We start from the raw sequence: 134,727 nt of genomic DNA on the forward strand, positions 1-134,727 counted from the left end.
GGCTGTTTCCAGTACTGGAAGGGTCTAGAGCCCTCTAAGGTACTCGAATTCGACTCCAGCCTTGTGACACAATCCACCCTTCGGCGTACCTGTACCGAAAAAATCGCTGAATTTTTTCGGATGTCATTTCATGATTTCTAAAATCATGAAATAGCTCAGTTCGGGGGAATTTCAAAGGTTCCCCCCGAACCCCCCTCCAAAACAAGTGGAATGGTTGATCAACTGGCTATTAGGATCTTCGGTGTTGATCAACCTAATACTTGACAAAAGAATGGAATGACCCCGGGAAGCCGGAAGTGTCGGGTTTTATCCGGCTGCCCACCGAGGGGTATGCCCAAGGTGGTAAGTTTTGGGTTGGGATGCGCCGAGATCAGGAACTCGAAGGTGCAGACAACACAAGATTTAGACAGGTTCAGGCCGCAATATGCGTAATGCCCTACGTCCTGTATGATGGTTTGTATTGCCTTGATGTTGATCTGGTGATCTTGGTTTTTAGGGGGGTCCCTGCCCGCCCTTATATATCCGGGGGGACAGGGTTACATGAATCCTAGCCAGATACTAGCTTAGGAATCGTACTCAAGTACTACTCGAGTTGTTTCCTTCTATATCGACTAGTCCTACTCCGCATGCGGGTAGAATACAACATAAACAAGGTACGGGACACGTCCTATCCCCTAACCCAATACGAACTCCTTGATGTACACAGCCCCGTGGCCCCGGGTCTGACAAGCCCCCGAGCTCTTCGTAGCTGAGTACTGCAGGCTCTTCGAGTACTTCTAAGGTAGTCTTCGACTTCTTTCGAAGCTCTGTGTTGAAATACTTCTTCGAGTACTCCTTTGGCTGCATCGAAGCTATGAGGTGCTCATGCCCCGAATTTCCCTTTTTTTTTACATGGGGTGCGATGAATAATCGCACTCCATATGGAGTAGCCCCTGAGCCTTAGGTTGAATCGAAGAATCAGGCTGAGGGTCAAATTAATCTTGAGTCTTCTTTTCTTCTTATCTTTCGAGTACTTTCGAAAAAATAAGTAGTCGATGCCACGTGTCTCACAGCCCCCGAGCCTTGAATCCAAATCTTTTGGAAAAAAGGATCCCAAAGGTCGTGGCAAAAATGTTCCCTTTTCAGAAAATATAGTCCAAGATGATGTAATTGGCAGAAATTGAGCTCGAAACTCAAAAAACCTCTTTTTTCGGGACGATTAACCCTAAAAAAATGGTGAATCAAGTAACGACCCAAAAAATCCACCAAAGAACTGCTCATAGTCCAATTATTCCCTTTGTGCGACGCTTCACCTTTCACACAGTAAACCACTGCCTGAGCGCTGGTTATTTAACCCCGCAGTCAGTTAGGGTTTTTTTCCTGTGCCTTCAGATCTTATGCCGCCGCTAGAGAAAAAACAAAACCCCAATTAGAGCTCATCCTGCCGCCGCTCGTCCACCGCCCTGCGTAGTCGAAAATCTTAGAGCCCGCCACCGTAGCCCCCGAGCGTTGTGCAAACAACTCGTGGCTTAGCAGATTTGCAATGGCGCCGAAGAAAACCGACCAGAAGGACTTGAAGGAAGCGCAAGCAGCAGCCAGCGAGTGGTCGATTACTAAGTGTTCTCGCTACAACCTCGCAAATTTGGTGTTGGGAGGTCTTCTTCAGGAGAGGGATCTCATCAATTGGCGCCTTCCTTTTCGTGACCCGTTCCCCATGGAAAGCGTCGACGAAATTGTTTCTTTTTGCTCTTTTTCTGAATGGGGATTGGCCCTCTCCACTTGTTCGTTCTTCCGTGGCCTTCTCTATTTCTACGGGATTGAGTTGCAACACCTCAACCCGAATTCGATTTGTCACATCTCCATTTTCATTCACTTCTGTGAGGCCTTCCTCAGAATTGAGCCCCATTGGGCTCTTTTTCCGCTATCTTTTCCGTGTGAAGCCCCAGCCCACCTCAAAAAATCCATCTGCGATAGGGGGCGCTGGCATCCAGCTTAGGCAACACGCTAGTGAAAAATACATATCTTACAAATTTCCTTCCAATGTCCCCGGGTGGAAACAGCAATGGTTCTACATTGCGAACCATGCCCCCAACTCCCTGTGCGGTCAGGCAGGCCCCCTGTTCAGCGCGGCGAATGGACATTGGAGCCCGGTGAAGCCGAGATGGACCAAGTACAAGAGCTGCTAGAGTTGATTTCCGCACACAAAGAGATGGGGGTAGCTGGGGCATCTGTAATGTTATCATTCTTCAAACGCCGAATTCAACCCATCCAACAGCGCCATATCTTTGGATTCGAATACATGGGTACTGAAGACCCATCCTGTATGTGCGCAGAAGAGCTTGGAGACGATGCTGCCCTGGTTCGCGTCAAGCGAATTCTGCTGGATGTGGATGCCATCCCTTATGTTCCAGCGGGATTTACAGCCCAGAATCGACCACCATCGGTGAGTGTTCGACTTCTCAACTTCTCCTTTGATACGAAGAGTTAAGACTGATTGACTATCTTAACATAGGATTCAACGGCGTTGTATCGGAGTTACCCGCCGCAACCCGATCTGCCTCGCCCTTATCACATGTTGCCCAGCGCTGCAGCCAAAGCACAGAAAGAAAGAATTGACGGCAACGAGTCGACCGCGGGCAGCCAGGCAACCGGGGAGAGGGTGCAAGCAAACGACTCCTCCGGATCATCCGTGGAATTATTTGACAAAGCACCTCAAATTCCCCAGCGGCGCCGGGAAATGCGGAAACGCAAAGCCAGCACCGCTGACCTCGCCGGGTAAGTCTCGTCAAACTATAAAGGTATGGAGTTGCTTTGCTGAATACTGATAACAACTCTGTTTTGCAGTCCTTCATCTTCTCTGCCCAGCCCCCAACGCCAGAGGGTAGCCAAAGTGCCCCCCACCGGGAATGACGCACCAGAAGCTAGACCCACAGAAACTGACAAGGTGGACCCGTCACCGTGTCATGCAGATGATGTAACGATCGCCGTGGCGGGCCCTGTATCGGGGGAGCCCGCGCCCTCAACTGAAACATCTCCACTGCCAGCAGAGGGTGCCGCAGTCATCGCCACGCCAGCGCTGCCAGCCCCCTCGACTTGTACATCTGCACCTCCGGCCACGAGTACTATGGTGAAGAGACCCTTGAAGCTGGTGTGGAGGAAACCAACAATGATCCGATCCCGAGTGTAAGTGACGCTCTGGACCCTGCCTTTAGCTATGCGTGGAAATTACACTAAAGGTGTTGTGCTGCTATCTTAAACAGATCAACAGCCGAGGTGACGCCAGAACTCGAGTTGGCTCCACCAGCCCCCGAGCCTTCGTCAGAGCAAGCCAACGCGCCGGAGCCAGCAGAAAGGGCAGATGTGGCCCTGCCTGACTCACCGCGGCCTGAGCTCCAGCACGCGGAACTCGACGCCACTGGTGAAGAGCAAGTCGAGGCCGCCGTTACCGTACCCGCCGAAGTTGCAGGTAAATGACCCAACTACCTTCCGCCGTAATCATTGCTATGTTAAACACCTGTCCTTTGCAGAGACCACACAGCCGTCGGTCTTGGAGGGTGCGGGTGCTTCTAACGAAGCAACTGTGGTGCCAACTCCTGAAGGAGAAAATGACGACACACTCCAAATGATGCACCTTCCAAGGGACGACCTGAGCCGCATGCGTCAGATGATCAACACTGCAATCGACAAGTTTGCCCTGGTAAATCTTGTCTAAATTGCTAGTAACTGTACGCTCAATTCATCTATTTTTGACGTCCGGGAACATGCAGGATATGAGCCAAAAAGTTGATGAGCGGGCCGTGAAGCTGGAGGAGTTCACCAAGCGTATCGACGAGCTGACGCAGGAGCGGGCCGGCTTCGAGCAGACCATCACCGAGCTCCAAAGCCGACTCAAGGAGCAGCGGAAAGCCCATCAAGGTACGTTGGATTCGACTCTTGAAATCATACCCACAGTCGATAACTCCATGGTCTAAAACCTGCTTATCATCGCAGAACTTAAAGAACTCTTAAATTATAAAGAGGGATTGCTTACTGATTTGAAGAACATGCTGTATCGCCGCGCAGATGAAGTCGAGAATTTGTGGAAAGTGATGGCCGACACGGAGAGGCAGTTCGTCGACTGTCTCTAGCAGATCAAGACTTTGGGCGAGGAGAAAGAGCAGCGCCAGAAGGAACTCGATGATTTGAAAACAGCGGCCACGGAACTCGTAGAGATGGTGGACCCTCGGGAGGACGGCGCTGAAGACGAGCCACCACTACTGGATCGACTTCGCGGGGCGCCGCAAAAGATCCTCAACTTTGTCACCGAGGCGGCCACATCATACGTGGGTCATGCTTTGGGCCTTGTGAAGTCCTTCTGGCCAAAGGCTCAGCTAGAAGTACTCGCGGAGGGTGCAGCTGCTGACTGTACTGACGAAAACTTCCGCGAGTATTTGCTAGAGGTCCAGCCAGTAGCTGAAAAAATTGTAGGAAACATGGTCTAGGATTGAACCGTTAGTGTTTATGACTTTTGTAATATAAGAAACCACCTTTGTTGTCTTGTAGCCTTATGTGAAGTCTAAGAGCCCCGTCTGTTCTGTAGCAGGGACATGCTACCTCCGAGTGCAGTGACTCAGAGAGTAGTCAATATAGCTCGTGAGCTCACCAGGTAGGCTAGATAAGATCCGACTGAGGGGACCCAACATGCCCGGAACGCGTGGTTTGTGGCGCGACGACTAGGATGCCTCATGGCAAACAGTCGAGAACTACCCTGGGTGGGACGACTTCAGGAGTAGTCGATATGGCCCATCATGTGGGCATGCCAGACAAGTTAGATAGGACCCGAGCCAGACGGGCTTAACTAGTTTGACAAAAGCACGATTATCATCGCGACGACCCATATGCCTGGAGCAAGTAGTCGATTTGTATAAAACTTGAGCGTGGCCAAAGCCTCCGCATTGTATTCAAGAATTTACATTTCGAGTCATGTGGCGCAAAGCCGCCATATTGACCCAGAAAGGAAAAAATTTGCCTTTGGCGCGCACAGGAATTGAAAGTGAGTCTGCTTAGGGGTAGAACCATCGCAGGTGCTGGATATTCCATGAATTGGGTACATCCTGACCATCGGGGTGTTGTAGTCGATAAGATCTTGGTCTTGTAACCCTCTTGACGATGAACGGTCCTTCCCATCTTGAGTTAAGCTTGTGCAAACCCGACTCATCCTGAACGCGACGAAGGACGAGGTCGCCTATGCTAAACGACCGTTCCTTAATGTTGCGGTCATGATATCGCCAGATTCCCTGTAGGTAACGGGCTGACTGAACGAGAGCAGAGCAGCAAGCCTCTTCGACAGAGTCCAGCTCCAGCTGTCGTGCTTCGTCCACCTCGCCTTCTTTATACATCTCGACCCTTGGGGATTTCCACATGATGTCTGCTGCGAGAATTGCCTCGGAGCCGTAGACAAGAATGAACGGGGCCTGCCCTGTGGCTTTGGAAGGTTGAGTCCTGAGCCCCCAGATGACATGTGGCAACTCGTGAATCCACTTCCTGCCCTTCTTGCTATTGGCGTCGTAAAGTCTCTTCTTGAGGCCGTCGATAATCAAGCCGTTTGCCCGCTCGACTTGCCCGTTTGCCCTTAGGTGTGCCACCGAAACATATTTGACCTCGATGGAAGAATTTTCACAGAATTCCCAGAATTGGTTGGCCGTGAAATTTGAACCCAAATCGGTGATAATAGTGTTGGGGAAGCCGAACCGATGCAAGATATCGGAGATGAAATCGACCACCCTGTCTGGAGTAAGCTTGGCGATCGGTTTGAACTCGATCCACTTGGTGAACTTGTCGATAGCCACCAAAACGTGAGTAAAACCTCCTGGCGCCGTTGCGAAGGGCCCAATCATGTCGAGGCTCCAGCAAGCGAACGGCCAGGAAGGCGGTATAGTAATGAGGGTGTGGGCCGGGACATGAGTTTGCTTGCCAAAGAACTGGCAGTTCTGACATCTTCGCACCAGATCTTCGGCATCGGACACGGCGGTGGGCCACCAGAAGCCAGCTCGAAACGCTTTGCCTACTAGCGTGTGTGACGCTGCATGGTTACCACATACTCCCTCGTGTATCTCTCGCAAAATATCCTGGCCTTCTTCCGTTGTGACGCACTTCATGAGCACACCAGATCGTGCACCGCGCCGATAAAGTTTGTCTTCGACTAGGGCGAACCCCTTGCTCCGTCGCATGATGCGGGCAGCCGCAGCGCTCTTGGGGTCCACCCCTGCCGGTAATACGAGATCTCGGATGAAGTCGATAAAGGGTCCTCTCCAGTCCTCGCCAACCAGCATAACCTCCTGTTCTGGCCATACAGAGCCAGTACTGGTAGAGACCTGTGGCGAAGGGCTGATGGATGGTTGCTTCAACTCTTGTACGAATACCCCTGCTGGGACTTGTGCTCGGGTTGACCCCAGCTTAGATAAGGCATCCGCAGCAACGTTGTGCTCCCGTAGCACATGAAGGATTTCTAGGCCAGAGAATTTGTTTTCTAGCTTGCGTACCTCTTGTACATAGGCTTCCATGGTCTCCTTGTTGCAGTCCCACTCCTTGTTGACTTGCTGAACGACCAAAAGTAAATCGCCGTATACAAGTAGTCGCTTGATCCCTAGTGATATCGCCAAACGAAGCCCGTGAAGCAAGGCTTCATACTCGGCCTCATTGTTGGATACCTCCCAGAGGATTTGGAGGACGTACTTGAGTTGTTTGCCTCTTGGGGAAATGAATAAAACTCCAGCACCACCGCCATCGAGCTTGAGTGAACCATCGAAGTACATGGTCCAATGCTCTGGCTTGTCAACTGGATTTGGAACTTGATTTTCCCTCCACTCTGCCATGAAGTCGACTAGAGCTTGGGACTTGATTGCGGTACGTGGCTTGAAGTCGATCGACAAAGCCCCCAGTTCTACTGCCCACTTTGAAATACGGCCCGTGGCGTCCTGGTTGTGTAGGATGTCGGCCAGCGGGTAGTCTGTGACCACGGTGATCTGGTACTCTTCAAAGTAGTGACGTAATTTCCTTGAAGTAATCAATATGCCATAGAGAAGCTTTTGGACCGCCAGGTACCGCACCTTAGATTCCGAGAGTACCTCACTGACAAAGTATACGGGCCTCTGCACGCCAAAAGCATGGCCCTCCTCGGATCGTTCGACAACAATGGCACTGCTAATAACATGGGTAGTTGCCGCAATGTAAAGTAAAAGGGTCTCACCCGGCAGTGGAGCTGTGAGGATCGGGGACGACTGTAGGTGTTGCTTGAGATCCTGCAGAGCCCGCTCGGCTTCCTCTGTCCAGTGAAACTTGTCTTGACGCTTTAAGAGTCTGAAGAAAGGTAATCCTCTCTCCCCGAGCCGGGAGATGAATCTGTTGAGAGCTGCCATGCACCCTGTAAGCTTCTGCACATCTTTGATTGTGTCAGGTGTCTCCATGTCGGTGATGGCGGTAATCTTTTCAGGGTTAGCCTCAATGCCCCGGTTACTGACTATGAACCCGAGCAATTTGCCTGATGGAACACCGAAAACGCACTTGGTCGGATTGAGCTTCCATCGGTACTTCCTTAGGCTGGCGAAAGTTTCCTCCAAATCCGCGATCAGGCCCTCGAGACTTCTGGTCTTCACGACCACGTCGTCCGCGTAGGCCTCCACATTCCGGAGTAACTGATCAGCGAAACACATTTGAATTGCGCGCTGATAGGTGGCGCCTGCGTTCTTCAAACCGAAGGACATGGTTTTATATGCATAAGTTCCAAACGGGATGATGAACGCGGTCTTGATCTGGTCTTCCTCCTTGAGAGCAATCTGGTGGTACCCTGAGTAACAATCAAGGAAACATAACAGTACACAACCTGCGGTTGAATCGACTACCTGATCGATGCGAGGGAGCCCAAAGTGATCTTTTGGGCAATGCTTGTTGAGATCGGTATAATCGACACACATTCTCCATTCTTTATTCTTTTTCAATACAAGAACGGGGTTAGCTACCCACTCTGGGTGGATTACTTCTTTAATGAATCCAGCCGTGAGGAGTTTAGCTATTTCTCGTTTGATAGCCTCCCGTTTGTCAGGGGCAAAATGACGAAGTCGTTGCTTCTTTGGTACAGCTTGCGGATATACATTAAGACTATGCTCGATCAGCTCCTTGGGCACCCCTGGCATATCCGATGGTTTCCATACGAATATATCTCGGTTAGCCCGTAGGAAACTGACGAGCACGAGTTCCTATTTGTCACCCAAGCCTGCACCGATAGTGGCTGTCTTGGATGAATCGCCTTCTTGGAGCTGGATCGTCTTGAGAGCCACATCGCCTGTCGACTTGACGCCCGATTGGCTCGCCTTCTTCGTCGGAATTTCCAGCTCGGCTTGAGAAAGTTGCTGTGCGACCGCGAGTACTTCTTCGGAAGCATCTGGCACGTGGGAAGTCAACGCATACTGGATGGCCTCTTGGTTGCAATCATAGGACTTTTTCAAGTCAATGCATACGGGATCCAGCACCAGTGGAAACTTCCCAGGCTCAGAAAAGCTGGTCCATTGGTCATCACGGGAAAATGATATGGGGACCTCCGAACATCGGAGTGGTCGTGGTACCGCCGGTTCAACTGATAGAATTTCCCGTAGCAGCAACTTCTGTTCCCGCTTGGAAAAAAAATCTTCATCACCGCCAAAGATGACATTGACGGTCTTGGAGGCATCCTGGAACTTGGGCGTCTCAGATTTATCTTCCTGTTCCTCGTCTTCAGGCTCTTTGCCCGTCGACTTGTTCTTCTTGCCGTTTCCAGGAGAGCCAAAGGTGCGCTTGAGCTAAAAGCAGTCGATCGCTGCATGTTTGGAGTTGACGCACCACGGGCACTTCTTCTGCAGAAGTTTTTCAAACTGCTCCTGCGTGGTCGACTTCTTGCCCCGCGAAGGACGTTCCACAGCCTCGATGAGATCGTGTGGCTTGTGTTTTCAGGAAGAACCTGAAAAGTCCCGCTGGCCTTTGTCAGCCCGGTTGTCGTTATTGCGCTTCTGTTGAGGTCGGTGCGTCTTGGAAACCTCTCGCGCATCTTTTCTTCTTGTTCAGACCAGTCGTGCATCATGTCGCGTAGTCTTGCAACCGTCTTCGGCCTGTTACGCCCAAAATCACGATAAATACCTGGGTCTGTGAGGCCGCTGTAGAAGCAGTCGATGATGTCCTCCTTCGAGATGTTGGCAATGGTGGCCCGTACATCGAAGAAACGTCAGGTGTAGGATCGGAGGAGTTCGTTACGCTCTTGCTTGCACTGGGCGAGGTCGTGTCGGGTTCCTGCTCGGGATATCGCCCCCTGGAAGTTGTCGATGAAAACCTTCTTGAGGCCTTCCCAGGAGTCAATGGAGTCGTTGGGGAGGCTTTCCAGCCAAGTCAACGGTGCAGGCTCCAAAGCCATCGGAAAGTAGACGACTTTGGTAGTGTTGGAGCCGCCAGCCACCTCAATAGCAGTGGAGTAACAGCGGAGCCATTGTTGGGGGGCCTGCTTACCGTCATACTTGGTAATACCAATCGGCTTGAAACCTTCCGGGTACTTATAGTTGTTGAATCTCGCAGTGAATGCAGGAAAACGATCGCTGCAGTCAGCATCATCTCGCTCGGCTACCTCGCGTTCCCGTCACCTCGAGTCGAGGACTGACTGGGCATCGCGCCCCTCATTGATCTTCTGGCGAAGGTCTGGTTGTGGACGTGGAGGGTTGGGCGGCCTCGAGTTGTTTGCCGGAAGTGGCTGCCGCCTCCCGCCGGTGAACTGACTCCCGCCCACACCATCATTGCTGCGTTGGGGTCGCGGGCGATGACCTGTTGTTCGACTTGGGGCCTGGCTTCGGCTGTCTCTGACGTGCTCGTCCCTGACGAGTGATGCTGGAGCCTGCTGGTCTAGCTGGACCCATGCCCGTTGGGCGTAGAGGAGCGCTTGTCGAATGTTGGGGTCATTGCTTCGCTCGAGTAGTGCTGTTACCCGAGCAATGTTGGCCACAGGAGTCCTGAAGCCTCGTTCATCTGCCGCGGCGAATTCAGCGTCGAGTTCACGCTGTGCAGAACGTATGCGCTCGTTGGCCCGCCTTCTACGAACCGCACGAGCTCTGTTCCTTGCATGTCGCGCGTCACGCTCAGCGTCGTTCTCGTCCACAGCTTCAGCGGTGTCTTCGTCTTCTGATATCCCGTCAAGTGCGCCAATGGGGATGAGGGCATCATCATCCCCCTCCTCCGCCATCAGAACTTGGCGGGTTGCGAGTTCTTCAGAGGGGCTTTGACTAGTTCAGTCGAGCCCACGGTGATGGTAGCCAACGCTCTGCCCTCCTGAAAAGGCAAAGGCTCAAGGTGGGCTACCAAGCGGTCTTCATGTCCGAGCAGATCGGACAGATCCATCCCCTTCCAATGAACGATTCGTCCTTCGGAGGTGGTGGTGATCATCAACCCACAAGTGGCCAGGTGATCCTCAGCCCCCCGACATGCGGTGGCATCGGAGCTCCCAGCCTGGAGCAAAGAGTCCAAGTCCTTTTCCAACGCGGAAAAAGGAATAGTAGTGACAGACTCTGCCTCGGTTTCCCTGGCAGAATCAAAAAACGGCAACTCGTCGAGATTATCAACAAAGTCATCGAGCCTTGAGGCGAGTGCTTTTGGCTTGATGATGTTGTCGACGATGTGCCGATGGAAACCGCCTGCGCCGTTGGCGACGCAGACCCACGAGCCAAAAACAAAGGTTGTGCCCTCTGGGAGCACGGGACTGGGGAATTTGAAAAGAGCCATCGAGTTCTCCAGCGGATCTCTGATGCGCACCCCTACCTGGCGCGCCAGCTGTCGGGTTTTATTCGGCTGCCCACCGAGGGGTATGCCCAAGGTGGTAAGTTTTGGGTTGGGATGCACCGAGATCAGGAACTCGAAGGTGCAGACAACACAAGATTTAGACAGGTTCAGGCCGCAATATGCGTAATGCCCTACATCCTGTATGATGGTTTGTATTGCCTTGATGTTGATCTGGTGATCTTGGTTTTTAAGGGGGTCCCTGCCCGCCCTTATATATCCGGGGGGACAGGGTTACATGAATCCTAGCCTGATACTAGCTTAGGAATCGTACTCAAGTACTACTCGAGTTGTTTCCTTCTATATCGACTAGTCCTACTCTGCATGTGGGTAGAATACAACATAAACAAGGTACGGGACACATCCTATCCCCTAGCCCAATACGAACTCCTTGATGTACACAGCCCCGTGGCCCCGGGTCTGACAGGAAGGTTTTGACTACTCCGCTCAACTTCACTCCGCTCACATCGACGCGCTGTCGTGACAACCTCGACTACTGGACTCGTGCCACAGTCACGACTGCCTCGACAAATCGGCAGCACCAACAACAACTTTTACAACTCATCTCGACTAGAAACTAGTTGGGACCGAGCCGCAAACTACTCGGCGACTAGCTCTGCTCGGTCAACAACTAATCGGAATCAACTCCGACTAGTTGGCTCCATCGACAAATCGCTCACGGATCAAGATCGGGTTGAGACGGTTCAACCAAGGACCCTCTCCACATTGGAAGAGGATTTTGATCAACCTCCACCACTCGGAGAAGGAGAAGCCACCGCTCATCAGGGGGCTATGGTTTTGGACAACTACTCGGATCCATCTACTTGTGTGACCCAGGGTCTGGTAAGGGGATCAGATTAGTCAAGCAGGTTTGGGCATCGGAAGGGCATGAAACCCTCCAGGTCTCTCAAATCAAGTCCACCACGATTCATTGCCACACCCGGGGAACTCCCCTTTCAAGAAGGTAGACCACTCCTCCTTTTCGACGACGAAGACGAGGGCCGAGTGGTGCGGTTTGCCAACGCTTCAATCGAGAAGTACTCATGATTCACATCGACGAGGATTGTGAAGGCCTAGAGCGGGTCCAGCTAGACGACTACGACGGCTACCTCCTTGATCCACTCGACGACGATGTGGACGAAACAATGGATACTAAATCCTCATCCAACATCAAGGTGGAAGATGCAAATAAAATCAATAAGGAACACCATAGGCTCATCAATGCGAAGCGCACCCAACGCAGGCACCGCGCCATCAAGACAAACTAGCAGGGAAGCCGTAACCTCCACGACTTCTCCACGGGTAACCTTCGAGCTATCATCAACACTGGTCGGGACGCCTGCAATGTCATCATTGCCAGGCAACAGGAGCGCAAAGAAGTGGAAGCCCACAGCCCCACCCGCTACCAACACCATCTCGAGTACTTGGTGGCTACTCGGAAGCACTAAGCCAGAAGCCGGGGAACAATCCACCCGTAGAAAGAAGACTCCCAGTTCAAAGAGACGACTAGAGGAAGCCCTCTATGAGCAATGTCTGTACCACCCGAAGAGCAAGCATTCTACGTTTGAATGTCAAGCCCTTCGGAGGGCCCTTGGAGCTCTGCCAAGTCTAAGACGAAAGGCGACAGGACTACCCGACTAATGATTTACTCATAAATTAAGTACCCAGCTCAAGGAGGTTTTCTGAGCTCTTTTTGGTGTTTTGTTTGTTTAAACCATTATTTTGGGATCTTATCTCGAAACAAGAGGTTCCGTACACCTAAAAGCACCCCTTTTTACCACTTAGTGAGGGTCGCTATTTATGTTCGTTTACTCAGGTTAATCATGACTCCCTTGCTAAACTCAAGGAACCCTGTCATAGCTGAACCATGAGACTGCCAAGAGTGGTTGCCTCGTTTGGCAATGACTAGTGGAACCCGTTAATCAGCAAATACAGCACCTATGTGATTATCTATCAAAAACTTCCAATAATGCATGGATTACTAGTTCCTGACTAGTTTGCTGTGTTACTAAAGGGGTCTTGCTCCCAAAATTCTAGTAACACTCTATTTACTAGTTTCCGAATAGTATTACGCGTAGTTTACTGAAGGGGCCTTGCTCCCGCACAACTTTGCTAACGGTTTCGACGGAATTCAATTTTCCCTGACTAGCAAGAAGCAACCGTACCACCCGCATGGAAATCAACCGTGCAATCGACGACTCGATCGACGACTCGGAACCCCTCGAACCGAATCCCCCTCGGTCGGAGCTCCACTACTACAAGTCGGAGGAGGATTTGGATCGTCTACGACAAGTCAGAGGAGGATTTGGATCGTCTACGACAAGTCGGAGGAGGATTTGGATTGTCTATGATAAGTTGGAGGAGAATTTGGGTCGCCTACTACAAGTCGGAGGAGGATTTGGATCGTCTACTACAAGTCGGAGAAGGACTAGCCAACATCCATCGAAGGGCTCGTGTCCCCCCCCCACCGACTACTCGGACCTCATCAACAACGCCATAACTTTATCAAACGGCCATCGCGGCCTGATGGCGTCTCCATCTTGGTTGGGCGGGCCAGGGCATTGGAAGGGCACGACTTCTCCAAGTTACCTAGCTCAGCCCACCTTTTTGCGCCTCAATCTTGGTAGGGCGGGCCAGGACATTGGAAGGGCATGAGTCCTCTAAGTTACCTGCTCAGCCCACCTTTTTGCGCCACAATCTTGTTAGGGAGGGCCAGGGCATTGGAAGGGCACGAGTCCTCCAAGCTGCCTGGCTCAGCCCACCTTTTTACACCTCAATCTTGGTAGGGCGGGCTAGGGCATTGGAAGGGCACGAGTCCTCCAAGCTACCCAGCTCAGCCCACCTTTTTGCGCCTCAATCTTGGTAGGGCAGGCCAGGGCATTGGAAGGGCACTGAGTCCTCCAAGCTACCCGGCCCAGCCCACCTTTTTGCACCTCAATCTTGGTAGGGCGGGCCTGGTTATAGGAAGGGCACGAGTCCTCCATGCTACCCGGCTCAGCCCACCTTTCTGCGTTTTCAACCTGTTCGGGCAGGCCCGGGTATCGAAAGGGCACGGAGTCCTCCAAGCTATCTAGCTTAGCCCACCTTTTTGCGCCATCAACCTCAACAACCTGTCGGGCCCAGCACTGTTCCAAAAAGGTAGGATCCTCTACTTCTCGACGACTACTTCACCATCGCCAGGGCACTCGGCGACCCGCCTACGACTACTTCGACTAGTTGGAATTGATTTCGACTTGTCGGGATCATCAACAAACCGGTGCAGCTTCATCGACAAGTGACACGACTTCGTCGGCAATCACCAATGAATCAAGATCGCCAATCACCCACGAGAAGACTAAGACCCGATTCAAGGAGGTTTTACGGAGATCTTTAGGGAATTTATTTAACCATTGTCTTGAGTTGTATCTCGACACAAGGGGTTTTTATCGAAGAATTCGTTTAACCACTCGGTCAGGGGATCAAGGAGTTTACCCACAACAAGGTTTGTTTGTTCAGAATTATTTCAGAGCCGTACGACTTGTTTTGGCCCGCCCAAGGATTTCCTTCGGGCTAACCAAGACATCTGCTCATGGCAACATGCGATTTGTTTTGGCCCACCCAAGGATTTCCTTTGGGCTAGCCGAGTCATCCTTGCTCATGACTACTTTTGTACCAACGCAAGTACAGGATTGTGTTGTCCCTTCCTTTAGGCCAACCGAGACTTGTCTTGGCCCGCCCAAGGAACTCATCGCCTCACGTGAAAGATCTCATCATCAATCCCTTAGGGCCAACTGTGATGTTTTCACAAGTCAACATGTGCATTCTCATGGTCCGCCCAAGGATATGACTGAAGCTACCAGCAATATTTATTTCTCCCTCATTGACTTCTAGTCACCTTCAATACTTCCAGTACAACTCCGTTTACTGGTTCACGACTTGTATACGTGGAAGTTTACTGAAGGGGACTTGCTCCCATACTTTGTGTAACAGATTACGAGTTTTTCACTAGTATTCTTCGTTACTGAAGGGGCTTTGCTCCCTAACTTCCAGTACAACTCCGTTCTAGTGGCTCACGACCAGTATTACGTGCAAGTTTATTGTAGGGGCTTCGCTCCTATATTTCGAGTATAACTCCATTTACTAGTTCCCGACTAGTACTACACGAAGTTTACTGAAGGGGCCTCGCTCCTATAATTCCAATAACACTCTATTTACTAGTTTCCGACTAGTACTACGCATCGTGTACTAAAGGGGCATCGCTCCTATATTTCCAGTATAACTCTATTTTACTAGTTCTCGACTAGTACTACGCGTAGTTTACTGAAAGGGTCTCACTCTCATATTTCCAGTATAACTCCGTTTACTAGTTCCCGACTAGTACTACGCGTACTTTACTGAAGGGGCCTCGCTCCTATATTTCCAGTAACACTCCATTTACTAGTTCCCGACTAGTACTATGCGTAGTTTACTGAAGGGGGCTCACTCCCATATTTCCAGTAACACTCTGTTTACTAGTTCCCAACTAGTACTACGCGTAGTTTACTGAAGGGGCCTCACTCCCGTATTTCCAGTAACACCTCCATTTACTAGATTCCCGACTAGTACTATGCGTAGTATACTGAAGGGGCATTGCTCCCATATTTCCAGTAACACTCCGTTTACTAGTTCCCGACTAGTACTACGCGTAGTGTACTGAAGGGGCATCACTCCCATACTTCCAGTAATACTCCATTTTACTAGTCTCGACTAGTACTACGCGTAGTTTACTGAGGGGCCTCGCTTCCAGACTTCTAGTAAGACTCTGTTTTACTAGTTCTCGACTAGTACTACGCGTAGTTTACTGAAGCGACCTCGCTCCCAGACTTCCAGTAAGACTCCATTTTACTAGTTCTCGACTAGTACTATGCGTAGTTTACTGAAGGAGAATCGCTCCAATACTTGCAGTAACGCTCTGATTATTAGTTACCGACTAATATCTTATGTTGCTGAAGGGGCCTCGCTCTCATACTTCCAGTAACGTTCAAACAACTAAGTCTTTGGCTAGTACTCTATGTTACTGAAGGGGCCTCGCTCCCATATTTTCAGTATTTCTTCATGTACTAGTTTTTGACTAGCTATGCATGGAGTTTACTGCAAAGGCATAGCTCCCAACACGGTTTCATATCTATCAGTTACAACATACTTTTATGTTTACCTCGTAGGGGACCTGATTTGGACCGTGCTGTTGGGCGAGTCGGATTCAACTCTGATCAGTTGGCTTCATCAACAATCGCCAACGACTACTCTGATTTCATGAGAACGCTCGCCTACACTGACTACAACAACTACTCGTCGGATTCAACTCCAACATGTTGGGTTCATCAACAACCGTCGGCGACTACTGGCCTTCGTGAAGATCGCACGGCAACATGCTGGTAACTACTTCGAATACTCGTTTTGCCTACAAGTTAGTCGGAAACAACTATGATTGGGGACATGCTGGCGACTACATCGACTACTCGTCTCGCCTACAAAACTAGTCGGAATCGACTCCGACTAGTGGGCTTCATCGACAATTCAAGATGCAGAGATAATTGGCCACTACCTAGACTCGGGGGCTAGCGCCACCGACTACTAGGCATATTTTATGCGACCCATCTAGCTCCCTAGCTCGGGGGCTGGATACAACACGGGTCTCAGCAATGAAGATTGCATCCCACGATTCTTTGGATCCTTTATTCCAAATTCTCAGGATTTGGATTCAGGGCTCGGGGGCTGCAGGGACACGTGTCATCAGTGACTTATTTTTCAAATCTGCTGGAAGATAAGAATAGAAGACTCAAGATTGAATTGATCCTCAACCTGATCCTACGAGTCAACCTAAGGCTCAGGGGCTACTCCATATTTAGTGCAAGTTTAATCGCACCCCAAATAAAAGAAGACAACTACTCGGGGCACGAGCACCTCACAGCCTCGACGCAGCCAAGGAAGTACTCGGAGGATATCTTCAAGATGAAGTTCGGGAGAACTCGAAGACACCTTCAGAAGTACTCGGACGCCTGCAGTACTCTACTACGAAGAGCTCGGGGGCTTGTCAGATCCGGGTACACGGGACTGTACACGTGCATACTTTTCCTAGGATAAGGGTTGGGATATGGCCGACACCCTCCATCTGTTATAACTACTCGTAGCCTAGTAGAACTACTCCTACAGTAGTCAAACTAGTCGGATATAGTAGGGAACTACCAGAAAAGTACTCGGGTAGGACTCTAGGGCATGTATCCGAATAGGATTTCCATGTATCCCCAGACTATATAAGGGCGGACAGAACCCCCTCCAAAGGGGAATCACCCAGGAGATCACCCGATCACCATCAAAGGCAATACAAACCACACAGGACGTAGGGTATTACACTCTCGGTAGCCCAAACCTATCTAAACCTTGTGCTCCTTGCACCTTCGAGTTCCTGATCTCGGTGACACCCTACCTACAAACTCACCACCTCGGGGGTATCCCTCGGTGGGTGTGGCGGTAAAACACCGTCAAAAGCTAGACTCCAGCATTATCTGGTGCATCAAGCTTCCGGAGGTTGCTCTCCAACATTCTGATAACTCGGGTCCCTCAACCCAGAACCGCCCTGTGATACCTCGTCACCCTCTCGCCGACACCGGCGACATCTTTTCTTCAATCGATCGAGTCAGCCAAAACATCACCGAATGCATCAAGCTCGCGGAAACTACTCTCCAGCGCTCCGAATCTAAAGAGTTGGAAGTGTCCACGACAATCTTCGATCATGACCTTGATGACTTCATCGACGCACTCGACGAGCTACCACCTCCTGGACTGAATTCAATTCGGTCCGAGGCCACGTGCACTAAACCCCTCTCCGAATTGGAGGAGGACTTGGATTACCTACTACAACATAGGGAAGGAGAAGCCACCGTACAACGGGAGGCTCCCCTCTTCGATAACTCCTCAAGGCCCTTATTAAGCGGCTGCCAAGGCCCAATTGTCGCATCAACTCAGTCGGGCAGGCTCATGCGCCAAAAGGGCACGAAACCCCTCGAGCTATTTGACATTGGCTTTCCTCTCTACGACATCGACTCCGACGAGCTCCCTTTCCAGGAAGGCAGGCCCCTCAATCCCTCTGACAGAGAAGATGAGCAACCCGCCAAGAACTCAACGCTGGATCATGAGCTGTTCATGGCGTTCATCAAGGAAATCCAGGATGTGGAGGAGGAAGGATCGGAGTAGGTTCAATTGGACGACTACTACATCGACGATGAAGACTACATCTCCAACACACCTAGTTCAAACCCAGACGCAACAGGGGCATTCACCCATCATGAGCTTCTTGTACATGCTCTCGACACTGTGGGAACTGTGAAGATCGAAGATGAAGATGACGTCCAAAAAGAGCGGCATAAGCTCAGGAACGCCAAGCATGCCGCGTGCAGGCAGCGCGTACCAGAACAGAACCAACATTAGCCTGGCAACCTCTACGACAGCTCCACAAATAGCCGCTACACTATCATCAACGACGGCCGGGACATCCACAATGTCATCATTGCCAGGCAGCAGGAGTGCGACGAGGTGAAGGCCTACAACCCCACCAACTATTATACCCCTCTCGACTCCCTGGGTACAACTTGAAAACGCAAGCTAGAAGTCAGAGAACAACCAACCTGAAGAAAGAAAACCCTCAGCTTGAAGGAATGATTCGAGGAGGCTCTCCACAAACAATGCCCATGGCACCCGAAGAGCAAGCATTCCACTTTCGAATGTCAAACAAAGACTATGAAGAAAGGCGACGGGACTACCCGTATAATAATTTATTTATAAATTAAGTACCCGATTCAAAGGGATTTTCTAAAGGTCTTTTAGGTGTTTTGTTTGTTCAACCATTATTTTGGGACTATATCTTGAAATTAGGGGTTCTGTAAACCTAAAAGCACCCCTTTTTACCACTTAGTCAAGATCACCATTTATATTTATTATTCGGGTTAATCATGACTTCCTCGTCATACTACTCTCAGACGTGCCCAATGAATGTCCAGTCTAATTAGTGCAACCTTTTTCCAGCCAATCTATTATCACCTATTCCTCATGTCACGAGCCTTTTTTACCAACGCTCGGGTGCTAAGAATGGGCCAGCAGGGATGGGCTTGGGAAAGAAGAAAATGATTCAACTTCTTCAAGTCTAAGCTCAGGGAACCATATCACATCCGAGCCATGCAACTACCAAAAGTGGTCGCCTTGTTTGGCAATGACTAATGGAACCCGTTAATTAGCCAAATAAAGCATCTACGTGATTATTTTTCAGTAACGCTGTGATTACTATTTCCCGACTAGTACTCTATGTTACTCAAAGGACCTCGCTCCCATACTTCCAGTAACGCTGCGTTTCCGACTAATATTCTATGTTAATGAAAGGGCCTCGCTCTCATACTTCCAGTAACGCTGCATTTACTAATTTTGGACTAGTACTATATGTTACTAAAGGCCCTCGCTTTCATACTTCCAGTAATGCTACGTTTACTAGTTCCCGACTAGTACTCGATGTTACTGAAGGGGTCTCGCTCCCATACTTAAAGTAACGTTGCGTTTACTAGTTCCCAACTAGTATTCTATGTTACTGAAGGGGCCTCGCTCCCATACTTCCAGTAACACTGCGTTTACTAGTTTCTGACTAGTACTCTATGTTACTGAAAGGGCCTCGCTCCCATACTTCCAATAACACAGCGTTTACTAGTTTCCGTCTAGTATTCTATGTTACTAAAGGGGCCTCGCTCCCATACTTCCAGTAAAGCTATGTTTACTAGTTTCCAGTACTCTATATTACTGAAGGGGCCTCAGAAGCGTCCCCTCATCAGAGGTGACTAAATGTGATACAAATATCAGTCCCAGGAGACTGATAACACATCTATTACATCAGATGGTTCATTACCGTACAAACCGTCCAGGTAGCGGGCACTGAAGCGCCACTATCAAGAGGGACAACATAAGGACTACAAATCAAACCAAAATGCCAACGAAATCTAAGATAACATCAGAGTCTTGCGCCATGGTAAGCTTCCTGTGGAGACCCTGAACCTCAGGCAAGGTTGGGTGCAGGACGGCGACCTACTCGACGTCTTCAGGAATGAAGTTCGGATCCTCCTCTGTAAAAACTAGGCAAGAGTGAGTACATACGTACTCAACAAGTCCAACCACACCCGCGGAGGGGAATAATAAAGATCATGCACGGACATATCAAGGATGGGGCTAGGGCTCATTTGTGATAAAGCGAGGTTTTACACATGCAAGGGTTCATTTAATAAAAGAGTTTTCTCAAGATATTTCTATTGTAATCGAATAATAAGTGGGGTTGATCCTACACAAAGGATCCAAGTTTTAATGCTACCGGACTCCACATCCAGCGTAGCTCACGGCACAACTGCCGGGCACTTTCAAAACAACTCACGCCACAAAACCAATCAAACCAAAATGTCTATTGAAGTGACCATGCCGTAACTCGTCCAATACCGTGAACACGGCTATTCGAATAGATTTTACACTCTGCAGAGGTTGTACACTTTACCCACAAGTAGGGTACTGCACTACAAACACCTTAATGTCGCGGCGGATCCTAACAAAGTCATTACCCACCTCAACTAAATCCAACTAGCCAACACGGAAGCAACCATGGGGTTAATGACCTATCAACAAAGTCATAACCGGGACATAACTCACACAGATCGTATTCCTTCTCCATGATCTCCCGTTGCTCACCCGCTCTCCTTTTGGCTAGCAGAACAACTAGTGGGGTTTAAGCTAAGCCGTTGCCCACACAACGGTCGAGTGGTTGTACGATAAGTGGTTAGGCAAGATGACACCTCAGTTCATCCTTACATTGACAAGACGGACATCTCCCAACCATGCTCAACCACAAAGGTACAAGCACACCAGTGGCATTTCACACAGAAAACACCGTCCATCTCATCATATTATATCTTTCTTTTATTTTCCTGAAATCCCATTTTATCTTTTAAAACACTCACACCCTTATTTTTGATAAAGCGCTTTGTGGTCATGATTAGAATATAATAAAGGGAATAAAAGCTCTAGCAGTAGTTTACGTCCAACAGAGCCAATCCTATATAGACATTAACCTAGGTCATCAAGGAATAGTCATAGCAATCAAGGGGTGGCTATCCAACCATGTATTGCAATAAAACAATGCATTTTATAAAACAGCCCAATAGGTTGCGTTTATAAAACTGGGATAAATATGCATCAAAGGATGGGATTGGACTTGCCGTCCTCAAAGCCTTCCGGAAGCTCCTCCTCGAGGTACGGGTCTTCGGGCTCCGGCTCGCGGTCCTGCTCCTCCTCGGTCACACCGTCGGCTACAACACACAAACAATCACACAATAAAACAAAGTTCACCGACAAGCTAAAAAAAAGGGAAATAGAGGGCTTCGATTAAAAATAGAGGAGGCTATTATATTTGTTGGATGTGGATCTTGAGACTTGGAGAGAATATTTGATGCGTGGTGGAGTTTGGAATCGATTCAGAACATGATGTCGCATGAAATGGGCGCTGCGGACTGCATAAGGAGGAAAAGTGGAGAGGGTTATGCACAAGTCTGCCTTTCTTCTTCCTCGAGGCAGAATAGGAGGGGGAGGGAAATAGTAGGAGGGGGGGCCAGACCATGGGCGCCGGCCCCCGGCGCATGGCAACACCCGGGGAGGGGCAAAAAGTAGAGAGGAGGCCGAGGGGGTCTGATTCCGGCCCTCACCTCGTGCGGAGACGGTCTACGGAGGGCTCTCCACGGTGATGGATGGTGGGCGGCAATGGTGAGCAGCGGCGGTGAGCTGCAGCGTGAGGTAGAGGAGGAGAGGTGTTGGGGCGGTGTGGGCGGAGTGAGGGGCAGCTTGGGGTCTAATTTATAGGCCGAGAGGTAGAGGGGAGATGGCCGGCGTGGGGGGGGGGTCACGGGCAATACAGGAGCCTCGCCATTAATGGCGGCCGGGATGCTCGGGGACAAAGCGCGAGCGGCGAGGGTGAGGGGACGGGACGGGACAGGCCGGCGCTGCAGCGGGCTGCACGCCAGCTTGGCGTGCACGGGCAGCAGCGGGTCATGCGCTGGCCCGCGCGTGCGCACAAGGAGCGGGCTACAGCTCGAGCAGGCAGCAGGCAGCATAGGGGAGAAAAGAAAGAGGAAGCCAGCGCAAAAATAAAAAGAGTCCGGGAAAAAAAGAAATAAAAAATTTAGAAGAGAGAAATAAAATGGATTCAGACAAAATATGAGAAAAGAAAAGATAGGACACGCGCGCGGCGCTGACGGTCGCGGCCGGGCAGGCGCACGCGGCCGGCCGCGACACGATGGTGATGTAACGGGACGGCAGGGTTCGTGGAAAAGGAAAAGGGATGGGCGGCTCCACGGAAAAAGAGGAAGAGACTGCGCGATGTCGGAACGGCGGAAAATTGGGAGGTGGGCTTCAGGAGCTCAAGCGGCGGAAAAGGTTTAAAAGATTTTTTTAAGCGAGTGATTGGTAATGTAATTTAAATAAGATAAAAACACGGGCGTTACAAACCTACCCCACTTAAAATGAATCTCGTCCTCGAGATTCGGCTGGCTCCTAAATAGATGGGGAAACTCTTTCTTCAGGGCATCTTCACGTTCCCATGTAGCTTCTTCCACTCCATGTCTGCTCCACTGAACTCTGCAAATCCGTACTTCAGAGTTTCTTGTCCTTTTTGTGACCATGTCCAAAATCTTGACAGGTACTTCCTGGTACCGAAGATCTGTCTGTAAAGCTATTTCTTCTTCCGGCACACGCTCTCTCTCGGGTACCCTCAGACATCTTCTCAGTTGGGATATATGGAATACTGGGTGTATGTCAGCCATTTCTTCTGGTATCTCTAGACGGTATGCTACAGCTCCAATTTTCTTCAGTACTTGGTATGGTCCAATGTACCGAGGGGCTAGTTTCCCATGTACCTGAAATCTTCGAGTCCCTCGAATAGGTGAAACCTTGAGATAGACGAAGTCTCCTGGATTGAAGCTTACTTCTCGTCTCTTCTTGTCTGAGTAACTCTTCTGTCGAGATTGGGCAGCCTTCAGTTTTTCTCTAATTTCAGCCACTCTTTCTTCCGCTTCCTTTATGAGTGCGGGTCCAACTAGGGCACGCTCTCCAACTTCTGACCACATCAGGGGGGTTCTGCACTTTCTCCCATAGAGTGCTTCAAATGGTGACATGCCCAAGCTTGCTTGATAACCGTTGTTGTACGAAAACTCAGCATACGGTAAACTTTGTTCCCAATCCTTGCCATAAGTAAGGACACATGCTCTTAGCATATCTTCCATAATCTGGTTCACCCTTTCTGTTTGACCATCGGTCTGCGGGTGATAAGCCGAACTGAAATCCAACTTGGTGCCCATAGCCTTATGCAAACTTTTCCAAAACCTAGAGGTGAATTGGGTTCCTCTATCCGAAACAATTCTGCTAGGCACACCATGCAGCTTCACTATGTTGTCCACATAGAGCCGGGCTAGCTTTTCTCCACCATAGTTGGTCCGTACAGGTAGGAAGTGAGCGACTTTTGTGAGCCGGTCCACTATCACCCATATGGAATCATGCCCTTTTTGTGTCTTGGGTAAACCCACTACAAAATCCATTCCTATCTCATCCCATTTCCAAACCGGGATGGGTAAGGGTTGCAGCAATCCTGCTGCTTCTGATGTTCGGCTTTGATTCTTTGACAAGTATCACAATGGGCGACGAACCGTGCAATGTCCGCCTTCATTCCACTCCACCAATACTTTTGTCTTATATTCACATACATCTTGGTGGATCCTGGGTGGATGGAATATGCTGAGTTGTGGGCCTCATCCATGATAGTCTGTCGGAAGTCTCCTTCCTTGGGTACGCAAATTCTATCTTTGTACCATAAGGTTCCTTTGTCATCCACTCTAAAATCTGGTGCCTTGTTTTCTCCAGTATGCATGCGGATTTTCATCAAGTCCTTATCTGAACCTTGGGCCTTTCTGATCTTATCCTCCAAAGTGGGTTGAACACTCAACTTGTGACTGGAACCATGGGGGGCGATGTGCACATTTAATCGTGCTATTTCTTCTTGTAGGTGGGCATCCTTAGGTCCATAAGATTTCCGGCTTAAGGCATCTGCTACCACATTTGCTTTACCAGGATGGTAATGAATTACCATATTATAATCCTTAACTAGTTCTAACCACCTCCTTTGCCTTAAGTTCAAATCTGGCTGGGTGAAGATGTACTTCAAGCTCTTGGGCTTGTTTGGCGCCGCTTGTAGGGCAGCTTCTGCACAATTTTAAGCTGTGGGGTAGCCAAACGGTCCGCTTCCGGCCCAGCTTCAGCGAGCAGCGCTTGTGGACGGCCTTTCTATCCGCGCTTCCTCCCGCAGCCGGACCCGAGCAGCTTATCGCGCTTATCCTCCACCCGTCTCTTCCCCGATCCCCAATCCTCCCGTGCCACCCCCTGCGCCGCCCCACGCGCCGGCCGGCGCCGCCCCGCGCCGCCCCCGCGCCGGCCCCCGCGCGACGCCCCAGCGCCGGCCCCCGCGGCGCCGCCCAGCGCCACCTAGCGCCGCCCCCCGCCGGCCCCCGCGCCGGCCCGCGCGACGCCCCAGCGCCGGCCCCTGCGGCGCCGCCCAGCGCCGCCCCCCGCCGCGGTAAGAATTTCTCGCCCAAGCTGCTACTGTCCTCTGCTCTCTTGTCGCCGGCTGCTGTCTCCTCCGTCCTCTCTACACCCCAATTGCCTGTCCCATATCTAGTTTATCCAACTTGATGCTCTGCTTGACTGCTTGTATTTCCCGAGCTTTGACTTACATATGCAGCTACTCTGCCTCAGTGGTAGTGGTAGTGCGGTGCCATGGCTGAGATAGAAATGGAACAAACTGCTGCACCTATCTTGTCGGGGAAACAGTTTCCATTTCAGTCTGGAACAGTATCAATTCCTGGACTTTGCATACACAAATGCAGTGAAATGCGCTTTAGCTTCAGCTAAGAGGTTCTTTTGTATCGGATATATTATCAGATGTCTGCATTCTGTAAAAGCAGATTGACTAACAAGTTTGTTGTTTTACCATGCAAACATATTAGATGTTAAGTGCTAATATGTGTTCTTAGTTGTTTATGCATCAGAAATTTTTGTTGTTCATCCGTTTTCTTTGTTTGAACTGAGCAGAAATGATCGAGTGTTATATATAAAATTATTATGCTTGCACTACTGTAAACAATTGATGTCACATTATGTGGTAATCCATCTATAACGTAGCAATTAGCAATTGAATCCATGTCGATTTCTGTTTGTGCAATGGAAGAAAATAAAGGTAGCATTCAAAAGAAAAGATGCCTACCCGATACAATCTTCGTAAAGTAAATTTGTCATTTCCTGCTTGTGGTATTGAAAGCGAGTTCTGGAAGTCTCAAATGACAAGACAGCCATATCCTCTGTTAGCAACCATCTTAAGTGGAGCAGGTGCTGCTTCTGTTATTGTTTTCTTTTGTAAAAAAACCCTTGCTTATTTGATTGCGGTCTTTTTCATGTTCTTTGATTTCTAGTTCAAAAGTAAGATGCCTACTCAGATCAATCTTCCTGAAGTAAATTTATTGTTATGTGATATCATGTACTAAGGCTTAAATGACAATTGACAAGACAACCACTCTGCTGTCAGCAACCACATAGAATGGATTTAGCTTGCCATCCTAAGATGATTGTTCAGTTATAACTCCGTCTATGTCGATGATGTGTAGTATTTGTTCACCTGAGTCATTAGTTCTTAAGAAGCTCAGACTCTGAAGTATGTTACCTTGTTCAAATTATTTATGTTAAGGCCTGATTGGTTGATTAGCAGCTATAGGATGAGAAAGCCAAATTTGGGCCCATCAAATTTTTTTGAAGACACTGGAATGGCTTTTGGAAGATAAGGCAATCATATTATCACTCTGTGATGTAACATGTGGTGTCAGTGTAATTACATGATAGAAATCTAGCAAGGCAGTAGCCTTAATACTACATAGTAAACTACTTATGTGCGCAATTGAAGTTTCCTATCCTAAATGTGATGTATGATGTATAATATCACATGCTTTCCCTGTAGTTACAAGAACCATTAGATATTGGTGGTCCATTCATGCTATGCCATATATTTGTATGCAACCTGGATTTATCATTTATAATTCACAAGATACAATTGTATGTTATTTGCTCATTTTTCCTCGACCACCTTATAACATCCTTTTAACATCGTTCTGGTGTCTGCTGAAACAGTGTGCCTGTTAGTGCACCTGCCCCAACTGCAACAGCTGGTCCAGCTCCCACCGCTGCGGGAAGTACACTGTGTTCAATAAATACAAAAATAATTTTCCACATCCTCCCGACGGGAAGTACTATCTTGTTGACTCAGGTTATCCAAATAGAAAGGGCTATCTAGCACCTTATAAAGGTCAAAGGTACCACATCACAGAATTTCAAAATGCTGGCCAACCAATTGGGTTGAAGGAGTTGTTCAACCATGCTCACTCATCGCTTAGAAATATTATTGAGCGTTCATTTGGGGTGCTCAAAATGAAATGGCGCATTCTTTTAAAAATGCCGAGCTACTCAATGGAGAAGCAATCAAAGATTATAATTGCTTGCATGGCGTTGCACAACTTTATTAGAGATAGCAATTTGAGTGATAATGACTTTGATACACTTGCATCTGATGAGACATATGTTGATGGGGATGCGGGAACTAGTACTAGTAATGTTGATGATAAGCAAGATATGGGAGATGTACGAGATGCTATTGCGCAAGCATTGGCTGGAGGATATTGATAATGTAATTTGCGCAAAAAAATGATGTAATGACACTCTATTATCTAATTTATAATTATATTATCTAATTTATAATTAAGTTATCATTATCTTATTTAACAGTAATTTATGATTAATTGTTTGATATATTTATGTTCTTAATAATTCTATTGTTATTCTGTTATAAAAATAAATAAATATATATCTATACATAAGAAATACATGTATTCAGCAAACAGCAAGGGTATTTCAGTCATTCCTCACTTCATACAGGATTTCAGCCCATTCAACAAGCAGTCAGCCAAACAGTTAACTTCTGTGACCAGCTGCTTCTTTAACAAGCTGCTTCTCAAACCAGCTAGCCACCAGCTGGCTTCAGAATAAGTTTCAGCTGTGCCAAACAGGCCCCTTATGGTCTGTGTAGATCTCACACCTATTCCCAATCAGATAGTGTCTCCAAATCTTGAGGGCATGTACTACGGCTGCAAACTCCAAATCATGGGTTGGGTAATTCTGCTCATGAGGCTTGAGTTGCCGGGAAGCATATGCCACTACTTTCCCATCTTGCATAAGGACACATCCTAATCCTTGACGGGATGCATCACAATAAATGACAAAGTCCCGTTGAATATCCAACAAGGTTAATACCGGGGCAGTTGTTAGTCTCCTCTTTAACTCCTGGAAGCTTCTCTCACATGACTCGGTCCAGGTGAACTTCTTTTCTTTCTTGAGTAGCTCTGTCATGGGTCGGGCTATCTTGGAGAATCCTTCAATAAATCTCCGGTAATATCCGGCTAAACCGAGAAAACTCCTGATTTCACTAACATTGGTTGGTTGCTGCCAATTGGAGACTGCTTCGACTTTTTCGGGGTCCACTGCTACTCCTTCCGCGGTCAAGATATGACCAACAAATGCAACTTTCTCAAGCCAAAATTCACACTTGCTGAACTTGGCGTAGAGCTTGTGCGCTCTCAACTTTTCCAAAACCACTCGTAGGTGCTGCTCATGTTCTTCGACACTCTTAGAGTAAATAAGTATGTCGTCAATGAAAACTACGACAAACTTATCTAACTCTTCCATAAACACCTTATTCATGAGGTTCATGAAATAAGCAGGTGCATTGGTGAGTCCAAAGGACATCACCGTAAACTCATATTGCCCATAGCGGGTGACGAAGGCCGTCTTCGGAATATCACTTTCCTTAATCTTGAGCTGATGATATCCTGACCTTAAGTCTATCTTGGAGAAATACTTGGCTCCCTTCAGTTGATCAAAGAGGTCATCAATTCTGGGAAGGGGGTATTTGTTCTTGATGGTGACTTCATTTAGTGCACGGTAATCCATGCACATCCTCATGCTTCCGTCCTTCTTCTTGACAAACAAGACCGGAGCTCCCCATGGTGATGAGCTTGGTCTAATGAAACCACTTTGTTGTAACTCTTCCAGTTGTCTCTTTAGTTCTGCCAATTCAGAGGCGGCCATCCTATAAGGTCTCTTAGCTATAAGGGGGGTCCCAGGAACAAGGTCAATGACAAACTCTATATCCCTATCTGGCGGCATTCCCGGGAGTTCTTCAGGGAAAACATCTAGGTATTCATTTACTACTGGAACTTCTTCCAAGGATTTAGCTTCCATACTAAAAACCATTGGGTCCGATCCACTTCCCCGAGTATGGCAGGTTACTTGTACTCCTTCTGGGTTGGTTAGGTGTACCACCTTGTCAGCACAACTTATAAGTCCATTGTGCAGGCTTAGCCAATCTATTCCAAGGATCACATCTATACCTTTAGACTTAAGTACTACTAGGTCTGCTAGGAACTCTACCCCACTTAAAATGATCGTTACTCGAGAACAACCCAGTCGGCACTTAATGTCACCTCCAGGCGTTCGGGTTAATAGGGGTGTTTTTAGTAGTACTGTAGGTATATTGTACTTTTCCACAAAACTTGAGGATACGAATGAATGTGATGCTCCAGAATCGAATAATATTGTTGCCAAAACTGAGCTGACTAGAAACTCACCAAGCACTACGCCCTGAGCGTCCTGAGCCTCTTGCGCCTTGATGTGGTTGATGCGGGCTCGTCCGAAGGACTGCTGGGGCAGCCCCATCTGTTGGTTGTTGTTGCCGGTATTGTTACTGCGGAAGGGTACACGATTGGCTCCTGATAGAGCTGGCCTTGGTCCATTCACCGAGTTGGAGAGGGCTGATGCTGCCGGCTTGTTATTAGCATATGGGCAATTGGCAATGAAGTGCCCTGTCTCACGGCAGTTGAAGCATGCTTGGGCATTGTTGTTAGCAGTAACTTGGCTTGCATTGCTCTGTGGGACCTTCATGGTGTTCTAGCTCTTGATCTGTCTAAACTGGGTGTTGGGGGCCTGAGAGGCAGTAGCTTGTGACTGGGTCCTGTACTGCATAGGGGCTTGGGACCTAGGCACTGAAGGGCCAAAGTCCTCGGATCTGGAAACAGTCCTGCTGGCGAGCCTTGATTTCCAGGAACTTACGCTTATTGTCTCTCTTTTCCTCTACCATGGCTCTCTCGGTGATGATAGCCATGTTCATCAGTGTGTTGAAGTCTGGGTAGATGCATGGGGAAAGCAGCTTTTTAAGTTCTGCATTTAAACCCTTTCTGAACATATCCTGCTTCTTTTCATCCTTGTCTACTTCCTCCGGTGCATAGCGAGCTAGTTCTATGAACTGGTATGTGTACTCCTCAACGGACTTGTTGCCTTGTTGCAGCTCACGGAACTCATCTGCCTTGCGCTTCATGGTGGCTGCTGGGATGTGATAGCGACGGAACTCATTCACAAATTCCTTCCAAGTGATAGTGGAGGCATCCTGAGCAGCTGCACAGTAGTTCTCCCACCAAGCCAAAGCAGTTCCAGTGAGCTGGTGAGCAGCCAAACGGACCTTGTCACGGTCTCCATGCTCAAATGGTTCGAGTTTTCTCTTGATAACACACAGCCAGTTATCTGCATCTAAGGGGTTGTAGGATCCGGCAAAGGTGGGTGGCTTGGTCCTCAGAAAAGCTGTCAGTTTGTCATTTGTACTCTGCTCACGGGGCCTTGGGTTGGTGATGACATTGGTCAAAGCTTCCAGTAGGAGGTTTTGGTTGTTCAACACTTGCACCAGGTCAATGGCCGGTGGGGTGGGGCCTGACGTGCTCCTACTTGGCTTTCTCCTCCCTACTGGCTTACTTCCTGATCTTCCTGATCTTCATGGCCGGAGGCTTGTCCTTGCACACCCTGTTGCCTCTCCGCACTTGGGGTGGTATGTGCCTGACTTTGGAAGGTCCTGGTGTTACGCCTGGGGGCCATCTGTGGATTGGGTAAAACTTTTATGAGACTTAGATTTGGAATTAAGTGATGTTTTATTTTCGTATTTTCGAAACGGCAGACTCCACCTACTGCCGACAATCACACAGACTAACAAGCATCAAGCACAAATAGTTCTATTTATTAAGCTGGGGGTACAACACTTGGGAGGGTACAGCCAAAATACGCACTACACGGTCGGGTACAAAGGGCACAACAGATGGGAGGGGCACAACTCTAAGCTTGGGGCCGAGACGGCTTCATCCCTGGGGGCATCTCCAAGGCATGCTACTCACGGGGCAAGTCGTCTTCCGGGGCGGAGTGCACTTCCAGTGGAATGAGTAGCTCTTCCTCGTCGTCCTCTAGGATCCCATTTTCTCGGGGCTGTTCGACAGCTCCTTCTGCGGCTACAGCTGACCTTTCGGCACCTTCGGGTGGAGCTTGCGGGGTCCCAAAAAGTCCTCCCCATCCTATGATAGGTGTTCCAATTAGGACTTGGGTCTCCCTGATTGCCGGGACGGGCGTTCCACTACTGGTCCATTCTTGCATGCGCCGATCCTGGATCTGCCTGAGGTTTTCATGAGCGACGGCTTCGCTACTTATAGCGGCCGCGGTCCTTGCTTCGGCCTGAGCCACCCGGATTTGGTGCATCCTCACTGCAAGCTCAGCTTGCTCGGCCCGGTGGGTTTGCTCCCTTAGGAATCGGGCTTGCTCGTCGAAGAGCTTGTCCAAGGAGACGAGGTAGGCGACCACATGGTACAAAAGGTCTTCTTGATGGCGGCACCATTCCAAGTTCCTCATGCGGGCCTGCCAGACTTGCATCCTGATGGCCGGAGGAAAAAGCCTCATCGGTGTGGGAATGAGGTGTTCCTCGAAGATCCGGCATAGGTAGCGGAGAGCCTTTCTGATAGCCAAGGGATAGGCATCCCGATGTTGAAATCCTGTGGCAGTCACTCGCCACGGCTCGATGTCGGGGTAGCGGGAGCTTCTGGCGATGGAAAGAACCACCCTACAGCGAAGAGTGCTGAGGTGTTCGTACTCTCTGCTGTAGTACCTTGGGTGCTCAGTAACACCGAGGCGCTCCAGGGAGTTGATCAAAAGGCAGGGGAAACCAGGCTCTTCTTGGCAAACGCCCTGGGTCCAACCATTCTCGGCCATCTGAAAACAAAGGTAGAGTGAACAAGCCTTGCACACATGGTAGGGTACAAGAAGGATAGACGGTCTTTATTTTTCATTAGGGTCAGGTACATCTCCCAAGGATACATTATTACTAGGATGATAGCTCTAGCTTAGGTACTCTACTCTTCCCAAGGGGATTCTTCCCCGATCCGGTTAGGTCGCTTCTTTGGCGGAAGACATTGCTCCAATACCTCATCTTCGGTCTGAGTGCCCTTATCCCAATGGGTTTCCTCAGGTTCTCCTTCCAGTAATCCAGCTTCTCTTCTGCGCGCCTTGATACGTTCCCTTTCTTGAGTGTTGCTTCACCATATGTCTTGGAGAGAGGCTAGGGAACTCTCAGCTTGAGCCTCAGCTTCTATTGTCCTCCTCCATTGTATTTCCAACTCTTGTTCTGCCTTTTCTGCCCTGCAGATTTGGTGCTTCAGTTGTTTTGTCTGTTCGCTGTAAAGTCGGTCTAGGCCGGTGAGGTAAATGGACAGGTGGGAAACCATATCTTCTAGTTCTTCTTCTTCCCTTTCCAATCCTCTCATCCAGGCAATCCACGAGCGTCCTCTCCCTCCAGCAGGTGGGAAAAATCCCATAGGAGTTCGCTGAAGATGATGCCTATAGACCACACGTAGGCGTCGCAGGGCTTTTTGGGCAGCCTTTCGGTTGGTGTCTGGGAACCCAAAGCTAGTGGTGGAGATGAACCAGGGATCCACGTCGGGGTAAAGTGTGCTGTTTCCCACGAAGATCATCAGGTCACACCGAAGGGTGCCTCTGAAGTTGTACTCCCGGTAGGTGTACTCCGGTGGGTCCACAACTCCGACGCGTTCTAGGCTGAGTAGCAATAACTTCGGGAGGCCAGGCTCTGCGGGGCAGATTCCGTCACTCCATCCATTGCCAGCCATCTAGAACCAAACAAGCGCCAAAGGTAAGTGCCGTGTGGAAAGGTGAGTTAAGTGGGAAAAGATCTAGTGGGAAACGGCTTAGAAAATGTCCTCGGTCTTAAGGGTCGCGTCCTACGGCCAACCTACGGCTCTGATACCACCTGAAGCATCCCCTCATCAGAGGTGACTAAATGTGATACAAATATCAGTCCCAGAAGGCTGATAATACATTTATTACATCAGATGGTTCATTACCGTACAAACCGTCGAGGTAGCGGGCACTGAAGCGCCACTATCAAGAGGGACAACATAAGGACTACAAACCAAACCAAAGTGCCAAAGAAATCTAAGATAACATCAGAGTCTTGTGCCATAGTAAGCTTCCTGTGGAGACCCTGAACCTCAGGCAAGGTTGGGTGCAGGACGGCGACCTACTCGACGTCTTTAGGAACGAAGTTCGGATCCTCCTCTGTAAAAACTAGGCAAGAGTGAGTACATACGTACTCAACAAGTCCAACCACACCCGCGGAGGGGAATAACAAAGATCATGCACGGACATATCAAGGATGGGGCTAGGGCTCATTTATGATAAAGCGAGGTTTTACACATGCAAGGGTTCATTTAATAAAAGAGTTTTCTCAAGATATTTCTATAGTAATCGAATAATAAGTGGGGTTGATCCTACACAAAGGATCCAAGTTTTAATGCTACCGGACTCCACATCCAGCGTAGCTCACGGCACAACTGCCGGGCACTTTCAAAACAACTCACGCCACAAAACCAATCATCCCAAAATGTCTATTGAAGTGACCATACCGTAACTCGTCCAATACCGTGGACACGGCTATTCGAATAGATTTTACACTCTGCAGAGGTTGTACACTTTACCCACAAGTAGGGTACCGCACTACAAACACCTTAATGTCGCGGCGGATCCTAACAAAGCTATTACCCACCTCAGCTGAATCCAAATAGCCAACACGGAAGCAACCATGGGGTTAATGACCTATCAACAAAGTCATAACCGGGACATAACTCACACAGATCGTATTCCTTCTCCATGATCTCCCGTTGCTCACCCACTCTCCTTTTGGCTAGCAGAACAACTAGTGGGGTTTAAGCTAAGCCGTTGCCCACACAACGGTCGAGTGGTTGTACGATAAGTGGGTTAGGCAAGATGACACTTCAGTTCATCCTTACATTGACAAGATGGACATCTCCCAACCATGCTCAACCACAAAGGTACAAGCACACCAGTGGCATTTCACACAGAAAACACCGTCCATCTCATTAGGTTATATCTTTATTTTATTTTCCTGAAATCCCATTTTATCTTTTAAAACACTCACACCCTTATTTTTGGTAAAGCGCTTTGTGGTCATGATTAGAATATAATAAAGAGAATAAAAGGTAATAAGCATCTCTAGCAGTAGTTTACGTCCAACAGAGCCAATCCTATATAGACATTAACCTAGGTCATCAAGGAATAGTCATAGCAATTAAGGGGTGGCTATCCAACCATGTCTTGCAATAAAACAATGCATTTTATAAAACAGCCCAATAGGTTGCGTTTATAAAACTGGGATAAATATGCATCAAAGGATGGGATTGGACTTGCCGTCCTCAAAGCCTTCCGGAAGCTCCTCCTCGAGGTACGGGTCTTCGGGCTCCGGCTCGCGGTCCTGCTCCTCCTCGGTCACACCGTCGGCTACAACACACAAACAATCACACAATAAAACAAAGTTCGCCGACAAGCTAAAAAAAGGGAAATAGAGGGCTTCGATTCAAAATAGAGGAGGCTATTATATTTGTTGGATGTGGATCTTGGGACTTGGAGAGAATATTTGATGCGTGGTGGAGTTTGGAATCAATTCAGAACATAATATCGCATGAAATGGGCGCTGCGGACTGCATAAGGAGGAAAAGTGGAGGGAGTTATGCACAAGTCTGCCTTTCTTCTTCCTCGAGACAGAACAGGAGGGGGAGGGAAATAGTAGGAGGGGGGCGGCCAGGCCATGGGCGCCGGCCCCCTGGCGCATGGCAACACCCGGGGAGGGGGAAAAAGTAGAGAGGAGGCCGAGGGGGTCTGATTCCGGCCCTCACCTCGTGCGGAGACGGTCTACGGAGGGCTCTCCACGGTGATGGGTGGTGGGCGGCAATGGTGAGCAGCGGCGGTGAGCTGCAGCGTGAGGTAGAGGAGCAGAGGTGTTGGGGCGGTGTGGGCGGAGTGAGGGGCGGCTTGGGGTCTAATTTATAGGCCGAGAGGAAGAGGGGAGATGGCCGGCGTGGGGGGGCATCGCGGGCAGTACAGGAGCCTCGCCATTAATAGTGGCCGGGATGCTCGGGGACAAAGCGCGAGCGGCGAGGGTGAGGGGACGGGACGGGACAGGCCGGCGCAGCAGCGGGCCGCACGCCGGCTTGGCGTGCACGAGCAGTAGCGGGTCGTGCGCTGGCCCGCGCGTGCGCACAAGGAGCGGGCTACAGCTCGAGCAGGCAGCAGGCAGCACGGGGGAGAAAAGAAAGAGGAAGCCAGCGCAAAAATAAATAGAGTCCAGGAAAAAAAGAAATAAAAAATTTAGAAGAGAGAAATAAAATGGATTCAGACAAAATATGAGAAAAGAAAAGATAGAACACGCGCGCGGCGCTGACGGTCGCGGCCGGGCAGGCACACGCGGCCGACCGCGACACGATGGTGATGTAACGGGACGGCAGGGTTCGTGGAAAAGGAAAAGGGACGGGCGGCTCCGCGGAAAAAGAGGAAGAGACTGCGCGATGTCGGAACGGCGGAAAATTGGGAGGTGGGCTTCAGGAGCTCAAGCGGCGGAAAAGGTTTAAAAGATTTTTTTTAAGCGAGTGATTGGTAACGTAATTTAAATAAGATAAAAACGCGGGCGTTACAGCCTCGCTCCCATATTTCCAGTAACGCTGCGTTTACTAGTTCCTGACTAGTACTCTATATTACTGAAGGGGCCTCGCTCTCATTCTGTAACATTGTGTTTGTAACATTGTGTTTACTAGTTTTCGACTAGTACTCTATGTTACTGAAGGGGAATCGCTCCCATACTTCTAGTAGCGCTGCGTTTACTAGTTTCCGACTAGTACTCTATGTTAGTGAAGGGGCCTCACTCTCATACTTCCAGTAACGCTGCGTTTACTAGTTTCCGACTAGTACTCTGTGTTACTTAAGGGGCCTCGCTCCCATACTTCCAGTAATACTGGGTCTACTAGTTCCTAACTAGTACTCAATATTACTGAAGGGGCCTCGTTCCCATACTTCTGTTTACTAGTTATCAACTAGTACTACGGGCTGAAAGGCAAAGATTACTTGCGACCGACTCTGACTGCTTCGAGTACTAGCCTAACAGTTTATAGGAACCAACGGCATGAGTCACTGCGAGAAGTCGAAGAGACTCCCACACCTATGAAAGCAATCTAGAGTATCGCATGGTGCGAGTAAATCCTGATTCGCTTACTCTCCCTGTATGGGACTTTGCGCTGGACACCAAGTCATTGACTACCTCCAGAAGCATGGTCTTCTGGGCAGTTTTGTATTGGACGTCCCGCATTCTTTATCTAAATCCTACGATTTTTAGTATTACTCTACAAGTAAGCACACCAAACACATCAACGGGCAACAACAAATAAAACATATATATATGTTTACATTCATGGACAGGTTGTTCAGCGACTACATATCATGTTCACTCCTGCTCCAGGCTACCTAATAACTTTTGAGCCACTGGCTTTGCTTCCTCGACAAACTTTGAGAATTTCTCCTCACAGCAGTCGGCTGCCATGCCATCTGCCAGTGGACTCAGATTGGCCTTTGGCTAGTAGGACTTTATGAGCCCAAGGATGTGCGCTACATAAGTTCTAGTGGTCTTCGAGATGTATCCAAGAGATCTTCTGTGGGGCTTCACGGAGTCGCTCAAGCAGCGTCCTCTTGCTAACTATCACCTCTTCTGGAGGATCCACCATATCTACGACTACTTGCGCCGCACTTTTGAGCTCTTCAAATTCTTTATCTTTCAGCTCGGGGACTTGTAGATCCGGGACCACGGGACTGCGCACATGGCGTACATATTCTAGGATTAGGGATGGGATATGGTCTACACCCTACACCAATTGTATCTACTCGTACAGGAGTAGGACTAGTTGGAACAGAAGGAAACTACCCGAGTAGTACTCAGGGTAGGACTCATGAGCTTGTATTTGGCTAGAACTTCCATATAACCCTATCCTCCAGACTAAATAAGGGTAGGCAGGGACCCCCTCCAAACATGACAACACCTAAGTCAATACAAACCACCACACATGACGTAGGGTATTACGCTCCCGGCGGCCCGAACCTGTCTAAATCTTGTGTTCCTTGCACATTCGAGTTTCTGATCTCGGCGACACCCCACCTACAATCTACCACCTCGGGGGTATCCCTCGGTGGGCTTTGAGGTTAAACACTGACACATTGATATATTTCAAGTTATTTAGTTTGGAATCATGAAAATTATCACTAGTAAATTTCTGATTTAATTAATGGCATACATTTTATTCTACTTCGTAAATATACAAGTAAAAAAAACTAAAGGTCGGAAGCTTTGTGACTGCAACAGGTGAACATCTTGAGATTTTGGTGGTTCTCTCGGTACAAACAGGGCACATGCAGCACACTTCAAAGTCAACGCTTGGATGAAACAAACCGGTAGCTTGATTCGCGAGTTAATTAACCGCTAAGAATCTTCAGTTAGCTAGAACAGTAGTTGTACGCAAAGGTACTTTCTTGGTTAGGCAAGAGTGCCTAAAAGTTGTCTTCTTTTATGCCGAATGCACGTGTTATGATTGTTCTGTCCAAGTTGGAAATTAAAAATCTGCTCGTACACTATATCCCCGAATTTCCTAGAATTTGAACCGGCATTCTACAGTTTAACCACGTTTGTGTTGGAATCTACAAAAGTTATTATGCGATAATTATATCATTAGATTTATAATTAGAAGATAATTTTTATGATGTTATGATTTTCGGAGTGTCTTAATTGAAAAATTGAACTTACAAGAGTAAGTTTAGAAAATCTGGTTTGATCAAGAAAATTCAGAACTAATAAATCAACAACAAAATATGAAACTGGTACTAAAAAGTTTATAAAAATATAACCTATTTGTTGGTGTCTATTTAGATCTTATTTATTAAAAATAATAGGTATAATTGTAAATATAAAAATTCTAAAAATAGAAATAAATTAGATCAAAATAACCGACAAATAGAGTATCAATACATAGGTTTGATTTTCAGAAAATATGGGTACTAGTTTTATTTTTTTTCTAATTTAAAATGAATTACTTATTTCTTTTGTTAAACTTGTTTTTCTTTAATTTTTGCAAAACATAAAACCACCTTTGAAACCACCCAATAGACCAAATTTATCCGATTCAACAGTTGGATGGCTATTGTTATCCAATTTTATAGTTGAAGAATGAAAAATAGATTTTTATAATTGTTAAAGGGTCTAAACTAAACTTTTCCCTACGGTAATACTATTCTACACATTAGGTGTAGCGTTTATTCTACATCTAGCAGTCAAATTACTGAACAAACTGACTAAAAATTACTGAACCGAGTTGCCGTATTACTGAATCATGTTCAGTAAAGGTGTGTCAGTAATCGCATGCAGCGATTATTACTGAAAATTTCTTCAGTTTCTTCAGTAATTAATTAGGTGTAGCTACGCCTAGCATATGGACTTTTCCCTGTATATAAATATTTTTTATACAAACTTGATCGAACTTAAAATGGTTTGACTTGGAATAAAACTAGAATGGTACTTTTTTTAAGATGAAGGGAGTACGTGCCAATCCATTATTAGCGCCGGTCATATAGCTTATTAGTAGTACCTTGCAGCTGGAGCCTATTTAGCAAAGGTAAAATAGCCAAAACCATCCCCGAACATTTTACAATAGGTCAAATTTGTCCTTAAACTTTCAAAAAGGTCAATATGGTTCCTCAATTCTCGTTTTTGCCCAAACATGCCCCTATGCTGATGCGGCGCTGCAGGGTGCCATGAGATGAATGTGAAATGTTCATTTTGCCCTTGATACTAATAGCTTCTTGTGCTACTCATGTTTGCTTGTGCCTTTCTTACGTGTTTTTTGTTTCTTTTTATGTGTTTGCAGTGTAGTTTAAGGATCCAGTCGATGCAGTTGGCCCCATGTGCCTTCGGTTGGGCAAGCACCCGCCTGGTTCTTTACAGGTTTCTCTGAATGCGTTTGATCATGAAAAAACATAGAGCCCCACGCAACTTAGTCAGATTATTGCTTCCCATTGTTGGATGCATCCTTTAACGAAAACGATAGAAACAGAGCACATACAAAAGGCAATGTGTGAGTGTGATGTGAAATAGTACATAAACTATTTTGTTTGGAGACTAGCTAGATCAGGAAACACTTGTCCAGCATTATAATGTTTTGTCAACTGAAGGGGAAAAAACATGTAGAGAGAGAGAGGAGAGAGATTTAGTTGGTAGATAGAAGACCGGACATCATATTGCTAGAAATTTGTGTTTAATTTCCAAGGATCTTTGCTATAGTAAGTACTGACACTCTTATTTTCTTTTGTTAAGCTAAGGACCAGTACTCTTGATTCTTTATTTCAAGAGCTAAGCTCGTGAGATCACTTCAGATGGCACGATTTTCCTTAGTACTTTTTGATCAGTGACAAGGAACTTCCATTAGCAATTAGCTGGTACCAGGATATGGTGATCGATTTGCGATCTTATGGTTTGCATTTGCAAATTTCTCCATGTTTAGTTACCACGTCACAAATTTAGTCATCCGACTTCCAAAATATTCCATTGCACCTAGGTAACGACACAGATATCCTAGATAAACTTCATTGAACTGCAAAGCTTAGACGGTCACCGTGAGTGGCACCAGCACACATACGATTGGATCACACCTTGTCACTCAATTACTACATCTTGAAAATGTTCTAAGATCCTCCATGTGTATCCTTTTTTCTCTCGGTTAGGTGAGATTAGTTAGCGAGTCCTTCTCTACATAAAGAGGGTACGTATTGGTCTGTGAGTAAAGCAATTCAGAAAAGTATTGGAATAATATATCTTATGTCGATCGATTCATGGTTACTTGTTTCATGCCCTCTTGAAACCTAGCTTGTAACATGTATTAGAGACGTCATGTGTGCCCTCAACTGCGCTGGGTGCACCGCCTGTATTCACTTTGGAAGAGGGGTACGGTCGGACAGTTCAAATTTGCACTGGATCCTTACGATTATGATCCCAAAACCCCTTTTGGAAGTACATATTAATAGGATCTTACACATGTAAAAAATCGCAGCAATTACGTACTCGACCTAAAGTTTCAAGCATATGCATCCAACCTGAAATAGGTCTAGCTACTAACTTGAAGCCTAGAACCATGCACTTTGTTGGTGAAGTGCAGTAGCTAGGCCACTGGCTGGATAGGGACAGTGGATGTAATGTGATGTGAAGCAATGTAGTCGGACCATTTGGGGTGGCATGTGGGCACCTTTTGTGTGATTTGGATTAATTGGTATGGTGTTGGTTAAGCATGGTTTTCATATATCCCTCTCTTTTATTGCAGGATAATTGTCGAGGAATGCATGCGACCAGTTAGATGTATGGTTTACAAAAGCCAAAGTTGTGCAATGGTGAGGCAATGTAGATGTAAGCAATTGGGTGGGTAGGTCGTGTCAAGCCACTTATATTAGTATGGGAACCACAGAGGATTTAATTCTACAAGCAAGCATCAAGGATATTTGCGAGATGACATTTGATGGCATGAGACGAATAGTTGCTAAATTGTGGACTATTTGTCTCTCTAATTGCACATTATATTTCGTATATTAAGCATTAATATCGGTGGATTCGCTTGGCGATTCCATGACGATCAGTCGATGATAAAATTACTGCTTATGACAGCTTTTCTATTTTTCTGACCAGTACTGTGCATGAATAGTGTTACGTAATCGCTGTGAAGTTCTCACTGGTGAATGCGCCGCCATCCTATATTTAGGGGTAGGTGAACAAACCGGAGATGGCACTGTTTGATATTTTTTAGAAGTCTTTCTGGGGAGAGAACTTGGTAAGGTAAGGTAAGGCCCCTATCATCTTTTAGGATGGTCTGCCAGCATGGTCTTTTTTCTTCTTCTTTTTTTCCTCTCTCAATTTGCAAATATTATTATTGGTGACAGGACGTCATTTCTCATACTGCAACATGCAAAAAGATCGACCCATCACATATTCCTTGAACCGAGCTAATGCATTATATTCAGAGATACTAGGGTATGGGTATCAGATCGATGATCCATCACCATCTATCTCACTCCCGAACCCAACACAGTGTTTGTTTCCCGGCCGCCCGATTCTATCGCTGCTCTCATGCACGCATTGTCAGATAGATGAAAGGGATAGAGCTGATTAAATAAGTTATTTATCCTAATCATCCTGCAGAAAGCAGCAACCGGATTAGCATAGTAGGTACGTACGTACGGATCGAGCTAGATGATGCGAATCTGACGTGGTTGTACGTACTTGGGTTCTCAAAAACTGACAAAGAGTACGTACTTGGGTATATTCTTGAGATCGAACTATGCCATCATCTGCCTTCTGGTTTTGGAAGCTTGCTAAAACTTGTAGAAGATTATTAGTGTGCATATCAGTAGTGAAGCCTGAAATATCATTAGGTGGTGAAGCCTGTTTATCTGTTCTACACTTGATACAAAAAATCAACTTGATTTATCCTCCACCCAACCCCACCCCCCAAAAAAAAATCAAATTGGCCCAATTCATCTCTCTCCAATGTCTGGCTTCTTATCTTCTTTTTTTTGGTTTCTCCTCCTACAAGTTGCCTTTGTAGTTCAAACCTTGTGGTGTGTTAGATAAATAAATTAACTTCTCATAGTTATTTTCATACACCAAAGGTTAAAGTAATGTCAAACATACCCAACGGACATTGTTTTTTTTTTGCAATGGGGTTAAACAGATAAACCAAATAGTTTAGGGTACTAGAACGGTTTTTTCCCCATAGTATGTATGACAAGAAACACAGTATCAAAAAAAAACAAAATTATGAAGATCAGTCGAGAGTGTCCCATGAAGATCAGTCGAATAATTATGTAACCATTTTCCTTACTACAAACGCATCATCTCCTTTTCAGAACAAGCTGCAAATGTTTGGTAGGAAGCACACACATGATATACTGACAAACTGACAACGCCGGGAGCTAGTGAAAGTCCTTGCAAGAACGTGAACGCCGGGAGTACGTTAACTGAGACTGGCTGGTCGTCACTTACCATCGAATACGCCCTGTCGTTTCCAGGAACCCAAGCCGTGGGAGAATATGCCGGCAGGAGTGATCAGCAGGCACCAGTCGATCCCTTTCTTGATGATTAAACTAAACCATTTCTTTCAAAAGGACTAAACTAAACCAAATCTCCCAACCGGCGGATAATTAATTAACCCACTCGAGCATGCATCACTGGAGTTGCATGCCCATCGCTCCACTGGTCGAGCATTTCTTGCCCACTGCCCGGCATCTCCGGAGGACCATTTTTTTTTTCTTTTTTTGGGAAAAGCTTCCAGAGGACCAAATTCTTGGCGTACGTACATACTCTTGGGCATTTTAGTTCGACAGTTCAACTTGGGCCCGTTCCGGTCAACAGGCTTAGCTGGGCTTTAGGAGTTGGCATGAACTTGTAGAATTGAGAGCCCATTATGAGAAGAGGCATGCTGTTGTTTTCCGGACTTTTTTGTAAAAAGGGGATTAAAAAAATTTCGAAAAAGGGGTGCCAGTTGGAGAAATTTAGAGAAATAGGTGCCTCCCGCCCGCTGAAAGGGCGGCGGGAGGCTCAAAAAAATTTCCAGGGACCTCTTCGCGAATAAGAAAACTTTTTTTATTCGCGAAGAGGTCCCTGAAGCAGGCCTTCCGCCCGGCCACTGGGCGGGATGCCTCCCGCCTGTTCGTGAGAAGAAGACTTCTTTTAGGGATCCAAGCGCAAAATATCCAAACCCCCCTTGGTGCATCTGTTATTTCATGTGTGTGTGTTTTCTGGCTTCCAAAATTCGTAACAATTCACAGAAAAATTCAAAAATAGCAAAACTAGTTTTGTTAGAAACTAGATTTCAAACTCTATAACTTTTGTTAATGGAGTTTAGTTTGAAACAAAATACTTTTACCCCTATTTTAAATCTAAGATTAAGGAAAGTTTATGCTTAACTTTAGGATTTCATGCTTTGTTGTTTATGAAGTTTGGTATGACTATTCTATAAACTCTAGGTACCTTTGTGCAAAGTTTCAAACTCAAATTTGATGTAAATTTAACTTCTTTTGTCTTGAATTTTTCAAATTTGAAATGTTAACTAAACCTAATTATAACCCTTTTCTAATTAAAATCTATTGTTATTCTCTAATGTGATATTATTTAATATCTAATATATAGTCAAAGTTCTAAAACCTATAAAGTTCTAAAACCTATAATCTTATGCTCCTGGTCCATTTTTGTTATATTTTTTCTTAGATTATTTGTTTCAGAAACTATTTGAAATTCAGAATTTTTTCAAATATAAGATTCATTCGCCATACTCTTATGTATGCATATAAAATTTTAATTCAATTTTACAAAGAAGATTACGGTATTTAAAACTCGTACGAAGATAGTTAAACGATAACATTTGCAACGTAGAATCTAAATATTACGATAGTACAATACATGAAGCCATTTAAAATAAAATAATATGATAATGAACATTACAAATATTACAAATACATGAATCCAAATATTGTGTCTTCAGTCAATGCGGCAAATATTACAAATACGTATCCAGGTCTGATAGAATCTCAACGCAGCAAATATTACATATGAGCAAACAACATTTAAATAAAATTACAACTAAATGAATGTACCTGATAATAGACTTTGGTTCATATGACAAGTTCTGTACTATCGTCCCGTACATCTCATTTGCGATGTATTGCGACGTGAGGTTGCGATGACTCTTCTGCACCCCAGGCAAATGACAAGTATGCTGAGTGACAATGGAGCATTCCCAATAATCTTTCCATTTACCCTTGTAGGCATGCACCCGCCATGGACAGCCATCCTTCACACATACTACATCGCACTTACGAGATTTGCACTCGACTGTCTTAAACTCTCACATAAGAGAGAGAGACCAGCACTTAACAGCTTCCTTCACCTCTTCAATTGAGTGGTACCTTGCACCCTGAATAATTTCATTCTTCCTGCAATCCGAAGGCCAGCTACATCCGTCATCTACGACAAGATGACTGAAGTCGCTGCTTACCCAATCTTGAGGCACATCATCGTCATCATCAGACGAATCGGCATTCATTGCTTCATCCAATTCACGTTCTTCGTCTTGCAGCTGTTCAACAATAAAGGGTATGTTCTCCCCCTCATCAGCCACGCATTGAGGTGCTGCGGTGCCACCTGCCTCAATGTTTGCCTCCTCGACTTCTTCATCAATATTTTCATCCACCGGAGCAGCTTCAATGTTTATCAAAGGGTTTTGGTGCACACTGACAAGGAGTACCAGTGGCCACTGCCAATGACTTGCATTTTGCAGATAAGTTAACCAGTCCTCGTTGCTTGCAAGTGGCATAAGCTCCCAGATCAAAGCGTGAGTGGTACGATTTATGACGCATTGAACACTCACAGTGTGTGTCTCCTGATTAATCCTTAATCCCCTCATTAACCAGTTGCATAGGGATTCAAATGTCCTCTTGTGCGGTCTGGTAATTCCTCTGACCGCACAGTTGAATTCACTTAAATCTACCCCATTCGGCCCATAAATCACATTTTCTTCTCCGTAATATATACTGAAAATACCCTTCTCGGAAGACATATCTGTCAATCATTAATAAACTAGTTATACTACATATTAATACACAACGAACGACGATCCTAAATTTCAGCGACTCTCAGATTATATTTTACAGATTCTAAACTATTCAGATTATAAATTATACTAAAACAAATGAAAATACTAAAAACTATTCAAAACATAACTACTCTAAGAAATATTTCCTAAATTATAGTTATTTTCAAGTACTTATATGGCTAGAATGAGAATATACCTCAAAATCGACGTGTGGACAGGGCTTCGCCGCTTCCTCTTCTCTCTTCCTCTCCTCTCTTTCTCTTTTTTCTGATTTTTGCTGGATAAAATGGCATTTTTGGGGCAGGTTGGGGCTTATATAGCCGGTGGGGGGACCTCCCGCCCGACCAAAGGGCGGGATGCCCCTCAGCACAACATCCTGCCCTTTGGTTGGGCGGGATGCCCTCCCAGGGACCTCTTCGCGAAGAAATTATTTGCGAAGAGGCCCTCGGGGGACATTCCGCCCACTGGGTGGGCGGGATGTCCCCGGCCCCACGCGTCCCGCCCGTTCAGCGGGCGGGAGGCTCCCATTTCTCTAAATTTTCCCAACTGGCACCCCTTTTTCAAATTTTAGTTTTTTTTAATCCTTTTTTTAAAAAAAGTCTGTTTTCCGCGGTGAGGTTTGGGGTTTGGATGGGCCGTGGCTCAGAAGTATGGCCCGGTACCATTGTTTTTTTCTCATAAAAAAAGGACCACCTTTTACACTAACTGTTTGATTCCTTTTCTAACTTCGAGGCCGAGGTGATTTGCACCAAACAGTATATGCATTTGATCAATGTTAGAGGAAATTTAATTTATGTTATTTTACTACTGCAGTTACCACAAAGCCACTGACACAATTACGGGTCATTTCAGAAACAGTTATCATTTGAGAAACAAATTGATTTGTTTAGAATTCTGGTAATGCTCACGCTAAATTTCTATTCCCTTAAATCTAAATTACGGGTCATTTTGCCTTTACATAGCATATGTCCAGGTGAACAGCAAAAGGGTATGATAACGACCAACAGTTTAAGATGGAAGGAATAAATTACAATCACAACTTGATTTTGTGCATTGTTTAATCTCTCGCGCTCCTTTTACACCACAATATCCTATAAGAACTTGAGGGAAAATATTGCTTTCCTTCCCATACAGAAATTCCATAGAGATTTTATAGGACTATTTTCCGTACTGCAAAGTTCACGTGACTCACGAGCCCTGCAAAAATGTTATTTTGGTTGCAAAGGCACTTAGCTTGATGGTTATAAAAAGTATTCTGAATTTGATTTATAGTAGGAGCGAATATATATATATATTCTGAATTTAATCGTTCCCATCGACAGCGTGTGTCTATAGTGATATTTTTAATCTCGATGTTTGCCGGCTCAATCTTCAAATATGCTTATACAAGATTTATAGATAAAATCTAGGTTTGTACGTTCATAGAAGTGAGTATGCGTGCGTTGCGAGTACCTGACTTATAATAAAAAAATTATATTCCTTTTTATTTGGTCGTTGGTGACAAGATAGAAAAATAAAAGCCTGAAAACCCTGTACCCTGTGAACATATTTTAGTAGCGTTTTTTCCATTCCAACGGCAACAAGCTAGAGAGAGAGGGAGGAGTTTCCCTAGAGAGAGACAGAGGGCGATGTGATCATCAGCGGCGGGGGAAATAGCACGGGCAAGCCACGGCGAGGCGGCAATGAGCAGCGCCACCGCCGACAGCTACCCGGAGAGCGTCGGCTCCTGCCGCCCTCCGTCCCCACTGACTCCGACTCCCACTCCCCCGGCGCCGCCGGCCCATCGCGGCGCCTCCGTGAGGCGGCAGCTGGATTTCGCCGATGCCGATGCCGACGCCGGCGCCATCGCGGGTGGCGACCTGAATGTCGACGAATTCTTCCTCAGCGCCATGGACGACATTGAGCGGGGCTACAGCGAGGCCAAGCGACGGGCTCCGCCGTGCGTCTGCCGGCGAGGCGAGTGCGCGGTGTGGCAGGACGAGCAGAGCGGCCGGTGGATGTATGTCTGCTCGGCGCAGCCGGTGAGCCTCCCCACTCCATCCGAAAGTTCCTTTTTTCCCTTGATTTTTGCTCCATTGGGGGAAAGATGGTTCCTGAGACTGCTTTGGGTGGGGAATTTCAGTCCGTGGGGAGGGTACTGTTTAGATGGGGGAAATCTAGATTCTTGAAATTGGTGGTGAAATATGTTCGGAAATTGCGGCTTGTCTGGGCCTAATTTGGCAGTCATATGTCACTTTCGGCCAGTTGGGCGGAAATTGGTGGTGCAGGTTCCCCAGTTGCCAGCAAAGAGAGATCCGATTTTCAGTTTGCTGCGAATTTATCTTTATCCATCCATCGCTGGTCCGGTTTTCCTACGAATTTTCTTTGGAGAAAAATCAGATGGCCTTGATCAGCAAGTTTGTTAAGTGTAAGTTGTACACCTTGGATATAGTAGTTATTTTTATCTATGCAGATTATAGCAACCCTTTTTAAGACCAAAGCTATTACTAAGTTTAGCAAAGGTTCTGTGGGTTTCACCAGCTAGCTGTGTGTCACTTCAATATGGAGGAAGTTCTTATTATGTCTTCTATTATTACAAGTTTGCAGGAGGGTATGAACATCACATTGTTCATGCTTCTGGCTCAAAAACTAGATCTCGTTTTTTCACCAATTCATGTCTATTGTATAGTGGCCAAATTGGTGACACTGGATGCCGTAGTTATCCAGCCTAGTCTAATTTTAAACTACCATACACTTCTTAAACTCCTTAATGCCTCTCCTGTGCCAGTGCCCTTATGACTAATGTTATTCTCAGAATGTTGAGAATTTCTTACCTTCTCCTGTGGATGCACAATTTTTGTGTCCCTGTTGCTCAGCGCAGAGATTTTTAATGGGCATAGAAGTAACTTAGTTCTCTTTGTGTTCTATTTCCTCAACTTCTGCAACTTATTAACAATGATCACAAGATGACTATGTGGTACTACTAAATTTCTGTGATTGGTACCACATCTCAATCATTTGCCTCCAGAACAAAATCTTATTTTACTGACATGAGCAAATATCCCTGTATCTTGCAATACATTGTATTAGTATACAACAAATTAGGTAGTGTCCATGTCTCTTCCTGCAATCCTACATCAAACAAAAATGTCACTTTTGCACTCCTAACATGACAAATAAGAGGAGCTCTTCATGTGTATGTTTTGGAGATATTTCAGGCTTTTAGCATGTGTAAGAACCAATATAATGATGCCTGTGCAAGTTTTCTCTTTATTAGATAACTGTGGCCTCAGGTGCCACCCTGTTTTTTTTTTCCTTTTTATGCTTGACAAGTGAACAATAACTCATCATAATAATTTCGTGGACCACATTCGAGAAAAACATGTGGCACTGTTGTCGGAATCTTAGACCATTAACTATTTATGGTAATGTATCCATCACCCAACCATATGCGCTTTTAGGCACATAATGTAGAAGGTGATAGAGCAGTAATGTCATGTTGCAACCGTGATATATGGTTATTGTTTATGTGAATGTACAACCAAAATGATGTCAACTGTTTCTTTTTAGACTCGAGGACTTGTTTGTAAGTTCTCTTTTTATCCCCAACCTGCTGTTATGTTCATTACAAATCAATCTCTTGAAACCTTAGCTGCAATCTGCTTCTCTGATGTCTAAATATCAATATCATAATGCCAGTTTCTCAAAACTCATATTTATAGCTTCAAGTTTGATCACATAACCATTCCTCACATTTTCCATCATATGCCCTCACACATATCTTTCAGAAAACACAATCATAACCCCTAGTTCTCTAAGATGGCAAGATATAATAGCTTAATGTTGATGTTTCTAAACACGATCACCTTTTGTTTGCATTATTATTGTTTTCTGAAGCTGCAGGCTTATTCTTTATGCATGAAAATTTGTACAAGTTCATTCCATTGTTTAGAAATGTTCCAATTTGAATCCCACTGTATTTACTTTTGCTTTAATCTTCTAAGAATTGAGTTTTATTCTTCAGTTATGCGTTGTCTTTCAAGTAACGTGTAAAGTATTTTGACTCATAAATATTCATGTTCATTTATATAACTACACTACCTTTTATGTATATAGTTGACAAGGTGTTTACCTTGTTGAACATGACTTTTCAGAAATGTAAATATGTTGTTCTATGTGAAGAAGTTGGTCTTAGTCCTGAATCACAACCTGCTGTTAGGAGCAATCCTAAACCAAGCAATCCTTATGTGCTGACCACTCCAAGCAGTCATGTGCCTGAACCTGCAACACCAATTAATATTGTTAATCTCCGAGGTGCCGGTGCTACAACTCCAGCTAATGTCAACCCCCAGGCTCCACTTAATTCCACTTTCCAAGGTGCTGGCACTACAACTCCAGTTCATGTTAGTGCACAAGGTGCAGGCTCTGCAGCTGTGGTTAAAGTTAGCCCCCAAGGGGCTAGATCCAAAGATGCATGGCCAACCTGCAAGTGTACAGCAGGGAAATGTAAAGTATTGAGAGTGGACGGTGAAGACTACTATGTATGTCCTATACCCAAGGTAATGTTTCCTATGGTAAATACTAAATAGTGTTCTGTTTTCTTGTTTCTCTTCAAATGCTTTAGTGTGCCTTGATATTACTATTTAATAGTTAGTCGGTTATAGTTTTCCTTTATTATTAACTAGATATTTGAGCTCCTGAGATTGTATAATACTACCTCCACCCGAGAAAACATGACATTCAGAACATCTTGTGCTTCGTTTATTGGCCTGCACCCTCGAGTCAGGGTGTCATGTTTATCCAACCAGGGGAAGTGTCATACATTTTCTCTTTTTCTTTGGGCACTAGTCCCAAGAAAAGTAGTCAAATAAATCATGAGAAAAGGCTTCACATGGTTCCCTGTTTTGTGGCAATTCGAACTTTGAAGTAACATGTACTGCTGCCTACTAGCAATATATATTTCAGTGAAGTTGCTCCTGCCATCCTACAGTTGCGTAACATGCATACCAAGCCTGCTAGCAGCCAAGTGGAAGAGAGCCTGTGAAATCCCCCACCCACTCGGATTTCAGGCCTAGGACTTGCTTGGGTCATTGGGTGCCCATCCGATTCAGTGTTTGCAAGACATCCTATTCATTTCCTTTTTTTTAACAGAAAAAAAACATATGTTTTCCTTAGGAATGCTGGAATATTAGGCTTAATTTTCTATTTATCAACACTGAATACTAAGATTTGTGCATTTTTATATTATTCAACTAGATTCTACTGACAAAACTTAAGTGGGCCTGCGAGTTTAGGGCAGTTAGGGCATAGATGCTAGCAAATTAGCAATATAGCATCAAGAAAACAACTTACAAAATACAAATTTCCAACGTCTTTCTCCGAAATAAACCTTGGATGTATTGTCAGATAACTTTTATTGAAATCATCTGTTTGTGCCTTGTTCAATTGTTTAGGAAGTGTTGATTTGTTAAGATAACCATTCAAAATCACAGTTGTAGGTACTTTTAGCCTTTCTAGAAACTAGTTGTAACTTGATGTTAGGCTAACAATCCAAAATTTTAATCTACATGCAATTGATCAAGCTTCAGAAGCAAGATCAAGATCAAGATCATGTTGCAGTTGCATTATTTGATCTTGGCCACATGCAAAATTTAAAGACTTAGTGCCTTTTTTTTCTCTAAATAAGTACATCCAAATCCTTTTTTAATGGCATACCGAAGGCTAGCATGGATAGTAAATTTATTACTATCGTTGACCAGTAATAGAGCATGGATGGTCTATGACCGTAATTCTGTCTCCAATTCTTCGTGGAGCAATTTTATCGGTTTCACATGCAATTTCTTCACTTTTAAATCAACCAGATCTAAATGTTCTTATGAAAAATATAAACAAGCTATCTAATCTGTTAACCTGCCAATCCTCCTATGTTATTTGTTAACTTGTGACGAGATGATTGCCGTGATGGATAAGAATCACCTATGATTATTCTTTGCTCGTTATCAAAATCCATTGTTGGACGTCTACAATTACAATCTGTATGCATCATGTATGGTATTGCTGTTATGAATGAGTCTCTGTCACATTACTGTTTGTTCTGCAGGGACAAGGTGCATGCAATCACAAGGTTCCAGTCCATGCCCATGCTGTTGCTAATGACCTACTACAAACTGGAGATGACAACAGAAGAGGGGATAAGGATTTGAAGGACAAGCCTGCTGAGAAGGAAGCACATGGGAACAACCACCTAGTTCAATTGGGAGACAACAATGCAAATGGAACGGTCAATCCCACTCACGCTGATGACAATGAGTGGCTGTTTGATGTCATCAATGAAGAAATTGTACCCACAGCTGAGGCAACACCCCGCGCTGAAGTCCATCAGGGATCACCAAGCATGCTGCGCCAACCAATCGCCACGGAAACACCCACAAAATCACCTGCGCCACCTTACAGTACCCGCAGCCCCATGACTCCACGCTCAAATGACATCTGCTTCCGATGCCGTGAGAAGGGCCACTATATGAGGGACTGTCCTAAGCCATCTCCGACTCCGAGAACTGGTTGTTTCCATTGCGGCATGGACGGTCACTGGGTGAGAGATTGTCCCCAGCTGCGAGGGTCTTGAAGCAAGTGGTGAACGGATGATCTCACTCTGCCTCTGGGCTATGCTCCTCACAGAAATCAGGGCTCAGGACAAGTGGCAAGCTCCTGCTTTTAGTAGTCTTATTAATTGGCTCTTGCATGGTAGTGAAATGTGTGATATATATAGAGTGAGTTAGGCTGGACAAACGGCTAAAAGGCCCCCTAATAGTTTGGGCCCAGTAACTGCTCAGTTAATAACTTAATGTAGGTCTTAATAATTCGTATTTATTGTATATATATATGTGCTGTAACCCGTAAGTACGTATCTGAAGGGTACCTTTTAACAGTGGGATGAATTGAAGAAGCTGTATCTTTGAATCCTTGGCTGCTGTTCTTCACCTGAGTCCATGATCCATCTTAGAAAAGCTACCGTAGATGCTACCGTAAGCTGTGGGCTGTGAAAAAACTGCTGTGGGAAAAATAGAAGATCATTTGGTTAGAGCAGCTGTGAGCTGTCGAAAACTGTATGCTATGGGTGAAATACTTGTAATACCTCTGAAGATTTGTGGGACAGTATATATACCAAAATACTTGTGCAAACATAATGTTCACTATTTTTTACCCCAAAAGTCACTGAAAGCAGGAGGGAGATATTTTTGCATTTGTATTACGGTGCTGTTTTTGGGTAAAAGCATCTAGGGCGTGTAAGCCCTTTGGTTTTTGGTTTTGCAAAAGCAAAAGCAGGTGCAAAAGTTCAACTAAAAGCACCCTTAACTGGTGCTCACGTGTCAGAAGGGTAATTTTGCATAGTTTGTGTTGAATACGATGCCTTCCCATGTGTCGTAAATCTGTCATCCTGTCATTTATTCACATTGTTTATGGAAGACGAAGATGGCAATCATATGGACACCTTTCATGTGTTACCTGGACTCCTTGGTCGAGCTTGAATGTGATGTGACCGAATCTGATGGATCACTTCAGTTTTCGCCGATTTTTCTGAGAGGATTTTCGCAGAAATTGCGCAAACGCTGGTCAAAAACTCGCGACTGAATCTTGGCGGCTTGTGAAACGCTCCCGATCCTGGTTCAGCATTCGGAGTCTGACTCGGATGGGTTCTTTGGATTCCTCCAGTTTCCTCCAGGTTCAGTCCGTGTCCGTCCGTCAGTCGGTCAGTCAGAGCCCGGGCATGTGAACAGCCAAGACTCTTCCCACCCCTTGACCCGACCGACCGAGGAGCTGAGCCGCCGGCGAGAGACGCCGGCCGGCTGTCGTCGTCGTCGCGGTCAGTCCGGTGCGGCGGAATCGAGCTCACGTGCGCCCCGCAGATCTGCAGCCATGGAATCGTCAGAGCCGGTCAGAGCAGAGCAGGAGGTGGAGCCGGGAGGTCGATGGAGCCCGGCTGGAAACTTCTCCGCTTTGACTCCGGATTCGTTTCATCCGCGAGAGGATACGTGTCCATACGTTTGGACTCTGCGTGACGGCCACGTATATGTATACGTACGCGCTGCCATTCTGCTTCAACGACGACGAACCCTGTCGTGGATCCGGACAGGACGCTACTGGGTTGGGCCCTTTTCTCAACAAGCGCGCGTCGTGTCACGCAAAATGCCAAAATGGATGCTCATGCGCTCCAGTAGAAGAGAGGGCTGGACCTACCCACAGCGTTTTAAGCAACTCCAACCCACTTCTTAAGAACTATTTAGGAGGATTTCTTCCAGTAAAGTTGAAACCGGTGATAGAAAAAACGTGGCTTCACTCGAATTCTAGTTTATTTTTATCTTAATTTACAAAATAGTTTCACGCAATCACGCTTGTGCCATGCCTCCTGGGACGTCAATGAGAGATGGGGCCAAATGCTCTGCCACGCCATCGAGAGCTCCTGCCTCATCTTCCACGCCGTCGCACCTCCTCGCTTCCTTCAATTTGGCCATGGAGGAGGACGAGACCTTCGACCTCCCCGAGAAGCTCATCTCCCTCGTCTTCAGCTCCTTGGCTCCAGTGCCGCACTGCCTGCAAGTGCCGCTCCACATCTTCCATTGATGTCTCATCGTCGTGGCCTCCTTGTGGTTGACGCCAGGGTGCTGCTCCTCAGCGACTCCTCTGCTCCAACAACTTCACCAATGTCCTCTCCCTCGCTGGAAGCACAACAACGGGCCGGCCCATGGCACGGCATTTTGACCCGGCACGGCACGAGGTTAATCAACGTCTGGGCACGTGTGCCAGCCTGGCATGGCATGATTTTACCCTAATATGCTAAGATCCATTTAAATAACAACCCATTAACTCCACATCAGCCCACCCCATATCAAACTCTAGGTATAAAATCACTCAACCCCTCACCCCCTCCCTTCTATCCATGGCTTGCGGCCGCCGCCCGCAGGCCGCAGCTCCCTTCTCCTCCATGCTCGCGTCGCGCCAGTCGGCAGGTGGCGGGACGGTGGCGGCGAGCCGCGGCCGAGTGGGCGGGGGACCGCGGCGATGAGCCGTGCCCGGGCGAGCGCGGCACGGCAGCGAGACGCAGTCAAGCGAGCGAAAGACGGCGGCGCGAGACGCGGCCACGTGGGCGGAGGATGGCGGCGAGATGCGGCCGAGCGGGCGGAGGATGGCGGCAAGGCGCGGCCGCACAGGAAGGGGACGGCGGCGAGGCGTGACCGGCGCCCCCGGCGGTACCGGCCGCAGCATGACCGAGCTGTCGGGTCAAACGGGTCGGCCCGGCATGCTCAAAGCACCTTCATGCCGTGCCTAGGCCGGTAGCTCAGCCCGTGAGTGGGCACGCCACGGCCTGTTTAGTAATCATGCCTAAACGGGCCATGTCTAAATGGGCCGTGTCTTAGTGGGCACTGGCCGGGCCACCCGTTTGGCCATCTATATCCATCTTACATATGGCCCTGTCGAGGAACCGAGAGTTGGTGAGCACCAGAAGAATTCCAAATCTTTTCCGTTGCATGTCCGTGAAGAACCAGCTGAGGCGTCATCAGTGATGTTGTGTTTATTGTTTCTTCATGTTGCAATATGATATTTTTGAATGTTGCAATTTGTGATGTTTGGATGTCGCAGTTGAATGATTCTAGTGTTGCAGCAAGTGAGTTTTCATGTTGAGGTTACCTTTCTTTTTGCAGCTTGTGACTTTGGATTTTTTTTTCCCAATGTTGCATCAAATGAATTTTGATGTTGGGATTACTTTTTTGCTAAGTCGCAGCTAGTGAGTATGGATGTCGCAACAAGTGATTTTGCATGTTGAGATTATTTAGTTTTCATGTTACGATCTGTCAATTTGGATGTTGCAGTGCTATTTTTCTCTCTTTTTTATACAATAAGTAGGGGATGATGAGCATATGCTTAATCCGGTGGTGGAAACTTGATTCTCTAGAGGAGATCAGCCATGTTTCAGCCAATTTTTCTTCAGAGCGTGTTTTGGGAAGGAGGCGTTCGTCAATGGATGGTTCACCTCGACCTCGTTCGTCCAAACGTCAACTACGATGCAATTGGGAGGTAGAGAGGAATCGGTCTTGTTGTGTGCAGCATCGGCAAATATTGTGACGGGAATTTTCCCGATCCGCAAACATTGCAGCGGGTCTGCATGTCCAGCGGATCAGATGACGCGGTTCAGATCGAATGCAGTGTCCGATGCCAACATTCGGATCGGATGTCCGGACGCTAGCAACTCTAATAGAGATAATGGTCAATTTAAGCATCTTTTATGCTTCATTCATACTACGCGTACAGTTATAAAGAGGGGGTACCATCCGGTCACTAAGTACATAATCCTTCAATAGTTCCGGTTGGAAACTAGTTTTAGTCCCGATTTTCTAACTGTGACTAGCTATCCGGGACTAATGTGCCTGGTATTTTTTATCCCGACGGCTATGCATCCAAGACTAACATATTTTTTACGAATAAAAAAAATCGGCTCGCCGGCTCCGGTCACGCAGGCCAGCTTCTCCAATTCCAAAAATTTCTCAAAATTGCAATCATAGAATCAATTACAATCATAAATCAATCGTTCACAAAATCAATGGCATCATAAACGAACCATTCACAACTCAGTTCCGGCCACATATACATATTTGAAAAAAAGTAAAAAAAAACAACAATCTCGGCACGCCGCCGCCCGCTGGGGTCAGGCCGAGCGGGGTCTGGCCGCGCTGCCCGCCGGGGCCTGGCCAAGTTGCCCGCGCTGCCGCACGTGCGCTGACGCCCGCCGGGGCCAGGCCGCGCCGCCTGACGGGCCCTCGGCCAGGCCGCTCGTGCTGCCACACACGCCGGTGCTCGCCGGGGCTAGGCCGCGCCGCCCCTACCGGCACCCGCCGTGGCCACGCCGAGCTGCCTCCGCTGGGCCCTAGCTGCCACAAGCTCAAGCCGCCGCCGCTCGCCGAGATCCACGCCGGCGGCACCAGAAGAAAAGAGAGAAAGAGGACTAGGAGAGAAGGAAGAGGATAAGGAAGGAGAGGATGGGGACTATAGGTGAGAACCAGACGAGGGACATAGATATGTAGATAGAGATACGGTGGTTGGTTCCATCTGGGACTAATGCACTCCTTGTAGTTCCGGTTGGAGCCACCCACGGGACAAATTTTATCCCAGTGGATAGCTCCAACCAGGACTAAAAGGAGTGCATTGTATCCTGGATAGAGCTACCAACCGGGATAAAAGTGCTTTCTCCTATCTGTTGGATCCAGGACTAATGTACATATTAATCCCAGGTCCAAAACTAGCCGGGACAAATATGCTGGACGAATGAGCTATTCTATGTCAGTGGGTACCGGATAACGCATTAACGTCCGCATACTTTTCACACAAAACGGAGGTCATTTAAATTTAATTTCCACGAGCACGTGTGTAGACCAATGTCAAGTAACGACTAAATCAAACCTACAATAAGAGAGTAAGCGCTAGGAGCACAACATCAAGACATGCAGTGCTCGGTACGGTCAGCTCGTTGTGAATGCTGAATTTCAAAAAGGATCCTGAAGCAAAAAAAATTGGGATCTTATTATTAACTACTCTTACCGTTCCAAGCTATAGGTCATTAGATACATGGTTTAGATATAGTGTTTATCTAGGAGCAGAGTAAAAATTATATACCTATAGAATGAAAAACAACCTATAATTTGGAATGGAGAGAGCACCATATCACCAGTAAAGATACGTTGATATCTCATACAACAAAGTCAACGCTTAAAATAGCTAGCTTTTCTTGTTTCAACATTGAGTAAATTGCACTCCAGGTCCCCAAACTTGTCCCAAGGTTTCACCTAGGTCCCTAAACTCTCAAATCATCCATCTAGATCCGTAAATAATGTTAAGTGGTTCATCGGCCATCCAAAACCCGCCAGCGCAGCACCCTTTGCCGACGTGGCATGCCACGCGGGACCGGCCCTCTGGTGATTTTGCAAAAAGGTCCCTAACCTTTAGTTTTGGTCAAACACTGGTCCTCGGAGTCTCCTCAACTTCCTCGGCTGGGAGGGAGGAGAGGCGACTGGTGGCGCCGGGGCTCCATGGCAAGGTGGAGGGGATTCGATGGCGAGGGCGATGGGGTTCGGCGGCGAGGAGCACGCAAGGGGGACTGGAGCTCCGCGAAGCATCGGACATTGGAGGCGGCGAGGAGCTCCATGGCTCCGATTTTCACCGCGCTAAAGGGGAACCATCCCCTGACTACGGTGAGTTCCTTTGCCGTGGTAGAATCTAGGGTTTGGTAGGATTGCGGTAGGTTTGCTAAATCCAGTTCCGAATTTGATTGCATTTGTATTCTGCTTGAGTTCTTGTGATGTGATTAATGTACGCCATGGTTGTTGTAGGCCTTGAGTCAACAGAGTTCTCAATAAAGGTCCATCATTCTAGTTTTTTCTGTGGAGTTGGGGTTAACCGAACGTATGTAGATGCAATTGTTTATTAGTTTGATCGTTGTGATGGAGAAAGTTGGTCCTTTTGCTGGATTGAAGAATATATTGGGATGTTAGGATATGTGGTGATTGCATCCAACCTTAGAATCTATTGGTTACTGCCTGGAATATCTCTGGCTAATGGCTTGAGGATTGTAAGCTCAGATGAAGAAACAATAGTGATGAAGCAGATAACTCATAAGATTAAAAACTTTATCCTGTATTTTGATCACCACAATCAAGTTGCCAAGAAATTTAATGACATTGTGTTGGACCCAATTGTTGTGCTGCCCAAGGTGAGGAGTCCTAAAAAGGTTAATTATGTAGATAAGAAAGGGGGTGAGAAACTGCCAGAATTTTACAGCAACATCAAGTGCAGTAAGGATGACCAAGTTTCAGAAGATGAGCCTGAAAGTGATGAGGAAGACTCTGACTTTGTGGATAGTGAATATGATATAGAAGATGATGATATTGACATCTTTGTTGACAATGTGGTGGATGGGGAGTACATTGATTAGGGTGCAGGAAAGGGGAAGAAAAAAGTCAATGATGATGATTCAATAATGTATGATGCTGATAATGATTATGCTTCAATAGATGATGACTTGGAGTTACCAGAAACAGCCGAAAGGAAAGATTTCAAGTTCAAAATCTTTAAGGCAGAAGACATGGCCAATCCAGTTTTTATGGTGGGGATGTTATTTCCTTCTGTTGAGATGTTGAGAAAAGCTATCACAGAATACAGTTTGAAGGAAAGAGTAGAAATAAAGTTGCCAAGAAATGATAGGAGGAGGGTTACATGGAACATGTATGCATTCTTTGACAGCAGGGCCAAAGCTTTCATGGTGAAGATCTACTGTGGCACTCATAACTGTCAGAAAGAGTGGGTTCTCAAGAGATGCACTGCTACATGGCTGCAGAGAAGTATTTGGTGACCTTTAGAGCTGATGAGAAGATGAGCTTGACAAATTTTGCCAAGACTGTGCAGAAAGACTAAATTTGACTCCTACAAGGACCAAGCTTTGGAGAGCTAGGAGGTTGGCACTAAAGAAAATATATGGTGATGAGGTAGAACAGTACAATAAACTATGGGATTATGGTGCTGAGTTGAGGAGGAGCAATCCTGGAACCACTTTTCCCCTAAACCTGAGTGAAGGACATTTCAGCACATGTTACATGTCCTTAGATGCATGCAAGAGGGGGTTTCTAAGTGCTTGTAGGCCATTCATTTGCTTGGATGGATGCCACATAAAGACCAAGTTCGGTGGGCAGATCCTTACTGCTATTGGAATGGACCCAAATGATTGCTTATACCCAATAGAAATTATTGTGGTTGAGGTGGAATGTCTGGCAACCTAGAAATGGTTCTTGAAGCCACTAAAGGACGATCCAGGCATAGATAACATATACCCCTGGACATTCATGACAGACAAACAAAAGGTAAAAGATCCTATTGCAGTTCATACTGCACTAATGCTTAGTTATTGTGTACTCTTGTTATTCAGGTACACTAATGTGTATTCTAATACCTACTGCAGGGTCTAATTCCTGCTGTGCAGCAAGTATTTCCAGAGGCTGAGCATAGATTTTGTGTGAGGCACCTTTACCAAAACTTCCAGATGCACTTCAAAGGAGAGAATCTGAAGAACCAGCTTTGGGTCTATGCAAGAACTAGTTCGGTAAGAAAGTGGAACATGAATATGGAAGCCATGAAAAGTCTAGATGAAGATGCCTATGAATGATTAGAACAGATGCCACCTAATACTTGGGTGAGGGCTTTCTTCAGTGACTATCCAAAGTGTGACATTCTATTGAACAACAATTGTGAAGTGTTTAACAAGTACATCTTAGAAGTCAGAGAGTTGCCAATCCTTAGTATGCTGCAGAGGATTAAGGGACAGCTCATAACCAGGCACTACAATAAAGAGAAAGAGATGCTTGAGCAGTGGAAAGCCTCTGGCAATGTGTGTCCCAAAATAAGGAAGAAATTGCTAAAGAATGCAGAGTATGCCAATACTTGCTATGCAGTTCCAGCTGGTAAAGGAAGGGAACAAGATGACAAGGCATAGACTGGTGATGCATTGTTCACACTGCAAGGAATACACTATTGGTTGTTCACTGAAAAAGAGAGATCTTAAGCCAAAGCAAATGCTGAAGAGGAAGGCACCACCACCACAAGCAAACAATGCTGAAGAACATGTGTTGATTCAGGTATTATCAAGCTGCTACCAATTTCTTTTTGTCCTATTATTCAAACTTATCTATAGGAAAGCATCTTTTTTAATGCTATAGGAAAAGCACAAGCTGTTGTACAATGATGCCAGACCAATTTAAAAACAAGTGCCTAACCTAATGGCAGCTCAGATGAGTGAAATGGTATGCTAACTGTTCTAACCCATCTAACCTTCAAATTATCTAACATATAAATGTCCATTTGTGCAGCCAAAGCCAACAAGCAGAGTTGGTGATAAAGTAGAACCGCCGCCTGATTGTGCCTTCATCTAGTCCAACCTACCTGCAGCAAGACCACTGCCACCAACCACAGCAACCAAAAGAAGGTAGAGCTAAGATGACCAAGAAGTCAGAAAGAATCCTGCACCAGAAAAGAAGGATAAGAAGCAAGCACCAGCAAAGAAGAAGCCAGCAGCAGCAAGGAAAAAGAATCCAGCACCAGGAAAGAAGGACTAGGCAGTTGTTCCCTAGTGCTTTTTAATAGCCAGGATGCATGCTTTTGTCCAGACATCTATGAAGCTTTTGTATAGCACAGAGTTCTCTTCTGTGTAGTTGACAAAGATATAGTAGGATATGCCAGCACCTAGTATTTTGTTGTAGAAACACTGGCAGATATGGTAGGATATGCCAACAACTAGTATTTTGTTGTCCAAACAGTGACAGATTGTAGTCAAGATCTGAAAAGAATGACAGATTGCATGGTACAATGAATGGATGGTTAATCCGCCTCAATGTGTGCTCTCACTTCATGACATAATGAATGACATTGCAAATGTCTTCCATTACTTGGAAATAGAGTTCATACATTGCACTGCATACATAGGTAGACACACTACTAAATCTAAATCTAGGATACATTTCAAATAGCTACCATTACTAGGATACAAGGATGATGAACTTGTTTCTTTCACTTCATGAGGTTCACAAACAAGGCAGCACCATCACAAACAGCATACAAACCTAACAAAACACAGAAATCTTTAGCAAATTCACTATTTCTTTCCCAACTCCACTTCCTTCCATTGGCAAGCCAATCCGAGCCATAGCACTGGCACCAGCTTCAGCTTCTGCTTGCATCCTACCACCACGACCAGAGAGGATGTCCTTCTGCTCAAGCACCTTCACGTCTTCCCAGTACCAAAAAAGGATAGCCTGAGCCATCCATCTACATCGACAAAATCAATCAGCACAGCATCAACCACAAACCCGCATTACCAAGGAAGGATCACTCACCCTGTAGAACGGGCAGCAAAAGAAGATTTGCCCTTTGCTCCACTCCTTGTGCTACCTCCGCTGAACAACTCTGCTCCCTCTACATTCTGTGCACCAGATGAGCAGGAGCTGAGCACCACTCACCGGATTGGAGCCCGACGCTGCCGATTCGCTATACATGGCACCAGGGGAGGAGGCGGCGAAGGCGTGAGTGGGGAGCCGGCGTCGGGAGGAGGGAGAGGAATAGAGGGAACTCTATCTGATTGGGATGCCGGCCAAATAAACTAATTTGGCCCCGCAAGGGCTCATATGCTAAATGGCCGGTCCCGTGTGGCATGCCACATCGGCAAAGGGTGCTGCGCTGGCGGGTTTTGGATGGCCGATGAACCACTTAACATTGTTTAGTGATCCAGATGGACGGTTTGAGAGTTTAGGGATCTAGGTGAAACCTTGGGATAAGTTTGGGGACCTGGAGTGCAATTTACTCTTAAGTATAACTAACTGTAAGAAACACAGCTAGAAAAATAGGCATTCGTCATGCACGTTAGTACTGGTTAACTTTTGGTCTGATACTAGAGTTGCCATGGAGCCATTTTAGTACCGGGTCGAAATTTGAAAGTCCCTAAAGCCATTTTAGTACCGGACCAAGACACCACCCGGTACTAAATATCACCCTTTAGTATCGGGTGGTGTTTTAGTCCGGTACTAAAATGGCGCGGCCATTTAGTACCGGTCAATAACACCATCCGGTATTAAAGGTTGACATTTAGTATCGGGTGGTGTCTTGGTCCGGTACTAAAATGGCGCGGCCATTTAGTACCGGTCAATAACACCATCCGGTATTAAAGGTTGACATTTAGTATCGGGTGGTGTCTTGATCCGGTACTAGACGGTCCTCCACGGGTTACTTCAAAAGGAAAGTATCTCCCACCCAATCACATGTGATGTGAAGGTGGGATGGTAAGAAAGCTATGCGCAAGGCTGAAAGTCGTGGGTTTGAATTCTTACGGCCACGCACGCGCATTTAGGCGTGAAAATTCACTTGTACGGGGCCTCCAGGCTATTCCTCAATTTTTTTCTTTATTTTTTGGGCGTAAAGCCATTTAGTTACCGACTGGTACTAAATAGCCTCTTCAGTACCGGATGTTTTGGCCGGTACTAAATGGCGTGACATTTAGCACTGAACTAATCGGTACCGGGCAGCCATCCGGTACTAAAAGAGGGTTGTTGGCTGGTACTAGAGGTAAGTTCTCTAGGTGTGAAAAGTAGATTAGAAGACTTTCATAAGCGATTCTAGTTCGGCCACTTTATTAATCGATGCATATATCGACTTGTATTTACAATATAAGTGAACTGTCAAGCTGATTTTTGTAATGGATGATTGGATCTGAAGTCCTTTTTCGTGAAAGGTTCAGGAACTTGTGTAGCCTTAAGGACCATAGAAGTTTTCACACGTTTTCCCTAATTCCCATCAGAAACGATACATACACAGCACGTTTCTTTGAAGACGTGCCGTACGTGCTGTCACGTTAAAAACGCCTTCTTCTATGCTTCATTCAGTTGAGTCGGGACGTGTGTCGCGGGAAAAAAATGGCACGTGATGAGCTTTATTTGTTATCCTTTTCACACGTGCAAGAAAGGCGTCGCAGTTTTGCCTTTTTATCACTTGCGTGATTTGTTTAACATGACATTGGGGATTGGGCCATGTATTTGGCTCTCTCCTATTCACTGAAAAGTTACTTTTAAGATTTGATCATTTCTTTATAGGCTACTATGGCCGGCATGGCAGGGCTTTCGGTACTTTTTATTTTTCCTGCAATTATTATCATTGACTTTACATAGAAGTTGATTGAAGTTTTGGGCAACATACATGCAAATAGAAACCACCCCTACAAGTCTCCAGACAATATCGTCAACTAGGATTTTTTTTATTACAAGATTGGTTCACGCACGCCATACTCTCACATCAACTCCAGCGATAGTCCTCAAATCAGATCTCTATTTTTGAGTAAGAGCTCCCTCTATTTTTTAAGGGCTAGTTTTTTAACCTTAACTCCAATAGTGGTCTCTAAATTTAACCTTCTTCTTTTAATCTAAAGGATGGGACCTATCTATCAGAGAGAGTTCTCTAAGGACCCTCCAGGAATAGAGGGTGGAGGAAGAGATTTGGAGACCTCCCTAAAATGGAGGCTTTAGTAGAGGATTCGCTAAGTGTGGTTTTTTTATTCTACCCTCCAAATTTAAGATGTGGGTTTATTTAGAGAGTCTGCTGGAGTTGCTCTCACACACGGGTTTATTTAGAGACACTGCTGGAGTTGCTCTCACACACGGGTTTATTTAGAGAGTTTGCTGAAGTTGCACACCACAGGGCACCTCCTATTACAAATAAACCCCCAAATGCGCTAGCGTTTGTGTAGCGAAACTAAGATTTAATACTAAAGTGGAGCCATATCATCGTGCCTCACTTCCCTGTTCTTCTCCCTTCGTGATTCGGTCATCGTTATCGTTGCCATCACACCCTAATCACACCCTAAGCTGCAGCAAATCACCGTTCCGTAACCGCTGCGAACATTCCCTCCTCCTAAACAGCCCCTCTAAGCTCAGCCGCCGGAGCCACTCAAACCCTAACCACCCCCACACGAGCCTAACCTGGTCAGCTGCGCGCATGCAATTAGCCATCATTTTACTCTTCCCCGTTTTAGCCGGAGCCATAGGAAAAGTATAAGAAACTAATAATGATGGCGCCTTCATTTGAAAAGTACATCCTAAAGGATCTGTGATGCTAAAATTTTTTTTGCACCCAGTAGGACTCAAACCCAAAATCTCTCACCTCCCGCATAGCTTTCTTACCACCCCACCTACACAGCATATGTGACTTTTGTTGTAACCCACGGAGAACCCTTTAGTCCCGATTGATAGCACCAACTAGGATCAGAGGACCCTTTGTCCTGGTTGGAGCTACGAACCGAGACTAAATGGTGACCCTTTAGTTCAGGTTGGTGTTACCAACCGGGACTACAAGTTTGGAACCACCAACCGCGACTAAAGATAGACTTTTAGTCCCGGTTAAAGATCCCTCCCGCCCCCTAGCCGTTGGACCTGGGACTAATGGCTATATTAGTTTGGGGTGTAACATCGGCCGGGACAAATATTAAAAATGAAAGATCTATTTTGTACTAGTGAAGAAAAGTATAAGAGACTAATAATGATGGCACCTTCATTTTGCAAAGTACCCTTACAATTTTCATTTTTCCTTATCTTTAGGATAATGTACTTCCTCTAATTCTTTTAAAAAACAAAATGATAATCAAGAGTTTCGATATATACTTCAGGGCCATATGGTGATTTTAAGTTTTAAAAAGAAGCTTAAGCTCCAAACCCTTTGTGGCACCTAAACATGGCTAGGTATAGATTACACTGGCATATTTAATGAAAAGGAAGCACGGGGCTTTTGCTTGGTTGGAATTTGGAAACCGAATGTTAGCATCTGTAGGCTGTAGTCTTGGTGGATTATGACGCCAGCGTTAGGAAATTTGTTTGCAATACTTCACTGTAAAGGAGCGGCTGTAGTCTATCTTCAGTCTTCGGCAATTTGACAGAGCAGCTAAAAAGCATGCAGGAAGGTGCAAGAAAAGATCGAAGCAGCTGCAGCTGAACGTATATACAGATAATGGAAGGGCCTTTTGCGGGGAAAAAAAGAAAGAAGGGAGGAAAGAACATCTCTGAAGAGCCATCTCGTCTAGTCACCTTCAGTTCATCCTCCATGGTGGTGCGTGAGCAGGACAGACCGAGATAAAGTCTAGCAGAAAACTTGAGCTGTAGCGTGGCTCTCATTCGTCAGACAGCTCATGGAATGGGAACAAAAGCATGCATGAAGTTGCTATGTACTTCGACCGGCAGTTCGGATTTTCAGTGTAGTGTTAGCGACTTGTTAATTGGACGTGTCACACTCACTGGCTCACACGTGGCACAGTACTACTGATAGATGCACACACGTGCAGCATTTTCTTTATCACCACCAGAAGTTTATGTTCTTAAATCATTTGGGAAAAAAATCATCTCTAGTCGTACAAATATTATTTCAGAATTTCGAGTGTGAACATCTCCGGGAGGATGTAGGAAAAAAATTTCTATAATAACTCACAAAAATTGTAGAAATATGAAAAAAAATGCAGGAGATATGATGTAATTCCATCAAACTCCCGTTTCTTCTTTGAACATATAGGAATGCAAAAGAGTCAAGCACGTACTACAACCCACACAGTTTAAAGGGCAGCTCCTATATCACACATATACAAATGAACCATTAAAGCACCAAGAAGTGTAAGCAAGGAGGAAGATGAGAAGAAGAGAGAAAAAGAAGAAGAAAAAGAGAAAGAAGAGGTGGAGATGGAGGAGAAAGAAGAAGCAAGCTCCCCCTAAATTTAATCCCTGCCTCCGCCACTGAGTGTAAATAGTAGGTACTGGATTTGAAAACTCTGGTGGATGGAGGCGTGCCGTCTCACTTTAACTCTCATCTCCACAACAATACATACAAGAATTTCATTAGAAAATTGTAAGTTTCTAATTTTGTAAAAGCAGTTCAGTCGCCGCAAGAATCAAGAGAGCTTGTGCATTTTAAACCGCACACTATATTAGATTTAGACCTTGATGTCCGTTTTGCTGCCCAAGTGCCACAAAGAGCCAAAGTTCAAAAAAAAAAGGCAGAAGCCCAGTGTCCTTTTCCTGTCCATATGCTGCAACATGGATCGATCCAAAGGGTAACGCTAAAGATCGAGAGCCGTGCACATCATGAGTTGAACGGGTCTACCGCGCGAAATTTCTCAACAAGTCTATCCTCTGCCTGACAATTTTTATTTGGCAGTCAAAGCATACATCAGGAGAGGACAAGAGAGGGCGCGGATTGATGAGTGGACAGACCGGCCGGAGGAAGCCGTCAAAAGAGCTGCCGTTTTGCCGAGCAGTGGCCAAGTTGCAGCAGGCACGAAGCCCTCATCCTCGTGTGCATGGCTTCCGTCTCCGCGTCGTCTTCTCCAGGGGCTAGCGCTGAAAATATGACCTCATCTCTCGGTCTCAGACGTGGTTGTTGGTTGCACAAGATTTTGCATTATATTTGTCATTGATAAAACTTGCCCTCTTAGAGTAACGTAGAGTCCCCATGCACACCAAACATACTCAAAATATGCAAACATTTGTTGCCAGGTGGTGCGACACGATTAAAAAAGCCGCTTTTGCCTCTACCGCGATTTTCTGACGCTCATCTGCCGCGGGCCATTTGACAGGACTATTTTGTTTTTGTTTTTGTTTTTTTTTTGCCAGACACAAACGGATCCTCAATGTTCACTTCTTGCTATGCATCTTGACGTACTTGTCCAGATGCATAGCAAGTACTCGTTCAGGTGCACAGTAAGAAGTACACTTATGTTCAAATACCCGTCCTGCATATCTAGAAATTGGGTGCACGCTTGTGCTTGTTAACATAGGTTATGAGGGTAATAAATATGGAAATTATCAAAGGGAGTACAATGTGCCTTTCTTGTCATGTTAATTCTCAACCGTCCAATTTACGGCCCAGGTTGATGAGGCTAAGAAGCCAGGAAGCAACCTTCATCTTTCAAACTGAGTGGGAATGAAGAACAGTAATATACCCTTCCAACAATATGATCCATGAATGATAGGACAGTGAAGGGATATAGGTCAACAACAGGGTAGTTTAACCTGCAACTCCTTTGCGGCTTGGTTAAAAATGGGGTTGAGGAAGGTGTCGAGAAGTTTCCTCCTCTTATTAAAATTACGGTGCAGATAAAATACTGTCTATCCATTTATTACTCCATTTCACTAAGCACTAGCATGACTACTGACTAGGAAAAAGGTACATCAGAGAATAGTGGACTTATTTTCTTTGAAAATGACTTGTTGATGACTTGCATATTTAATTGGTAAATAATATATCTACTAGATGTCTATTTTTTTTAATCGAATCCTACTACTTTCCTCCAAAATGATGCCTAGTGCAGCTTATCAGCTAGAGTATTCTCCTCCATGCCTATTTGGAATATGACAAGGTTCTTTTTATGGTTAATATCGAAAATAAACAGCTTCATGTGAAAATCATACAAAATTCCTGTGCAATTTCTGACGTGAAGTGCCCGTGGATTGTGCGACACTGTGCTTGATAGTACTTGAGCTAGCATGCATAATCTACAAATAGTATAAATACCTACTTCATCTGCCACAGAAATTTCATCAATTGGTCACTTTATAATTACAAACAAGATCAGTCTTCGTTTTCTTTTGAAAGTAACAAATAAAAATCAGTCTTCCAGCTACAAGAACCGTAAACTCGATGGGGCAACACGTATGGCCAGGGAAACCCCCTTCGTCCATATTGGCAGTTTCCTAGCAAGGATGGTTTGGTTGACACAATAAGAAAAACCCAGCAACTCATTGACCAGCTGAGGAAACAAGAAAAGCAGGGGTGAAACCGAGATTGTCTATAAACCAAGGGGTTCAACGCAAATTATTCCCAAGGACAAGCCCATCCTCTCCCTATAAATAGATCCAAGAATCACAAGGAGCAAGAAGGCCATCTCTGGGTACTTTGTATATATAATCTCTCTGGCTATCAGTTCCAGAGCTCTAGCTAGGTATCTAGCCATATAGATTAAGGTGTAGGCTGCAGCAGATAGAAGCATTAGATTCCAGGAGAATTGGGTTCCAGTTTCCTCCAAATCTAGAGCCTCCATCCAACTACATCAGGGCCAGTTGAGTGATGCAAAGGGACAGATTCTTGGGCTCAGTGGCACGCAGTTGGGAGAAGCTTGTGGCATCAGGAAGGATACCAGCTGCCGGGTGTGATGAAGGAGAGTCTGAATCGCTCTTGGATTTGTCTGTTTGAGGTGAGCTTATTGCTAACCCCTGCTAGATATCTGCTGCCTGTATACGTGTTAATCTAAGCTAATTAAGCTTATAGTTTGGGTGCACAGGTTGTGACCTAGATTTGTAGTTGTGTGCGTAGGTTCTTGTTCAGTTAGCAAGGAGATTGTTCCTGTGGGCGAGAAGAGAGAAGATGGCACCCCCTGCGGTGGCGGCGCCGACGACGACCGCCATGGTTTGCGCAAGGCAGGGACGCCTCCGGCAGCGCTATGAAGGATGCTATCGCCTCGTCTCAGGGTACATACTAGCTGCTTGCTATCACGCACGCCTTGTTCATTAAGGGATTATTTGCATTCATAGATGAGGCGTTCAAAGCTAAGCATGAACTAAACGCATGTTTTGTTAGAAAGAAGAAGGGTTATAATTACTCTCATCCCCAATACTAAAAACATCACATAAAATCACAACTGAAGAGTTTAGAAGAATAAGAGAGAGGATGTAGGCTTAAGCCATGATTCATGCCAAATAAACAAGTTGGCGGCTATGAGCAATAACATTACAGCAAAAACTTCTCTCTCACAAGCATGATTCTCCTTCATCTTCTACTAATGGCTGGTCTTATTTCTTTTCCTTCTCTCAGGTGCATCCCTTACATGCTCAAAGAGGAGGATGGGGAAAGCAGCTGCCAGGATGTGCTAGGCAGGCTGCAGGTGCTCATGATCTCGACGCCGAAGCGAGGCGATCTCATCTTCCCAAAGGTGAGGCAACAGAATTAATCACATGATCATGCTCACACAGCCCTTCAATCAATCCTGCAAAGAATCAGCATATGCAGCAGCATAATTGTTCCTCAATGATAAGCTAGAAACAAGCTCGTCAGGTCAATTATCGTGCCCGGCCGGATAGAAAAGGAATCGCCATGGGCATACAGAAAAGGCTCTCTGACGTCTGCCATGCTGCAGGGTGGATGGGAGGACGACGAGAGCATCGACGAAGCTGCGTGCCGTGAGGCCTTCGAGGAAGCAGGCGTCAAGGGCATTATCAGCGTAGGTGCCTTGCTTGACCTACTCCTGACGTGGCACGCCTCTTTCGTCTATTAATATAATATATTATTAGCTGGTGGATTAATATAATTAGAGTATAATATGTACATGCATGATAGGGAGCCCGTGGGCTTAGTGCCGGGCCATGTTTGGATTTTTGTTGTTGCCTTCTGAATGCATCAGATATGGAATAGGATGTCCATGGGTTGCTTTCATGCCAGTCACTTTGGTACGTGGAGGGCAGAATGGTCACGGCTATGTGGCAAGCAGCTCATAAAAGTCAAGTGCTCATCCTCTCAAAGGCCATTGATTGCAATATACTTTTTTTAATGGTAGGAAATTTTCTTGGATGAAAAGAAAACTGTATCTCACAACTCATGAGGAAAAAATGAAGTGGGCTATTTAAATGTTCAAGATTTAAAACCTTGCAAAAGAAGGCCTGCATGATGAGCATGGCAAAAACCTTGTGTGTTTCCTTTATGATACTTCTTATCCAGTAGGAAGAATACACCAATGGTAGGTGGCCAACAACCCACATGCTGCACAGGCACGGTATCATGCTGAATCCATGCACATGATTTTCATGAGCTGACATGGAGATATTCAGCATTACTGGTAATGGTGATTCACATGTTTGCTTCAGAGAAAAAGAATATGAAATGAGAACACGGCAGCATTATTTACTTTTGTGCATTTTTGTGCCTGAAATTGAGCTTAAGCAGCAAATATTTTAGCCCCAAGTTCATCAGCGAAAATGGAACTGTCAGTATGCCAATAGCTAACAACTGAAGATGGCTTTGATTCAGGCAACTCCGCTGGGAGAATGGATCTTCAAGAGCAAGAGCAAGCAGAACAGCTGCGGCCTGCAAGGGGCTTGCAAGGGCTTCATGTTTGGACTCCAGGTCACGGAGCTGCTGGAGATCTGGCCTGAACAGGTCACCCATGGCAGGAGATGGGTGAGCATGTCATTCTACAGCTTCAGCTAATCTGTGCGGACTTGATTCCATATCAGCAGCAGCTCATAGATCTCTTCCATGTTATGTTCAGGTACCAGTCGATGAGGCGTACGGTTTGTGTCGGTACGACTGGATGCGGGAAGCACTTGACAAACTGAAGGAGCAGCTGCTGTTCGAGAGCAATTTCAGGCCTTTGCCATCGCCGGAGATGGACTCGTCGAGCTTGTACATGGTGATGCCAGCTGCTGCTGAAGGTACTGTAGCACTGTGCTGAGGCTGCTGATAATCTCACTCGCAATGCCAGTGACCAGCAGCTTTCCTCGCCATCTGAAGTTCCAGGAGCCAGATGGTTCAAGATGTATTTGTTCAGGATTCAAATCACACCTGCAGAAAGAGTCGCAATGTCAGAACCTTGTGGAATCACCAGAACGACATCACATCTTTAATTAATAACCATTTCATGTTGCTGAGAACTAATTGGAAGAAGCTAACAAATTTCAAGTTCTATTTGTTGAATGTTTCCCCCTTATGAATGAAACAATTTTGACAACTGTAACATGTTATTGAATGAAGCCTCCAAGAATTATCTGGTGTCCTGAGAACAGAACTGAATGATGCAGAAAACTGATATTCTGGCCTCTGGATGTGCAAGTCAAAAACTCAAAATAGCAGGGGATATAAAAACTGGAAGGAATTAATTAGCTCAGGGCCAACCCAAAGATGTGCATACTGGAATACAATTAGTGACACACTGAATGGCATTTTCCAAGTTCGTGATCTTTGTGATGGTGTTCAATTAAATGGCCCAGGCAATGCATGTGCACAGTACCATTAGATTTGTTCATCACAAAACTAGTAGTTTCCTTCAACAACTGAAATACTAACTGCATATGCAATTATCTCAACAACAAATGCAGAGACCCTAAGTAATACCTGTTGAAGTTGCATATGTCAAATCACTTGCAGTGCACTGAAATGGAACCATATGGCCGATAGAGAAGCTGGAGAAATACAGAAAGAAAGAAAAGAGCATTAGAGAAAGTGCCCACCAAGTTTAAACCTTTCCAATGCTTATCTGGAGACCATATACAAGAACACATTCCAAAAGTAAGGAATATGATTCGTTGAGTTGCTGTGAAAAAACTAAACTGATACAACTCAAATGTTATACTACTTGAAGACAAAATCTACCCATGAAAAGTACATTCAAAAGTTAGGACAAGAATTTCATACAACAAATGCTAGAGAATTATTCAGTGAAAATTAAGGTTAGTTAGCATTCTACACAGCTCAGATGTTACAGCTCATTCAATCAGCTGAGGGATGAAATGATACATCTCAAAGCTAATTCCAAATTCTGCTGCTTGTATATACAGAGAACTGAATTTGATCCACCTATCCCCATATCACCTTTCATTTCCTAGCAACAGGCAGCTCTCTTTTGAGTATTGCCTGAAACTCCCATTGTTGTAGCAATGACTTCTGCTCCGAGACTTAAGCAGTGCATGACTGTGACCAAACACTAATGTGCCAATATGTCAGGGTGGAGACAACACCTGAAAAATGGCTTTTGTCTTGGCAACACCGCAGTGAAAATAGATCTTCAAGTTCACGAACACGAGCAAGTAGAACAGCTGTTGCCTGCATAGTGCTTGCAGGGCTTTCATGTTTGCACTCCAGGTCACAGAGCTGCTTGAATCATGCTCTGAGCAGGCAGACATGAAAGTAAATTGGACGATCTCATTCTACAGCTGCAGCCATCTGCTGATCCGCCATTATGCAGACTTGAATCCATGTCAGCAACTCATGAAGTTGTGTGTATTCAAAGGTACCACAAGGGGAGGCTCGTAGTCTTTTTGCAATACAATCAGACACAAGATGTGCTGAATTAATTTTAGGAGTGTTTAAGAGCAACTACTGCCATCAGGGGAGCTGCTGGGCCCTATTGTATGTGGCGGTGACAGTCTGACAGATGTAGCTGAATGGGGGTGGAGTAGCTTTGCTAATCATCTGAACTTCCAGGAGCCAATGTTTTAAATGGTAACGATGTTTGAGGCTTTCCTTATCATCTCACCTGCATAAACAGATTCAATGTCAGATTTGTTGGAATAATCAAATGAACATCTATCTTGTTGGAGAATTGATTCATAACTGTTCAATGTTGCTGAGGAATAACTAAATGAAAGAATCTGACAAATTTCACATTTCATTTTATCAAATGTTTCCGCCTTCTGAACTAAGTGCAAATTTTTCAAGTGTAACTTGCCCCTTGTGTCCCTAGAAAAGGATTGAGTGATGCAAAACCAATCACTCTAGCTGTGCAAGTCAAGATATTAAAACAATTCAAAGCAGAAAAAGGTTGATTGCAGTCGAGCAATGGAGTCAACAGTACTGTTACATCACCACAAAAGTGATTTCACCCAAAATCTCTCTCTCACACACACCTCGTCACCCTGAGACATACCTGAAGGAGAATCCACATATGTAAAATCATTTGCCGTGCACCGAATATGGAACAATTACTCTGATGGAGAAGCTGGAAGTGCACAGTACAAAAATAGCAGAAACAGAGAAAGTACTTGCAAAGTGAGAAACTAAACGGTTCAAATAGTAAACTGTCTGAAGAACCAACTAGTACTTGTGACCAATATTATTTCTAGTCAGGAAAATTATTTAGGTTTGGAGATCCTACTGAAACATTTGAAAATCAAGTGCAGTATTATCTGAACCAAATATACCCCTGACGAAAACCTTGCAAGAGCAAGGATAAAGATTTGGTACATGAAATGCGGGTCAATTCACTGAAAACTATAAGCTTCATTAGCATTCTACACCGCAGATGTTACAACCTAATGTGTTCAATCAGCAGGCAAACGATGATACAACCTCAAAGCTAATCTGAAAGAGTCTGCTGCATGTAAACTGCTACTACTTACTAACACATACATGTACAGTTAAAGCACTCCACTTAACCCACTTATTCAGAAGAAATCCTTCTGTGGAATTGTGAGCTATGTACAGAGAGAGGTTGACATTTTATTTGATCAAGTATCTGGTTTTCTCTTCTTTGATGCGGGGCTAAATGCAGCTGCAGGATCCAAGGAGGTAGAACCACCATTTGGCTGGCCCAGACTACCAGCTACCACTGAGTCGCTCACCATGTCGAAGTTTATTCGAGTGTTTATTCTCCGGCCATTACTGCAGTTTTAACACAAAATGAAGCGATGCCAATTAGTGTTGTAAACATAAAATCATGTTGTACAAAGAAAGTGTCATTTTAAGCTATCATACTAGTTTAGGCGGCTATTTATAGCAGCCAAATCTTTCGATGGGCTCTGATAAGCATGGGTGCCTTCACCAATGCATGCATAAAAACTCCTGGAACTTGGTGAAAGCAGCAGATCCATCTGAAAAGTGGCATAGAGAAGAATGTGTTACTGGGGAAGGGATTGCAGCAAAGAGTGAAGTGCTAAAGATCTGATAACATTACTCTAGCCCATGCTTAAACGAAAAAATATTGACATTCAGATACCTATAGATCACTATATTTGTGACATGAAATGGACAATAAGATGGCAGTAGCATTCATCCTCATAGCATTGAGCCATTGACTAGTCCTAAAGTTACTTCAAATAATATGAAATGTGGAGACAACAAATTGTTGTAGCAAAAAGTACTCCAATCCTAGGAAATTTAGATGATCTGCATCTCGAGAATAGCCCCCACCATTCAATGGCATGTAAGGAGTGACCTAGCTAGAAAAACTATGATATTCATCTGCATGATACATACTGAGTTGTGGCCCTTGCTGGGTTTCATTTCTAGCCTACCCAACTTGCTTAGGACTAAAAGGCTTTATTTTTGTTGATATTACTATGTAGTAGAATTTTAAACATGCATATGTTATACTAAAATACATTCCTAACCTCACTACCTTACCAAAACAGATTCTGGTTATATGAGTTAGCTTACTTGATAGTACTAAATGAAGACAAAATAAAGCAATGAAATACAGAATGAGAAAAAACACCTTGGTTTGCCGCAAAGGAGACACATAAACATTATGAGAAGAAGAAACTTTCTTGGGGGACATGTCCGGTAAATTTGGGAAAGGAGATGGCTTGGGTGATCCAGAAATTTGACCTAAGTAAAAAAGTGATCAAATCAGTTACTCATAGGTGAAGAAATAGCAGTTCAAATTGATAAGGCAGGTATAGCACATACTATTAGGATTCTTCTTGTCTTCTGGACGAGTACCAGAAGCGATTAATGACACCAGGAAAGGCTTGGCTGCTGGAACAAACACCTCATTGTAAAAAGTAATGATATCGACATGGCGTGATCCTAGTATCTGTTGATAGGAAAGACTGTCATAAAAAGGAGCAATAAGGGCAACCAAATCATGAGAAAAAAACTCCCAGAATAAAAGACGACATATAGAAGCCAAGGTACATACCCCATTGCGATTCCTAGTCCCAACATAGATACTCAAAAAAACTTCTGGTTTGCATTGTGGCTCTCTCTTGTAATTGTTGAGTATCTCCCTGAATGACAGTTCTAATTGACAAACCTGTCAGAGAAGGCATGGACACATGGTCAGCCCAAATAAGAGGGAAGTAATAACAGGAAGTTCATTAAATAACATAAATGATACCTTTGCAACACCATAAAGGCAGCAAAGAATAATTTGATCAATGTGTCGATTAAAAAACAATGCTGTCTGTTGATCAAGGATCTGCTTGAACACATTATAGACACGCTCTGTCTGTTCCACATATTGGACCCTTTCACACAAGTTCCTTATTCTAATAGCTGCCAACTTCAGAATCTGAACAAATTGCAGCCCAAAATTAGAACCTTAAAAAGAAGATAAATCATAGAAATGAAGTTCCAGATACAAGAAGATCCATACTTTAGAAAAGAATATCTGAACTGTTATGTCAGCACATTTGTCATTCCCACCAACAGGGCTATTTACAGTTGGGCTGCACAGGAGACAGGCAGTAAATCAATGTTTATGCTTGGTTAAGAGAGTAGAGTGTGTGAACACTAGTATAACCGAAACGGGTGACCAAACCTTGCAAACGTGGACTGGAGTGGATGGCATTTTGCTTTCAAGTTAGCCGACACGATGTGGCTTTGCTTGGGTGGTGGCGTCTGCAAGTTGCGCTCTACTACTGTGTTCCTGGATTCATTGCACAGTCTCTTTGGTGATCGAGGATCAGTGTTGTCATCTGCAAGAAACAAGGGATGATTAAATAGTGAGAAGGCCAGAAGCCCAAAATAAAGGACTAACAAAGTGAAATCTGTGAATTGCTTGTTTCACAAGACTGCAATCTAAGAATTAAGGTACTTAAACCTTGAAATTCTTAAATGGTGCCCACTCAGTTCTATGAAACTATTGCACAGTTAATATAAAGGAAATAGATCCTAGACTGCAAGTTGAGTTCATGATAGCAGTAATAAATGGCTGACCATGCTCATGAACCAGAATACATTGTACTGCTACAATTGAACAAGTTTGGTGTGAAGTTTCAATGGTGAAGAGCTTTGTTTCACAGTACCAAGGCATTGTTTCATTTTTCCAGACCATAGCTTCAGTGCACACTACCCTTTACCATTTTTTCCCTTCAACAGTACAGCTAATTTAGACCTTCAGGGCACAATTCTAATACTGGTGTATCTCGAACTCAGAATTCATGAAAGCTTCTGCTGATAAAATGGCACTGACGACAACTATAAATACTGAAACACAGACTGCAAAACATTGTGCAACCAAATTTGTAAGACAAGTACTACTATCAACCTTGTTGTACAACAAGAAACATGACACGTTTTGCAAATAAAGAGCAGAACACTGTGCAATCAAACTGATTGGATGATGAACAAACTGCAAGTAGCCTGCAGAAACTCAACAAGGAGAAGCAGCTTTGGGAATTGGAACGATTGATCAAACAAACTTTAAACTAAGGCTAGGTAGCAAAGTACCTGGCGCAGCAACACGTTTCTTAGATGGTGTAGCTGGCAAGCCCTCAACAAGAACATTTTGCCTTGCCACTAACTCGTCAAGAGATGGCATTGGTTCAGCCAAAAGACCAAGACGATTTATTTCTGAAGCAAGAGATGGCCTGGCAACAATCAATGAGTTATACAATGACGAACCTTTCTCCCAGGCCATGCTTTCCAAAAGCTGTTCTTCTAAAGAATTTAAGTGCCTTTTCAATTCTCTTGGAAGGGTCTCTTCATGTCTCACAAAGTTCTCAATTATTTTGCTCAAATCAAATGCAGTTAGACCAGTATTCTCCAGAACAGCAGGAAACATCATGATTACTGTCTTATGCGTTGCCAATACTAGCTCAGCTGAACATGCAATCAAACATCGGTGAAAACGCTCGTTTGACAGCAATGGAGTTAGATTATTTACACTATTGTTCTGCGACTCAGCTCTGCAGATTGCCTCCAATACCCTATAGTACAACTTGGAGGCTTCCATTTTTCTTGCTTCTGCCCATGGGACATCAAATGCATTTGCACAATTGAGGCCTATCGAACCACCCCGATCTGCAGCAGACTTTGTCGGGAAAATTGCTTCCAAAACTATGCTGACCCTTTTTGTCACATCATTTGTCATATTCCTATCACATGATGACAGCAACTGCTGAAGCGTAGATGAAGGCTTCTCTGGCAACGAAGATATCACTTCGCGAAGCCACTTAGCTGTCGTCATGGCAGAAGTTACTGGTGTCATTTGCACAATCTTGACTGCACCACCATTGACAGGTGATGGAGGTGAACAAGGGACAGTCAACATGTTCTTTATTGTCTTTGTGGGTGATGCTAATGTTTCAAAGGCACGCTGCAAAAGAAGAAAATGAAATGACTGAAATAATCTGCAAAATGAATTCAACCTAGATTATAAATGATTATGAACCATTTTGGATACCTTTGAACATCCTAAATTAGTGGAGCCCCCAGATGATTTCTCGGCAGATGGAACGTAGTCATTGCTCAAAAATGAGTTCAAATCAAGCTCCCCTTCCCAGCTATCGGAATTACATAGTTTCTCCAATTTTTCCAAATTTAGCTGGAAACTCTCCTCATCAATGAGACCATTGAAACACATCAGACCATCTGCAATAGAACATAATATAACCCTTCAGCTAATTAAAATGTGTGACATAACCACAGCTCAGTATGCACAAACACATGCGAGGGAGGAGGGTTCCGTACCTGTGTCTATTTTATCCAAATTTTCTGTTTTGCACTTCGAAGCACTTAGTGTTTTCATGCCGAAGAGGTCCTCTATTGCCTTGTGAGATTTGTCCATCATTTCTTTCAAGCGTTCTTCAGAGGTATGATAGTTATGACATAATGAAGCAATAATATCCACGCCTTTCTCAGTTTGTTTGACTGGATTCAAACAAACAAAACAAACATAAATTTGTGCTACATGCTACACGAATAAAATTAAAAAAGTAGAATCGGAAGGAGCAATTGACAAAATGTGGAGAATAATTACTTAAGTGAGAAGAGCCTTCAATTGTAAAGCTCCTAAATTTAGCAGGCACGTGAATCAAAAGTATGGCCTGCATTTCACCAAACAGTTTTGTGGTTACTTAAAAATTCAAGTAGCAGCTCACAGTATTAAGGGGGTCAAAGTTCAAAAATCAATGATGCAACAAAAGGAAGGAAGAAAAGCAAACTCACCAATACAGCAACCAATCCATGGATACAGGATACTAGGTCCTTAAACAGTTCGGGTGATCTCGAGCGAAGCATTAAGAAGAGATTCCACCCGAAAAGAATATAGTCAGGAGTGTTTGTTGCTGATCCAGGTTCCTGATCAGTACTTGAACTTGAGAACAGTTCATTATATGCCTTACGATAGAACCTGCCATTTCATGACAACGTTGGCAAGACTTATTCAACCAGACAAACAAATAGATGAACTAAGATGTTATATTACAAATCAGCAGCTGTAATTAGTAACACATTCTCACTAATGATGAACATCACGTATGAATACAAGACAAGAAAACCCATCAAGAATTTTGCCATTGTCAAATTGTGTACAAGGCATGGCACCTATATTTACCTGCTTGCATCGGCCAGCAGATTTACCAAACTCTCCAACTGCTTCAGCTGTTTTCACAAGTCGAAAGCCCCATGCAGAAACAAGAAAGTTAGGGCCCCCCTGAATCTCCATCTTTTCAAAACAAAACAAGATCAGCTCTCAACCAACCTCAAGTTGACCTTCCCAGTCCCGGCCATACCGACTCTCTAAGATCTTCTCAATCTTCAGACCAATCTGCTGCATTTCCTTGAAGAAATCATCATACCTGCACGCCAAACCAAATGCAACCGCAACCGACTCAATGAAATCCTAACGAGGACGGGACTAGAACTCGAATAACCATAACAAAACATCACCCACTTGAGCTTACAGCCCTTCAAGATCTCACACAGCCTGATCCCAGAGCCCTCCTTCCGCCCCTTCAGCTTCACCGAGCAGTACAGCACGAATGCGAAACAGAGCCTCTCCGCATCCTTGGCCTGGAATGGTCCGTTCACGCTCTAGTTAGCACACGCGACACAGGAATCGAAGGTTTAAGCCACAGAAGGCGATGTCCCTCACCGATCTGCCTCCAACAGAAGGCGCCCCGAGGAGCGCGCCCTTCGCCTCATCCAGCAGCGCCGCGGCCTCGCCGGCGACACCCTCGCCCACTCCCAGCTCCTGCACGAGAGCACCCACCCCCAAAAAACCGTAAGACCTCAAAACGCAGGAAAACCACGCCAGCGGGCGGAGGGGCGCGAGAGATCTGACCTTGCAGAGATCCGCGAAGCGCGCCTCCACGGCGGGAGGCGCCGGCGGGGGCTGCGCGGCCATCGAAAACAAACCGAAGGGTCGCTCAGCGCCGAGGCCCCGGACGCATCACACGGCGGCCGCGACGAATCGGCCGGAGGAGTCGCCGGAGAGCGCGGGCTCCGGCGAGCTAGGGTTTGAGGGATTTGGGGATCGGGGCGGGGGATGTCGGGTTGAGCAGGGTGGGGCCCTGACGCGAATTTATTTGTCTTCAGGGGGCTTTTGCGAAACCGGCGTTGTCCTGTCTTCCCGCTTGTGTATTGTGCGGGTCTGTTTGTCATCCGCGGTATTACGTGGTTCTGTAGGGGGCTAAATGAAATGTGGGGTTTTTCTTTTTACCGTTGAAGTGGCGGTGGCGGTGGCGGAGGGGGATCGGGGGGATCTGGCTGCAGCGCGGGAAAGGTGGCGGTCCGTTTCTCCTGTACGCGCCAAAAGTCGGCCAATGGGGTCTTGCCACCTGGAAATACCCGCAATTTTAGTGTTTAGATTTCAGGAGAAGTAGTCGGATTATGCCCCACGATCTGATGGATATTAAGTTGTTGATTGTTATTTATTCATAACTCCAGATCAGCTCGGTAGCTGGTGCAACCTTGGCAAGGCTATGTACTTACGTGGAGTTCTTTTTTAGCAATAAACCATAAATTACTTTTATTTGGTCCACAGTATAAGTATGTCTTAATTGTGAATTAATATGGTATTATAGATGTAATAATATTTTTTAAAATATTTGGTCAAAATAGATAGGACAAAACAAAAATAAACTACAATTTGAAACGAATGGAGTAATAATTTTTTCACTTTAGGAGCTCAAAGACTAGACTTAGATAAAATATTAAGTGGGTATCTTTGAAATCATACTGTCCAAACTCAAATCTTTTTTAATTAAAATATAATACTTCCAACTTTTGCATGTTCCATTTATTTAAATATGATGTGTTGATATCTTTAATTCACAAAACATTTAAATTCAACTTTTTAGCAAATATTGTTGTAAGATGGTGCATTGTGTTGAACTTCCTGTCGCAATTCGCAAGTACCTTTAAGTGATCTATCTAACATATGTTTTGAAGCCTGATTTTTTGTAATCCATATTGCACATTGCGTATGAGGGTGGCTGGTAAGGTACTAACAGGATAACCATACTGTTCTATACAGCTCGTGACAACTTATGATGAGATCACTATTGTTATATAACTACGTAAAGGATTACTAAAATGCACAAGATTATGGATAGAAAAATAATGGCTCGTAGAATCAAAGAAAAAGGGGCATGAACGGGAAACAATTATAGCAAAAAGACTTTGAAGAGAATTTCTCAATAAGTTCAGGTGAAAACGATGCGCAAAATTCATGTACAGTCCCATATTGTTCTCATATTTATGATATCACTTCGAACGTTTCTTAATTTTAGCAGAAATAGAAACCTAGTTTATCATCAATTTTGCAATAAAAATGTAAATGCAACTTAATAGTTCATTCCACAAATATAGGAAAATCTTGAGAGTTTATGATCGCGTTCATATTTGTGAAATCGTTTCTAGTGGTACGTAGTGTATTGCCCACGAGGTACTTATGATGACTTTATTATATGATGCATGTGTTTGTATGGATGCGTAAGCATGGGCGGCCATCTACTTCCAAATGGTTATTTTTTTCCCCAAAACAACATTTGTTGATTTAATTCTGTAAAAAAACTCAGGTATCCAAACGAATAAGGCTGCCTTTGGTATAGCTTTTGGACCTGCTTTTGCAGTGGAGAAGCAGAAAGCCGAACCAAACCCCTCCCACGCGTAGCAGCTTTTTTCACCGCAGCAGCTTTTCCCCCGTAGAAATCCCACAGCAGCCGGACCCTTGCTTTTGCTGCGGTAGGAGCAAACCAAGTTGGAAAAAATTACAAGTATGCCACCGCCGAGTACTGTTGTGTACCGATTCGTTTTCTATTTTCCTCTCTCCCTATCGATAGAACTGGAGGTACTGCTCTTCAGGTTGCGCCGCCACCGGGGTCCCTTGCTGCGCCGCCGCCGGGCTCCCCCCGGTTCTGCGCCCCTCCGTTCCTCTGCCGGCTATCCCGTGGGACTTCTCCTATGCCCCCATCGACAGCAGCTCGAGGTCCTCCACTGGTGCTCCCCTGCCGGCAACGCCCCCTGCCCGATCCCCCGTTCTACGCCCCTTCCGACGACTCCCCCACGCTCTCCATCGACAGCTCGCTGCCAGCGCGCCATTTCCTCCAGTCGTGGGGGCCAGCCGGAAATGGCGCGCCGGCCGGCCTTGCCGGCCCGAAGCCGCCGCGCGCCATCCTCGTGGTCTCTAGCCCCGCCGCCGCTCGCCCTGCCGTTGCGCTCGTGCCGCCGTCGCTCGCTCCGCTGTCGTGCTCGCCCCGCCACCGCTTGGGAGCTCGGTGAGATTGGAAGAAGGGCTGACAAGTGGGGGGCTACCTCCCAGTGAGTGAGGAGAGAAATAAGAGATAGAAAAGAATAAAGAAAATTTAATCTTAAATATTTTCATGTACAAAAATAAAAATTTAAGGGAACAAAAGTTTTTAATTTGCATATAAACAATACATAGTTTCTCCACAGCAGACAGCTCACAGCAGTTTGAACCAAACGACTTTCAGCTTTTCCGCAGTAGACTACTCACAGCAGCTTTTTTACAGCAGCTACTTCACAGCAGCTTTTTCATAGCCCACAGCTGAACCAAACACACCCTAAGATAGTATTATGAACTTGTCTTGAGGCTTTTGCGCGGTGTATTTAGCCAACTAAACTACTTTAATTTCTATTTATCAGCACGTACATCTCGCGTCATCTTTGCGAGGTTACTATGGATCAATGACGAGCCATCGCTTAACCTCGATGATCTATCTCATCTCTTGTGTTAAACTTTTGGGCTGCTTATGCACAAAATCAACAAATTTACTCTTGGCTGTAACTCGGGCAAAGTCAAAGACTCGAAAAGAAATTAGGAGATATGAACAAATGATTTTTTTTTGGAACCACTGAAAAATGCTCAAAATATTTGGATCTATACCTATTCAAATGTAATTTAAATTAAAATATTTACCAACAACTTTTTTTTTCAAAAATAAACGGGAGGGAGAGATTTACAAACGGCCACCAGCCGGTCGGCGGGACACTCGGTTAGTGCTGTGTGGAGTGCGGTGCAGGACACGCATGCACGGCCGCTCCCGCATACGTGGCCTGTGGCCAGGCGATGGCCGTTGCAATCCAACCGCCGGGCTTCGAGCTGAGAGGCCGCTACCACCGCCTGGCCGGGCCGGCGCCCCTACCCAGAAGGGCACGTACTCGTGCAAGCATACGACCGGCCAGTACCGTGTCGTCTTCCAGCCGCTTCCAAAGTCCGAGCCCGAGATGCGGCCACGCCGGCGCGTCCCCGCCCCGCCGCGTGTCCCGGCGCCGCGACACGTCCCGCGCCCTCCCGCGCCACCTCGCTACCGCCGGTTCCAGACGCTTCCTCGCCTCCGCTCCCTTTTCCGCCCGGCATAAAAGCCGCCACCGCGAGCCCACCCTTCCTCAGCTCAACCGGAAGCATCTCCTCTGCTGCTCCATCTCAGCCACCCTTCCGTTCCCATCACACGCAGAGAGCCCATCCCCGCGCAAACCACTCGCTCGCCGCCGCCATGTCCATGGCATCCCGAGCCGCCGCCGCCGCCTCCGGTGCCCTCCGCGCGGCCGCGGCGCAGCGCTACTCTCGCCCCGCCTCCGTCCTTCAGTCCCGCTCGGCGGCGACGGCGGCCGCCGCGGAGCACCACCCCGAGGCGGCCCGGAAGGCTGGCAGCAGGAGGCTCCCCCGCGGCGACTACGTGCCGGTGTACGTGGCGCTGGGCATGATCGCGCTGTCGGTGACGTTGGGGCTGAGCACGGCGCGGCAGCAGCTGGCGCACGCGCCCAACGTGCGCGTCGACAAGAAGAAGCGCGAGACGGTGCCGGAGGTGGCGGCGCCGGACCTGGCGCTGGACGAGGCCGAGCGGTTCGTGGGGCGGTCGCTCTTCCGCAAGGTCGCGCACGTGCAGGACGACGCCAGCCTCGCCGCCGGCGTCGCCGACCCCGTCGCCGAGTACCCGTACGTCGCGCTTGCCGCCGCCATATGCTCGATTGATTTCTCTAGAATCTTCAGAGCTGATTTTCATTGCGGGCGGCTGATCTGATTGCTCTGCTTTGTTGATACGGTGCGCAGGACGAGGAAGGCGGTGACGCTCAAGGACGTGGGCGTGGAGACGCCGGGGATCGAGCAGGGCAGGGGGGGCATCGTCGACAGGATCTTCAAGAAGAACCACGCTTAGATTGAGCAGCGACAGTGCTTGATTGTACTTGGATCGATGGGGTTTCCTGCTTTCATTTAGTGTCTAGTTTGGGAGTCAAATCGGCTGTACTTTTTTGAGGTCGTTGTGTCACTCACATGATGTACATAGTCAGACAACACACTGCTTTCTCAAATGAAATGGGATAAATAATGTTGCAGCGTGGTATCATCACGCAAAGAAATCTTCACCACGGAGCTTCCCGGGGATGGATGAGGACGATGGCGCTGTTCTATCGGTAACGGGTGTGCTGAAGAACTTGATTCCTTTTTAGTTTGTGGAATCAGACGGATGCCATCTCATGTGCTGCGTCAGCGTTAATACTGTTGAAGGTATTTTTTTTTTCAGACAGGTTTACTGCACTGCATCTTTTCTGAACATGCAAAATAAAAAAAATGTAGAACTACCTTTTGATGCCAAGTTTATTAGTAAGTAGGATCAGGTTTCTAGTCCTGATTGTGGAGCAGTGTAAATTTTAAGGAGCTAAACTCAAATTTACGAACGAAAATAATTCGTTTTTTTTGGCCACGCTTGCTCAACGGTGTTCTTGTCTCTGGTGGGTGTCGGGTCACAGCAGAGCCCATGGGCCATGGTCACTATTCCCAATCCTGCTGGGCCTCTCGTACCCACGGCCTTGGGCCCATTTTGTCCACCACCCACGAGCCAAATATCTCCCCGCCCGTGCACCCGGTCCACGCAAACCCCAAGAATTATCTATTGCCAGTTGCCACCGCCTCTCCCCACTATCCACACGCCTCCACCCCCCGGCTTAAACCCCCACCGCCTCCTCCCCTCCCTCCGATGTCCCCCGCCTCCCCGTAGCCTCGGCGTCGGCGCCCGCGTCCCCGCCCCCGCCCCGCCATGGCCGCCCCACCCGCTCGCACGCCTCCGCCGCCGGCGCCCCACCCCCACCCCCTGCTCCTGCTCCGCCTCCGCCCGCCGCCCGCTCGGATTCTCCCGGCCCGCCTCCCCCCGCTGCGCCGCCTGCGCCACCTCGCCTTGGCGGCGACCGCCACGGCCGCCGCGGCCTCCGTGGCCCCCGACGACATCTCGCAGATCAACTACCGCCTCCGCGCCATCGTCCGCCGCCGCGACGCCGCCGCCGCGCCGGCCGCCCCCGTCGACCCCGCCCAGGCCGAGGCCTTCCTCCGCACGATCCGCGACCAGCAGCGCCTCGGCCTCCGCCAGCTCCGCGGGGAGGAGGCGGAGGGCGACGGGGACGGGGACGAGGAGGGCGGGGAGAGGGCGAGGAAGGGGGTGGCGGCGGGGAGCTCGCTGGGGCACCGAGTGGACCCGCGGGAGCTGGAGCCCGGGGAGTACGTCGTGCACAAGAAGGTCGGCGTCGGCAAGTTCGCCTGCATCAGCGCCGAGGACGGCATCGATTACGTCTTCATCCAGTACGCCGACGCTATGGCCAAGCTCGCCGTCGACCAGGCCGCGCGCATGCTCTACAGATACAACCTGTATGGCCTCCTTGGTCCTTATCCACTCACCGTATGCACATTGTAGTTACTGCTTCTGCGCTGCAGCCCTTCATATTGGAAAATGAAATTGTGCTCCTTCTGTCACTGTGCCCGAACTGGAAATGCTAATTGGTAGTGGAAACAGACATTTGAAACTGTCACTTCCAGGATGGAGGTGGCATTGCAATTCTGATTGGTTGCAATGAACACGTTGACTTGAATTTTGCTTCCATGCTACGCTAGCCATTATCTCGATCTCTACTGGAAATTAAAAATTCACGTTAACCATTTATCCAGATTAATGTCCTTTTCAGGCCTCACGAGAAGAAGAAGCCACGGAATTTGAGCAAACTGAACGATCCTTCTACCTGGGAGAAGCGGAGGCTGAAAGGAAAGCTTGCTGTTCAGAAGATGGTCGTCAACCTGATGGAGTTGTATTTGCAGAGGATGCGACAGAGCAGACCTCCATACCCAAAGCCTGTGGAAATGGACGAGTTTGCTGCTGAATTTCCGTATGAGCCTACTCCAGATCAATGCCAGGTCTACTTGAATCAAATGCTATTATTTGTTGTTCTAAAAAATTTGCCTTTTTACATTCCCTATTTTTTCTAAGTTGTACAAATAGAAAAATTCCAGTTATCCTTTCACTGACATAGATGGTAGAGAAACTAACACCCTTGATGATGATGTGATGTTTGTATTTGCTACTTTAGATCCTGTTCAACATTGCATGATAGTTTCTCCAAAAAAAAAATCCTTCCTGGTAGATGCTTATATCATGGGTGCAATTTATGGCAACGCTTTATGCCCTCAGAATCTGTATCTAGATTGCTTCTTGACTTCTGGCATACATGTACTGCTTTGATTGTTGAGGGATGAAATTGAGCCTTTGGGGAAAGATCGAGAAAAGTTGTGTATCATTGATATGTTCTTCTTGGTTCTAACTTTTTTTGAATACCACATCCGGTATTTTTTTTCCATCACAAAGACATGATGGATTTTTTTTTCCTAATTCATGTGATGTCTGTTTGCCTAAGTAGTTCATGTAACAAAAATTCTCAATAATCATGAAGTGCTGGATTAAGTGGTGTTCATTCTGATGGCAGGCTTTTATAGATGTTGAGAAAGATCTGACGGAAAGGGAAACACCAATGGATAGATTAATCTGTGGAGATGTTGGCTTTGGCAAAACGGAAGTCGCAATGCGTGCTATATTCATTGTTGTATCTGCAGGATATCAAGCTATGGTTCTCGCACCAACAATAATACTTGCTAAGCAACACTATGATGTAATGACGGAGCGTTTTGCCAACTATCCGGAAATAAAGCTTGCCATATTTAGTGGTGCTCAGGTATGCCATGGCAGAAATCAGTTTATCCCACAATATACTGCATTCAAGTTCTTTTCCCTTCAGAACATTCTAAGTTTGTATTTTATTCTTGATCCTACAACATGTGGAACCCTAATCTCCTGGTTCTTGACAGTCTAACATGGTGTGAAAAAAATCATATACATTATTGGCTAGAAAGGTAATATATATAATATATAGCATAGCTGTGGTAGTACTGCGTTTTTGCTGAATGTTATAAATTGTCGGACTATCAAACTTATTTTAGCGAACCATATTTTCTCATTCTTCTCTTCCAATAGTGATTGGAAATTTTAATAACTATTCATTCCTTTTGGAATGGTAGTGTTGTTTTGATGTCAAGTGTGTTGCTGCAGCCTTGCAAACCTCCACTATCAGAGTTAATACATCGTGAAATAAATTTATTTGCTTAAAGGGATCAACTCTTGATTGCATTGCATAACACATAATCTCTTTTCTTGCAGAGCAAAGAGGAAAAAGATGGGCTAATAACAAAGATTAAGAACGGAGATTTGCATATCATTGTTGGAACTCATGCTCTCCTTACAGAAAGGATGGCCTATAACAATCTTGGTCTTCTAGTGGTGGATGAAGAACAAGTACTTTTCTGAATCTTGCTACATTTGCTTTTTCTGCCCTTGAAATGCTCTGGCTTCTTTTATTGTCATTTGTGTTTGGTTGCTGTAGTCTGGTTATGTTACTCATTACTTTGATTATGATGATTAGGATGAAAGGCAAGTACCCAGTAACGAATTGATTATTTGAAAGCTAAAATTAGTTTCATTCTTTTCAAAGCCCACAAAACTGAATTTCTGAAATGTTAGATCTAGCTCACATAGTTTAATGATGCGTTGACATCTTGCAAGAAATTTTGAGTTCAATTAAACGTTATCATATTTTATTTTTCTTTTATGCATATATCTTCACATACTCCATCTTTCTTCTTTACAGAAGTTTGGTGTCCAACAAAAGGAGAAGATTGCATCATACAAAGCTTCTATTGATGTTCTTACACTCTCTGCAACACCCATCCCACGTACCCTGTATCTGGCTTTGACTGGTTTCCGTGATGCAAGGTAAGGTGTGGTCACAGTACCATGTTCTTTTGTACTTTTACCTTTCTTCTTGCCAAGAGAGGAGATATTGTGTCTCTTAGAGTTTAAACAGAGATGGTTTATTCTTTATTGCAGAATGTGATGGTTACTAGTACACTTCTTTCTTAAGACCATTAATACCTAGTGATTATCATAAGACGTCAACAAGAAATTCAGTTTTTTGAATATTACTTGCTAACTGATCTAGCGCTCCCTTTAGTCCCTACCACTCTGCTGATACTTCTCAATGGAGTGTTGTCTAAACATAAAATATAAAGGATGTGGCTTAATGGTCTTACTGTATTTTGTTTAATATGGTTCTTCATAATTTGGACACTTTAGTTGCACTCAACTTTCATACTTCATTTTCTGTTTTTCTTATTGAAGTATATTTCTACTTTCAGTTTAATGTCTACACCACCTCCTGAAAGAGTTGCTGTAAAGACATATGTGTCAGCTTTTAGTAAAGAAAGGGCCCTATCAGCTATCAAGTTTGAGCTGCAACGTGGTGGTCAAGTCTTCTATGTTGTACCTCGAATAAAAGGTCACAGTTTGTTATCTTCAGATGATTTTGTTCATGCTAGATCCTCATAATGCATGAATCACAAACTTATTTTCTTAATAGTTCTTATTCTACTGTTCCTTAAGTTTGTCCTGTTACCATGGGAGGTGTGGTTGAGCCAAATTCACAGAACTATGCTGTCAATGAGATGTCTTGATTTGAGTGGTTGTAATTTATGAACCGGACTATGTTGGTTCAGCTGAATCGCTGGAAGTCCAGTTTACAAATATGCATATGATTTTGTGTCTTTATTATTTTATGGTGCACTAGATCTTATATAGTGAGATATACACCTGTATGAACCTTTTGAATAAAACAGCGCACCATTGCATTTTGCAATACATATGCATTTCTCATATTTCATTCATCATTCAACAGCAATAGACGATGTGTTGCAGTTTCTCAAGGACTCTCTGCCGGATGTACCAATTGCTGTTGCTCATGGAAAGGTACGTTAACTAAGCTGTTAAGCAGGGCATCTGCTTTACTGTGCTATTTCATAATTCCTTGCTCTTTAATAAACATTATCTATATTTGTATACCTTGCACTGTATTAAAAACAAAGATGTCAATGAAGATTTCCTACTATTTTCTCTTTAGCGTATTCCTTTGTGGGTATGGTACCATGGTGTGGTTGGTTATTGTCCAAAATAATTCAAGTGGATGTTCTGTCTGGGACTCATGGACGACCTCACTCTTCTATAGCTCATATCATTTTATGCATTGATTCATTTGTTTAAGCTTAACATGCCAAATTAATTCAAGTCTTTATCTTAAAGTGCTACCTGTGTCCTGAAGTGTTTATGTACCAGTTGCTAACTATTAACTAATTTTCTTGTTAAATATTCCTGCAGAAAATGTCAAAGAACATACAATTTGCTATGGAAAAGTTTGCCAGCGGGGAAATGAAAATTCTTGTCTGCACGCATATCATTGAAAGTGGAATAGATATTGCAAACGCCAATACAATGATTGTCCAATTTGCTGAACTATTTGGACTCGCTCAACTGTATCAGGTAGCTTTATTTTCTTGTATGTTTTTGCTATGCCTTGTTAGCATAATATTTAATGTTTCAAAGCTTAGATCATATCAGTATGATTAAGTGCTAAATAATTCTTAATTGACAAATACTCTAATAAGGTGCATGTATCTACTATCTAAATCTCAAGTCCATTATTTTTCCTTTCCTTCAGTTACGAGGAAGAGTAGGAAGATCGGGCAGGGAAGGTTTCACATACCTCTTCTACATGGATAAGTCTTTGCTCTCAAGAGTTGCAACGGTGAGCTCTACAGAAACACCTTTTAGTTTCTTATTGCATCCATTATCTTGTCTCAATAGCGTTTTACTGTATCTGATACTTAAAGCATATTTGGCTGTTATACAAGATGTGGAAGTCCCAGTAGCAAACAGAACCACAACTTGCTTATTCAAAGATATTTTATGCTTGTTACTTGTCTTCTGCTAGGATAAATTTACAGAATAGCTGGCACTAGTACCTTATTAGTTGTTTGGGCACGTTTGTAGAAGAGACCTACTCACACAAGAGGCAGAATACTGCCACACCAATAACTCTCCTGCAGCCGCATAAGCAATATATCATGTCATTAAGATAGGAATCATGCTATTTAGTCAGTTGCTTTCAGATGTACTTTAAGATCAGGTCAAACTTGTGAAACTTTTACTATTACCTCTAAAATGTCTAGTTTGGAATTATACATGTACATATGCCTTGAAAAGTACTTTCTGTTAAGGGTATAATAGTCAAGGGTAATATTAATCTCCTACTCTAGGGTTCACCCTAAAAAAGCAACACCCTTTTATAAATATATTCTAGTAGAAGTAATGGTTACAGGTACTCACTGGGGAACGTGGCTTGTCCAAAACATCAAGTACTTTTACTGGAGGGAGTATCTGGTTGTTACTTATTTTTATAATCATGTGTTGGGGAGACTATAAATGGGAGGCTTCTTTTGCTTTACAGAATCAAGCAAGAATTCAACCTCCAAAAGAGTCCATTTATGACTGACAGATCAGAGCCTTCTACATTTGCCATTTAACATTTCCATCTACAGGATAGGCTTGGAGCTATTGAGGAGCATTCAGAGCTTGGCCAAGGTTTCCATGTTGCAGAGAAGGATATGGGTATCAGGGGGTTTGGAAGCTTGTTTGGTGATCAACAGTCTGGAGATGTTGCAAATGTTGGCATCGATCTATTTTTTGATATGCTTTTTGACAGCTTGTCAAAGGTATCTTCATTTATTGAGACACATTTACTAGATTTTCCCTCATTTTGTTCTCATACTAACTGCTTTGTTTTTGGGCCTGTATAGAGCCTATATGTGATACATTTTGTGATCATGGCATTGGTTATCCAACATCATGTTGGGCCTTAAACTATTGAATCTTTCGCCTATGAAATTTCTTCCTTGCAAATAATCTTATTGTTACCATATAATGGTGAAAATAACTTGTAATTGGGCTTTTTTTTGGGGGAAAAAAAAGCAGAAACATCTACTTGATTTCCAAATTCTTAAAGGTGTTTCTTACCATACTGGAAACACCAAAGTTAGATATGAAAGAAAAGAACTAGTAATGCATCTAATTGTCTTCTAGACTTTTGCATCAGTACGGCTAGTCACCTCTTATTATCATAAGATGCATCTGTCTTGGCTAAGAGAACTGTTGTCAACAATTTTCTTTTGAATCCTGAGGTGTGCATTATTGTCTTTTGAGTCTAGAGAGTTGAGATCACTCAAAAGATAATTAAGACAGTTTTGGCTAGTCCATATGCATCAACCTGTATATTTGTATTTTGCAATTTCAGTTTCAAACCACTCGGGGAGAATTATGCTTTGCTTTTAATATTGAGTAGTTTTTTTTGGCTAAGTGCTAACTGCAATTTCTGCATTTTGTGTTATTTTTCTGTTATAATCCTGACATGATTATTTGCACTCTTTCAGGTTGATCAGTTTTGCCTTGTACCCATTCCTTACAAAGATGTTCAGGTGAACCTGAAAAAAAACTTCTTAATTTGGGCAGCATAGCTTGCTTATGCAAGCATTACATCATGATATGTCGCGATTTTATTAAAACATTGTTCCTGAGTGTCTCTTTTCTTCTAACAGCTGGATATAAACATTTCTCCTCATCTCTCCTCTGAATACATAAGTTATCTGGAAAATCCTGTTGAATTGCTCAATGAAGCAGCAAGGGCTGCAGAGAAAGATCTATGGACCTTAATACAGTTCACAGAAGATCTTCGTCGACGGTACGGAAAGGAGCCCCGTGATATGGAGGTTGGAAAGTGCTAATATGATCAGAGTTGATTGATGGTGTCAGTTTAGTGGCTTCCTCTGATGTGTGTTTCTTTCTTTTTCTTGCAGTTGCTATTGAAAAAACTCTATGTAAGGCGGATGGCAGCAGATCTTGGTATCAGTCGGATATATCCATCTGGCAAAACAATATTCATGAAAACAAACATGAACAAGAAGGTATTTAGGCTCATGACAGAAGCGATGACTTCTGAAACACATCGGAATTCCCTATCGTTCGTTGGAAAAGAAATTAAGGTAAGGACCCATGCGTCCAATTATGCAATTGCCCAAAACAGATGGAACTGTTGAGGAAAATCAGCTTGCAGTGATCATTTTTAAAATACTATAAACGAAGCTGCCAAAGCAAGCTTTAGTCATGCATGAATAAAATTAAAGTTGGGGTTTTATAGGTTTTATATCCAAAATCCAATTGAACAATGTTGTCAAACTGAATAACCTCATCTAGGTGTGCAGCCTAATGGTTAGTGGCTTAGTGACAACCTTCCGTGAACCATGTTTCTGATGTAATGAATGAAAGAGGAACAAGAAGAGACCTGCTGTTCCAGCCTCATAGGGACAGGCTGACAGTCATTTTACCTACTGGGTACATGACATAAAACTGTGATTTTAACTATACTTTGTTGATCTTGAGTTGTGGTAATTACAAATTATTTCTTTAGTAAAAGTCTTGATACCTAGAAAACTTGGCAGGCAGGCTGCTGCCTCGTTGCGTAGTGCCAAGTCACTTATAAGTTACTCTGTCCATCGTGCCCCTTGTTATCTATTGAGAATATCTCATACATTGGTTCATATTTTCCATGTTAATATGCAAGTAGCACATAAATTCCCTTTTTAAGTCCATCTGGACGAGCTTGTATTTACCTTTCATATGTGTTGCCCCCTCTGACTAGTGTGCTATTTTTTAGGCTGAACTACTTGTGAGTTTACCAGACACTCTACTTCTGAACTGGCTTTTCCATTGCTTAGCAGACTGCTATGCTGTAATACCAGCGCTTGTGAAATACTAGATTCTTCTATTTACAAGAACTGAAGGTTTTTGCCGCCACCATGAAAGGGAACAAACTATCCATGCTCAAAGAGAGAGTCTAGCTGAGAAAGCAGTCTTGGCGTTTTGGTTAGTCTGCGATGGATGGTTCTTCCTCCTGGTGATATCAGCACTCAGGCTCTGGCAGGCCAAGACATGCCCAATCATAGACATTATTGTTTTAGGAAAAATCCTGTCAAAACTGTTAACACAATGGAGTATACCCATAGTCCTATACATAAACTGGTATTCTCTCGAGCCCTAAAGTTATCATTTTTTCTTTAACAAATTTTTTATTTAACAATTTATTTATCTCATTATCTTCCTATCTGAAGTTGGTCTGCCATATTTTACAGGACACTCAGACACGAAGCCACAGGCTGACAGGAGTGGCCGATGGATTGCCTGTTGCATAATCACTAACCTGAGATGCAGCCGTGACATTGGGAAGCTCGGAGAACTCAGTTTAGATCCTATATATGACAATAGATTGTATCAAAATTCGTTTCAGGATTTTTGATAGATGAACCATCAAAATGTTGCTCGACTAACTGGTAGGTAGCGCTGGCATGAGCCATACACCATTTGTTTGACAAAAGGAAACATTAGGGAACATTGGGCCAATTGGTCTGTAACTCGATACATGGTAAATGCTTATTCAAGCAGATAGTGGCAGGCTGCCCGTGATCATATTGGTTTTGTACAAGTAAAGATGTGTAGCAGTTCATGAGTTGTGCTTCAATGTATAAGCTTAGAATGGTTGTAAGAAACTCTGATCTGTTGTCAGAAACTTTTTTCTTAGTAAATTGACGAAGCTGTAAATCAACTCGTGAGGTTGAGGGTAAATTTGTTTAAATTTGTATGTTGATTCCATTTGAACACAACTTAGTAAAGCTGGCAATCGGACGAACAAAACTGCCAAACTGGTGTCGATAGTAGGTGCAACTCAGCTGCAAATGGCCCAAGCTTTGAAAATAATGCAAATTCGCTAAAAAGATCCCAAAAGGCTTTCATCTTTATGGATTTTTCGCAGCTCGTCTCGTGAGATTAAAATTTTGCAAGTTCATTTCACGCTGGGTGATTTCGGGAAAAAACCAGGTCCATGCTGGGATAGGCCGAAAACCGCCGGCAACCGGTGCCCCGCCACCGTCCTTCTCGGGGACACGGTTGACCGCGCCCTCGCTCCTCCGCCCCGCCGCATTTCTCGCCGCCCTCCCCCGCTTCCCTCCCCCAAATCTCCGGCATCCTCCGCTCCTCCTCCTCGGGACCCCCTCCGACCGCGCTGCAACCCACCTACCCCAATGGCGGATGCGCTGGTCCTCGCGTGCCACCTCGCCCTCGCATTCTCCCTCCTCGCCGCCTCCCTCTCCCACCTCCTCGTCGCCGCCGTCTCCCACCTCTCCCCGTCCTCCCTCCACCACCGCCTCCTCCGCCTGCTCCGCCACCCGCTCCTCCGCCTCCTCCCGCCGCTCCTCGCGCTCCCGTTCGCCTTCCTCCCGCTGGCCTCCCCGCCGCTGCTCCCGCTGCTCCCGCTCCCGTTCCTCCCGCCGCACCTCCCGCTCCTCCGCCCGCTCCTCCTCTCCCTGCCCCTCCTCCTCCTCGCCCGCGCCGCCGGCCTCCTCGCCGCCTCGTTCCCGGCCTCCGACCTCCAGCAGCACGCGCTCGCCGTCGCGCGCCTCCTCCTCCTCGCCGCCGCCTCGGCCTCCCTCGCCTCGTCGCTCTCCGCCCATGCGGCGAGGGGCGCAGTGGCCGCCGGCGCCCACCTCGTCGCCGAGGCGGGGCTCGCCTGCGCGGGCGCCGTGGGCGGGCTCTGGGCGGCGCAGACCGGGCTCAGCCTCTACGTCGACGCGTGCGTGCCCGCGGGGTGCCACCGCCTCTTGGACGCCGGCGGCGCCCAGGCGCCCGCCACGCGGTGCGAGGTCGAGGAGGCCAGGCTCAGGGCCGTCGCCGTCATGGACCTCGCCCTGTCCGTGCACTGCGTCGTCGTGGCCGCCGTCGCGGCCGGGGTGCTGCTGGGGGTGGCGAGGTGGTTCGGGGTTGACAGCAGCGCCGGCTTGGGGAGGCGGCATAATGGATCGTCGTACGATGCGTTGCCCACGGTGGCGTCGGCTGGCACCATGGCAGAGATGGAGCATTTGCAGGGTAAGGGTATTGTCGGCAAGAGCGTGGCGCAGGAGTGAAATGTGAAGGGTTGTATTGGATTAACTAGGTACATTTCGACCGACTAGAGTATCTGATCTTGTCCAGATGTGAACCCCTGAAATCAATGGGATTTTTGGGTCAACATGGCAGCAGGATTTTGTTCCGAGGGATGCTGATCTTTTAGTTGCTAGGGGAGAGTACTAGTAGTTGCTGCTGCGGACCAATTGCTTTGTTGAATTGGCAGATAGCTCAATCTATACCTGGACAATTGTTGTATGTCATGGCACTGATCTCAATGCTTTGTTGATGTTTGCAGTATGAAGTATGGTAGTTGTGTCTACTTCAATCAACAGAATTTAATTTGCAATATTTCTTGTTTATTACTGGTTTCATAGCTGTAGTTGTTCATCTGTAGCACTTTTGAAGTGATATATGCATGTGACTCTTCCATTCAGATAACGTTTAGGGAATTATTAGCTAGATTTTTGGCCTGTGGTTGCAGTTGTCTTTGAACAATTGAGGGCCTTGCGTATTCTTTCTTGGCCAAACTCAAACATTTGCTAGGTACTTAGTTCTAAAACAGAGTGAAATATTGGAGCTGAAGCAATTACCTGATGACCTCATGATGATGTTAGATGCATGTATCAGGTGTTATTTAATTCACAAGTGACATAAAAAATGAACTATGGAACCAGAAGTCAAAGAATTCGGAATCTCTTTGCATTAAGAGGATTATTAAGAATTAGAACCCCAGGCTGTAGGGACACCACTGCTAGTTCTCATCTCGATGATTTGTTAAATCTGATATCATTACTTTTTAGTTAATTGACTAGAACGTGTAAAGGGTTATTCATCAAACTGAAGCTTAAGGGTTGACAAGAACCTTATTCAGTCATATCGTAATTCACTGCATTTTATTGAGCCTCTACCCTGTACTGACATAGGGATATATCTGTTAGTAATAGGCTTGCATGATGCATCATTTGTGAAACTTAAATACTCCCTCTTTTTATGACAATGTTTCAATTTTTGCTTTCAGATTTATGATTGAATTTTGGAAATGAAATTTCATTTATGGTATCTTTGGGTGCTTTTTATTTTTTGTTATTTGTTATATCTATCACATATTAACTGGACTATATAGCTATATCTAGGTGTATCTGTTGAGAGTGGCAAACCTGTGTTGTTTTCTTCACAATACTTCTTTTATGGTTGTGGAAAAAATTTCGTCGGAAGCTGCAGGAATCTTCTATTAATTTATATTTTATCATAGATATGCTTTGCAGCAAAAGATGTCCTCTAGAGATCCTGACATTGACAACTAACTACTTGTTGTAACATCTGTGCTTCAGATCTACACCTTTGTGGATCTCTTGCCTAGTGCTTCTTTTTATTAGTGGAGAAGCTGTTTGGCTACTACTTAAACCGAAGGGTCACTTAGGACTATAATCTTATATTTCCATCCAATATGAGATTCTTGTTAAATTCTCATTTGGTTTATCTGTGGGTGAATACCATTTGTCTCTGGTTGAACTTATGCTTGCGCAGATGCAAAAGTGAATTGCTAGGTTCAGACTTCAGAACTACATCTTGCGATTGTGTATGGATCTCCGGTATGCAATTTCTCCTTGTGGCTGTATATTTATGTGGTGAGTGGGAATCATACGGTAGTTCCTTGCACTGAAAACATTTTCAGACAACTATCCAAGCATGCTACTTTTATTTGGACAGGTCATCCACTCCTTGGCAATTCTGATTAATATTTAGGGAAGTGGACATGCTTTACCAATAAAAGTTGTGATTGCATCTCGAAGAGGTTAGTGAAGAGTGAACCATGTGATGTGGCTAATGTATTAAGAACTTCTGTTGGCATGTAATATTATTGTCTTATGCATAGGTGTCAAGTCTGATAAAAAAAACTAGTAAACATCAAAGTGAGAGTTTAGCTTTCTTTTGAAGCAAAGCTTATTAATTTTGTTTTAGCCTTGTGATACTCGGTGAGATGGCATGAAAGATGGAGGTTATCAGGTTGAACTGCAAGTAGGAATCAAATGTAACCTTGAGTCAGACCAATTGATGGGCACAGTCAGATACCATTGGACAAAAAGCTTTCGTCAAAAAGATAGTTCCACTAGGTAAAGTATATGATCTCTTTCTAGGCGGTTGAGCCTATTCTTATCACTTTACCACTCTGTAATCCAGTAACACCTTCATTGAATCATACATCAGTTGTTGCTTGTCTTGGTCATATTAGTTTAGTACGTTGTGATAACTGCATCATGCATAGTAGCTTCTGAGCACTATATAAATGGCAGCTAAGTTCATTCATTTCCATATCCCTCCAATGTTGTCTGCATCTTGAGTTTACAACCGAGAGTGGCAAACTGACAATTGGCATGGCTCTCTTGGTCCCTCTCTCCCTTGAAGGCTCTCTCTGGTAAATCTGGTTGGCTTCCCGGCACATATCCAGAACCTTCTTGAGAAAGCCTTCGGGGAGGAGGGAGCCCAAGCAAGCCACAGTGCCTGTACCAAATACAGAAAAGATGTGCACTGATTGGTTATGTTTTTTATTTGATTATTTTTTTGAGAACTTGAGTAATTATTTGCTGTGTTGATTGTTTAAAATGAGCCTATCTCTATCAACTGACATCGGTCTGGATGTACAAGGAATGGACAACCGGGGATTGGCAAGTTTCTTATCTTTACAAGGCAGTTGAGGCGTGAAGCTACTGATCATCTCGTAAACAGGTACGAGAAGGAGAAGAAGGAAGAAAGTCAGGTGCCATGCCAGGGTTTTTCTTCACTTGGAGGTCTCATCACTACTGAATTGTGTGAATAGGTATGAGCAACGTTGCAGGGTAAAGATGCCCTACTTATATATAAGCAAACCAAAAGCAGTATTTACCTTTCCCCCAAATTTTTTTTATAAGTTTTTCCTGCTCGAGAAATATCTCTCCTGCTATTTCAGTTGTACAAAGCTGATATATTTTTTTTAATTCTTTCTATTCTAGGTGGATGTTACAACGTTGTTGATGGTGCTCAACTTTCCTAAACTAATGGGTGCATTGGTAGCAACACTCTGCTCTAGCTTTATGGGTGCTCGCTAAACCGCCAGTTCACAACATTACGTCATGAGGTTGGGCGTGTTGGATGTTGGTTGAACACAGTCAGATGCCAAGCAACAGATGAACTCATAGAAAATGGACACCATTGTTTTTGTGTTACTTGTCAAGTGGTAGTGAAGCTAGTCGCTCTCTACTCCACAGTCGGGAGCCCTTCCTTGTTTTATTTGGGCTATGAACGTTTGTAGTTCTGACATGATGGTTACTGCTTGTAGTTCAGACATAATGGACGTCCGTGTTTTGTTTGGGCTACGTTGACGGGCCTCGAATAAAACATGCAGAAATACAGTATTGTTCACATGCTTGCAGGCCAGGATGGTTGTGCATATCCTGTCATTTGAGGGCTGTTTGGTCGGTGAAGCTAGTGTGTGAACCCAAAGTTTGACCATGGCAAAATCAGGGCTTGCCCAGGTGGAACTATTTCGATTGCTAGTTTACTGCATGCAAAAGTTCTATTTAAACCAAATAAATGGCCACAAGACGCCTAATTATCTAGAGGTTAGAATAGCCCTAGGATTCAAACTTGGGGTTGTCTACTTCAGAGGCTGCTCAATTACCCATGAGTTCTTCCCTCCCTAACACACTCCTAATTATGACTCCGACGCATGGACGTAGCTATATGGCTCCTAATAGTATATTGTGATGTTACAACATGGCTAATATTGACCTTAATTTTTTTATCATGTCATAATTAAAAAACACAATGGTTAAAAACATTGCAAATAAATAAATAAATATGATTTTGGATGAAGTGTGTGGTCTGTAACTAAATAATGGGTGGGCAACTTGGTGACCAAATTTTGGCAATACTAAGCTTGGTAAGGTTTGATGGAAAACCAAATATAAGCGCATTCCTCCGTAGTGGAACTTTAGTCCTATCACATCGGATGTTTAGACACCAATTCAAATTTCGAAGTATCAAATATAGGCAATGGAGGCTAATTCGCGAGACGAATCTATTAAACCTAACTAGTCCATGATTTGACAATGCTGTACTATAGTAAACATACACTAATGATGGATTAATTGGGCTTATAGATTCGTCTAGTGAATTAATCTTTATTTATGCAATTGGTTTTACAGGCAGTTTATATTAGTACCTCTAATTGGCATCATTTGACCCGGACTAAAAATTAATCCCTGGTCCAAACATCCTTTTAAGCTACGGAAGATTAGTCGTGTGTACCGTAGAAAACCTGCCAATATATTACTGTCATGACCTGAGAATTTCTCACGAGGACAGGCGGGCCTACGTTCAGCCTAGCATGCTCATAAGTAGAGATTGTCAGGCCAGGCTGAGCTACCCGTTATTTTAACACTACAAAATGAAAAAAAAAAGTTGCACTCTGGATTGGGCTTGGGCTAAGTCTGGTTCAAGCCCATCTGAGTCTAAGACGTATGCCTACATTTTTGTCCTTTTCCCCAAGTTTCAGGCACCATCCATGCTAAGCCAAAAATGCTTAGGTCTAATCTCAACTTCATGCTACCACCTACTCCCAACTTCTCTAGCAAACCATAACTTACCGCTTGTTACCACTATATCACCATTGGTCTAGTGGTTATCTTGACATGGCATCTTGACTACCGCTCTTTGCCATTGCTACCACCACTAGATGCATTTATCAAATCTGCTCTTCTCTTCTACCCTGACCAACAGGACATTTCCTAACTTCTCCATTGTCATCACCACCATCCCTAATGTTGTTGTAGCCTACTCGCGACTACCTCTCGCTACCGCTGTCGTCCCTAGTTCTCTACATGCGTGGTTGTCAATCCCTCAAGTTGCCACAACAATGGCCAATGGCACCTTTGCTAACTCCTCTCCTCTCTGATATTCGGGTCTCTAAGCCCGTCGTTCCCGTGCCTTCCAACACGCCACACCAAGTCACCAATGTCCCTGTACATACGTCATGTATATGTGTTGTGACCTCAATGACCTTCATTTGTCTCTAACTTGGAATTAAGTCATGGAGTAGTAAACAGAGAAAATGCAATGCAGAGGTCTTTGTATTATCTTGATGTAATGATCTTAAAATTAATAAAGTTTCCATTATAAAAAAATAGTAAAAAATGCAAGGTACAGTCTTCGATCGTCTCATGTCAGCTAAGCCATTATGCAATACGAAGATGTAACGGAGGAGTACTTGTTTAATTGGTAAACGAACACGATGAATTTCAATTCCTCACCCATTAGGGCTCGAATCCCATCTCCTTTTGTAAGGTGTATCTCCTACAACTTCCAAACATCAAGTCATGTGTGCATGTACTACATGTCCATAGGCAACCTATATAAATGTATACAAGCTATACTTGATGTCTTGAACTAAAGTACCATGGAAGTAGAATGCTATGAGCCATCCCATTTCCAAACAGGAGGACGAAGCTGAGGAATTGCCCAGTCGCTGTAGTTGGTCTGAGTCAGCCTTGGGTACAGCCACTACAGCAAAACGGCCAGCTTCCTACGGCCAAAGCCGTCGGAAAAATGGCCAAAGCCGTCGGAAATAGCCTAATTCCGACGGCTTAGACCGGAAACCGTCGAAAGAAAGCCGACGGAAAATACTCGTCGGAGTTAAAGGTTACTTCCGACGGCAGTCGTCGGAAATAATAACTTCCGACGGCTCTAGCTTTAAGCCGTCGGAAGTAATCGAAAGTGGGACCCACAATCCTTCAAACGGCTGCCTTGACGGCGTCTCGCGTATTTCCGACAGCTCGTATCTAGCTGTCGGAAATAGGCCTTACTTCCGACGGCTCCTTTCTGGCCGTCGGAAGTTACTGGCTGTGGGCTGGACCGGTTGGAGCCTTTACTTCCGACGGCTCGCTGCTGGCCGTCGGAAGTTGTCTTCACCTAACCCGTAACCCGCCTCCCTCCCTGGCTGCTGTATCATTTCCAACTTCATTACAGAATAGTTCAATATTCCAACAATGAAATAAAGTCACATTCCACAAACAAAGTTAAAAAGTCCAACCACAATTTAGAGTCACAATCCATCATCCATCTCAATTTGAACAAGATATAAAAATTTAACTAAACTACAGGATATGATCACTTGGATGATTTGAGTTGTGGCAACTACCATCTGTTCCTGGACTTGCAAAAAGTTGAGCTGCAATTTGTTCTCCAAGTTGATTTGCATCTCCAGGAGCTTGGATACTTGCCGGAGGAGTGTTCACCGCCTATAAACCACAAATAAAATTGTTAAATGTATCAATCAAATAAAAGTAAGTACTTAAATTAAGTACTCTACAACCTCCGGAGTAGGTGGATCTTGAGATTCAGAACCCATCTCCTCATGTTCCTCGTGAAATATATCCGGTCGTATATCGTCAAGCATCTCCTGCATCCTATCATGATTCGCCCTATGATCAGGTCGAACTTCCGATGCATTTCTCCTAATTGCCTCGCCGTGATGCACCCAAACCTCATAATTCGGCATAAATCCATGCCGACAAATATGCATTTGCAAATCAAACTCACTTTGGCAGATGCAATTTCGACACTTGTTGCATGGACACCTGACATCTCGACCGGTACTTGATAAAGCGAACGCTTGCTTTACAAATTCATTAGTTTTCTTAACCCACTCACTAGTGTGCTTTCCATCTTGAGCCCAACCTTCGTACATCCACCGACGATTCTCCATAGACTACATTAATCATCCAAATTAAACATATTGTATACACTAATTGTCGTAAGCCGTCAAAAATTAATATATTATACACGCTAATCATTTAAAGTCGCCGAAAGTCAACATAGAATACTTCTAGTCACCTATGGCCGTCGGAAATTAACGTAAAATATATCTAAACACGTAAGGTCGTCGGAAGTTAACATATTATATAAACTAATCATCTCAAGCCGTCCGAAGTTAACAAATTATATACGCTAATCATTTATAGCCCTCGGAAGTTCATATATAATATATCTAAGCACCTAATAGAAACATAAACTTTAAAACTACATAAAAACAATTGAAGTAACACTCATTTTTATGATTAGCAACCCAAAATTGAAGCAAAACAATTTTCTGGTACCTGCAGGGGCGCGCGGCGGCATCGAGAGGCAGGGGCGCGCGGCGGGATCGAGCGGCAGGGGCGGCGGGGTCGAGAGGCAGGGCCGGCGGGGTCGAGCGGCAGGGGCGCGGGGCGGCGGGGACGACCGGAGGGCAGCGGGCAGCAGGGGCGCGGGGCGGCGGGGACGACCGGAGGGCGCGGGGCGGCGACGAGGAGCGGAGGGCGGCCGGCGGCGGGGAGAAGCGCAGCGGGGAGGAGCGGCAGAGCTAGGGGCGGGCCGGGCGGGGAGAAGCACGGCGGGGAGGCGTGGCAGAGGGGCGGGGCGGCGGGGAGGAGCGACAGAGGAGCGGCGGGGAGGAGCGGCGGGCGGCGGGGAGGAGCGGCCGAGGGGCGGGGCGGCGGGGAGGAGCGGCGGGCGGCGGGGAGGAGAGGCCGAGGGGCGGGGCGGCGGGGAGGAGCGAGGGGCGGGCGGCGGGGAGGAGAGGCCGAGGGGCGGGGCGGCGGGGAGGAGCGGCGGGCGGCCGGCGTGGAGGAGCGGCGGGCGGCGGGGAGGAGCGGCCGAGGGGCGGGGCGGCGGGGAGGAGCGAGGGGCGGGGAGGCGGGGAGGAGCGGCGGGCGGCGGGGAGGAGAGGCCGAGGGGCGGGGCGGCGGGGAGGAGCGGCGGGCGGCGGGGAGGAGCGGCGGGCGGCCGACGTGGAGGAGCGGCGGGCGGCGGGGAGGAGCGGCCGAGGGGCGGGGCGGCAGGGAGGAGCGGCGGGCGGCAGGGTGCGGAGGGCGGCGGGCGGCGGGGAGGAGCGGCGGGCGCCGGGGAGGAGCGGCAGAGGGGCGGGGCGGCGGGGAGGAGCGGCGGGCGGCGGGCGACAGGGTGCGGCGGCTGGGCGCGGGGCGCGCGAGAGGAGAGGCGAGGCGCGGCGCGTGTACAGCTAGGGTTCGGCCGAACGAGTAACGGCGTTATCCGGAATTGGCTTACTTCCGACGGCTCAGCCCCGGCCGTCGGAAGTTACTGTTATTTCCGACGGCCGCTGAAGGAGCCGTCGGAAACTACTGTAACTTTCGACGGCTACACAGTGCCGTCGGAAGTAGTATATACCTCCTACGGCCTGCAGTGCAGCCGTCGGAAGTTAACGGGGCCGTCGGAAGTACGCACATTTCCTGCAGTGAGCACGGATCTAAAGACTCCTTGATGACACAATGAACGACGATGATCTCACAAGCAGGTACAACACGACAACAAGACGTAGCAGTTTTGCTGCCTAGTATGAGCAAAAGGAGGTGTGCAGCCCTTCACGGCGAATCCTACAAGACCTGCGCGTAAACACAGCACAATGCCGAGCGCCAAGGATGCACTCTGCACGACTACGTGGCTGAGGTCGTCATCCACGTACGCACCCGGATAACAAACAAGTAAGCTCATTTGTTAGGAGGATAGTGCATGAAATAATCTAATAAACTTCAAAAGACCTGAGCTTCTCCAACATATCTTCCATGACACAAAAAAACGAAGCATACATGGTACTACTTTTTAAAAAGATGGGGAAAAATAGAACCGAAGTTCTCGGTCCACCAAATCTCCACTCCTCCTGCGATCACTTCAACCTGAGCTGCTCATTATTTTAACACTACAACATGAGGGAGGAAAATTGAATATTGAACTAAGCTCGAGCTAGGTCTAGTTTTCTTAGACCTTGCTAGCCTCTGCCCATGTCATGCATGTCCATATTTTTGGTTCCAAATCAGATTTTAGGTACAATTCAGAACATACCAAAAATGCTTAGACTTTGCCTTAACTTCACCACCACCATTTCTTCCACATGCCTTTCTGATAGAGCAGGACTTGTTTTGTCATAAATTATCCCTACTGTTTTGTCACCCCCATCCCTACCGGTGTTGATAGATGTGACAAACCACTTGCCATTACTACCACCACTAGACAGGATATTTGATTTTGCTCGCCTCTTCTGCTTGCCCACCAACAACACGTTTGCTAAAAGGTCTGTTTGGATCATCCCGACTAAACTAGTTTCAGATTAATTATAAAACTAATTGAATAGATGGAGACTAATTCACAAGATGAATCCATTAAGCCTAATTAGTCCATAATTTAAAAATATTATGCTACAGTAAATATGTGCTAATGATGGATTAATTAGGCTCAATAGATATATCTCGTAAATTAGCCTTCATTTATGCAATTGATTTTTGTAATTAGTCTATACTCTATCCGTCCAAAAAATAAGTCATCCTAGAAATTCTAGGATAAATTAACAAGAAGATAAAATGACCATATTTCCCCTATTTAATACCCATATTTGGCACTAATTGATTCTTGCATGCACATACACTTTCTAAATAAGGTAAGATGACTTATTTTTTGGGACAAATTTTAAATCTTAGAATAACTTATTTTTTTGGAACGAATGGAGTATTTATGAATGGTGCTCACCCTCTGGTGGCCTCTTCCCCTAGCAACACCTTTGCTAAGGCTAATCACAATGGGGTTTCATGTCCATGTTTCCAAGAATGCCACATCAACTTTGTAGAAGGATGAAACACCCTCTCTCAATAGAGAGTTTCATCTCACTATTTCATATGCCAACATACTACTTAAATGCTGCAAATAAATAACCAATAGGATTTACTCAATTGTGTGAAGATGAAACAAAACACTCTCAATGGAGGTTTCACACGGTTTCCAAGTTCTTGGAAATGGGTTAACATAGTTTCATCCTCATGAAACTCCATGAAACTCTTACTTCTTAAATGATGTGCCATGTCATCCAAATTGCTGATGTGGCAGGCTAATTAATGCCATAAAACACCCCATGAAACTCCCATTGGGATTAGCCTAACTCCTCTCTTTCCGGTCTTCAAGTCGCCAGGCCCACAGTTCCCAAGCATTCCAACAACACCACACCAATGTCCTTCTATATATGCTGTGACCTCAGTGAGTTCCGTCTCAATCGAACCATGGAGTGAGCATATATAGAAAAAAATACGACTAACAATCTCCAATTTCTTCATAACAACTTCGCGCTAATGCAATATCATATGGAGAAGGTGTAACAAGATGAGTGATTGCTTATGTTATGTTTGGATCCATGAGTCCCGGTTTTCCAACCGGAACAGCCAATTCAGGATTAAAAGGTCTGCAACGCTCAAAAAATAATTAGCAAGTACAATCAACCCCTGCAGTACATAGGAATCTAACTCAAGTACATACGTAGGAATCGAACGCAAGACCTTCTGCCTCGTGTATAGCTTTCTTAACACCCCACCTATATAGCACATATGACTCTAGATGGGATGCTTTCCTTTTAAATTGACCCACGAAGAACCCTTTAGTACCGGTTGTTAACACACCAACGGGGACTAAAGGACCCTTTAGTCCCGGTCAGAGCCTCCAACCGGGATAAAAGATGACTCTTTAGTTCCAGTTGGTGTCACCATCCGGAACTAAAGAAAAACTTTTAGTCTCGGTTGGTGGCTCCAACAGGGACCAGGTCTCCCTGCCCTCCTAGCCGTTGGACCCGGAACTAATACTTTCATTAGTCCCGGGTCCAACCCTGGCCAGGACAAAAGAGGGTGGATGAAAGGCATGTTCTGTACTAGTTTTAGGTGATCCAAACAGGTAGCTTAAGATGTAGACCAAAGTTTAGTTCCACCCAAACTAAATTTTAGTCCACTCACTAGTACAGAACTGGTCTTTCATCCACCCCCTTAATCCCGGTCGGGGTTGGCCCTGGGACTAGTGAAAGCATTAGTTCCGGGTCCAACGGCTACGGGGTGGGGGGACCTTTAGTCCCGATTGGAGCCACCAATCGGGACTAAAAGTTCCTCTTTAGTTCCAGATGGTGACACCAACCGGGACTAAAAGGTTCCTCACGGGTCAGTTTAAAAGGAAAGCATTCCATTTAGAGTCACATATGCTGTGTAGGTGGGGTGATATGAAAACTATACGCGAGGTAGGAGTTCTTGAGTTCGATTACTGAGGACCGCAGAGGTTGGTTGTGCTTGCCAATTATTTTTTAAGGCGTTGCAGACCTTTTAGTCCCAATTTCTACAACCGGGACTAAAGGCCGGGTTCTTTAGTCCCGAATTGGCTGTCCTGGTTGGAAAACCAGGACTACTGGGGATTTTCCAACTGGGACTAATATCATATTCTATACCGGTGACTAGTCCTCAAAATCTACCTAATTTGCATTAAACCAACCAGCGAACTATAAAAAGACAAGACTACCTCCCACTATGCGCATACCAGCAGCAAAATCCAAGAGAAAAATGATATTATGTCCCACGTAAAGTTTAGTTTATAATCCAAACAGGCATGGACTAAAATTTAATCTGCATTAAAATTTAGCCCTAGATGATCCAAACAAGTAAACAGATCCATTCAGTGAATTCCAATTCCTCACCCACCAGGGGCTCGAGGCTCGACCCCATCTCCTTTGCAAGGTGCATCCCCTAAAACTAGCATTCGGTTCCAACTTCCAAGCATCAACTCATGTATGCATGTATGTGCATAGGCAGCCTATATATACATATATACATGTGTATACAACTATAAATACATATATACATGACGCCTTGAACTACGGTGTACCAGCAGCAAGCAAGTAGAAGAATGCTACGAGCCATCGCCCCATTCCCAAACAGGACGACGAAGCTTATGAGGCTACGTACACGGACGTACACGTCACACGAAAAAAAAACACGCGCGCAAATCACGTTCGCAAGAACGTCGTTTGCTCCTTCGCAAGAACGGCCATGCCTGCGCTGATCATACCGCCTCGAACTCCCTCCCGCGCGGCCGGTCGGCGGCGGCGCCGTACTGCTGCATGGTCGCCCCGAGCTCCGCCGTGACCGCGTCGGCCTCCTCCTCCACCTTCCTGCTCCCCCTGCCCGGGCCGTCGAAGATGGAGTGCCGCGGCTGCTGGTGCGCCGTCGAGACCTGGTGGCCGTAGATGTCGCCGAAGTCGGAGGACGACGCGACGCTGGTGCGCTTGGCGGAGTAGTTGAGGTCGAAGCTGGCCTTGGCCATGTCGAAGCTGAGGCTGGCCCGGGTGTAGAAGCTGATCCGGGACTCGGACGAGAGCGGGCCGAGGTAGTAGAGCGCGGCGGCGTCGGGGTCCGCGGGGGAGACCTTGGCCCGGAAGTCGATCCTCGACGGCGGGATCGGCGAGAAGAAGATCTCGGCGACGTTGGCGGCGGCGCCGCGGTTGAAGGGGTTGGCCTTCCCCTCGTACCGGTACCGGAAGTTCTCGTACGTGGTCTGGTTGGTGCAGACGAGGTAGGAGTGGAACGCCGTGAGCCCGCCGACGAACCAGGCGGTGACGAAGGTGTAGGCGATGAGGAACCCCGACACGGGCGAGTCCGCGACGGCGCCGCCGAGGCCCACGCTGTACTGCCGCGAGATCAGGAACAGGTTCACCCAGCTGAAGCCGAACACGTAGAGGCATAGGAACGTGGTCGAGGAGATGAACATGAAGAAGAAGCGGTAGTTCCGCCGGCCGATGCACTGGCCGACCCAGGGGCAGTGGTGGTCGAAGCGGTCGACGCAGTTGTTGCAGACGGAGCAGTGGGAGCAGCGCGGCGGCCGGTAGAGCATGCACGTGTGGCAGTACTTCACCTTGACCACCATGCCGTTCACGTACACGTCGCGCGTCGGCGGGAGCGACCACGACGGCGCGCGGCCGCCGGAGGCGGGGGAGGCCGTGCTGTCGGCGTCGTCGGGCTCCGGCGGCCGCGCGTTGCGGGGGATGATCCCGGGATCCCGCCCGGACGTCAGCACCAGCACCACCACGTCCTGCAACACACGATCAGTTAGTTTTATAGGCTAGCTAAATTTGGTTGAAGCAGGGACAGATAGATAGATGAACGGAGAAGCCGGGGCGAGGTGTGTGCATGCATGGGTAATCGATCGATGGCTGGCGGACTCACGAATACGCCGACAGCCATGGCCGTCGCCGGGACGGCGGTGCCGAGCGGCTTCCCGATGAGATCGGCGACCCGGAACGAGACGAAGGCGACGAAGAGCGCGAGCGGCGTCATGATGAGCGCCACCGTGAGCACGATGGACCTGGCGTCCGGGCCGAAGATGAGCCGACCGCCGCAGAGGAATCTCTGCATGCCACACGGAATGGAAGACACCAAAGCATCTTAGCTTAGAGATCGAGCATGCATGATCATCGCAACCGGTTTCAGGACCGTGGCCGTCGGCAAAGAAAGCTTGCTGGTTTGGGACGCGGCCGGGGAATTTTAATTACATTCTTTCCTCTCCAGACTTGGTAGACGCGGTGGGTGGCGACGGCGGCCGACGAGGCGCTGGAGGTGTCGGAGAGGTAGCTGCGGGGGAGAGGGCTCTTGAACAGCGACCTCCCCTTCATCGTCTCCGCCGGTGGGCCGCCGCCGGTCCGGTGATCGCCGCCGCGTACGTCGTCGTCACCTCACCCACATGGGCCGGCCCTCCAGAGCGGCCGGAACGGAGGTGGTGGGAGAGGAGGGAGGGGGAGCTGCTCTCCTCGTTTTCCCGTTTCAGGCATCGCCGTGCTATCCATAGGAGGGAGAAGCTATAGCGCATCGTGCTTGTTATCGGGGTGCAAAGGAATGGATCGGAGGAGGGGAATCGCCATGGCTAAACATAGCACGCCGCATCACACAGCTCCGGCGGAACACACAGTATAGTACACAGATATCTCATATCTGCCTGCGGAAGAATCTCTTGAAAAAGTAGTAGTATGAGGAAGAAAGGGTGATGATGCTACCAAACAGTTGCATGAAAGGGACTTAATCAAAGTCAACGACAAGAGCCACATGATCTAATTTCAACAGCTAGTTAGGATTATTTCTTCTTCCTCTCACTCTCTTCTTTCTCATGAAAATAAATCAACACCACAATCATGTGTGCAGACACAACTTACCACGGATTCGCTTCAAGATCAGTGTATGTATTTTATTATATATGATCCATTTCACAGAAATATAGATTGTGCCAAAGATTCAAAATATATGAGAACCGCCCAATCTAATATTATTTTAAGCGAACCGCTGGTCATTATTATGAAGATGCGGACTAACACGCGCTCGCCCTAATGACGTGCCACGGGTTAACCCACATCTAAATTATAAAGGACCAACCCATCATTCGCCAAAAATGATATCAAATCCGGTAGTCCCGGTATGTGCTCCACCATATGCCCAAGATCATGCATACACACATACCGTCACAAGCCCATATATCACCGAGCAAGTTTTAATACAAAGTTAAACAACTAGAATAATATAGAGGAAGGTTCCAAATCTGAAATTTAAAGGTTCAATTACGAGATACAAGCCTTGGGCTCACAATTAACATTAGAGAGGGGCATAAACCATAAAGTTTAATGTTCAAAATGATATCCCCAACACGATTGCGCAGCGGAAAAGCATAACGAGATAGAACAATGGCATCTTGCTCAAGGACACCATCATATCCACATCGGTCTACTCCTCACCAGCGCCGGAATCGGCGGGGTAGAAGTGGCCAAACACCACATCCGGCTCACCTGCAACTTAGTTAATAAAGCAACATGAGTACAAAGGTACTCGCAAGACTTACGCGAATAAATAATAACCAAGGATTATACACATGAAGGCTCACAAAAATAAGGCTTTAAGGTTAAGTAATATTAAATAAGCATGAGCTCCCTAATTCCACCACCTAACCTCCTAGCATTTTAATTAACTTGCCCAACTCACCTCAAGTTTAGTTAATTGAATCATCCAACCATTATGCATTATAAAAGAGGTAACATGCACCCATCCAACAAAACCGATACTTCTACGAAGATTTCATTAGAAATTGAGCTTGCTCATGACCGAAAGCGCGGCAATTCGAATTGATTGGTTAACCTTGCAAGGGTGTACTTCTTTACCCACACGATCACGTTAGGCAAGGGGGTACTCGCGTCAACCTTTTCCGACAAGTTCTAATCGTTGAACATCACGCCTCACGTGCGCAGAGAGTTACTTAGGTCCACCGGGGACACTCCTAAGTCCCTCTACAAAGCCCTATGGCCATGCATCTAGAACCGTGCATCAAAGATTAAAACTAGAAGGTAATCAGTTTATCCAGCCCATGAATGGATATGTGGTAGTACGATAAATGCTCAAAACTGAGTTCATCCACGGACGGTCCTTAACCGATTCAAGCGGACTATGCCTCCGAGACTCCTTTCTGTAGGCCCTACCTTCCACTCGAATCGCGAAACAACTTCCCGACTAGGCCATTCCGAACTTTCCACATTTTTACACCGAGCAAGCGCGAATATAGCTAAAAGTGGTGTAGCGAGCGAGGTGATCCTATTCCAATATTTCTTACAAACTAAATACCAACTCTAAGCATGGCTAAGCATTTGCTTAATTGATTAGTTACTAACTACAAGTGTCAAGGACATGGAAGTAAAGCAAGGGAAGTCATAGCATTAAATTAGGATCGACGATGCAATAGATAAACATATAGCATAAACATATATACCCAGGTGAGATAACTAATTCTAAATAAGTTAAGTGGGTCAAGCAATCATACTTAGCTGCTTGCCTTGGTTATCTTCTTGCTCAATGACAAACTCGGCTCCCGGCTCGGCTTCGACGGTCTCGGCGGGCTCAACGGTTTTGTCCTCCGGCGTTTCGGTCACTATAATGCATGAATGAGATGTATGCATTAGAATGATGCTGATGATGTAAAAATGATGTGGTATGTATGATATGAAATAGAAGAAAAATATCACTCCAAACAAGGAAGCAATGCAAACGATAAGGACAAGGAAACTCGATCACTACACTTTAATCATAGGGACCAATAAGCGAAATTTGCTCAACAAGGTACTTAACAAGAATAAAGCATAATTTAAATTATGCACACAGGGAATATCAAAAGGAACTCATATGAGTTGAATTTGCAGCAAAATTATTTTTATAGAATTACTTATGCACTTTACAATTTTCAGCTGCCCTACACAAGTTAAATCTTACAAGGTATGCAAAACATGTCCATAAATTCATAGAAAATTACCAGGAAGCATAGACATGGCAAAAAGGGTAACAAAAGTGGTTTTTCCATTTTATCACTTTTTAAACTAAAGTTATGAAATTAATAAGCTTGCAGAGCAGAAAACTATTAAACACCTTAAACCCTATCAAAAAGCCTAGGGTCATTTATAAAAGTTACACCATTAGATCATTTCACAAGAAATCTAACAAGATTTAATTTGTCATTTTTATAGCATCACACAGCAAGTTAAGCAATTAACTTGATTTGGAAAGAATAAAATATAACTCAAAGCACAGGACTCTAACATGCCCAACCATAATTTTTTCCTGGTAGATCTATCAGAGAGTAAACAAACAAAAATATTTTCACCATTTTTGGAGATCTACACAATTAACTACGCATTTTACAAGATCACAGCATAATTCAAATAAAAGAAAACGCGCTGCAACCGCTAGATCCACCCGGATCTAGCGCTCCTGGGCGCCGACAGGCGGGCCCAGGCTGCCAGCCCCGCCCGGGCGGAGTCAAGGCCAGCAGCGGGCCTTGACTCGCCACGGGGCGCAGCCAGTGCGCGCCCGCGATGTGGCCCGTGCGCGAATGCGCGTGCGCACGCGGCACGATGTCGCGGCGGCGACGGGGGCGGCACGGCCCAAGGCGGAACAGGGCGGAAAGCGCGCGCGCACGAGCAGCACAGCACGGCAGTGGTGCTCGCCCGCGGCACGGGCAAGCGGGGCGAGGCGGCGAACGGCGGCGCGACAGGGAATGGCGGCGGCTGATGGAGGTGCGGGTCGGTGAGCGGCTGCGGTCGGGGAGGGAGGTAGCGGAGGGTCGGGATCGAGTGAGGAGGACGAGGGGACGGGGCACGCGCGGGCAATCGGGCGGAGGTCCACCGACGGTGGCGGATTGCGGCGGCCGACGGGCGGAGGGAAGCGAGCGGGCTAGGGTTTGGCCGGGAAGGGGAATGGCGCGTTTGAAAGGGGAAGGAGAGGAGGCGAACGGGCGTGGCGCGGGGGAGGTCAAGGGCCGGGCGGTCCACGCTAGCCCAGCCAGCGGCCGCCGGCGTGCGCCACCGCGCGAGCGCCCAACGGGCGTGGGCGGAGGCGCGGGAGACGCGGAGGGAGGGACTGACACGCGGGCCCGGGGGCGCGGGGAGAGGCTGGCGTGCGGCTGACAGGTGGGGCCGGCCAGAAAAACCACCCGAAATATAATGCTCCAACTTCTAAAATCCAAAACTGCTACTTCCCGGGCTTCAAAAATCACCAACAATTTACTGGAGAAATATTAAATTATCAAGAATATAATGCAAGAACAAACACTCAAAAAGCTATTCAAGATTGCTCGCAAAAATTCGATAAATACTACAGTTTTCTAATTTTCCAAGAATTTTATGGCTCGGGTTAAACATCCAAAAATTCTTAAAAATTATTCAGAATTCAAAATTTGACATCTAGTATTTGAATAAAATGTTTGGGGGCATAGACATATAGCAAAATGTGAACTTGCTTCACAACATTCATTCACACTAAGCAAGGAAAATGAATTTCTCAATAAAAGAAAATGCACATGATGCTTGATTATGATTGGATGATGCTCATGATGGTGTGGTATTAATCTTAATCATGTTTTTCATTGACTTGGGTCGTGACAAAATTGTTTTTTTCTTTTTATTCTATCTCAAAAAAAGAAAAGGAGAGGGGAAATCCAATGGATTTAAATTGAGAACATGTTCTTAGGTAAATTAATTGGGAGATGCTTCTCTAGAGTGCCCTATATCAGTTTCCCATCTTCCATATGAAAACTATATGTTGTTATGTAGGGAGGTCGGGCTTCCCATTGCCCAAGATGTGGGGTGAAAATGCAGTTTTCAATTTTAAAGTGTAAACATACTTTTCAACATAACCATGAGTTCGTGCTAGAATCTAGCTACTTGAACCATGGATTCTTTGAGAGTTAACTTAGAGCAAATATCTATAATTTTTATTTTCATACCTTTTTTAAATAGTTTTTCCGAATTGTTTACTTAGACTTCATAGATTGCTGAATTATGTCCGAAAAGTTGTTGAACCAAAAAATTAAATACTTGAGTGTATACAAAAATATATAATAAAGTATAAAATAGCGAAAAGGTCTTTGGACTAGTGTCTAAAGCAATTGACTAACATTCGATAGGTCTATATTCAACTTATCGTGGGAGCGAATTAAAAACAGACTTGGAATAAGTATTTCTTCTTCCTCTCACTCTCTTCTCTTTTTGGAAAATCAACACCACAATTATGTGTGTACACAGATAATATATTTCGCTTCAAGATCAGTGTATGTTGTTATGCAGGGATGTCGGGCATCCTGTTGCCCAGGATAGTAGTGTGGAAATGTGGTTTTCAATTTTAAAGTTTAAACATGTTTCCATCGTAACCATGTGTTCATTTTGGAATCTAGCTACTTGAACCATGGATTGTTTGAGAGTCAAATTAGAGGAAATATCTATAACTTTTATATTCACACCTTTTTGAAATAGCTTTTCCAAATTGTTTCATCAGACTTCGTAGATTGCTGAACAAAGATGTTAAAAGAGTTGACTGTATATGAGATGTGGCTTTACAATTTCTCACATAAACAGAGTTGAACATGTCATATGGAATTGTTGAATTAAGTCTGGAAAACTGTTGAACCAAATATTTTAAATATTAGAGTGTATGCAAAAAGACATAATAAAGTATAACATACGGTGATATTATTTATTCAAGGACAAAGAGAAACGAAAAATAAAAGAAGAAAAATCTGCTATGAGATGACAAGCAAAAGAGATGTATTGAATGTCCCTTTATTTTGATCCAATAAAAATCTGTTCAGCTTTTTTATTTCAAAAAAAATCTGTTTAGCTTTTTGCATGCGCTGACAAATGTTGTTCTCTAGATGTGTGGTGAGCTCTCGCAGTCACACTCATTGTACCAGCATTATTTGTTTTTGATAAACATGTACCAGCATCATTGAGTGTACAGGTGAAGAAAAACGGAAGAAGGAAAAGGAGGAAAGGGACAAGTGTAGTCATCAGACGTGGGCTTGTGTGTCCCGGTATGCAAAATGGGAGATGCTAAACATGATTGTTGTTAGTGCATATGTGCTGATAAAAATGTGTTCATATAATGAATTGAGTCTATTTGCGAAGCGAAAAAATTGCTGTATTATTACCTAGTTAATTATGTGCAATATTTTTTTGGATGCAATTTGCAGCTCACAGGTGACATCTAGACATGACCAACTTGTTCCTTACAAGAAAGAAAGAACTACCAACTTTATGCCTGGAAGATACTTTTAAACCCTGATTTTACAAAAATTCAACCAACTGTAAGCTTTGGCACCAAACAACTTGAAATCTTTTTATCTCACAGTTGAAATAAATTATGTTCTGACAGCTTATAATTATTTTTTGCCTCGTAAGAGCATGGTGAGCATAAGATTAAATCTACCTTTTTGTCTCCCAAGTAATAAAAAAAGAATAATAACAGATTGAAAAATGGAAGCAATGTCCATTTGCAGCCAAGAACACTTGTGTTACGCAAGAAGCATCCATCTGCCCGTCATCAGACAAACAAAGGCATCAGCAAATTAATTGCACCCAGATCCAAGAAACCAAGAGCACAAGGTCAAAAACAGCGAGGCACTTGCGTCCCAGATCCATCGTCAGAGCCGGCATCAGATAGCTTCCTTCCCACCGCGCCGAGCTCCAAAGCCAAGCAGCCGACCATGACCTCGGCCTCCGGCAGCCGGCGCATCACCATCAAGTCCATCTCCTGCCGCGGCGTCAAGGCCTTCGTCCCGTTCCAGAAGCCGCCGCTCTACGCCGCGGTGTCCCTCGGCGGCCGCCGGGAGAAGACGCCGCCCGACGCCGACGGCGGCGAGTGCCCGGACTGGGACGACGCGGCGTTCGCGTTCGACCTCGACGGGGACGGCGGGGGCCAGCAGCAGCTGGTGGAGTTCGAGGTCAAGGCGCAGGTGCCGCTCCTCGGCACCAAGCTCGTCGGCACGGCTAGCGTGCCGGTGTCCGACCTGGCGGCGCACGGAGGGGGAGCCGGCGCCGGCGCCGGCGCGGCGCTGCGCCACGTCAGCTACCAGGTGAGCGCCCCCGACGGCAAGCCGAACGGCACGCTCAGCTTCGCATACGCCATCAGCGGCGGCCCCGGCGCCGGCGCGTGTCCGCAGCCGCAGCAGCTCTACCCGGCGCCGGACGGCGCGCGGCCGGATCAAAATCCGAGCTTTTGCTGCGCGCCTCCGCCGACCGCACCCTACCTTGCTCCCGCGGCGGCAAACTTCGCGCCACCGAGCGGCGGGTACCCTCCGCCACCGCAGCCGTCGCCGCCGCCAGCTTCCGCTCCTCTCTACCCGCCGCTGCAAGACTTGCTTCCGCCGATCAGCTACCCCCCTCCCGCAGCGCCTAATCCACAGTTCCCATCGCCAAACAGCAGCAGCAGCTACCCGCCGCCGCCGACGGCGGCTGTCATCGCGTACCCGCCGCCACCCGCGTCATGTACCGCCTGCCCAGCGCCTCCGGCGGAGTACACCAGCTACCCGCCGCCGCCGACGGTGGCATACCCGCCACCACCACTTGCGTCATGCGCAGCCTGTCCTTCGGCGCCTCCGGCACCGTACTCCAGCTACCCGCCGCCACCATCGACGACCTACCTGCCGCCACCGCCGAGCGGCTACCCACCGACACCGGCGTCCAATTTGGCCCCTCCGACCAGCACCTACCCGCCCCCGGCGGAGTCAGGCTCGGCCTACCCAGTTTATCCCAGATCGGCGCCTTCGCCCCCGCCGAGCACGGTGGACCGTGCGCTGCCGTACTACCCGGCGCCGCCCGGCGGCTCGTACTACCCTCCGCCGGGGACGCGGCACCCCGAGCTCGACGGCGCCGCCAGGACGCCGCACTACTACCCGCCGCCGGGGACTCGGTACCTGTAGGAGGAACTCGGGGGGGACAATCTGCAACCTTGTCCTTGTGAAACTGTGATGGCTGACTAAAATTATTTTTTGAGGACCCAGTTCCTTTTTTTCTGGACAGGTGTTTTCTTTCTGGCATATTAGAACCTCTTTGAATCCAAAGTTTAGTCCTAATGTTCCCTTAGGTGATCTAAACAGATGGACTAAATTTTGGACTAAAATTTAGTTTCATCCCAACTAAAGTTTAGTTAAATTAATAACCCACCTAATTCGGACTAAAGTTTAGTTTCACCCATTTATATTTTAAATGGTTTTCCATCTAAAATTTAATCCATGAATCCAAACAAACATGGATTATATCATACCACCATCTACTAGTATTATTCTTTCTCCCGTTTGCTCATCTCTATACAGTTGGCCCTCCTCTATATATATATATATATATATATATATATATATATATATATATATATATATATATATATATATATATATATATATATATATATATATATCCTTATCTATTATTATTATCTTAATATAATAGTGTTAAAAGGAGCCACCATGTTCGTCGAGAGAGTTTAGAAATTCCCATATTAATCAAAAAAGAGAAAAATATACGCCGTTAGATTTTATAAAGATCTAATAGTCTATACTAGCCTAAAGAGTCAACGATCAATGCGACCAATAAATACATAAATTTAGAAAAGAATAGAAAAACCTACTGATTATGTGATTGGACACAAGGATATGAGTCCGTGTCAAATACAAGTCCACGCTAGTATCTGATGTACACGCTAATTCCATGTTTACTTCGTATATATATTTGGCATGTCAAGAAGGCATCGGATAAAGGAAAAGGGAAAAGAGAACTACTACGTGGATGCACAGTAAAGCTGAAAATATACTAGCCTCAGCGCTTGAGCATCACCCTAATTGAAATTCCATCTAAAGGGGAAATTTTGGACAAAATATCCAACAAAAATGAACGATCTTTAAACATAGATTTGAAAATATTTGAATATTTAAACTAAAATCCGAAGCATGTGTCATACCAAAAGGAGAAATAATCAATTTTTGAAGAAAAATAATAGTAGTAACAATTTTATCATATATTGGTACGTTGTTAATATTTTTTCTTCAGCCATTGAAATATGTTTTGGTTATCATATAGGTAAAATCCTTGTTCTAGATATGTGAAGAAATAGCACCGAAAATGACCTGTGAAGCATGTGTCTGTACGGGCAAATAGCAAATTTGGATTAGTTTCCGTATGTGTAGGCTATGTTCTTTACGGGATTGGGATTAGGTAAGAATAAAGAAAGTCAAACAAAGATATTTGTATATGTATGTATCCCAATTTAATCTGATATGGTCCAGTGATATAGATTGTTGCATTGGAGATATACATGTCGTGCACTAAAAGTACGTAGTTTATGAGCTCTACAGATCGAGATAACATTGCTTAAATATTTTGTGGTGAAATAGAATACCAAAACATGATTGTCATTTGTTAAAATGCTCCTAGCTTGTTATGGAATAGATCAAATTTAACAAAATAATATCTAACCAGTTAGCAATATTTGTAACTAACAATTATTAGTTAATAAATAAAATTTTAAATTTTCAAATAATAAATAATCAACACAACATAAGTGTAACCGGTGAGAATAAATGGATCTAACAAAGGTTCTCACTTAGCTTAAATGAATACAAGTCTACCTGGTAACATATCAGCTTTAAAAGAGAAGAAAACTATAAATATACAAGGTACCATATTCGCCGAGAGAGTATACAAATTCCCACGTTACTGTTGGATTTTATAAAATCTAACAGTATAAACCAATCTAAAGAGTCCATATTGTGTACAACTAATAAATATATAAATTCAGAATTAACAAATTAAAAAATAGAACATGACCAAAAAGTCCACGCCAAATACTAACCGGTTAGTATGTAATTAAATTCGGAATTAGAAAGAAAATAAGAAATTAGCAGTTGACCAAAGAATTTGTACCAAATAGTAAATTCAGGTTCATAAAAATAACAAAATTAGTACTTGATAAAAAGAGTTACAATTATTAAATAGCGAAATTCAAAAATAAAAGCATAAGAAAATTAGTAGTTGATCAAAAAGTCCATATCGAATATGACTACTAATAGATAAATGTAAAAATTATAAACTAAAGAAATAATATTTGATTTATATATCGATTAAGAAGAGAATTAGGAAGAAAAATAGTTTTTGGTAAAGTTCCACCAAATATGTAAAGTATTAGTGTCTGTTTGCTGGGCCTTCTCCAACAGGTTTTTGCTAAAGTTCCACCAAATACGTACAAATAAAAGGACCTCACCCAAGAAGTCCAAATGAAATCCGGGAACAGCTTACAATAGAGAGGAAGATAAAAAAAAATAGCTTCACGGACCTCTCCTTCCTCCTTAAGTTCTAAAGTATTCTCAGAATTACCACATTACCACCAAGAAGTTGCTTCGACAAATATTTTTTTAAAAAATAGTTTCGGCTCCATCAAAAAGATGATTTCACCATTGACGTCGAAACTAAAGTCAAAACTAAAGTAATTTTTGAAGAGACGAGGCCCAACCATGTTATTAGTGGAAATTTAGGGACTGGATTAACAACCTAAAAATCATTAGAATAATGATGAAGAAGCATAATTTAATAGCATTAACTTACTGAGAACAACTATGAGTAAAAGAAATTAGAGAAAAAAATTACCACGAGTCAGATTTTGAGATAGTGACGATGAAAGTGCATTTAGGCCCTTAATTGATTTTGGTGATTGTTGACAATCACAATTTGGGATATGATGCTTCGATGAAGTTCTGTGCAGGAATAAAATGAAAGAATTGAGAAGAAAATGAAAGGAAGGTCCCCAATTCAAATATGTATGGTGGTGGAATTTACTGGTGATTTAATTCAGATTTTCATTTTGAATTTGAGTATAGGACCACCGTACTATAAAGGGGGATGCTGTCAATTGATCCAGGTTGTCAAAGTGCTTCCGTTTGAGATGAAATTCTTTATTGAGTAAACCTTCCTTGCAAATTCATCTGGGTCGGATGATCCGGCCTGCCAGCAAATGTCCTCTGCCCCAGGCCGGATGATCCGGTCTAACTGGCTGTTCCCCTCTGCCCTGAGTCGGATGATCCGGCCCTAGCCGGATGATCCGACCTATAAGCCTGAAACCCTCTGTTGCCTGTCGGATGATCCGACCCCATGGCCGGATGATCCGGCCCTAGGAATTCTGGAGAGCTTTTCGTGCTTAAAGTGAGTGCTGGGTCGGATGATCCGACCCTGGGTCGGATGATCCGGTACCCCTTAGAAATACACATAATGGTCACTTGAGGTGGGTGGGGTATTTATACCCTCTCACCCCCTCATTCATTGCTGCTGCTTCCCACGACCTAACACACCTCCACAGCATTGATTTCAACTCTCCCCTCCATCCAAGAGCTCGATTCTTACAAGGATTCACCTAGGGATTGAGAGGGAGTGAGATTTAGGGTGTGGGAAGAGAGCACTTCGTGGGCTTTCACTTATTCATCTCGAGAAGCACTTGAAGCATCCTTTGATTCGTCGTTTTGCATTTGTTACTCTTGGAGCACTGCTCCTAGACGGTTAGAGGTGCCGGGAAGCTCCCATTCCTTTGTGGTTTGAGCTTCTGGAAGTTTGTATTACCCATCTCTTTGTGAGATCAATAGTAAGTAACTCAATCCTCCTTTGTGGTTGATTGTGAGAGACTTGGGGCTAGTGACAGCTCGACTCTTCGTGAGCATCTCAATGGAGATGTAGCTCCTTTGTGGAGTGAACTTCGGATTAAATCTTGTGTCTCCTTTTACTTATTGTTGTTCATATTGTTATTGAGCTTATTTCGACCCGATCTACTAGATAGGTGTAGATCTCGTATATTGGATTCCTGCATAGGCTTTGCAATACCTTTTACCAACTTTGTATTTAAAGGGAATTGTCAAAAGTTAAGTATATTTTGAATTTAGTTGTTGGTTATTTTCTCCAGGCAGGAAGATCCGACCTTAGCCCGGATCATCCGGCCGCTAACGTTTTTCTGCCAAGGTTTTTAGGAAAATTTGAACAAGGCCTATTCACCCCCCTCTAGGCCTAGTGTTGGTTCTTTCAATTGGTATTAGAGCCGAATCCCTTGATTAAGGCTTAACCGCTAAGGGAAACACACTATGACCAGGATCGGTGATAACTCCGGTATTGGTGCATCCTCCGAGAAAGAACATGTGGTTATGGAATCATGCTTAGATGATGATGACGACTTCGCTATAAGCGATGTTGATGAAAGCTTGGAGGAAGCGGAGAAGAAGAAGAAACGAAGTGAGAAGATAAGAAAGAAGATTGCCGACCAAGCCGAGAAGAAAGCACAAAAGCTTCTCAAGAAGAAGTTGAAGGAGAAAGAAATTCTTGCAGGACTTCATGCGGTGTCTCATTCATATGAGACTTCTTCCTCTCATAAAACTCTTGATCCCGCTAACCTTGCTTTTACATCGGTTTCAATGGGAAAAGTTCCTCACTTTGATGGGAGTGACTATACTCGTTGGAGCGATGATAGGAAAATATACTTATATGGTCTTCATCCTTCTCTTTGGACTATTGTGGTTGTACGTGTGGACATTAATGCCAACCCTCCTCACACGAAAGAGCAAGAACATGATTTCTTCCATAATGCTCAAGCCGTGATGGTTCTTCGAAGCTCTCTAAGCTCTTATGAATACAACAAGATAAGAGGGCTTGAAATTGCAAAGGATATTTGGGATACACTCTAATTGTCTCATGAAGGAACGGATGTGGTTAAGTAAGGAAAGATGGATGTTCTTCAAGGGGAACTTGAATCCTTTGTCATGAAGAAGGATGAAAGTCTTAAAGAAATGCATGATCACTTGAAGCTTCTTGTGACCGAGATAAGGATGTTCGGTAGTAAGGATTGGGATGAGCACAAAGTCATCAAGAAAATGCTTAGAGCATATGCTCCGAAGAATCCAATGCTTGCAACCATGATTAGAGACAAAAGAAAATTTAAGCATATGCTACCCATGGAGTTGTTCAACAAGTTGCAATTCCATAAGATGAACAACTTGGATGTGTCCAAGTCAATTGAACAAAGTGAAGTCAAGGCAATTGATCTAAAGGCCGAAACAAGCACGAAGATTGAGTCAAAAGAGAAGACCTCAAAGTCAAAAAAGAAGGAAGATTCAAGTGACAATGATAGCACTGATGAAGAGACCGCCATGATGGTGAAGAACTTCAAGAAGTTCATGAGGAGAAGAGGTGAAAAGAAGCCGGTTCACCAAAGAAGGTGTTATGAGTGCGGTGAGAAAGGTCACTACATAGCCGATTGTCCTCACATGAAGAATGACAAGGAGGACAATAAGTCAAAAGACAAGTATCATGATAAAGAGAAGAAGTACAAGGAGAAGAGCAAGGAATACAAGAAGAAATATGGCAACGCCCATGTTGGTGAAGGTTGGGAGTCAAGTGATGACTCCGACAAAGAAGAAGTAGCAACTCTTGCAATTCAAGCCCCTACACCAACTCAAAGACTCTTCAACAACTACTCGAAAAGTGATGATGAATTTCCCATTTACCTTATGGCTCAAGGGACCAAGGTATTAAATGCTTCCGCTCCTCCATCATCTACTCTCTCAACATCTAGTGACATAGAAAATAACCTAGATGAAGAGTAGGCCGAACTAGAAAGAAACATGATAAATGAGTTTGGCAAAAAGGGTTATAAACAAATTAAAAAATTAATGGAGAAATTGGAAAAGAGAAAAGAGACTCTTGAGAGGCAAGAAGACTTGTTTATCCTTGAAAAGGAAAGAAATCTTGCCCTTAAGAAAACTCTAGTTGAGGAAAAGGTGAAGGTTGATAAATTAACACTTGACTTGTCAAGTGCCAATGACTCTCTTAAGAGGATGTCTAAAGAATCATCTTCAATTAATGACTCTTTTGTTAATCTAAAGAATGCACATAGTGAGCTTCAAGAAAGGCATTCAAGCCTAGAGGTCAAATATAAAGATCTTGAAGCTAATTTTGACACTCTTTTGAAAAATGCCAAAACCAACTCCAAAATAACTCATAATCCAAATGTCTCCACTAATGAAGGTTGCTCAAGATGTTATTCAATTGATATCAAATCTTGTGTAACTAACCTTGTTAAGCTAGAAGAAAAGGTCAAAGCGAAAGATGCTCAAATTAGGGATTTGAGCAAGTTGGTTGACATGAGTAAAACCAAAGGTAAGAGTGTATTCGAGTCACATCCGGCATATAAGGCCGAGAGATATCCTACTATTAAGGATGGACTCGGATTCACACGTGGTGGAAGGTCAAATGGCACAAGAAAAATAAATGGATATGAGGTGCCCTTGTTCAAGAGAGGCACCAATCTTGGAGAGTTGATGAACATTGCTCATGGTGCGTCAAGGGTGAACAACATTGAAGCAAAGCCCTTGGTTAAAGTTCTTAGCAAGGTTGCCAAGGACTCCACCAATCTTAAGGAAAAGGAGAAGATCATTGAGCGTAAACCATATTCCAACTACACAATTGATTACATGGTCATGTGGAATCAAAATGGGAAGATGGTGGTCAAGTATGTTGGCGCTCATGCCAAGAAAATGATGAGAAGTGTTTGGGTGCCCAAGATGTCTCGGTCTAACCCTCAAGGACCCAACTTTATTTGGGTACCTAAAATCAAGATTTGATTTGTTTTGTAGGCATATTCCTCCGGTGGTCCTACATGGTTGCTAGATAGTGGTTGCTCAAATCATATGACCGGAGAGAAGAAAACGTTTACTAATCTTGAAGAATATGACTCGCCTATTGAGAGAATCATGTTTGGTGATAACTATGGTGATGTTGTTGGTCAAGGTGATATCCCTATCTCAAAAGATTCATCACTTACTAATGTTTATTTAGTCGATACTTTAGGGTACAATTTGTTGTCCGTTTCACAATTTTTTGAAAAAGGCTACAATTATCTCTTTACTAATGAGGGTGTGACCATCTTGAGAAGGGAGGATTCCTTTATTGCTTTCACAGGTCGTTTAAAGGAAAAATTTTATTTAGTTGATTTCACAACTACTAAAGTGGAACCTAAGACATGTTTAGTGGCAAAATCTAACTTGGGTTGGCTTTGGCATCGCCGGCTTGCCCATGTTGGCATGAGGAACTTAGCCAAACTTGAAAAGGGTGAGCACATCTTAGGACTAACAAATGTTACTTTTGAGAAAGAAAGGTTATGTAGTGCTTGCCAAGCCGGAAAACAAGTTGGTGCTCCTCATCCACCCAAGAACATATTGACTAGTTCAAGACCTTTGAAACTACTTCATATGGATTTATTTGGTCCAATTGCTTATGTTAGTATTGGTGGAAATAAATATAGTCTTGTGATTGTGGATGATTTCTCTAGATACACTTGGGTATACTTCTTGCAAGATAAAAGTGAAGCTCAAAGGGTTATCAAAAGGTTTATTAGAAGAGCACAAAATGAGTTTGAATTGAAGATTAAGAATATTAGAAGTGATAATGGTTCGGAGTTTCAGTATCTCAATGTGAAGGAATATCTTGATGAAGAAGGGATCAAGCATGAGCTCTCAGCTCCTTATACCCCTCAAGAAAATGGCATTGTTGAAAGGAAGAATAGAACTCTTATTGAGATGGCTAGAACTATGCTTAATGAATACAAGACTCCAGATTCTTTTTGTGCTGAACCAATTAATACGGCTTGCCATGCTGTGAATCGTCTCTATCTTCAAAAGTACTTGGGCAAGACTCCATATGAGATCCTCACCGGTAACAAGCTAAAGGTGCATTACTTTAGAGTCTTTGGTTGCAAGTGTTATATTCATAACAAGAAAATCAAAAGTTCCGGGTGTGTTGAGATCACGGTAGATGTGAAATTTGATGAATCAAACGGCTCTCAAGTAGAGCAAGTTGAAAATAATCTTGTAGGTAATGAAGAGCCTCCAAACCAATCCATCTTGAAGATGGGTCTAGGAGAAGTAAGACCTCATGAAGATCAAGAAGAAGAGCAAGCGAAAACCCAACCTCCGAATATTTGTCCTAATCTTAATGCATCATCATCAACAAGAGTCGAACCACCAAGTTCTTCTCAAGATCAAGATCAAGCTCATGGTGACGATCATGATCATGGCAATGATCAAGGGGGAGCTAGTGGTGAAGATGCTCAAGTTGATAGTTCTCATGATGAGGGCGATGATGATGAGCCTATTCAACGCCAATCAATATTCCCTCATCCAAGAGTTCATCAAAGTATTCAACGGGATCATCCCGTTGATAATATCCTTAGGAGTATTCGAAGAGGGGTAACTACTCGTTCACGTTTAGTAAATTTTTGTGCATGTTACTCGTTTGTTTCCTTTTTGGAACCTCTTAACGTAGAAGATGCTCTTGGTGATGCGGATTGGATCATTGCAATGCAAGAAGAATTGAATAACTTTACAAGAAATGAAGTTTGGGAGTTGGTTCCAAGGCCCAAGAAAAATGTAATTGGTACAAAGTGGGTTTTCCGGAACAAGCAAGATAAGCATGGTATTGTCACAAGAAACAAGGCTAGATTGGTTGCTAAAGGTTTTACTCAGATTGAAGGTCTAGACTTTGGTGAGACTTATGCTCCGATGGCTAGGCTTGAGTCCATTCGTATTCTTCTAGCCTATGCCGTCCATCATGACTTCAAGCTATATCAAATGGATGGGAAGAGTGCATTCTTAAATGGACCTCTCTCCGAGTTGGTATATGTAGAGTAACCTCCGGGCTTTGAAGATCCTCAATTTTCCGATTATGTGTACAAGCTCCATAAGGCGCTCTATGGGCTCAAGCAAGATCCAAGAGCGTGGTATGAATGCCTTAAGGAATTTTTTTGTTAAGAATGGCTTTGAAATGGGCAAAGCTGATTCTACTCTCTTCATTCAAAAAGTAGACAAGGACTTATTTGTTTGCCAAATTTACGTTGATGATATTATCTTTGGTTCTACTAATAAGAAGTTTTGTGAAGAATTTAGTAGGATCATGACAAAGAGATTTGAGATGTCCATGATGGGTGAATTGACGTTCTTTCTTGGTTTTCAAATCAAGCAATTGAAGAATGGAAAATTCTTATGTCAAACAAAGTATACAAGTGACATGCTCAAGAAGTTTGACATGGCAAATGCTAAGCCCATCAAGGCTGCTATGGCTGTAAATGGACATCTTGATCTCAATGAAGATGGAAAACCGGTCGATTAAAAGGTATATCGCTCCATGATTGGATTTCTTCTTTACCTTTGTGCATCTAGGCCGGATATCATGCTTAGTGTGTGCATGTGTGCAAGATTTCAAGCCAATCCTAAGGAATGTCATTTAGTGGCTATTAAAAGAATCTTTAGATATTTAGTGCATACTCAAAACCTTAGCTTATGGTATCCCAAGGGCTCCACTTTTGACCTACTTGGCTACTCCGATTCGGATTATGCCGGTTGCAACATAGATCGAAAGAGTACAACAGGGACTTGCCAATTTCTTGGTCGGTCCTTGGTGTCTTGGAGTTCTAAGAAACAAAATTCTGTTGCGCTATCCACCGCCGAGGCCGAGTATGTTGCAGCCGGTGCTTGTTGTGCTCAACTACTTTGGATGAGGCAAACCTTACGTAATTTCGGTTGTGAGTACAAAAAGATTCCTCTCTTGTGTGATAATGAGAGTGCCATTAAACTAGCCAACAACCCGGTCCAACACTCAAGAACCAAGCATATTGACATAAGACACCATTTCCTTAGAGATTACGAAGCCAAAGGAGATATCGCACTAAGTCATGTAGGAACCGAAAAATAACTAGCCGATATCTTCACAAAGCCTCTCGATGAGCAAAGGTTTTGTTCTTCGAGGAGTGAGCTAAATATTTTGGATTCTCGTAACTTGGCTTGACTTATTGTATACACCTTGTACTGATGCTTAGACTAAGAAAAATTCTTTTGTGTGAGTTTTTCAAAAATCTTTGGTGTTGAGATCTTTGGATTTTTCCTTGGCTCAAATGATCATAGTTATGTAATGATGAATGTGGCTGATCATTTTAAGTCAAGGGTCTTATATGTCCATACTTCCAATCATCTTCTTCGGATCAAATTCCTCAAATCAACATCACCTAGGCTTTTATCTCTGGTAGAACTCGGATCATCCAGCCCTTCACCGGATCATCCGTCACTCTACTTCTGTCGACTGTCGGATCGTCCGATCCTATACCGGATGATCCGACACCTTCGTCCGGGTTGCCCCTGTTACGTACCGGATCATCCGGCTCTACACCAGATGATCCGGCCTCCCCGTCATTTACCTCAGTCAGCCGTCGGATCATCCGGCTCTACACCGGATGATCCGGCCCTAGCACTTCACCTATATAAGGAACCGACCGTTTGGAACCCTAAACTTCATCTTTCTTTCCTCCGCCGGCCACTTTTCTCTCAAAATCTTACGCGGCGATTTTTTGACCCAATCAAGACTTCTTCGTGCCCTCTTGTGCCTTGCTTCCTCCGCATCGGAAGATCCGGCATTACTCCAGAACTTCGTTTCAAATCACGCGGGAAACTCGAAGGTATTTCTTTCAAAATCCTCTCGCCCCGATCTCTCAATGTAGGGTGTCTTAGGCGATTTCCTTCGGTGAATCATCTTCTTTACCCATCTAGAGATCATGCCTAAAGTTTCATACATTTTGGTGGGCTAGTTTCTCGGATTCACGAATTTGGAGTTCATACCCGAGCAGGGCCGGATGACCCGATGGTGGGCCTGATGATCCGGCTCCCGGATCATCCGACCTAGGGTCGGATCATCCGTCCTGCCCTGAGATGCACAACAAGCTCATGAATTCATATCGTTCTCTCGATTCATATCCTAAATTCTTGTTAATCTTTTGATCTAGATGGTGAGGGAAAAGGTGACAAAGAAGAAGGGTCCTCCCACCGACTCCGAATCAACGGAGTATGAAACTGGTTCCGATGGAGAGGTATACATTAAAGAAAAGACAAGAAAGAATACCGTCCCTCGGAGGAATGTAAGAGGACGTGGTGCACCAATTCCTCAAGGGAGAGGCTCGACGGCTGCAGGAAGTTCCAGTGGTCGTCCTAGAATGAAGCAAGCCAGCATTTGCCGTCCAACAGATGAGTATGATGATAATATTGATCTTTCATATCTTGAAACCATGGTTCTTAGCATCATGCGTCCAACTCGTGGCCCCCATGATCCCTCAATGGTGAACTACAAGAGGGGTGGCAACTCTATATCAACACTTCGATATAGTGAAGATCCCAGACATGTTGAGCGCAGCTTCTTTGGAGATGTTCGCTTTTGGTTTCCTCATCAAGCTGATTGGTATGAATCCGTTATCATGACCAAGAAGCACGTTACCACTGAGATGAGGTAGATTGACTGGGATCACTTGAAGAGGCTGTCGTCACCGGTCAAGGAAGTGGCTGAGGCTGTATATGATCGCTGCAGTGAATGGATCTTGTGGAGATCATGAGTTTTAGATGTGAATGGAATGAAGAGGTTGTGGGTCAATTCTATGCCACACTATTTGTTGAGCAAGATGAGCGAACTATCCATTGGTCAATCGGAGGAAAGCGATTTAGATACAATATGGCTCAGTTTAGTATCTTGTTTGGTCATACTGGAGAGTCTACAGTCTATGGGGGTGGCTACATTGTGGGTCGTGACACCTACAAGGTTGACTTGCATGAAGGTAATGAACTTGAGCCCTCCAAGATGCACTTCATGTATGATAGAGCTTACGGAGATATAGTGTGTGGGCAAATCAAGGGGCTCACTCCTTATTACAAGATGCTTAACACACTCTTTAGCTTCACTCTCACTCCTAGAGGTGGTGACTCAGATAAAATAACCTCTAGAGCCAAGAACCTACTAGCTCAAATGGCCCCCAATCGTCCCAAGTTTGCTGTCATGGAGTTTATTTAGCATAAGATCATTGCTTGTTCATCTGATTCATCTAGTGCATGCCATTATGCTTCGTACATCTTTCACATGATTAAGGCGGCAACTCAGCTCAACATCGTGCACAACACCATTCACATGGCCTATCGGTCAAACAAAGGAAAAATCGAATAGACTCTCCATATTGCCGGTCATGGCACGGGGATTCCTGCTTGTGGACCCTTTCCGGGTGCCTATGCTTCGAACTTCACTCTCAGTGCATCATCTTCGCGAGCTGCTCCTCCTTCACCTACGGGACCATCTACTTCTCGCAGGCGCAAGACTTCCAAGTCCAAGCAAGGCAAGTTATCCTTTATTGCTCAAGGGATTTTTGCGTGCCTCAATATGTGTCGCCAAAATGCACATGAAATGCGAGAACATAGGAGATATATGGATGAGGAACTCCTCAAGATAGAAAGGAGACAAAAGGAGCTAATGGCCAAAGTTGACATTCCTCACTCTCCCGTTCGTGAGCCTCAAGACTTTCCTTCTCCACCATCCATCTACAATCCTTGGGATGATTATGTTCCTCAAGAGTATCAATTTGGTGATGATGTTGAGCTTGACTATGGAGGACAAGAGATGCCTTTCCAAGGGGGTCAAGTTAATAGTGATAAGGAGGAAGAGGAAGAAGAAGAGGAAGAAGGCGGCGATGACGAGACCGAGTCCGAGTGAGCTGATGATCAGCTTCCTTTTTGGTGCTTGCTGCTAAAGGGGGAGTGATATTTGGGTGTCATCGTCATTCTATCTAAATTTATATCTTATCGAACTCTCTTTGGACATGTAAGAACTATGTATTGGTGTTATGTTTGGTGATCATGAATTTTGTTAACTTCTTTGACAATTTGTAAGACTTATTTGCTAGTGTGATGATGAACTTGTTTTTTTTAATTAGCATTGATGCGTGTGGATGTTGTATTGTTATTTGTCACTTTGTTGATTTGGATATCTTGTCATATGCATCACGGTTATTTTCATCACACTTGAGCACTTCTATGGAAAGTCTTAGGGGGAGTTCACCTAAATATGTGCATTGGTATTTGAGACCACTTTGATTTGTACATGCACATACTTAGGGGGAGCTCTTCCATTTTGTTGTTTACAATTTATGGATTTTATTTCTCCCTTGTGAGCCCAAATTGGTATTGTCATCAATCACCAAAAAGGGGGAGATTGAAAGTGCATCTAGGCCCCTAATTGATTTTGGTGATTCTTGATAATCACAATTTGGGATATGATGCTTTGATGAAGTTCTGTGCAGGAATAAAATGAAAGAATTGAGAAGAAGATGAAAAGAAGGTCCCCAATTCAAATATGTATGGTGGTGGAATTCACTGGTGATTTAATTTAGATTTTCGTTTTGAATTTGAGTATAGGACCACCGTACTATAAAGGGAGATGCTGTCGATTGATCCAGGTTGTCAAAGTGCTTCCGTTTGAGATGAAATTCTTTATTGAGCAAACCTTCCTTGCAAATTCATCTGGGTCGGATGATCCGGCCTGCCAGCAAATGTCCTCTGCCCCGGGCTGGATGATCCGGTCTGCCTGGTTGTTCCCCTCTGCCCTGGGTCGGATGATCCGGCTCTAGGCCGGATGATCCGACCTATAAGCCTGAAACCCTCTGTTGCCTGTCGGATGATCCGACCCCATGGCCAGATGATCCGGCCCTGAGAATTCTGGAGAGCTTTTCGTGCTTAAAGTGAATGCTGGGTCGGATGATCCGACCCTGGGTTGGATGATCCAGTACCCCTCAGAAATACACATAACGGTCACTTGAGGTGGGTGGGGTATTTATACCCTCTCACCCCCCCCCCCCTCATTCATTGTTGCTGCTTCCCACGACCTAACACACCTCCATAGCATTGATTTCAACTCTTCCCTCCATCCAAGAGCTTGATTCTTGCAAAGATTCACCTAGGGATTGAGAGGGAGTGAGATTTAGGGTGTGGGAAGAGAGCACTTCGTGGGCTTTCACTTATTCATCTCAAGAAGCACTTGAAGCATCCTTTGATTCGTCATTTTGCGTTTGTTACTCTTTGGAGCACTGCTCCTAGACGGTTAGAGGTGCCGGGAAGCTCCCATTCCTTTGTGGTTTGAGCTTCTGGAAGTTTGTATTACCCATCTCTTTGTGAGATCAATAGTAATTAACTCAATCCTCCTTTGTGGTTGATTGTGAGAGACTTGGGGCTAGTGACAGCTCGGCTCTTCGTGAGCATCTCAACGGAGACGTAGCTCCTTGGTGGAGTGAACTTCGGATTAAATCTTGTGTCTCCTTTTACTTATTGTTGTTCATATTGTTATTGAGCTTGTTTCGACCTGATCTACTAAATAGGTGTAGATCTCGTATATTGGATTCCTGCATAGGCTTTGCAATACCTTTTACCAACTTTGTATTCAAAGGGAATTGTCAAAAGTTAAGTATATTTTGAATTTAGTTGTTGGTTATTTTCTCTAGGTAGGAAGATCCGACCTTGGGCCGGATCATCCGACTCCCGGAAGATCCGACCTTGTGCCGGATCATCCGGCCGCTAACATTTTTCTGCCAAGGTTTTCAGGAAAATTTGAACAAGGTCTATTCACCCCCCCCCTCTAGACCTAGTGTTGGTCCTTTCAGATGATGGCCGTTGAAGATGGTGAGCATAAAGGAGAGGACTGTACTTTGCCAAATTCAATAGTAAATTTGTAGATGCCGTAGTATGTGATGGGGAAAGATGCAGCAGATGTATGGCAATATAGGTGTATAAGTAGATGAGCGTGTAGCTCAGTGGTAGAGCATCCAATAGAGGTGCCACCTACCCAGGCTCAAACCCTGGGTGCTGCATTTGTGCCCATCTGTAGGATCAAGGATACCGACTAGAGGGGATGAATAGGCGGTTTTTAACTAAAATCATAAACACGAGGTAAATTTAATTAGTGACACAAGAGAGCCTCTATTTCCGCTAACTCCGATTACTAGTGGGGTTTTGCAACCTAGGATGATAAGTAGCGATCCAAACTCTAGTATGGTAAAGTGCTCGAAGTAAATTGCAATAATTAAATGAGCAAATAAATAATCGGGCACGAGACATGAATTTTTCTGTGGTGTCGATAACTTGCCGGTCACCCCTAATCTATGTTGAGGTAGATTCAAAACTCCAACCGCTCCTCTACCAAGAACTCTTCTTGATCTTGAGCCAGCTTAAATCAATGAATCTCTCCAAACCTCGATTTCACTAGAGTTGCTCTTCACCACTCCGGCGAGGTGAGCACAAGAACCTCTCGCAAACCAAAACGGGACACCTTCACAATCTTCTTGAAGGGCTCAACGGTTTCACTTTCTCCAAGCCGTCTAGGAGGCGGCAACCTCCAAAAGTAACAAGTCGATGATGCTTGCTTGAAGACTCACTAATGCCACAAAGCTCAAAATCTTGATGCAATGCACAAGAATGCTCTAACACTCTCAAGAATGCAACCACCAAGCAAAGTGAGTGAGAGAGAGGAGGGAGCTGGCTCTATTATATCAAGAAAGCTTTCAAATGTGCCAAGAGACCTCACCCACGACTGGGTATGAGATATATATAGCCACTCCCTCAAAATCCAACCATTACACTCAAAATCTGTGGAAAAAGAGTTTTCGCGGACCGTCCGCCTCATAGGAGCGGACTATCCTGTGACATTCAGGTATTTAGAACTATAAACCTTAGATTTTAGCGTAAAGTATGCATGTTTGATCTTGTGTATGTGTGTTCAAATTTAAGTACAAAGGGAAAAGGGTGTTTATGTAATTCTTAAAAATTTGGGCCCTTTAGTGTTAATTGGGTAAGAATGTAAGAATGGAAGGTAGAATCAACAACATAGGAAGGTTGTGACACCTTAGGGGGCAAGTTTGTATCACACTAGGAAATAAATTGTAATAGATATGTTGAATTATATGAAATTTGGGTGTTTATGTGAAAATAAGGACTTAGATGTGATTAATGCAAAAGTATGGGTCCTTTTATGCAAAAAATTGAGGTATAAAAATAACTTTCAAAGTTTACTTAGGATCAAAATGTAAAAATGCAAGTCATCATGACATTGCATGAAAACTTGCAATTATGTCCAAAATTGCATGAAATCTACCTCAGTAAGGACAAAACTTATTTAAATACAACTTTTGTTCAAAATTTAAAATTAAAGCTGTGTACTTTGGGTTTTTGAACTTGAAGCTTAAAGCAATGTTGTAGGGTTTGAAAAACGCTACAACTTATATTTTAGGCATTTCCTCATTAGGGTTTTAGAGCAACGGGAAATTTTACTTTACAGAAGGATCCCTGAGATTTTTGAAAATCTCAAAAAGACCCCTCGGACCCCCCCCCCCTCCCTTCTTCTTCCTCTCGCACGCCCTTCTCTGCTCTGCCTCCTCTGCCGCCGGCGCAGTACCTCTCCCCCGGCCGCCGCTGTGCTGCCCGCTGCCGCTCCACCTCCTGCTTCCACCCTCCCCACGCGTCACTTGAACGCCGGCCGCTGCCCTAGCTCGCCCCTGCTGGCCCTTCCCGCGTGCGCCACGCCGATCCAGACGCCGCCCGGCCAACAGCTCGCCGCCGCCGTGGCACGGGCCGAGCACCCCCTCCGGACCTCTAATCTCCTGCTCTCAGGCTTCTCCTGCCGTTCATTCTTGCAGCGTCACCAGAACCATCAAAGTTTTTGGATAACCTTTTGGATAGATGGCAAACCGTCCGCCCCCTTGGGCTGTACCGTCCGCCCTTTAAAAATTTTGGACACCAGGGACTGACCGATTAAATCGGTCCAACCACAGTGGTGGACCGTCCGCCATACACTTTTCAGCTCCCACCAGAAACACCAAGTTTTCTGACTGATTTTCTTCACGGTCGCGGACCGTCTGCCTCTTAAGGCCGGACTTTCCGCATCAACATGTCAGCACACGTTTTGAAAATAAGTTGGCATTTTCTTAAACCAAGTTAGCCCTTATGATGCAATAAAAGTGTTTGAGCAAAATGGCACTATAGAACCATCATGCAAGGGCACATCGACGCCTACAGGTATCTATCCTATTAATTCGGTTATTTTTCATCCACTAATCACCCCCTATCATATACCTTTACCTTTGCCTTCAGCGTATCCCTCAACATGATCTCCAAGCTTTCTTATAGTATCAATGTATGCTCATTTTACTTGTGGACCTTTCTACACTCATTTCTTCTCAAAAAATTATTAGTTCATAAATATTATCATTAATTACTAAAACTCAAATTAAAGGTCTAGATGCTTTCACCATCTCCCTATGCAACGGTTGCAGATGGATCCCAGGCTGCCAACGCTGGGAGGTTCCTGCCCCAGCTAGGCTTCGGAGGGTCCCTTCTCAAAGCAAAGGCAGTGCCTTAGTGCGGACGTCTTTCCTCTTGATCCAGTTTTTTTTTCTTTCCTCCTGATCCGCACTATTTGCGCGGGATATCTTGCTAGTTAATTTTGACGCTAGCAACTCTACTCTGATGATGCTTGCCCATCATTGATATTGTCTACCGTACCGTACTGAATTCATCATCAAAAAAATGAAATTAAAAAACCTTTGGCCGCTAGTTTTCTTAATTCCGAACCGTACCCCCCGTTGGGGCCGTGTGCCTCATGGAGAAGGCTGCATGCAGTAGCTAGCATGATTGTTGATATTACTATTGCTAACCACGATTGCCTCGCGGTGTCTCCGCTGGCACGATGGCAGGCTATGAGCGTGCGTTTCACGACTCACACAAGCGGGGTGGGATTAAACGGGAGCTCAGCCCCCCCTTACGCGGTTTGGGCCCCAAATGCTGCACGAATTGTCCAGCGACTAGTGCCAGGCCCAACTACCGGCCCGACGATGCTTCTGCAAGAATTCAGTAGACAGTACTGAGTTACCATCTGGAATAAAAATCAGTACTGAAAGTGTGCAAGAATTCAGGACGAGAGCAACCATATGATCGGAGGGTGCATTTCGTTAGGGATTCGTGCAAGTAACTGAAAGCGATAGGCATCTGTCCCCTGTAGATGGAATGGACAGATTCAGGTAGGGGCCTGTTTAGTTCACTTTGCATTTTTGCAAAATTTCACTGTAGCAAAGGAATCTTGCTAATTTGAAGTACTAAATGAAGTCTATTTGCAAAATTTTTTGTATGGATGGGTTGTAAATCGCGAGACGAATCTAATGAGCCTACTTAATCCATGTTTGCAACAGTGATGCTACAGTAACCATCCGCTAATTATTGCTTAATTATGGATTAATTAGCATTATTAGATTCGTCTCGTGATTTACAACCCATCCATGCAAAAATTTTTGCAAATAGACTTCATTTAGTACTTCAAATTAGCAAGATTCCTTTGCTACATTGAAATTTTGCAAAAATGCAAAGTGAACTAAACAGGCCCTAAGAATGGGCAATGTTTTCAGTGATAGGTATCTGTCAGAAAAACGTAGCCTTTGCCCAAAATGTGCAGGTACTCGGATCCAAATGTGAAGCTGATAAGAGTGTTTGCTTAGCCCTAAGGATTTAGCTACCACCGAGTAGGATCCATGGCAGCGGAAGCGGATTGCCCCCGCAGGTAGCTAGGCTGTTGGCCATAGTCTCGACGAGGTCCGATCCTTCCCTCTCGTCAAGCATCGGAGCTCCTTCCTAGCTAGCATTGGTCATCGGTGTACTCAGCACTGATGCTCTCTCTAATCACTGGCTTAATTTGTTGCGACGAAGATGAGGAGGAGGAGGAGGAAGAAAAGAGCAGGGAAGAAGAAGAAAAAAAATGAGCACACCTAGACTAGATACTGGATTTGCCCTAATTCCTAGGTGCATTTAACGTGGAGAGACATGCATGCGACATGAAGGGTAAAATTTCTTTTACAGCAAGTTATGCACATAATTTATTAAGAGGTTTGTGCATAAGTTACTGTACAGTGTACACTTAATACATGAATAGCTACAACACAATCGATATAAGTTGTCGATACAAAAAAATATATATTCCAAAACATATGAGTCATGCATCTTGTTTTGTAGATCTCATCACAAGAAATGCAGTGGTATAAACAGAATGAAAATGGACACTCTATAAGAAAACTATCATATTTTTAAAAGTGAAGACAAAACGTAAATAAGTAGACTGCAGCAGGCCCATCTCCATCCCACGGGACGCAACATGTAGCACGTTGATGCGTCTTGAAGTTTGCTTAACAAAGATTACTTAGTTTTATGGGTCACGACCTACATAACCTAATACGCTGCAGGGCGCGCAGGCTGCTGCTGGCCAGGCCCAACACATGCATGGTGAAGATGATTGGTTGCCTCCATCTATCTAGCCTGCTGGCTGCTGCAAGACGCTGATTGATTCCATGTTTCTGCATGTGCCCATGCCTTTTCACCTCACATGGAGCGGACGCCTTGCATCTCCCGAGCCTGGCTCGGGAGAAACGCCCAGTTTCTCCGCACCACCAGAGCTAGGCTGAGCGGCAGCTTTGCACCCCGCGAGCCATGTCCAACACCTGGTGCAGGCAAGCAAACTAGGCCATCACTGAGGTATGCTGGCAACATGATCTCCCTGGAAGATGACTTAGAGGGTGTTTGGATTTAAGAGGCTAGACCTTAGTCCACTTATTTACATGATAAATAGTTGCCGTATTAGGATTAAACATAAGCTAATTGCTAATCTAGTTACACGGATGGTGGCTAATATTTGGTTGTTAGAGTCCATTAGCCTTTGATTAGCTCTCATCATACCATGTTTAGGCCGTTTGCACTTTAGTACCTACGTTTTTGCACATCCAAATAAACAGCCTCTTATACATACAGATCTAACCTAGTGCAGCAGTAGCTAGGTTCACTTTAGTCGTCTCACCCCGGCCGGCGGCCTTGCGTGCAATGAGTGGCTCCTAAGCCTACTGTTAACCTCTACTTACTCTACTAAACAATACAGTAGTACTAATTGACTGGATGACTGGCTTGGGCGTAGTTGGATAATGACCTACAAGTGGCTCAAGTTGATCCACAAGGCCACAAGGACTTGGATAAACAAGCAATGCGGACAACAATGATGATGGATAGCGGAGCCTGGAAGCCTGGATCCAGTGCCGGCCTGGGAGGGCCCATGCATCTTTGACCGCCAGGTCAAAACTTTTTCTTTTAAAGTCTAAAAGCAAGCTAAGCAAGCAAGCCAGCGCGCATCTGGTGATCTGGGCGCCCACGTGATCTCAGAATCCATTTCTTTTTTCCTGTTGTGTACTCTCTCTGTCCAAAAAAAATACAACTCTCGCTAACCAAAAAATTAGATAATTTCACTTGCAGTATGGATCGGTCTTCTTGTGCACATAAACTCGGTTGCCCATTTCATAACAATTACAGCAATTTTGAGTTATTCATAAGCTTGAGCAAACACTTTGATGGAAACTCGCGAATTTCAGTGAAAAATTCAAATTACTCCCCTTAGGTATGGCCAAAATCCAGATAACCCCCTTAACTATTTTTTGTTCAATTTGACCCCTAAACTATGTCATTTGGTTCAATTCACCTCCTAATATAATTTATCTTTTCTATTTCTCTATATACAAGTGGAATCTTAATTTAAGATTTTGCAGGATTGTAGTGGGCATCATAATGTATGCTAAAAATATATTATAAAATTTTCATCATTATTTTTCTGTAATTTTATATTATAAAGGTTAAATTATTATTAAATACTACCTCCGTCCCAGAATATAACAACCTTCTGACTTGGTCAAAGCTAAATATTTTCATTTTTGACCAATAATATCTCCAAAAATAATAACTTTTAAATAAAAAGTTACATATTGTGATAATTG

At 45.2% G+C, this 134,727-nt stretch overlaps 8 protein-coding genes, 1 long non-coding RNA gene and 1 other non-coding gene across 13 annotated transcripts; 8 read left to right on the forward strand and 2 right to left on the reverse strand.

Moving 5' to 3' along the window:
- Positions 1-25,115: 25,115 nt before the first annotated feature.
- LOC112872495 lies at positions 25,116-25,233 on the forward strand. The gene has a single exon (XR_003224689.1). It is a non-coding gene; the product is annotated as a small nucleolar RNA snoR104 (small nucleolar RNA).
- A 20,203-nt stretch (positions 25,234-45,436) lies between these two features.
- Positions 45,437-50,818, forward strand: LOC112903499. Its single transcript, XM_025972766.1, has 3 exons — positions 45,437-45,898; positions 48,011-48,415; positions 49,957-50,818. The coding sequence occupies exons 1-3, from the start codon at positions 45,560-45,562 to the stop codon at positions 50,479-50,481; spliced, it is 1,269 nt and encodes a 422-aa protein (XP_025828551.1). The 5' UTR covers positions 45,437-45,559; the 3' UTR covers positions 50,482-50,818.
- Positions 50,819-66,359: 15,541 nt separating this feature from the next.
- LOC112902317 (nudix hydrolase 13, mitochondrial-like) lies at positions 66,360-69,235 on the forward strand. Of its 2 annotated transcripts, none has more exons than XM_025971337.1 (6): positions 66,360-66,663; positions 66,771-66,937; positions 67,281-67,398; positions 67,603-67,686; positions 68,490-68,639; positions 68,731-69,235. In XM_025971337.1, the coding sequence occupies exons 2-6, from the start codon at positions 66,834-66,836 to the stop codon at positions 68,911-68,913; spliced, it is 639 nt and encodes a 212-aa protein (XP_025827122.1). In that variant the 5' UTR covers positions 66,360-66,663; positions 66,771-66,833; the 3' UTR covers positions 68,914-69,235. The 2 variants fall into 2 exon arrangements, with proteins under 2 accessions (XP_025827122.1, XP_025827121.1); XM_025971336.1 differs by having other exon boundaries at positions 66,783-66,937.
- On the reverse strand, positions 68,328-77,835 carry LOC112902314 (retinoblastoma-related protein 1-like). 3 transcript variants are annotated; one of them, XM_025971333.1, is made up of 20 exons: positions 77,464-77,829; positions 77,275-77,373; positions 77,074-77,192; positions 76,882-76,978; positions 76,735-76,781; positions 76,347-76,530; positions 76,159-76,225; positions 75,870-76,049; positions 75,583-75,770; positions 74,628-75,495; positions 73,717-73,873; positions 73,552-73,624; positions 73,294-73,467; positions 73,096-73,209; positions 72,864-72,990; positions 72,670-72,782; positions 71,931-72,046; positions 70,196-71,837; positions 69,573-69,640; positions 68,328-69,023 (listed from the first exon to the last, which is right to left on the reverse strand). In XM_025971333.1, exons 1-18 carry the CDS (start codon positions 77,524-77,526, stop codon positions 71,684-71,686), a joined length of 2,940 nt encoding a protein of 979 aa, XP_025827118.1. In that variant the 5' UTR covers positions 77,527-77,829; the 3' UTR covers positions 68,328-69,023; positions 69,573-69,640; positions 70,196-71,683. The 3 variants fall into 3 exon arrangements, with proteins under 3 accessions (XP_025827118.1, XP_025827117.1, XP_025827119.1); XM_025971332.1 differs by having other exon boundaries at positions 69,573-71,837; XM_025971334.1 differs by lacking the exons at positions 68,328-69,023; positions 69,573-69,640; positions 70,196-71,837 and having other exon boundaries at positions 71,925-72,046; positions 72,864-73,006; positions 77,464-77,835.
- Positions 77,836-81,017: 3,182 nt separating this feature from the next.
- On the forward strand, positions 81,018-82,000 carry LOC112902318. The gene is made up of 2 exons (XM_025971338.1): positions 81,018-81,582; positions 81,697-82,000. The coding sequence occupies exons 1-2, from the start codon at positions 81,140-81,142 to the stop codon at positions 81,800-81,802; spliced, it is 549 nt and encodes a 182-aa protein (XP_025827123.1). The 5' UTR covers positions 81,018-81,139; the 3' UTR covers positions 81,803-82,000.
- Positions 82,001-82,010: 10 nt separating this feature from the next.
- On the forward strand, positions 82,011-91,496 carry LOC112902315 (ATP-dependent DNA helicase At3g02060, chloroplastic). Its single transcript, XM_025971335.1, has 16 exons — positions 82,011-82,152; positions 82,395-83,283; positions 83,598-83,823; positions 84,390-84,635; positions 85,118-85,252; positions 85,605-85,729; positions 86,152-86,291; positions 86,688-86,758; positions 87,164-87,325; positions 87,504-87,590; positions 88,384-88,557; positions 89,272-89,316; positions 89,437-89,607; positions 89,695-89,880; positions 90,552-90,916; positions 91,027-91,496. The coding sequence occupies exons 2-15, from the start codon at positions 82,682-82,684 to the stop codon at positions 90,651-90,653; spliced, it is 2,472 nt and encodes an 823-aa protein (XP_025827120.1). The 5' UTR covers positions 82,011-82,152; positions 82,395-82,681; the 3' UTR covers positions 90,654-90,916; positions 91,027-91,496.
- A 475-nt stretch (positions 91,497-91,971) lies between these two features.
- Positions 91,972-92,850, forward strand: LOC112903773. Its single transcript, XM_025972980.1, has 2 exons — positions 91,972-92,172; positions 92,326-92,850. Exons 1-2 carry the CDS (start codon positions 91,972-91,974, stop codon positions 92,848-92,850), a joined length of 726 nt encoding a protein of 241 aa, XP_025828765.1.
- A 2,111-nt stretch (positions 92,851-94,961) lies between these two features.
- On the forward strand, positions 94,962-96,270 carry LOC112902319. The gene is made up of 2 exons (XR_003230559.1): positions 94,962-95,651; positions 95,824-96,270. It is a non-coding gene; the product is annotated as an uncharacterized LOC112902319 (long non-coding RNA).
- An 8,010-nt stretch (positions 96,271-104,280) lies between these two features.
- LOC112903155 (probable protein S-acyltransferase 7) lies at positions 104,281-106,623 on the reverse strand. The gene is made up of 3 exons (XM_025972368.1): positions 106,209-106,623; positions 105,883-106,065; positions 104,281-105,748 (listed from the first exon to the last, which is right to left on the reverse strand). The coding sequence occupies exons 1-3, from the start codon at positions 106,326-106,328 to the stop codon at positions 104,723-104,725; spliced, it is 1,329 nt and encodes a 442-aa protein (XP_025828153.1). The 5' UTR covers positions 106,329-106,623; the 3' UTR covers positions 104,281-104,722.
- A 5,846-nt stretch (positions 106,624-112,469) lies between these two features.
- LOC112902728 (leucine-rich repeat extensin-like protein 1) lies at positions 112,470-114,029 on the forward strand. The gene has a single exon (XM_025971893.1). It carries the CDS (start codon positions 112,718-112,720, stop codon positions 113,930-113,932), a length of 1,215 nt encoding a protein of 404 aa, XP_025827678.1. The 5' UTR covers positions 112,470-112,717; the 3' UTR covers positions 113,933-114,029.
- The last annotated feature ends 20,698 nt before the right edge of the window (positions 114,030-134,727 follow it).

Source organism: Panicum hallii, chromosome 8 (genome assembly GCF_002211085.1).
Source record: "Panicum hallii strain FIL2 chromosome 8, PHallii_v3.1, whole genome shotgun sequence".
In the NCBI taxonomy this organism is placed as follows: Eukaryota; Viridiplantae; Streptophyta; class Magnoliopsida; order Poales; family Poaceae; genus Panicum; species Panicum hallii.

What these genes read in the sequence shown, in the direction of transcription:
- LOC112903499 (XM_025972766.1), top strand. Translation starts at nt 45,560, where the DNA reads ATGAGCAGCGCCACCGCCGACAGCTACCCGGAGAGCGTCGGCTCCTGC. An exon ending in ATGTCTGCTCGGCGCAGCCG is followed by an intron (nt 45,899 to 48,010) that starts GTGAGCCTCCCC and finishes ATGACTTTTCAG; the next exon opens with AAATGTAAATATGTTGTTCT. An exon ending in ATGTATGTCCTATACCCAAG is followed by an intron (nt 48,416 to 49,956) that starts GTAATGTTTCCT and finishes TTTGTTCTGCAG; the next exon opens with GGACAAGGTGCATGCAATCA.
- LOC112902317 (XM_025971336.1), top strand. Translation starts at nt 66,622, where the DNA reads ATGAAGGAGAGTCTGAATCGCTCTTGGATTTGTCTGTTTGAG. An exon ending in GCGATCTCATCTTCCCAAAG is followed by an intron (nt 67,399 to 67,602) that starts GTGAGGCAACAG and finishes GCCATGCTGCAG; the next exon opens with GGTGGATGGGAGGACGACGA. An exon ending in GCGTCAAGGGCATTATCAGC is followed by an intron (nt 67,687 to 68,489) that starts GTAGGTGCCTTG and finishes GCTTTGATTCAG; the next exon opens with GCAACTCCGCTGGGAGAATG.
- LOC112902314 (XM_025971333.1), bottom strand. Translation starts at nt 77,526, where the DNA reads ATGGCCGCGCAGCCCCCGCCGGCGCCTCCCGCCGTGGAGGCGCGCTTC. An exon ending in CTCCAGTCCACGTTTGCAAG is followed by an intron (nt 73,625 to 73,716) that starts GTTTGGTCACCC and finishes TCTCCTGTGCAG; the next exon opens with CCCAACTGTAAATAGCCCTG. An exon ending in CTCCTTTGCGGCAAACCAAG is followed by an intron (nt 72,047 to 72,669) that starts GTGTTTTTTCTC and finishes GCCACTTTTCAG; the next exon opens with ATGGATCTGCTGCTTTCACC.
- LOC112902318 (XM_025971338.1), top strand. Translation starts at nt 81,140, where the DNA reads ATGTCCATGGCATCCCGAGCCGCCGCCGCCGCCTCCGGTGCCCTCCGC. An exon ending in GACCCCGTCGCCGAGTACCC is followed by an intron (nt 81,583 to 81,696) that starts GTACGTCGCGCT and finishes TACGGTGCGCAG; the next exon opens with GACGAGGAAGGCGGTGACGC.
- LOC112902315 (XM_025971335.1), top strand. Translation starts at nt 82,682, where the DNA reads ATGGCCGCCCCACCCGCTCGCACGCCTCCGCCGCCGGCGCCCCACCCC. An exon ending in CCATATTTAGTGGTGCTCAG is followed by an intron (nt 84,636 to 85,117) that starts GTATGCCATGGC and finishes CTTTTCTTGCAG; the next exon opens with AGCAAAGAGGAAAAAGATGG. An exon ending in TTTTTGACAGCTTGTCAAAG is followed by an intron (nt 88,558 to 89,271) that starts GTATCTTCATTT and finishes GCACTCTTTCAG; the next exon opens with GTTGATCAGTTTTGCCTTGT.
- LOC112903773 (XM_025972980.1), top strand. Translation starts at nt 91,972, where the DNA reads ATGGCGGATGCGCTGGTCCTCGCGTGCCACCTCGCCCTCGCATTCTCC. An exon ending in CGTTCGCCTTCCTCCCGCTG is followed by an intron (nt 92,173 to 92,325) that starts GCCTCCCCGCCG and finishes GACCTCCAGCAG; the next exon opens with CACGCGCTCGCCGTCGCGCG.
- LOC112903155 (XM_025972368.1), bottom strand. Translation starts at nt 106,328, where the DNA reads ATGAAGGGGAGGTCGCTGTTCAAGAGCCCTCTCCCCCGCAGCTACCTC. An exon ending in AAGTCTGGAGAGGAAAGAAT is followed by an intron (nt 106,066 to 106,208) that starts GTAATTAAAATT and finishes TGTGGCATGCAG; the next exon opens with AGATTCCTCTGCGGCGGTCG. An exon ending in CCATGGCTGTCGGCGTATTC is followed by an intron (nt 105,749 to 105,882) that starts GTGAGTCCGCCA and finishes CGTGTGTTGCAG; the next exon opens with GACGTGGTGGTGCTGGTGCT.
- LOC112902728 (XM_025971893.1), top strand. Translation starts at nt 112,718, where the DNA reads ATGACCTCGGCCTCCGGCAGCCGGCGCATCACCATCAAGTCCATCTCC.